General features: G+C 36.7%; 2 protein-coding genes and 1 pseudogene across 8 annotated transcripts; 2 read left to right on the top strand and 1 right to left on the bottom strand.

The window, feature by feature from the left end:
* The first annotated feature begins 28669 nt into the window (after nucleotides 1–28669).
* Nucleotides 28670–35185, top strand: ATP5MC3 (ATP synthase membrane subunit c locus 3). Its single transcript, XM_003824231.7, has 5 exons — nucleotides 28670–31672; nucleotides 31862–31973; nucleotides 33147–33227; nucleotides 34078–34271; nucleotides 34927–35185. The coding sequence occupies exons 2-5, from the start codon at nucleotides 31935–31937 to the stop codon at nucleotides 35039–35041; spliced, it is 429 nt and encodes a 142-aa protein (XP_003824279.1). The 5' UTR covers nucleotides 28670–31672; nucleotides 31862–31934; the 3' UTR covers nucleotides 35042–35185.
* On the bottom strand, nucleotides 28713–29105 carry LOC134728702 (small ribosomal subunit protein uS8-like; annotated as a pseudogene).
* A 9744-nt stretch (nucleotides 35186–44929) lies between the features above and the next one.
* Nucleotides 44930–141236, top strand: ATF2 (activating transcription factor 2). Of its 7 annotated transcripts, none has more exons than XM_055108796.2 (15): nucleotides 44939–45088; nucleotides 62157–62255; nucleotides 65341–65375; nucleotides 76783–76857; nucleotides 83053–83122; nucleotides 91730–91826; nucleotides 94901–95019; nucleotides 95152–95280; nucleotides 98392–98570; nucleotides 99152–99266; nucleotides 101599–101685; nucleotides 115905–116054; nucleotides 120222–120428; nucleotides 132712–132817; nucleotides 138635–141236. In XM_055108796.2, the coding sequence occupies exons 4-15, from the start codon at nucleotides 76826–76828 to the stop codon at nucleotides 138859–138861; spliced, it is 1518 nt and encodes a 505-aa protein (XP_054964771.1). In that variant the 5' UTR covers nucleotides 44939–45088; nucleotides 62157–62255; nucleotides 65341–65375; nucleotides 76783–76825; the 3' UTR covers nucleotides 138862–141236. The 7 variants fall into 7 exon arrangements, with proteins under 7 accessions (XP_054964769.1, XP_054964771.1, XP_024783723.1 ...); XM_024927955.4 differs by lacking the exon at nucleotides 65341–65375 and adding an exon at nucleotides 138383–138470 and having other exon boundaries at nucleotides 45074–45324; XM_034954554.3 differs by having other exon boundaries at nucleotides 45085–45324.
* Nucleotides 141237–144179: the final 2943 nt, after the last annotated feature.

Genomic DNA, 144179 nt, shown 5'->3' with positions numbered 1-144179 from the left:
AAACTGTGTGCTCTGCTCCTGGGTAATATTTTCTCAAAGGAATGATGTTGTACATGCCAGATAAACCCATAGACTAATTCCCCAAATTTTCTTTTGGCATAGTTACAAATCCAACCTTGAAATTAAAAAGGAATGAAAAATCTTTCTTGAAAAATAATTATTACTAATTGTGATAGTTCATAATATCTCAGGCTGGGTAATTTACAAAGAAAGGTTTATTTGGCTCACAGTTCTGCAGGCTGTACAAGCATGGCATTAGCATCTGCCTGGCTTCTGATGAGGCCTCAGGAAGCTTTTATTCATGTTGAAAGGCATGGGGAAACAAGCACGTCACATGATGAGGGAGGAAATAAGAGAGAGGGGAGGTCCCAGACTCTTTTTAACAATCAGATTTCATGGAAACTCTTTACCATAGGGAGGGCACAAAGCTGTTCATAAGGGATCTGTCCCCATGGCCCAAATGCCTCCCACCAGGCCCCACCTCCAATGTTGGGGATCACATTTCAACATGAGATATGGAGGGAACAAAAACATCCAAACTATATCATTAAATTTAGAATTTATTTAAAAAAATAAATTCTAAAAAGTGTAAAATTTAACTTCAAAACTTGCCTTCAATAAAGTACTTAGGTACAGAAGTTGGAGAGATGGTCAATAGAGATACCTATGGAAATTCTGAAGGAGACTTCTAGACTTTCAAGGGCTTTATAGGATAATAAAGAATCTCAGTGATTCTCTATCATTTCTAAATCCACTTTAAGTATTCCTTTTCTCATCTAGCCAAGTGAGGATAATTAATAAAAAATGATTTCTTTTCTATAGTCACAATTTATATTCAGCCAAGTGAGGATAATTAATAAAAATGATTTCTTTTCTATAGTCACAATTTATGTTCAGTTTTGCTTTAGGTTTTAACAGCCAGGGCTCATTTCCTGGAATTTGGGGTACATAATGCTTCAGACCTCCATTGCCCCTTTGAATGCCACTTATACCAATATAAAATAAAGCCATAGTTAAGGAAGAAGGCTGGCTCTTCTTCCAGTTTCTCCTTGCTCATCTATTGTTTCAGCCCTAGCTTACCATGCACAATCCCAGAGTAATCAGTATGCTTTCTTAAAAGAAAGTAATTTTTTGCAACTCTTATAAATCAATGGACTTTTTATTATAAATCAATGGATTTCTTGTTTTGTATGTTTTATATTTATTTATTTATTTTAAGGAGCTCAAATAATTTTTAATCTAAATATTAATATTTTAATTTTAAAAATTCAAAGATTTTCTCATATTCCAAATTTTATTATAAGACAAAATAATATACACATTGATTTATAATGTAATTCTGTAGCAGAACCCCTCTTACCCCCAGTCTAAATTTATAATAGGACTCTTCTGGATTTTAAAAGTCAAATCAGACTCCTGGTTTTCAGTCCAGCATGTAAAAAGCTTGAAAGTTGCCACTCTGTCCTAAGAACAAGTAAAAATCTGAACAAACTGAAAAATCAACAACTGTTCTAGATCTGTAAGAGAAGTAAGGCCACAGGACAAACCACTGCCTCCAAAATTGGAGAGAGCAACAGGCAAATACAGAGAATCATAACTTACCAGAGGCAGAAACTTATGAGTAGCAACCTCTGTAGGGACTAGTACTAGGCTACTGTCACTCAGCACATCATGTGCAGCTAACAACAAAAACTTATAATGTATACTAAAAGGAAAAAACACAGTTCGAAGAAACAAAGCAAGCATCAAAACCAGGCTCCAATATGACAGGAACGTTGAAATTATTAGAGCAGAAATTTAAAACAATTATGATTCATATGCTAAAGGTTCTTATGGAAAAGATAGGCAGTGTGCAAGAATAGTTGGGCAATGTAAGTAGAGAGGTGGAAATTCTAAGAAAGAACCAAAAAGAAATGCTAGAAATAAAAACATTGTAACAGAAATTAAAAATACCTTAAATGGGTTTATTAGTAGACTGGACACCACTGAGGAAAGAATCTCTGAGCTTGAGGTTATCTTAATAGGAACATCCAAAACTGAAAAGCAAGCAAAAAGAGACTGGAAATTTAAAAAACAGAACAGGATATCTCTAAGAACTGTGGACAACTAGAAAAGGCATAACATATGTATGATGAAAATACCAGAGTATAAATAAAGACAGTAAGAAACAAAATATTTAAAATAATAATGACTGAGAATTTTCCTAAATTAATATTAGACAACAAACTACAGATTAAAGAAGCTCAGAAAATGCCAACCAGAATAAATGCTGAATAAACTACACCTGGGCTGTCATTTAAACGCTACAGAAAATCAAAGTTGAAGTACTGAAAAAAAACAGAGGGAAGAAAACACCTTATCTTTAGAGGAGCAAAGATAAGAATTACACCTGACTTCTCCTCAGAAACCATACAAGCAAGAAAAGGGTGGAGTGAAATATTTAAACTGTTGAGAAAAAAACTTACCAACCCAGAATACCATGTGAAATTATCCTTCAAAAGTGAAGGAGAAATGAAAACTTTCTCAGACAAACAAAAATTGAGAGAATTTGTTGTCAGTAGACCTGCGTTGCAAGAAATGTTAAAAGAAGTTCTTTAGAGAGAAAGAAAATGATATAAGTCAGAAATGTGAATCTACATAAAGAAAGGAAGAGTATCAGAGAAGGAATAGGTGAAGATTAAATATAAACTGTTATTTTTCTTCTTCTTAGTTGGTTTTCAGATAACAGTTTGTTTCAAATAACAAACATATGTAGTTTGTTGTCTAACATTAATTTAGGAAAATTCTCAGTCATTATTATTTTAAATATTTTGTTTCTTACTCTATTTATACTCTGGTATTTTCATCATACATATGTTATGCCTTTCATTGGTTCCAAATAACACCAACAATTCAATTATGTATGCGTATACATATGGTTAAATATGCTTATGTACACATATGCTTATATATACTTATATATAAGTAAAATAAATGGACAGCAATGATACAGGGGAGATGAATTAGGATTATTTTGTTATTGTAAGGTACCTATGCTACCTGTGAAATGGTAGAATGTGACTTGAAAGTGGACTTGGATTACATGTAAACGTATACCGCTAACTCTATGGCAACCACTTTAAAAATTAAAAAGAAAAGTACAACTGATATGCTAAGAAATTGAATTATATGTAGTGCTTACTTAAAACTACAAAAGGCACATAAAGAGTAGAAAGCAAAAATAGGAACAAAGAACAAGAGCAACAAATAAAAAATAGTTTTAAAAGTCATCTATATGTATAAATCATATACATATGTATAAATCATATACATATAGATGACTTTTAAAACTATTTTGTATATATAGTAAAAGTATATATAATATATGTAAAAGTATATATAATATATGTAAAAGTATATATTATATATGTATATAATATATATATATAAATCCAGAACACTGAAAATATCAAATCGTGGTGACAACGTGGAGCAACAGGAACTCTTATCCACTGCTGGCAGGAATGCAAAATAGTACAGCCACATTGAAAGACAGTTTGAGAGTTCTTCCAAAACTAAACATACTCTCACCACACGATCCAGCAATTTCATTCCTTGATGTTTACCCAACAGAGTTGAAAACTTAGGGCCACACAAAAATGTGTATATGGATATTTATAGCAGCTTTATTAATAATTGCCAAAAGTTGGAAGCAACCAAGAAGTCCTTCAGTAGGTGAATGGACAATAAAATGTGATACATCTAGACATGGGATATTATTCAATTCTAAAAAAAAATGAGCTATGAAAGCATAAAAAGACATGCAGAAACATTAAATGTACATTACTAAATGCAAGCCATCTGAAAAGGCTACCTACTATATGATTCCAACTGTATGATATTCTGGAAAAGGCAAAACCATGTAGGCAGTAGAAAAATCAGTGGTTGCCAGGGGTTAAGGAGGAAAGAGGGATGAGAAGGCAAAACAGAGAGAATTTTTAGGACAGTGAAACTATTCTGTATGATACTATAATGGTGGATACATGCCATTACACAATTGTCCAAACCTAACAAAGAGTGAACCCTCATGTAAACTATGGACTTTGGGTGATAATGATGGGTCAATGTAAGTCTGTCAGTTGTAACAAACGTAGTACTATAAGGGGCAGGGAGTATAACAATACAGGAAGTTATACATGTGGGAAGGGCAGGGGGTACATGGGAAATCTCTGTACCTTTCACTCAATTTTTCTATGAACCTAAAACTATCCTAAAAAATTAAATCTACTTTAAAATATGTATATATATATATATAAGTTTTTTAAAAATCAAATTAGGCTGAGCACAGTGGCTCAAGCCTACAAGCCCAGCACTTTAGGAGGCTGAGGCAGGAGGATCACTTGAGTCTAGTTCAAGACCAGCCTGGGCAACCCAGGAAGACTCTGTTTCTACCAAAAACAAAAAAAAATTTTTTTAATTAGCTAGGCATGGTGACTGATTTGGTCCTAGCTATTCGGGTGGCTGAAGTGGGAGGATTGCTTGAGCCTGGGAGGTCAAGGCTGCAGTGAGCCAAGATTATGCCACTGCAATCCAGCCTGGGCAACAGAGAGCAACCCTGTCTCAAAATAATGATAATAATAAATTAGTGAAGACCTCAGAATACTGATGATAAATGGGGAATAAATCTAGCTCATGAACAGAGTAAAAGCCTAAATAAAAATACAGCAAAAAATGATAATGATATTTTCAAAGGAACAAATGTAGCTGATCCAAACCTTGCAGTTTTAAAGCATTACATTTGCATTCTATGGTCCTTTAGAATGGCTTCCAGCTTACTGAAGAGAGACTGCCTCTCTACAGGCCAAATTACAACACTAAGGCAGATTGAGGGAGAAATATAATCAACCATTTGTTGATTATTTATTTTTTAATCATGTCCTCAAGCATGTACAGATGTAAGAAAGCATGTGGCCTCAGACTGGAGCTGTTTGCAAACAGCAGGATTGCCTGGCCCAAGAAATGGCGCTTGCTGTGTGATGAAAGCCACCCTTCTAAAACCGTGTTTGGTTAGCACCTATGCCCTGCTGAAATTGGCATAGCACATTCTCTGTGGGCATGCTGCCAGCCTAACAGATGGGCCTGAATGTAACCCTGCCAGAGAATCAGTGTGTGCAATGAGTTCACAACTGTGGTTAGACTCCTTTCCAAAGATGTTGCATCTACTTAGGCTGCCCAGCAAAAATTTATGACTTTCATGTCTTCAAATGGCATTAATGAATAAGTAAATAATTCTCGAAATCAGTGGTTCTCAAACTGTGGTTCCCTGGACCAGCAGCACCAGTACCATGTAGGAAATCACTAGAAACACAAATTCTCAGGCCCTACCTTTAAGCTACTGAATCAGAAACTCTTGGGGTGGGGCCCAGCAACACGTGGTTTAACAAGCCCACCAGCTGATTCTAATGCAGCTAAAGTTTGAGAACCACTGCACTAAACGACTGGTTCCCAAACATTCACATTATTTGAGAATTTTTTAAAAATACTGATGCTTATGCGTCAAGTCCAGAGATTTCGATTTAATTGGTATATGGTGCAGCCTAGACATCAAGAATTGTTACATGTCCACAGTTAACTCTAATGTGCAGCAGTGTTTGAGAAGCACCATTCTAGCTCATCAGAATACCTAGCACAAGCTTTGAGGAGAAATGCTTCAGACCTTCCTAAATGCAGATAAGTCTATATTGAAAGAGAATATGTATAGATCTTTGCTTAAATAATTCTTTGATTGATGGATCATTTTATTTTGAGCCCTGAGATATAATAAAGTTTATGTAAAATCTGGCTTTCAGCAAAGCTCCTCTGTGGGTCACTTACCTTCAAGCTTACCTTTTCTCACAGTACTATATTTAACTTTGCTTCTGATTTCAGTGTGCTTTTTTTATCTCATTGAACTGGACACCTTCTGATGTAATATCCTAAACCCCTATTCTACTGGTATCCTGCTCCTTGTATCTTCTTCCCAGTGAGGGAGAGACCTGATATCAAAATATTTAAACTTCGAACAATCTCAGTTGAGAAAAAAAAAAAAGGCTCTTTAAGCCGCAAGGTTACCCTGCATATTTGGTATTCATAAGTATTTTAATAAGAAGACAAGAGGAGGAAAACTTGATATATCAACTAATTTGCTAGGTTTTCCCAACTGATTTCACATCAAAACACATATAGAAATGATAATATTCGCACAATCCACTGGAGTGAATGGGACAGGTGGCTGACCACCTGTCTGCTTTGAGGGCAAGAGATCAAAAACTCACACACCAAATTCACCGTTGGGAAGGTCTGAAACGATGAAAATGCAGATACACAAAAGAAATGTTAATATAGTTTTATGAAAAATGAAATGGAACAAATAAATACCTGTTTCCTTTCAGGTTTTCATCAACAAATCTATTTTAACATGACAATGATGGTCCTTTATTGTACTTTTGACACTGCTAAGGTTCAGCTTGATGCTGATAAGAAACAATGAGGTGAGAAGTTAAGTGACTGGAATTAGCTTCCTACAGTAGAAGTCACTCAGTTATGTCACTTACCAGCTATGTGACCTTGAGCAAGTAATTTAATCATGTTGTACTTTAATTTACCTAACTACAAAATGCAGAAATAATAGTACCTGTCTCATAAGATTAAGAAATTTTTTGTTGGCCAGGTATAGTGGCTCATGCTTGTAATCCCAGCACTTTGGGAGGCTGAGGTGGGTGAATTGCTTGAGCTCAGGAGTTCAAGACCAGCCTGGGCAACATGGCAAAACCCTGTCTCTACAAAAAATACAAAAAAAAGTAATATTTTTTAAAAAGGAAAATTTTTGTAATTTATCTTTTATTGATATGTAATAGTTATACATATGGGGTACATGTGATATTTTGATACATATATACAGCATGTAATGATCAAATCAGAGCAATTGTGATATCCATCACCCCATCATTTATCATTTATTTGTGTTGGGAACATTTCAAATCTTCTCTTCCAGCTGTTTTGAAATATACAATAAATTCTTAACTATAGTTGCCCTACTGTACTAGCGAACACTAAAACTTATTCCTTCCAGTTCCATCTGTGTTGTTGCAAATGACAGGACTTTATTCTTTTTATGGCTTCATAATATTCCATCATATATACCATATTTTCTTCATTAATCCATTGATGGACACTTGGGTTGACTGCATATCTTGGCTACTATGAATACTGCTGCAATAAACATAGGAGTGCAGATATCTTTTAGATATACTGATTTCCTTTCTTTTGTATATATACCCAGCAGTGAGATTGATGGATCATATGGTAGTTCTATTTTCAGTTATTTGAGGATGTTATGAAAATTAAATAAGTTAATATATAAAAGCACATGGTAAGTCATGATTAAATGGTCGCTGTTCTTATTAACACTGACTACATTTAATTATTGCATTGGTGGACCTACTGCTAGCCCATAACTTCATTTCCCTTATCTCCATCTCCCCTGACTCTCTGATGATGGATCTACTGAAGGAATGGACATTCAACCACTCTTTTTTTTTTTCATTATTGTTGTAAGATGAGTCATTCAGCCATTCTAACAGATGAACAGAACAGGGTACCAGCGAAGTCCAAGGAAGTTGTGAGGCATGCTTCTGCAGTTGCCTGACTACACATGATAAATAGCCTACACTTTCCAGGCTATTTGTGATAACTCCAGCTCCCCAAAAACTCTGGACAGTGGCTTTGTCACTTACAGGCTTGCTGCATAAATAAATCTTAGCTATTCAATATCTATATTATTCATTCAAAAAGGACTCTGAGCAATTTCATAAAGATCAAAAGTAGAATAATTGTAACCAGGTACTGTAAGGAGTGAAGACTTACTGTCTAATGGATACAGAATTTCAGTTTGGGATGATGAAAAGTTATGGAGATGGATGGTGGTGATGGTTGCACAACAATGTGATTATACTTAATGCCACTGAACTGTATACTTAAAAATGGTAAAAATGGAAAATTTTATGTCATGCATATTTTACCACAATTGTTTAAAAGGACTTCGAAAACAGGAAACAGGAATATTATTCTCTCATATTCTCCTACTCTAGTTAGTTACTTTTGTTGGTAAGGGACAGATATTCACTCAAGTTTCCACAAGTAATGGCTGTTTATTGCAAGACTTAAGATGGAAGCCAGGATCTCATGGTGATCAATGAGCAGGGACCAGAAATGGAACAGAAACTGGGACTGTACCAAGAACCCTCAGGAGCAAGAACTGTGAACCTTCCCTCAAGAGCTCCACCAGAAACACTGCTCAGCCTCCTCTTGTCCCTGCTTCTCTTCACATATCTTCTAGCTAAACCGTATGTAACTAACCTGCACAATGTGCATATGTACCCTAAAACTTAAAGTATAATAAAAAAAAAAAAGAAGAAAAAAAGACTGAATTCCTCTTCATCTTTTCTTTTTCTAGTAGCTTAAGCTTAGTTATTGTCTCACTTTCTGCAAGGCTTAGTTTCCTCATAATCTGGCTGTGCTCTTGGCCTCTATTCTACATTATACCCCCACTATACATTATTTCATATCAGTTTCTACTATGAGTCCCCTCATATTCTGTATCCCGAATCAGATTCTCATAAGTAAGCATATAATTGGTCCAACTTGTTCCTCTTTGAACAGTTTTTTGAGCTAAATCACCCCATGAGCTGCTCTCCCATCATACTTTGGCTCCCTCTGGTCTAAGCAGCCATATTAAAGGTGGATTTATATGGTTTAAAACATGGCCACCTTCAACTGCCTCTTTAGCAGCAGTGGTGGATATGAAAGACTGTGATAGCCACATACAGTACAATCTCATTTGCTGTATCTTCTCTCCTTATGCTCTGGAATAATAACCCCTCTCTAGGCAAAGCCACAGCAACTACATCTGGGTTCAGTGGCATCTTAGACATTTGTATATATCAGGAGGATCTCTACTATCAAATAGAGCTAAAGACCAAATGGCTGGCCTGGAGATTACACCAGCAGCAGCACTGGAGATTGCCAACACATGTCCCTACCAAAGAGCATGTTTCAGGTGAGACCACAATGCAAAACTATTTTAAAACACTTAGCTTGATTTTACAGCACGTTTTTTACCCCTATTGGTTAATCATTATGTTCCTAATTTTGGCATAGCGTAAATCCAAAAAAAATCCTCTGGACAAATGTATCATTTTAAGTCAGCAAATTATTTTTAGTTCTTGGTCATTAAATCCTAACATATATCTAGCACGTTTGGCCTGTAGCAATTGTATTAATTATTGATGTTTTAAACTGCAGAAAATAGTTTATCATGTGGGCAACAAACTAAGTAAAATATCCCCTAAACTTGGAGATATAGGGCACTATTTCTTGAGATATCAGATCGGGCTGTCTGAGTCCTGTAGAGCAGCTGGCTCAATCCAGCTCTGCAGGGCTCGAAGTTTCTAGGCAGGAGAACAGGCAGAAAAGCTGCATTGTGGGTGCCCCCAAGTGGGTACAATTTGATGTGCACGCTGAGGATTTTCTCGCCAGCTCCTCTAGCGTTTGGTCATGTCTGTGAAGTGATTTTAAAGATGGAGAAAAGCTAAAACGCGTGTATGTTTTACAATATACATCTCTCATAATATCAACTGAAGCAATATTTAATGTTTCAGCCTACCACAGATCATTTATTTTCTAGCAAATGTCTTTCAGAAATGTTTTCAAGTTATGCTGCCATTAAAATATGGAGTAGAAAAAGAATGGAGTTTAGTGTCAGACAAAACTTGACTTTGAACAGTGGCTCAGCACCTTACTAGCTGTGTGGCCTTGGGAAATTCATTTTACTTTCCTAATCTATAGTTGTCTCATTTCTAAAATAAATTCAGGAGTATTGGAAAGGAAATTTACCTCGTAGGGTTATTTACTGGATAAGGCAATAACGTAATATGATCAGTGTGCAGCACATTGTAAGTGCTCAATAAATATAATTTATTATTGTTTGTAAAAAATATTTGTTGAGATATACTGATATATTAAAATTCTAGGAGGTCCTCAATACCTTTTCAATAAATCCCTTTCCTACTTAAATCAGCCACAGGCTATTTCTATTATTTACAACTAATAACTGGGAAATATATATGATCATAGCCGGGAAAAAGTATGCAGTTGACCTGTATTCTTCAAAAATGTCAATGTGGCTGGGCCCACATTAGAGGGGAAAAATTCTATAAAGAACTTTATTGGAACAATTGATGAAATTGGACTATGAACTGCAGACTAGGTAAAAGTTTTATATCAATGTTAAATTTCCTGAATTTGATAACTATACTGTGGCTATGTAAGAGAACCTTCTTGTTTTGAGAAAATATGCACAGAAATATTAAGGGGCATAATGCAGGCAACCTACTTTCAAATGGCTTAGAAAAGTAATTAAAATATCTATAAAATGTCTTTGTGCAAATGTGTATAGATGATAGACACATAGATGTTTATGTATACAGTTAATACCATACGTGTGTGTGTGCATGCATGCACACAGTCAGAGAGAGTATTAAAAATTATGGAAAATGGCAAAATTTATTGAATCTGCATAAAAAATAAATAGGAATTCTCAGCATACTTGCAACTTTTCATGGTTTAAAATTTTAAGTTTAAAAACCTAAGTTTAAAATGTACATCAAGAAATGTAAAAGGTAGTGAAGTAGCCACTGAAAAAAATTAGCTAACTATCCAGAACTTTGAGAAAACACACAAAATTTTTGCAAATTCTTTAGCAAATAATATCTGTTAAATGTTAAAGGAAGGTCTGCTCTCTAAATAACATTGAAATATATCAACTAATTCTTTTTGAAAATTGAGAATTAAAACATAAATGGTTTTCATGAGCAAGAAAAATTATGAACTTCAAGAGCTCAAAGGAACCATAGAGATTACCTAGTCCAGGTTTCTTTCAAAGACAGAAAATCATCCAAATTCCCTTAGGGACACGTCATCCACTCTTACTCTATGAGATAATCACCCTACACTAATTACTTGATGGTTTAAAATTATATATGACTCATTATTCTGAAAACTAGTAAATAAAAGGAAAAACTCAACAATTTAATTCTGGCTTTTTGGTTCTAATAGTGTTATCGGGTAACAAAAATCGTTGATAAAGGAAAGTTCTTCTTTGCAAAATAATTCCAGCTAATAGACGAAGAAGAAATGATAGGAAAAGAATATTAACGTTTTTCAATTCTGATGAAATAATGGATCTAGGTAGTAATCATTAACGGCCACTAAAATCACTAAGTGAAAAGCTGACAGGGAATTATAATAAATCAGGCTGACCTCACTGATTAATTACAACATCACAAAAAAGACAATCAGATGTTATGTGTCTCCTAAATGGTGCACATAGGAAGTACACAACATCACCTGTGAATGCTATTTGAAGAAAGCAAAAATCCAAATCAGACCAAGCCTGTAGCTCTAACTCCCAATTTACAGGGTATATAGGGTTCAGATGAACATATTTAGTAATACCATGAGGATAAAATTAGCAAAATCCAGAATGTGGGAAACCGCATGACAAAAAATCTAGTTTGTTCAACTAATCAATTTGAAAGAAGAGGAAGGGAGAATCTATAGATTAAAAGAGACTTAAACGACATATGACTCATAATTTATAGACTTGTTCAGATCTCTAATTTCAACAAACCAACTATTAAAAAATATTATCAGGCAATCAGATCAACACTAGCTGGATCTTTGATAATATTAACAAAGTGTTAAATATTTTAGATGTGATAGTGGTTTGTGGTTATGTTTTTCAGAAAAGAGTCCTTATGGAAATCATACTTAAACATTTATAATTTAAATATTATGATGTCTGGAATGGGTTTCAAAAAAAATGAGGTAGTGAGGAAACGACGTGGATGAGCAGAATAGAAGACACAAGATTGACCACGTGTTGATAAGTGCTAACCCTGGAAGACAGGTGGGAATTTATTATACAATTTCCTTTCTTAATATGTTTTAAATTTCCATTATAAAATTGTAAACATTATTTTTAAAAGATTGAGGTAACTTTGTTTACTGAAATTGAAATACTAATACATATGAGTTGAAAAGTCAAGGTCGATTAAGGTAGCTCTGTGCTGTGTTTACTGAAATTAAAATACTTATACATATTAGTTTTAAAATAATTTTTATTATGGTAAAATATACATAACATAAAAGTTACCATTTTAACCATTTTTAAGTGTACAGTTCAGGTGCATTAAATGCATTCACATGTTGTGCAAACATCACCACTATCCATTTTATGAAAGATGAACTTTTCATCTTCCCAAGCAGAAGCTCTGTGCCCATTAAGCAATAACTCCCAATTTCCCCTGGCCCCGGCCCTGGGAACCTCTATTTTACTTTCTGTCCTTATGAATTTGCTAAACCTAAGCATGCCACATGAGTAGAATCATATACTATTTATCCTTTTGAATCTGGCTTATTTCACTTAGTGTGTTTCCGAAGTTCATCCATGTTGTAACACACATCAGAATTTTACTCCTTTTTAAGGCTGAATAATATTCTATTGCATGCGCATACCATATTTCGTTTATTCATTTATTTGTTGATGGACATGTGGGTTCTTTCCACCTTTTGGTTACTGTAAATAATGTTACATGAACATTGATGTACAAGTATCTGTTTCGGTCACTGCTTTCAATTCTTTTGAGTATATGCCTAGAAGTGGAATTGCTGAATCATATGGTAATTCTGCGTTTAACTTTCTGAGGGACTACTATACTGTTTCCAACAATGACTACCATTTTATATTCCCAACAGCAACAAACAAGGGTACCAGTTTCTCCACGTCCTCACCAACCCTTGTTATTTTTCTTTTTTTTTAATACCAGCCATCCTAATGTGTGTGAAGTGGTATTTCATTGTGACTTTGATTTGCATTTTCCTAATGACTAGTGATGTGGGTCTTTTCATGTGCTTAATGCCCATTTGTATATCTTGTTTGGAGAGGCATCTATTCAAGACCTTTGTCCATTTTTATTTATTTATTTATTTGAGATGGAGTGTCACTCTGTCACCCAGGCTGGAGTGCAGTGGTGCTATCTCAGCTCACTGCAACCTCCACCTTCTGGGTTCAAGCAATTCTCCTACCTTAGCCTCTCAAGTAGCTGGGACTACAGGCGCACACTGTCAGGCCTCTGAGCCCAAGCTAAGCCATCAGGCCTCTGAGCCCAAGCTAAGCCATCATAACCCCTGTGACCTGCACATGTACATCCAGATGGCCTAAAGCAACTGAAGAACCGCAAAAGAAGTGAAATAGCCAATTCCTGCCTTAACTGATGACATTCCACCATTGTGATTTGTTTCTGCCCCACCCTAACTCATCAATTGACCTTGTGACATTTCTTCTTCTGGACAGTGAGCTCCCCACTGAGCACCTTGTGTCCCCCACCCCTGCCCGCAAGAGAAAACCCCCTTTGACTGTAATTTTCCACTACTACCCAAATCCTATAAAACTGCCCTGCCCCCCCCACCGCCCAGCTCCCTTTGCTGACCCCTTTTTTGGACTCAGTCTGCCTGCACCCAGATGAATAAAAAGCTTTATTGCTCACACAAAGCCTATCTGGTGGTCTCTTCACACGAATGCACATAACACATGCTACCATGCCCAGCTAATTTTTGTATTAGTAGTAGAGATAGGGTTCACCATATTGGTCAGGCTGGTCTCAAACTCCTGACCTCAAGCGATCCACCCACCTCAGCCTCCCAAAGTGCTGGGATTATAGGCATGAGCCACCGCGCCTGGCCTGTCCATTTTTAAATTGGGTTGTTTTGGTTCTTGTTGTTGAGTTGTCAGAATGCTTTACATATTCTGGGTGTTTTAACTTTATCAGATATATAAATATTTTTCACCATTCTGTGTGTTGTCTTTTCAATCTCTTAAGAGTAACCTTTGATGTATAGAAATTTTAATACTGCTAAAGTCCAATCTACCTATTTGTTGTTGTTGTCTGTGATTTTGGTGTTATATCCAAGAAATTATCACCAAATTTAATGTCATGAAAATTTTCTCCTATGTGTTCTTCTGAGAGTTTTGTAGTTTTAGATCTTACATTTAGATCTTTGATGCATTTTGAGTTATTTTTGCATGGGGTATAAGGTAAGGGTCCAGCTTCATAATTTTGCATGTAGATATTCAGTTTTCCTAGCATCATTTATTGAAAAGAAGGTATAAGTTTTTATTTAAGAAAATTAAAACCATATTCATATGTTTCCACAGAAAAACATAGTAAAATATCTGGAAAGATACACATTAAACTGTTAATAATGATTACTTCTGGGAAGGAAAACAACACTGGGGAGTAGGCTGTGCAAGAGCTATGGTTTTTGCCCTACATAATTCATATTGTTTAGATTACTTACGAGCTCATATTCCTGCATTTCTTATATAATTATAAAAGGATTGTTTTGCTCTTGGTTTTAAGAGAAAGTTGGTCAGATGTGAAAGCACAGGACAAGTAGACCAAGAATCAATATTTCGGCAGGATAGAGATCCAAATTAAATAAAAATTCTGAGGCAGAAGAGTCGAGCGTGAGAAGGAATTAGCAGATCTCAAGGGTAATGCTGTTTGTCCAGATAATTTGGCAGCAGCAATAGCAAATAGGGACAGTAAAGAAGACTTGGTCTTAATTCTCAACCTTCCCCTACCATTCCCTACAATTTATTATATTTTTAATCTTTAGCTGTGTTTGGGTAGGTTATATTTTGCTAATATATAAAAGAGATAACTGAAGACTCAGAGGTCTCTGAACTTTACTACAGCAAAGCAGTCAGAGTTACAAAGAAGTTCTTATGCAATGGGTGTCTAGAGGATGGGAACTGGGCCATTTTGGCCAAATCAGAGGGTTTCAATAATGGGCAAGGTGGGGGAAGGACAGGAAAACAAAGAAGGCTTTTAAGCTTACATTAATTAGTATACATTTTATTCTAGGTTTTTCATCATACGAATATCTTTTTTTTTTTTTTTTTTTTTTTTTTTTTTTTTTTTTGAGACGGAGTCTTGCTCTGTCGCCCAGGCTGGAGTGCAGTGGCGCAATCTCGGCTCATTGCAAGCTCCGCCTCCTGGGTTCACGCCATTCTCCTGCCTCAGCCTCCTCAGTAGCTGGGATTACGGGCGTCCGCCACTATGCCCGGCTAATTTTTTTGTATTTTTTTAGTAGAGACGGGGTTTCACCATGTTAACCAGGATGGTCTCGATCTCCTCACCTCGTGATCCACCCACCTCGGCCTCCCAAAGTGCTGGGATTACAGGCGTGAGCCACCACGCCCGGCCCAAATAAATATCTTAAGAAAGCAGTCTAACAATTGTATGTAATAAATAAATAAAATGCTTGTTGAATGAATGAATGAGACACAAGAATCTAAAGAGAGGAGATGAAGACAAGTGGATTAAATAAGAGTAGATTAACACCAGTAAGATATTAGTGTAAATAGAATGGTTTCAGTGGGGGAAGAAAATAAAGGAATGTGTCTAGACTTGTTCCCCAGTAACACTGGACAGGACCCCTATAAGATCAAAATTGTGAATCCTGGCCGGGCGCGGTGGCTCTCGCCTGTAATCCCAGCACTTTGGGAAGCCAAGGTGGGCAGATCACCTGAGGTCAGGAGTTTAAGACCAGCCTGGACAACATGGTGAAACCCCATCTCTACTCAAAATACAAAAATTAGCCAGGCATGATGGCAGGTGCCTATAATCCCAGCTACTCAGGAGGCTGAGATGGGAGAATCGCTTGAACCCAGGAGGTGGAGGTTGCAGTGAGCTGAGATCACGCCACTGCACTCCAGCCTGGGTGACAGAGCGAGACTCCATCTCAAAAAACACAAACAACAACAACGACAAAAAAGTGTGAATCCAGAAACCCATGACTTTTACCCTCCAGTAAGCTATCAGTGAAACTGACCCATCATTGAACTGACACTGTCTCACATTTCTTGGCCTTCTTTCTATTACCTTTCTGGCCAAAACTCTGTCATTGATGATTCTTCTCTAGCTGCCCTGTTCCTGCAGGGTTTTCTAACCTAACAGCAACTTGAAACCACTGGAGCCCAACCTGGAAATGTATTTCCAGCTCTTCTTTTTTTTTTTTTTTGACACGGAGTCTCGCTCTATCGCCAGGCTGGAGTGTAGTGGCATGTTCTTGGCTCACTGCAACCTCTACCTCCCAGGTTCAAGTGATTCTCCTGTCTCAGCCTCCTGAGTAGCTGGGACTACAGGCATGCACCACCACACCCACCAGCTGTCTTTAAACAGCCAATGTAGTTCATAAAGTGTTGTGTAGCTTTATGCTCAAGAGCATTTCAGCAGCACTATGACGTATCAGCTTCCTGTTTCTACCTGCCTAGAGGTATCAACCTCCTCTTCTTGTACACTTCTGTCCTTTTCTTGGGTATGCGATTTTTTTTTTCCTATTTTCCCAAATTTTGGGTGCCCAGAATAAGCTTGGTCCTATGACCCAACCCACTGGCTAGTATACCTACTATGCTTTTGTAGATCCTATCAACATTTTGTCAGGGCACAGCCCTGCTGCTCATATCCCTGACCTTGCACTAAAATGACCTATCCCATGAAACAAAGTCCACCTCAGCTGCCTGAATTCCAAAATCAAGGCTCCATCCACTCTTCTTCGTTTGTCCTCCCAGATTAATGACCCATGTCTAGAATCAGACAAAAGTTTGACTACTGTATTAGTTTCCTTCTACTGCTGTAACAAATTACTACAGACTTGTTGGCTTAAAACAACATAAATTTATTACCTTACAGTTCTGGACGTCAGAAGTCTAAAATGGGTCCCAGAAGGCTAAAATCAAGGTGTTGCCAGCACTGCATTCCTTCTAGAGGCTCCACAGAACTCACTGCCCTTCCTTTCCAGATTCTGGAGGCTGCCCACATTCCTTGGCAGGTGGCCTCCTTCCATATCTTCAAAGCTAGTGACAGCTAGTGGAGTCTTCCTCATGAGGCACCACTCTAATTCTGCCATCATCACAGCTCCTTCTCTGATTCTGGACCTCCAGCCTCCCTCTTTAACTTTATAAGGGCCCTTGTGATTACATCATGCCCATCCAGATAATCCAGGCAAATCGCCTTGCCTCAAAATCCTTAGTTTAATCACATCTGCAAAGTCTCTTTGGCCATGTGAGGTAACACATTCCAAGGTTCTGGGGATTAGGACATGGATATTTTTTGTGGTAGTGGGGAACCATTCTGCCTACCAAAAGTGCGCTCCAAAGTATTTATCTAAAGAAGTCACAGTCTTTCTATGGGGGAAGCAGTTATCACTTTAGTCTCTGAATTTACCCTGAACTCCTTATACCTCGTTTCTTTTCCCAGTTAGTTCATTCCCCAGAGCTCTCAGCATGCTGTGTGATCGGATGTTAGCTGATACTGACCAAAAATAAGAGTGTGGTACAAAAAAGCATGAATTGGATGTTCTGAGCCAAGAGGTTAAAACAATAGTGAGGAAATAGGGTGGGGAAAAATTTGACTAAGGTTAACTCTTGAGAAGTTAAAATTGCTAGGATCTTAAGAAAAGAATTTGTACACAGTTTGCTATAGTCTAGTAAAGTTTCCAGAAAGATGGACAATTTACCTGCTGTCTGTATTGTTGTAGATTATGTACCCTCTATTAGCCAGAGACCATGGGATGAGCAGATAGAAAGAGGAAAGTCTGACAACAAATCCCTCCACCTAAATCTGAGATTCTTGCACTCTTGAGGTATGCAATGGTGGGATAGGATGTGAGCAAAACCATAAGAAAGCAGGACCTATCTCCTAGCACATCAGTTTTACTGGAGAATAGGGCAGAGAATTCAGTAATTTAATTGGTAATTTAAAGTATTTTAAATTATCTCAATCAGATACACAATAGAATGTAATATAAACATTGCATAATTTTTTTAAAGATTTGAAGTTTTTTCTAAGCTAAAATAGAACAGAAGCCTTAAAAAAGTTTTACTGGTTCTTTAAGGCTATACTCTCATAGGGGATCTGTTTATCTCCACTGATGGTAGAACAAGTTCAGAGGATTCCCTTAAATGGTCAAGAAGGGCAGATGGAGGCCAGGTGCAGTGGCTCATGCCTGTAATCCCTGCACTTTGGGAGGCCGAGGCGGGCAGATCACTTGAGCTTAGGAGTTCCAGACCAGACTGGGCAACATGGGGGATAGGACCCTCTAAATTAAAAATTAAAGCTTTTAACTACTGTGTTCTCTGCTTTGTTTTTCTGTAGTTATTGATCATGGGTGTTTGTCGGACCATGTTTTTAATTTAAAACGTACATCTTTTGTTTAGCTATCCTCTAGTTCAAATCAATGAAAGCAATTTTAACAAGCACTCTAATTCAATCCATGAACAAATCCTGATGCTTCCACTTACAGACCCCATTTTGTAGAATGTGTCTCCTTGATGTTTTGCCTCTGAACATCATACTCCACTTAAAATTATTATATAGCGATCACTACTTTAAGCCAAGTTCCCTGGCTTGGGGACCTGGCATAGGAAACTAACCTAATTTTCAAAGTCCAGAGATCAGAAATTTTTAGAAGGGCAAGATGGGTAAGGAAAAGTCTGAAACTAATCATCTAATGGAATAAGTGATTGAAATCAGTAATGGGAAAAGGTGGCCGAGAAAAGTATGACTAGTTCTGTGTAACCCTGTTATTCCTCCATAGGACCATGATAATCCAAAAATGGAGAGAAAATGAAGCATACTCAGCATGATGCACTTGTACCACATGCAAACCCTAGAATTCTGTAATTGATACAAGGAATTGACTAGGAATACAACCCTTACAGACCTCACTGGGACTACAGTAGCAGAAAATTTTGATACGTAGAAGTGCTTTGAAACATTTTGTTATTGTTGTGAAATTTCCTATCTCTTAACCAAAATTTGAATATTTGGGTCCATTAAATATAGATGAATTTGACTTCTTGAAGGAGAATGAGGACTTATACTTGCAATTGATTTTATTAAAAAATAGCCAAAATTCACATAACATCTTCCTATCACATATAAGAAACTATAGCCAATATATAGATAGAAAGGTACACACACACTCACACACTACACACACACACAATGCTTTAAAACAAGGATAGCCTAGCCATAGATAGATTAGAGCTACAATATAATTTGAAGAGTATTGGGTAGGGCTATAGACTAAAAGTACACCCAAGCCTATCACCAAGAACTGAAATTCAACATTTAGCCACGCTTCCCTTTGGTTTAATTAATGCAAACACACAGAGGGAATAATATATTTTATTAATTATTGTGAATTATTAAAACATTTCTAACACTTTTTTTAATTTTTAAAGTAATTCGTGTTTATTGTAACATATCAAATAATACAGAGATGTACAAAGAAAAAGTTAACAGTTTATCCTTTCCTTCTCCAACCCCATTTCTCAAAAATTCATTGAGTGCCTCTTAATGGGCTAAGCATGTTCTAGACTTTGTGAATACAGCAATGAAAAAAACAAAGTTGGCTGGATGCGGTGGCTCACGCCTGTAATCCCAGCACTTTGGGGGGCCAAGGTGAGTGGATCACCTGAGACAGCCTGGCCAACGTGGTGAAACCCCATCTCTACTAAAAAAAAAAAAAAAAAAAAAGTAGCTGGACGTGGTGGCACACATCTGTAATCCCAGCTACTCAGGAGGCTGAGACACGAGAATCACTTGAATCCAGGAGGCAGAGGTTGCAGTGAGCTGAGATCGTGCCACAGCACTCCAGCCTGGGTGACAGAGCAAGACTCCATCTCAAAAAAAAGAAGAAAAAGAAAAAAACAAAGTCCCTGTCCTCATAGATTTATAGTCTAATACAAGAGCCAAACAAACTAATGATCAATACATGACACTAGGTAGCAAGAAGAGCTCTGAAGAAATATAAAGATAGGTAAAGGATTTGGGAAGCCCTCTCTTAAGAGGTGACATTTGAGCAAAGACCTGAAGAAAGTGAAAGTGAGAGACAGGTGAATATCCAGGGGAAACGTATTACAAGCTGAAGGAACAAAACATACAGCATTGTGAGGTGGAGTGTAGTTCACATGATTCAGGAACAGCAAGGAGGCCAGTATGTGTGAAGCAGAATGAGCAAGGACTTGCCTTTTTATCCCTTAATAGAAACTCTTTCTATTTACTCTGTGTAATCATGCTACCAGCTATGCAGAGTTAAATTCATTTGTTCCGTTAATTTTTAATTTTTAGAAATTTTTTAAAATTTTACTTCTCATATGGTTTGCATGGTTCCAAATTCAAATCCACAAAGCAAAGTACACTCAAAGAAGTCCAGCTTCTATTCCTTTTTTTTTTTTTACATAATTTATTTTATATTTAGGATCATGAAGGAACAATTTTTTTTTAAATTATACTTTAAGTTCTAGGGTACATGTGATCAGTGTGCAGGTTTGTTACATATGTATACATGTGTTATGTTGGTGTGCTGCACCCATTAACTCATCATTTACATTAGATATATCTCCTAATGCTATCCCTCCTCCCTCCCGCCAGCCCACGACAGGCCCCGGTGTGTGATGTTCCCCACCCTGTGTCCAAGTGTTCTCATTGTTCAATTCCCACCTATGAGTGAGAACATGCAGTGTTTGGTTTTCTGTCCTTGTGATTGGTTGCTGAAAATGATGGTTTCCAGCTTCATCCATGTCCCTACAAAGGACATGAACTCATCCTTTTTTATGCGTGCATAGTATTCCATGGTGTATATGTGCCATATTTTCTTAATCTAGTCTATCATTGATGGACATTCGGGTTGGTTCCAAGTCTTTGCTATTGTGAATAGTGCCGCAATAAACATATGTGTGCATGTGTCTTTATAGCAGCATGATTTATAATCCTTTGAGTATACACCCAGTAATGGGATGGCTGGGTCAAATGGTATTTCTAGTTCTAGATCCTTGAGGAATCGCCGCACTGACTTCCACAATGGTTGAACTAGTTTACAGTCCCATCAACAGTGTAAAACTGTTCCTATTTCTCCACATCCTCTCCAGCACCTGTTGTTTCCTGACTTTTTAATGATCACCATTCTAACTGGTGTGAGATGGTATCTCATTGTGGTTTTGATTTGCATTTCTCTGATGGCCAGTGATGATGAGCATTTTTTCATGTGTCTGTTGGCTGCATAAATGTCTTCTTTTGAGAAGTGTCTGTTCACATCCTTTGCCCACTTTTTGATGGGGTTGTTTGATTTTTTTATTGTAAATTTAAGTTCTTTTTAGATTCTGGATATTAGCCCTTTGTCAGATGGGTAGATTGTAAAAATTTTCTCCCATTCTGTAGGTTGCCTGTTCACTCTGATGGTGGTTTCTTTTGCTGTGCAGAAACTCTTTAGGTTAATTAGATCCCATTTGTCCTTTTTGGCTTTTGTTGCCATTGCTTTTGCTGTTTTAGACATGAAGTCCTTGCCCATCCCTATGTCCTGAATGGTATTGCCTAGGTTTTCTTCTAGGGTTTTTATGGTTTTAGGACTAACATTTAAGTCTTCAATCCATCTTGAATTAAGTTTTGTATAAGGCATAAGGAAGGGATCCAGTTTCAGCTTTCTACATACGGCTAGCCAGTTTTCCCAGCACCATTTATTAAATAGGGAATCCTTTCCCCATTTCTTATTTTGTCAGGTTTGTCAAAGATCAGATGGTTGTAGATGTATGGTATTATTTCTTAGGGCTCTCTTCTGTTTCATTGGTCTATATCTCTGTTGTGGTAACAGTGCCATGCTGTTTTGGTTACTGTAGCCTTGTAGTATAGTTTGACATCAGGTATTGTGATGCCTCCAGCTTTGTTCTTTTGGCTTAGGATTGTCTTGGCAATATGGGATCTTTTTTGGTTCCATATGAAATTTAAAGTAGTTTTTTCCAGTTCTGTGAAGAAACTCATTGGTAGCTTGATAGGGATGGTATTGAATCTATAAATTACCTTGGGCAGTATGGCCATTTTCATGATATTGATTCTTCCTATCCATGAGCATGGAATGTTCTTCCATTTGTTTGTGTCCTCTTTTATTTCATTGAGCAGTGGTTTGTAGTTCTCCTTGAAGAGGTCCTTCACATCCCTTGTAAGTTGGATTCCTAGGTATTTTATTCTCTTTGAAGCAATTGTGAATGGGAGTTCACTCATGATTTGGCTCTCTGTTTGTCTGTTATTGGTGTATAGGAAGACTTATGATTTTTGCACACTGATTTTGTATCCTGAGACTTTGCTGAAGTTGCTTATCAGCTTAAGGAGATTTTGGGCTGAGATGATGGGGTTTTCTAAATACACAATCATATCATCTGCAAACAGGGACAATTTGACTTCCTCTTTTCCTAATTGAATACTCTTTATTTCTTTCTCCTGCCTGATTGCCCTGGCCAGAACTTCCAACACTATGTTGAATAGGAGTGGTGAGAGAGGGAATCCCTGTCTTGTGCCAGTTTTCAGAGGGAATGCTTCTAGTTTTTGCTCATTCAGTATGATATTGGCTGTGGGTTTGTCATAAATAGCTCTTATTATTTTGAAATGCATCCCATCAATACCTAGTTTATTCAGACTTTTTAGCATGAAGGGCTGTTGAATTTTCTCAAAGGCCTTTTCTGCATCTATTGAGATAATCATGTGTTTTTTGTCTTTGGTTCTATTTATATGATGGATTACGTTTATTGATTTGCGTATGTTGAACCAGCTTTGCATCCCAGGTATGAAGCCAACTTGATCATGGTGGATAAGCTTTTTGATGTGCTGCTGGATTCGGTTTGCCAGTATTTTATTGAGGGCTTTTGCATTGATGTTCATCAGGGATATTGGTCTAAAATTCTCTTTTTTTGTTGTGTTTCTGCCAGGCTTTGGTATCAGGATGATGCTGGCCTCATAAAATGAGTTAGGGAGGATTCCCTCTTTTTCTATTGATTGAAATAGTTTCAGAAGGAATGGTACCAGCTCCTCTTTGTACCTCTGGTAGAATTTGGCTGTGAATCCGTCTGGCCTTGGACTTTTTTTGGTTGGTAGGCTATTAATTATTGCCTCAATTTCAGAGCCTGTTATTGGTCTATTCAGAGATTCAACTTCTTCCTGGTTTAGTCTGGGGAGGGTGTATGTGTCGAGGAATTTATCCATTTCTTCTAGATTTTCTAGTTTATTTGCGTAGAGGTGTTTATAGTATTCTCTGGTAGTTTGTATTTCTGTGGGATTGGTGGTGATATCCCCTTTATCATTTTTTATTGCGTCTATTTGATTATTCTCTTTTCTTCTTTATTAGTCTTGTTAGTGGTCTATCAATTTTGTTGATCTTTTCAAAAAACCAGCTCCTGGATTCACTGATTTTTTTGAAGGGTTTTTTTGTGTCTCTGTCTCTTTCAGTTCTGCTCTGATCTTAGTTATTTCTTGCCTTCTGCTAGCTTTTGAATGTGTTTGCTCTTGCTTCTCTAGTTATTTTGATGTGATGTTAGGGTGTCAATTTTAGATGTTTCCTGCTTTCTCTTGTGGGCATTTAGTGCTATAAATTTCCCTCTACACACTGCTTTAAATTTTTGCAATATTCAGAAGAAATACTAGAGGTCATCCTAATTTTTCTCAAGAGACACATACCTTAGCTAAAAGAGAAGAATAATTATGGTGCTGGGAAACCTGGATATCCATATGAAGAAGACTGAAATTGAGCCCTATCTCTTGCCTTACATAAAAATCAAATCAAAATGGATTAAAGACTTAAATCTAAGATGTCAAACTATGAAACTACTACAAGAAAATATTGGGAAAACTCTCCAAGGCATTAGTTCAGGCAAAAATTTCTTGAGTAATACCCCACAAGCACAGGCAACCAAAGCAAAAGTGGACAAACAGAATCACATCAAGTTAAAAAGCTTCTGCACAGCAAAGGAAACAATCAAAATGAAGAGACAACCCACAGAATGGGAGAAAATATTTGCAAACTATCCATCTGACAAGAGATTAATAACCAGAATATATAAGGAAGTCAGACAACTTTATAGGAAAAAATATATAATAATCTGATTTTAAAATGGGCCAAAGATTTGAATAGACATTTCTCAAAAGAAGATATACAAATGACAAACAGGTATATAAAAAAGTGCTAAACATCACTGGTCATCAGAGACATGCAAACCAAAACTGCAATGAGATATCATCTCACCCCAGTTAAAATGGCTTTTATCCAAAAAAAGAGCAATAAAACATGCTGGCAAGGATGTGAAGGAAAGGGAACCCTTGTACACTGCTGGTGGGAATGTAAATTAGTACAACCATTATGGAGAACTGTTTAAAGGTTCCTCAAAAAACTAAAAATAGAGCCACCATACGATCCAGCAAACTGCTGGATATATACCCACAAGAAAGGAACTCAGCATGTCAAAGATATATATACACTCCCATGTTTACTGCAGCACTGTTCACACAACAGCCAAAATTTGGAAGTGGCCTCTAAGTGACCATCAATAGATGAATAGATGAAGAAAATGTGGTACTTATACACAATGAAGTACTATTCAGCCATAACAAAAAATGAGATTCTGATATTTGCAACAACATGGATGGAACTGAAGGACATTATGTCAAATGAAATAAGCCAGGAACAAAAGGATAAACATCACTTGTTCTCACTTACCTGTGGAATAAAAAAATCAAAACAATTGAACTCATGGAGATAGAGAATGGAAGGATGGTTACCAGAGGACAGGAAGGGTAGTGTCGGGTGGGGGTAGGAGAGAAGGGGGGATGGTTAATGGGTACAAAAAAATAAAAGCTAAAAAGAATGAATAAGACCTAGTATTTAATAGTACAACATGGTGACTACAGTCAATAATAATTTAATTGTACATTTTTAAATAGGTAAACGGGCCGGGCGTGGTGGCTCATGCCTGTAATCCCAGCACTTTGGGAGGCTGAAGCAGGCTGATCCCCTGAGGTCAGGAGATCAAGACCATCTTGGTTAACACAGTGAAACCCCATCTGTACTAAAAATATAAAAAATTAGCCAGGCGTGGTGGCACGCGCCTGTAGTCCCACCTACTCAGGAGGCTGAGGCAGGAGAATCGCTTGCACCCGGGAGGCAGAGGGTGCAGTGAGCTGAAATTGTGCCACTGCACTCCAGCCTGGTGACAGAGCGAGACTCCATCTCAAAAATAAATAAATAAATACAATAAAAATAAAATAAAATCAGTAAATGGGTATAATAGGATTCTTTGTAAAACAAAAGATAAATGCTTGAGGGGATGGGTAGCCAATACCCCATGATGTGATTATTACACATTGCATGCCTGTTCCAAAATATCTCATGTACCCCATAAATATATACACCTACTGTGTACCCACATAAATTAAAAATAAAAAATAATAAAATTATTGCCAATTATTTCATACATACTATTTATTATTGAGCAAACATTTATTGAGTGACTACTATGTTTGACACTCTGTTAGGTGCTGTGAAAGACACAGCATGCCTTAGACATAATCCCTGCCCTTGAGAATCTTACTATCTGTGCTAGTTATTAACTTATGACTTCTCAGCTAGAAATCCACCCTTTTTTCCCTTGCTTTGTTATTCTGGAGCTGAACCCTGTAAGCTTTTCTGCTTTGGCAATGGTAAAATTATAGGTTCTGCCAATAGAGGGTGATGGGGAGACACTAGGAGGCCAGAGCAGGAGGAAAGAACTTGACATTCTTCTTCTGGTAGACTTTTTTGTGTGGAGCCAGTGGATTGGTTTGCAGGCGGGGCCTGGTAGTATTCACCTCTACAGTCCTCACAGTTCAGTTACAGCCTATGCCTCCAGCAAGTTTCTTCAGCACAGGTGGACTGCACATTCCTGTGGCAGCCACACACTCCCCTCTAAATTTCTCAGCTTCTTTCTTTTTGTACATTCTTTTTCAGCCAAGGTTAGTAGCTGTGCCTACAGGACTACTACTAGACCCCTTAGAGTCCACTCTACTCCTTTTAGGCATCTTTCACTGGTTAATGTTTTTTTTATGTTAAATTTTCCCTATTCAAATTACAGGTATGATTTTGTCTCCTGATTGGTCCCTAGCAGACATACCATCAAATAAGGAAGAAAAGACAGATGTAAGTTAATGTAAATTTGGAGGGAGAATGGGCACTTCAGCTGTAAACACAGCCCAAAGGCCAAAGATCTTCAGAGACGTAAGTCTATAAAATTATCTGCTAGTTAGGGTTGTGTTTAGCTGAATATAACAGAAACTGACCTCAGTGACTTAACCAAACAGAGATTTATTTTTTTCATGTGACATGAACTCCATAAATAGGCAATTAAGGGCTGATACTCCAAAAAAAAAAAGTGAAAAATTCAGGTTCCTACTTTCCAGATTCTCCATCCTTAACGTGTGACTTGTTCTTGTAGTTGCAATATTGCTGCCTCCCATCTAGACATTAGATCTGTATTCCAGGAAGGAAAAAGAAAAAAAAGGTAATGGAAAAGAAAGAATGATCCATTTGAATCTATCCCTTTTCTGCACATTCTTAGGGGCTTCATGGAGTAACTTCAACTCACATGTCATTGACCATTCCTAATCATAAGAGAATCTGAGAAGCTCAGCATTTTTTTAACTGGGGACAGATCTCTGTAAGTAAGAAAAAAAGGAGAGGGAGAGAATGGATGTTGGATAGGCAAGTAGCTGTGTCTGCCACAAATTGAAAAATTAGGAAATTACTTACATTTGAGATGGGCAAGAATTAGCAGAGGGATTTGATTTCATTTCTATATACTTGTTCATTTTCTTTTCATGTAAGTAGTCTTTTATATTAATTATACACTATGGCATACAATTGTTTTTTCCTCAATAACTGGCATATCTTACCAGAAAAGAAGGACAGAATAACATTTATTTTATTATGACATTGTTTTCATGTAACTCTTTTATAAAGTTTAGCCTAGACCTAAAGAGGACATGGAGACATACATTTACTTTTAGTTTCTTACTAAATTATTTGTGGCCCATTTAGTAAATATTCTAGTCCAGTATACTAGATGTCATTAAAGTGGTTAAATAATTTGTAGAACAGTCAAAAATGAAATTTAAGGACAAAATTTTCTACACTAGAAATTGATTAGCAGTGTAGGCAGTTGATAGATCTGGGAGTGTTAGGATCTATTTAAGAGATACCTAGAAATTTTTTCTATCCAAATCATGCCATCTTTCAAGTCCTAGCTCAAGTTTCTCTTCAGTAAGCTACTTTCTGACCAGGACAATCTCTTTTCTAATGCAATTTCCCTTAGTGCATCACACAACTTTGTCCTGGAATGTGTACTAATTTGTATTTTTCTCTAATTTTTTATATAAGTCAGTCCAATTTCTCATATGCCCCAATTATATTGCAAACTCTTACCTTTTCCCTGTGTCCTCACAATGTTCAAAGAAAGGGCATAGTATTTATTTGAGCTAACCTCAATTGAATGTCCTGTAAAACTAGTGCAGGTTCAGAGGTTTTTTTTCAAAGAGAAATTGATAACAAATTAAAGCCAATAATAAGACACAAAAGCTTTTATAAGAAAAACTAAATATAATAACAGACCCCAGAATATTTTAAACTTATATTTCTGATTTTCATTTCAACAATTTTTTTTTCTCACACCAGCATGAGAAGGCTGGTGAAACTTTTGCAGGCTATTAACATTAAAAAAAATTTTTTTAAGACAGGGTTTCATTTACATCACCCAGTCTGGAGTACAGTGGTATAATCTTGTCTCACTGCAACCTCCACCTCCCAGGCTCAAGGGATCCTCCTGCCCCAGCCTCCCAAGTAGCTGGGACTACAGGTGTACACCATCATGCCCAGCTAATTTTTGTATTTTTTGTAGAGATGGGGTTTTGCTATGTTGCCAGGCTGGTCTCAAACTCCTAAACTCAAGTGATCCACCCACCTTGACCTCCCAAAGTGCGGGTATTACAGGCCTGAGTGAGCATGCCTGGCCTAAAATGTTCAAAAGTAGATAATTTAAATATCTTTCCATGTGGTCAGTTAGAATTACCTTACTAAAGTTAATGATAACAATCCTACTCCACCTCAATACTTCAAGGAAAGGGAGTTAGTAACCAAGACCTGGGTTTCTTTCTATCTGGTTTGCTATGAGCTACACTTGGAATTTTAAACTGAAATTCCCCATTTTAAGATGCTGCTACCAGATGGATGTGGTGGCTCGTTCCTGTAATTCAAGCTCTTTGGGAGGCTGAGATGGATCGTTTAAGCCTAGGAGTTGGAGACCAGCCTGGGCAACACAGGGAGACTGTGGCTCTATAAAAAATTTAAAAATTAGCAGGTGTGGTGGTGCATGCCTGTAGTCCCACCTACTCAGAAGGCTGAGGTGGGAGGATTGCTTAAGCCCAGGAGGTCAAAGCTGCAGTGAGCTATAGTCGCAACACTGCACTCCAGTCTGGATGACAGAGCAAGACCTTGTCTCAAAAAAAAGAGATGCTGCTACCTCCACATAGATCTCAAAGAAGTAGTGAATATTTAGCAGACAATGTTTCCTGTTTTAGTTATGTATTACTAAATAGATATTAGCACTTCATAATAAACAACCCTAAAACTTAATAGCTTCAAATGACAAAGTTTCTTTTTTTTCTTTTAGCACCAGAGTCCATGAGACATTTTATTTGTAAATATGTATTACATCTCTAAAAAAAGAATCCCAGGATTTTACCTCCTGTGTGTTTTCTTCTTGCTTCTTCATGGTCCATGATACCAGCTGAGGTTGTTAGTACAATAAAACCAAACTGGCGGGATAGAAGCAGATTATTCTGCCATTTTTCCAGATGTTTGAGTTGCACATCAAATCTGGGGCTGATTACTCAACGCTTGTTTAGCCTACCTGTGAGGTTCACAACAATTTTTCCCACCTCTGTAATCATCAATGATTCAAATTTGCCAATGTAACCATACTTCACCATTACGGTGAGAAACCAGATGATGATTTTGGAGCACAGCCTAATAAGAACCTGGGGTTTGCCTCTTCTTTCGGCATTGTTGATGCTCTTGAGAGCATCAGGCAGGACATTCATGTGCACCATTGTGGCGTCACGAAAAGATGGCGGAAAGAGCCAAACGACAACCCTTTCATTGCTCTTGACACCGTGGGTCAGGAATTTGGGTAAAGCTCATTTGGATGGCTCATTTTTGTTCCTCGTGGTGTTGGGAAGGCTTGACGAGAGCTAGAGATCCAAGAAGGCCTCACTCATGTGTTGGACACCTCAGTTCTCTTTCTCTGGACTTTTTTCTGTCCAAGTGGTTTCTGGAGAGGGCTATATTTGGGAGTGATCTGTCATACTTCTCTTTGCTATCGGATTTCTATCTTCATCATGCCATCATCACTCAGGCTATCATCATCACCCGGTCTTATCAGATATTGCCAAATTATGATGTCATAACTTACTATGACTGTCCCCACTGTCCATGAAAAAACACAGAAAAGATTACATACTTCTCAGGGAGGTCCCTGTTCATCTTTATGGCCTCACTGTAGTCCTCTCAGAAGGTACTTCTTTTCTTCAGTCTTCCTCAGTGCAAATATCCACCCTCAATCAACATCAACATGGGTTGGTGTTACTCCAATTCACTCCTCTTTTTCTTTTTTTTGTTTTTGTTTTTGTTTTTTTGAGATGGAGTCTTGCTCTGTCACCCAGGCTGGAGTGCAGTGGCGTGATCTTGGCTCACGGCAACCTCTGACTCCCAGGTTCACGCCATTCTCCTGACTCAGCCTCCTGAGTAGCTGGGACTACAGGAACCTGCCACAATGCTTGGCTAATTTTTTGTATTTTTAGTAAAAAGACGGGGTTTCACCGTGTTAGCCAGGATGGTCTCCATCTCCTGGCCTTGTGATCCGCCCACCTTGGCCTCCCGAAGTGCTGGGATTACAGGCATGAACCACCGCGCCTGGCCTTCATTCCCCTCTTTCTATAACGCAATCTTAGGATGCAAAACCAAGCAAAGTCTGAATTAATCTATCTAGAATAGCACCGTGGAGTCACAGCCATGGTCAGGCCCCTCCACAGAACAGACTGGATTTCGGAACCTATGTCTCTCCCTGCCACAAGCAACTAGTCCATATGCAACTTGGAAGCAGCCACTGTGGATCTTGGCTTCTTTCTTGCTTCCTCCTCCATAGTTACTGCCACTGATTTAGTGCTAAAGAGATAGGAACATCACTTAAAACCATCTCTACACATAAATCCACTTAGAAAATTTTTTTCCCCTGGAGGATCTATTATTGAAGTACAAGGCTTTACTGTTTATTCTACTGTAGACACCACAGGACACCATGTTCTTGGTTAGAATTGAGTACTTGAGAAACTATATGAATAATTGCTTGTTGAACAGTACACGTGAATTATCTCTATTTTCCAGCTAAAGATTGAGCCTAAAATGATTAGTATTTTTGTAATTTTGAATCATTTGATCCATTTGAAGTTGGATTAGTGACAAAGTCTTATTCATTTTTCAAGTGTTAGTTCTGAGGGCTTCTCCCAGAACTAGCAGCAACCAGCGTTGCTGCTAGATAATATTGCACCTTTAAGCTAACAAGTAAAAAGCTGATCCTCTGGGTTGATGTTGTCTCATGCTAGGGCTCTAGGCAGAGTGGGCTGGAGTTCAGTCCCCAGCCATCTTCTTAGCAGGGCATTCTAGATGTTTAATCTTTTATGTTGACGTGTTGATATCACTTCCATTAGCCATTTGTTAGAATTACTAAATTAAATTTACATAATTCAAGGATCTAAAAAGAACAGAAGTTCAGTCAGAGCCATTTTTCTGAGCTATTTCTGCATTCCTCTGAAGAAGATAATTTGTCCAAACTTAACAAAAACAGGTGTTAAAATTGAGTACGTTCTGAGACTACTCAGACTTTTTTTAAGATTTTTTTTTAGTCTCAAGCCCTACATGAAATACAATCCCTTAAATCTTCCAATCTTAGAGCTAGAAGACAAAGTTGAGCACCCTCACTTTACCCAGAGGCAATTTTGTGCCCCAGATGACAAAGCTCTTAGATCTACTCATTTGCTTATGGCTCCACCAGTACTTCTAGGTCAGGCCCTCTTTCACCTGAAGGATTAGCCATACTTCTGGAACCATTTTCCAGGTTCCTTGAAATAAATATCTTCGCTTTGCTGGGGACCCTAGTTTCCTGTTAAGTAGTGAATGACCCTTCTTTCCTCCCGCCAGCCACAGTCCTATTTCACAGAGGAAGAGAATGACCAGCAAGTCAACTTCTACTACAGAGAAGCAGCAACTGATAAAAGGCCAAATCTTACAAGGTGCCAACGTGAAGAAAAAGGCCCACTACCCTGCAGCCAACTCATATCAAAAGTTAATCTGTTTAGTCCTCTCTGCCGGGGCGAATGTACAGTTTTTCTTTTTGTCTCCCTCTTGCCCCATCACCAGGTGGTTGTCGTTGTCCTTCCCGGCTAGTTGCCAATAAAGTTGTTACAAAGTGACCTTGAGTGTCTTCCTTGGTGCACCCGAAACCCCGCCTTCTTCATCCGGGTGCTGCGGCGCGAATAAGAGCCGGACCGCGCTTGCGCATTGAGTCCCACTCCTTCGACCTCTGCCGCAGCCCGTGCCGCCGCCGCCGCCTCCCGGGAAGGTAAGTGGAGGGCACAGGGAGCCCGGCCTGGCCAGGGCGGAGCGGCGCCCAATAGGGACCCATTCATTGTGCCGGCGCCTCACTGGGCACGGGGCCCAAGCTGACGGCGTGCACGGGAGCCTGCGGGGCCTGGGTGGGAAGAACAGGCCCCTGGAGGGCACTTGACCTTAAGCCTCTTTGCCTCCGCAGAGAGGAAGCGGGAGAGGAGCCCACGTCGCCTGTCACCCAATATCTCCAGCCGCGCAGTCCCGAAGAGTGTAAGATGTTCGCCTGCGCCAAGCTCGCCTGCACCCCCTCTCTGGTGCGTAGCCCAGGCAGGGTCGGGGGGATTGAGGGGTGGGCGTTTTGGCCTGGAGCGTCCACGTTGTTGAATGGGGCAACCTTCGGGCGGGGCACACCGCCCTCGGGAACGGCTTTCTCCTCACCTATTAACCCATTGCCGTTTTCTTCCTAATCTTAGGGCATCTCAGCCCTCTCCTCGCCACTAGGGCGAGGCAGAGCAGCCGAGGCCTAGCTGTCAGGCCTCACTCGGTGTAGGTCAAACTCTCTTGTCCCTAGACCAGGAGTGGCCCTTTCCCCCACCTTCTCTCAGCCTCTCTGTTGGATTGGGGTCGACGCGAAGGTTGGAGTACTGCAGAGGATGTAGGGGGCCGTTGAGGCCTAGTTCACCTCAGCAGCGCTTTCCAGTGCCTGTCTGTAGGTCAAACTCGTTGCTGCAGAGGGAGGGACTTTGCCTTTCCGTGTGGGGGCGGAGGAAGGTGGTGGGGGAACGAGCCCAAAGTCTTTCTTCCTGCCTCTGGAGTATTACTTTCATAACAATTTTGCAGGCTTAAAGTGAGGTCTAGATCTGGAGGATTTGTCTTAGAGAATCAGGTTTTGGTTCGGAAGGGTTTTTCTGTGACCTTAGTTTAGTGGACACTCAAGGGCAGAGAAGTTGGACTGGAATATGTCCTTATGGTCAGATATTTCACAGATTATTCTTAAACTGATGTAGAATTGGTTAAGTTCCTTTTTTAGAAATTTTTTTTATGATTAATGGTCATATAGAAATATCTTTGAAATGGTCAGGGCTATTAACTGCTGGGCTATTTTGAATGATAAATGTTTATTGTGACGCTCCTAATATACTTGTTGGTCCACTTAAAAATGCCAAAGAATGTGTGGTATTTATTGCTTTTTTCTGACTTGACTTATGGCACTACAATAATGGAAATGTCAAAAGCAGTTCTTACTCTCTTTGTAACTGTTATTAGAAATTTTATTCAAGGTAGCAAGCTTTACAATTTCATTAGCATGAAACTTTATTAAAATTGCTTATGTATTAAAAATGACCAAACAGCAAAGAGTCAATTCAGAAGTCTCTGATTCATTCTTACTGCTTGCTTTTTTAGAATTCATGGTACCAGAAAAGTCATTGAAGTCTTACCTGTATTCTTTCTTAATATTGAAATCTTTATTTTTTTTTCATTAATAGATCCGAGCTGGATCCAGAGTTGCATACAGACCAATTTCTGCATCAGTGTTATCTCGACCAGAGGCTAGTAGGACTGGAGAGGTAATAGTAGCAATAATTGAAATTAGGTAACACTACCAAATAAGGGTAGGGTTTTGATTAGAGTGAAGGAAAAAAACTTTATTAATAAGAGTTTGAGGGCAAGTCTTTCCCACCCTTTTATCCAAAAAACTAGATGAGCCAAATAGCCAAAAATAGAGAGCCAAAAAACTAGATGAGCCAAATAGAGAAATTTCTCTATCCAAAACTTGGCCAAGTATTTATATTCAAGTCTATTGATTTAAGTTGCCTATATTTAAAATTATAATAGCTACAGCTATTGAAAAATGTACTCATTGGGCTGGATGCAGTGGCTCACACCTGTGTTCCTAGCACTGTGGGAGGCCAAGGAGGGAGGATTGCTTGACCCCAGGAGTTCAAGATCAGCCTGGGCCACATAGTAAGATCCTGTTTCTACAAAACATTTAAAAATTAACCCAGCCTGGTGGTCACCTGTAGTGTTAGCTACTCAGGAGGCTGAGGTGGGGAGCTGGCTTGAGCCCAGGAGTTCAAGGCTATAGTGAGCTATGATCACACCACACTGTACTGCACTCCAGCCTGGGTGACAGACCAGGTGAGACCTTGTCTCTTTTAAGAAAAAACAAAACAAAAAACCCTACTTTATTTAAAAGCATATTTATATATGTTGTTTCTTAATTTTCAACACCCTTTTAAGATGTAGATATTGTTATCCCTGTTCCACAAGAGTGAGATTATTCTAAGCTCTTGATTTGTTTCTTTACACTCAGCTACAAAATAAAAAAGTAGTTATCATTTTGACAATATGGTATTTAATTAAAATAGCTACCTGTGGTTACTGATACGACTTTTACCTTTATTTTCTGTTTTCCAGGGCTCTACGGTATTTAATGGGGCCCAGAATGGTGTGTCTCAGCTAATCCAAAGGGAGTTTCAGACCAGTGCAATCAGCAGAGACATTGATACTGCTGCCAAATTTATTGGTGCAGGTGCTGCAACAGTAGGAGTGGCTGGTTCTGGTGCTGGTATTGGAACAGTCTTTGGCAGCCTTATCATTGGTTATGCCAGGTAATCATTTCTATCCCTAAATAAGTTAGTTTAAGAGCATGCTTGTAGTAGTTGGAAACTTAGCTACTGAAATAATAGCTACTTTGCATTAAGTGCTTACTCTGTGTCTTGCATTATATTTAAAGGGCTTTGTATGCATTATCTCAATTCTCATAACACCATTTGGGGTGTTATGAGAATAACATCTATGAAGGACTAGAGACACAGAGGCCACGTTACTTGCCCAGGTCATAGCTAGTAAATGTCAGAAAATGAATTTTAACTAAGTCTGACTTCAGAGTCTGCATTCCTAATTGTTAAGCTATTTTGGGAATAAAATTATTAGAGCACATTCCTTAAAAGGATCAATTTATTTTATTTAAGACCTAAACTGTCAGATCTTAAAAGGTATAGATCATATTTTCAGATGGATAAGAATGTCAGAACCCATCAAAATGAATGAAAACTAACCATTTATATTGACAGACAGCTCCCTACCTTTACACCATATTATCAGGATTGAAGGAGAATAGTGTAAGAGAGATCTAGGCAAATACTCTTCCAGCAGACTTTTCAGTTTACAAAAATCCCCACACTAGTAATCTGATTCTTTAACATTTACCAAACATGTTGAAACTAATATTTCAAAGTAACAGTCATATGTGGTCTCTTTTAGAAACCCTTCGCTGAAGCAGCAGCTGTTCTCATATGCTATCCTGGGATTTGCCTTGTCTGAAGCTATGGGTCTCTTTTGTTTGATGGTTGCTTTCTTGATTTTGTTTGCCATGTAACAAATTACTGCTTGACATGTTGGCATTCATATTAATTACGGATGTAATTCTGTGTATCTTACTGTGACTCCGAAAACTGTAGTATTGGTGTCATGGGAATGTACGTTATTTCCAAAGTCATTTCATTAAAGATGAAAACTTTAATTTCTTCTGTGATTTGTACTTACACTAAGTTTAGATTATCACAAAGAAGAACGTGCATTCAGGCAGATGCTGTCCCATTCAGAGGAAGCTACAGCAGTTGCTCCACTGATGAAAAATATTCCAATGTAATTTTTATGGGAATTCTTTTATATAGTGTTCTACATATTGTAATTCATAGGGCTTTTGTTTATTCATATAAAGGATAAATATTTGGGTGTTTTGAGCTTCTATAAAATATGATTAATTAAAGGTAGTTAATACTCAAGATGGTCTTGTGTTTTTAAGGTCTAACATCAGTTAGAATACTTCAAATCAGAATCACCTTCCAAGACTGACTTGGCAGGTGGTTCTAAAAATAAATCATGTCAGCTTTTTAGGAAATGAAGCCTTAAGCTAGAGGGTAATGTGACTTTTGTTTTTCAGTAAGTCTCACATTAAGCAATTGTGTGCCTCTAATGAATCTTCCATGTCTTTTCAGAACAGGCTCAGTCCAACTAGCAGCTAGTTTCTTACTTGAACAAGACTATTAAAAACCAAATATCAAAAAGTAAACTAAATTGGCTAGATTTTTACAGCCAAAAATTGCTGTAAGGCAGTGTGTATCACTGTTGCTAACATGTTTATAGTGGGAGTCTTGGGGATGATAGCTGGTTCAACAGTATTTTGCTAATACTTTATGTTGCTTCTTGGTCAAACTTTTCCCATTCAAAGGAAGAAGATGGTGCTACTATAGACAGTTTTTCCCCTAGCAAATATATTGTACCATAATATCTATTGTCCAAGTTTCAGGGTTTTTTGAAAGTTGATAATTAGGAAAGTGACATTTTACTTTTCTTAGTGCCCTTTGCCTGTTTGATTTCCATTGAGAAAGAGCAGTCAGTTACCAAAGTTCCTCAAGTATGGGAAGACCACCTCCATCAGAATCAGTGCTTGTTTAAAAAATAAAAATCCCTAGGTTCCAGACCTACTGAATTGGACTCTTTGGACATGAGACTCAGCAATCTACATCTTTAAAAAGGCTTCCCAGGTGGTTTTTGTGCATACTGTTTGAGAGTCACTAAGTTATATATATATCCTAACTTCTGTAAAGTGAAATGAGGCCCCAAAAAGCTAAAGAGGTAGAGCTGCTACCTCGTTTTTAGTTGATTCATCATCTAGTCTATATCACCCAAAAGAATTGGAAATAGGTATTCAAACAAAAACCTGTATACAAGTATTCATAGAAGCACTACTTACAATAGCCAAAAGGTAGAAACAACCAAATGTCTATCAGCTGATGAATGGATAAGTAAAATACATCCATATAATGGAATATTCAGCCATGAAAAGGAATGAGGCACTGATACATAATGAATAGATGTGAGTGAACCCTAAAAAAGCATGCTAAGTGGAAGAAGCCAGCCACATGATTCCATTTATATGAAATATCCAAAATAGGCAAATCCATGGTGACAAAGCCAATTAGTAGTTATCAGGAACTAGGGAGGGGGTGAAAAGGGAGTGACTGCTTAATGCGTATGGGGATTCCTTTTAGGATGATGAAAATTGGATGAATTACAGCTGGTCTGATGGTAGTGGGTTATCAGAACTTATTAACATTAGTGTCATTAAAGTTGGTATATAGCCCCTCACTGCTAAATCTGGCTCAAAAATTAAAAGATTATTAAAATTTGATGAATTAGTGGTGATGGTTGCACAACATTGTAAATATAATAAATGTCACTGAACTGTACACTTTAAGGTGGTTAAAATGGCAAATTTTACATGTCTTACTGAAACTACTGTACTATTTAATAAAGTACATAGTATAAAATTTTAAAAGTGATAGGAAAATGCTTAGATTAATAGTCACCTATTCCAAGTATATTTTAAATAAAAACAGTCTTGGTAAAGACCTGTTCTTGGTGCTGGTTTTGGTGGTTGAAAAGGCTTGAAACGTTGATTTGGGAACAGGTTTCTTGTAAGAGATGTCCCAGCTGAGGGAATCTCCCAGAATGAAAATGGACTAACTGAACTGTGGCTGCATAGTCTTCAGGCTACTGAGAAAACAATACAACAAAAAACCACACACAATGACTCAAACTTTATAGAGGGGAAAGGTAATAGTGCATCACAAGTTTAACATCCTTGAGTATACATCCTTTTACTTAACTTTTGTTTCTAGTAACAAAGTTATGACATTGAAAGTACATCACTGGAATGCATCTACTAGCAGAAATGTTTATTGTGCACCATTTTTATAGGAAGTACTGCCTCAGCTTACGAGCTTTGCAAACAAATATTAATGCTAAATGGTTTTTACTGACATCTTCGTTTCTGAACAGAAGCTGATAAAGATACTATTTTTCTGTCAAACATGAAATGGATTTTCCATGTTGATAAGATGGTGTTGGTAAAATGGTGAATTAAATGAGTGGCAGTAAGTGTTCAGGTGTTCAGAGGGAGTAGAAATAATTTTATAGTTGAAGAATTACATGAAAAAGTACTATTTATAACTTAAGACAAACCTTAAAGAACCGTGTCACAAGGACAGACCAGGAGAGGGCATTTTGGCTAGTGAACGGCATGAGGAAAAGTAAACGAGCACAGCATTGGTACATGAGAAACAAGGAGTTCCCTGAGTAGGAAACAGAAATGGTGTGAGATAAGGCTGTAAAGGAAGACTGGGACCATTTTATGTAAACAGGCAGGTATAAGATTGTGAGTTTTATTCATGTGATACTGTCAGTCATTCAAAGTTTAGAGCTGTATTTTAGAAAGGTTGATAGGAGACCAGTATGTGAGATGGACTGGAGCCAGCAATGAACAGCAGTTCATACTATAGTAGCTTTGCTGAAATGTAATGAAGGTGTAGTCTAGGATGGTGGCAGTGAAGACAGTTGACCCCCTGAACAACATGGGTTTGAACTGTGCAGGTCCACTTACACACAGATTTTTTTCAATATGTTGGAAAATTTTTTGAGGTTTGTAACAAATTGAAAAAACTCTCAGACAAACCATGTAGCCTAAAAATAATTGAGAAAATTAAGAAAATGGTATGAATGCATAAAATATGTAGATACTGGTCTACTTTATTTACTGCCATAAAATATACATAAATCTATTACAAAAACAAATTTATCAAAACATGCACATAGACTACATTGTACCATTTACAGTTGAGAGAAATATAAACGTAGAGATGGAGTAAATCATAGCTGCATAAAATTAACTGAAGAACATACTGTACTACTGTAATAATTTAGTGGCCACCTCCTGTTGCTACTGTAGTGAGCTTAAGTGTTATGAGTATCCACTTAAAATGCTGTGATGCTCATCATCTTCATGGGGCAGTTCATCTCCAGTAAATTGTGTATCACAAAAAAAGTGATCTTTCGCAGTTCTTGCCTTTTTTTTTTTTTGAGATGAAGTCTCTCTCTTTTCTCCCAGGCTGGAATGCAATGGCGGCTCACTGCCAACTTCCACCTCCGGGGTTCAAGCGATTCTCCTGCCTCAGCCTCCTGAGTAGTTGGGATTACAGGCACCTGCCACCACACCCAGCTAATTTTTGTATTTTTAGTAGAGATGGGGTTTCACCATGTTGGCCAGGCTGATCTTGAACTCCTTACCTCAGGTGACCCCGCCACAGCCTCCCAAAGTGCTAGGACTACAGGCGTGAGCCACCGTGCCCGGCCAGTTCTTGCATATTTTTCACTGAGTTAGTGCAATATTATAAACCTTGAATAACACCATGGAACCTATACAAAGTACTAGTAGTGATGCTAGAAGCGGTCCCACGACGCGAAGTCATGACATTGCAAGAAGCTGAATGGCTTGATATGCACCATAGGTAGAAGACGTCCGCAGCTGCAGTTGTCACCATTTCAGACAGACAGTTCATCTTGTAAACAGATGGTGTAAACTTGTAAACTTAATGATATCGATATAGTACTAGAAATGTATTTTCTCTTAGGATTTTCTTAACATTTTCTTTTCTCCACCTTTATTGTAAGAATACAGTATGTAATGTATATAGAATACAAAATTTGTTTATCAACGATGTAATCAGTAAGGCTTCTGGTCAACAGTAGGCTGTTAGTAGTTAAGTTTGGAGGAAGTCAAAAGCTATATGCAAATTTTTTTATTGCATGGGAGGCTGGTGGGGGGAATCAATGCCCTGAACACCCAACCTTATTCAAGGATCAACTATATTTTAAAAAGAGTGCAAAGGTAGTATCAGTAGGATTTAATGCCTAGATCTCAGGAACCAGTTAGGAGAAGAGAGGGTGTGTGCATCTAGTAAGTGCTAGCTATACTGTTATTTAACCCTCATAACAACTGTAAACTTGGGAATAATTTCCAAGATGCAAAGGAAAATAGGCTCAGAGGTTAAACAGTTCCCAAAATTACATAGCTATTAAGTGGCAAAGTCAGGATCCAAATTCAGATCTTCCTTAAAGCCCAAGCTCTGATTTTTTTTTTTATATATGACTGTTAGCAATGACAAGGAAAAACCTGATTTGGGGAAATGATGAACTTTGTTTTTTATATAATTTTAAATACAAGAGGTATAATTTTACAGATCTGGGCTTTAAAAGAGAAGAAAGGTATGTACAGCACAGACTAGATGTGCATAAGAGAAGTGCAGAGCAGCAGTAGGGACCCAGCTCCACACAGGTAACAAATTGGTAGTGAACATCATTCACCTAGTTTTGTGACTCTCCAGCAATGTTGGGAAGCTTGCTAATACAAACTGATGTAAAGAGCAGTGAGGGTTATCAGGGTTGTGCACTGGGAAGAAGAGATGATAGAAGGTCAAAGTGGCTCTAGGCAGACAGCAAACAAGCGCACTGTTCAACAAAATGACCTATGCATTTCAAACTGGGTAAGGAACAAGGGAAGACACAATAAAGGTGATAAATTGAAATAACAGAGGGGTCAAGAGCTCAGAGGTTTCACTAATGTTGAAAAGCCGTTTCAATAAGAACCAAAAAATACACAAGAAATTTAAAGAATTTCAGAGTTCAAGATCTTGGAAATAAGGTAGGCTCGAGGAATGATCAAAATTTGAGGTCAAGTTGCTGAGTGATTGAAGTTGGGTAGAAATAAATGTAAATGCTGTTAATTTTAAGGCAGGATTGTAGATAAATGGGAAATAACATTTGAGAACCAAATAAACTACTTGTGCTTCTGCTGTAAATTTTAAGTTCTGTTAGACAAATTTAGTGAATATGGTTTGGTTTGGGTGTTGGGTGCTTGCAAGAGGAAAAAATTGTATTGTTATGGTCCTACGTGCAAAGCCTTTTAAAATATTTTGTGATTTCTACATAGGAAATTATAAATGAGTTGTTGATTCCTCTACATGCTGAGCATATCAACGTAGTTATTTCATAGTATAATTCTACTGACAATGTTATGGACTTAACACCCAAATACATGGTCCATCAGTTACTTGCCCAATTCTTTATTAAGGGCAAAAAAATATTATTTCCCTAAAAACTGGTTCAGGTTCCTGGCAAGAATTTGCACTTCTTTCTCCTGAATTGACAAAAGTAATGTGTCTCCTCTGAGACATTTAGTGACTTCGATCTTCTTTCTCAAGGGAGCTTAAATATTGGAGAGAGGAAGTAAAGAGAGTACCTAAGACCAATAGAGACTCATAAATCCAAGAGCTTTTGGTTGTTCCTCCCATTAGCATGAGCTAGCATCCTACAACTTATTATGGCAGAGACTCCTGAGGACCCATGTTTGTTGTCAGTGGCGCTTCAACAACAGCTTTTAGTCAGCACTTCCCAGCCATGGAGACTCCAGGATCTCCTCTTATAATTGCATCCCAGGCTTTGCTTCCTCAAATAGCTACACAGGTTGGCTGAGTCTCTCGGCTGCCAGACATCGCAGTATTTTTCCCTCAAGAGTTGTATCTTAAGGACAACTCACAGAATTCTCCGACCGCTCTAGTGCTATCTAAAGTGTCTGTTACTTTCAAGTTCTCTAAAGTTGTATTTAAAAAGCAAGTTCTAATATTGTATGTTATTACACCCCTGCTCTATTTTCTCCATAGTACTTACCACAATTTAAATTATCTTGTTTATATATGTAGCATGTCTCCCCCTGCCCCTGCACCCAACCACAAGAGTCTCCTGAAAAATCTTTGTCTTATTTATAGTTGTCACCTCAGAGCCAGAAACAGTGCCTGGAATGTTCATGCTCAATTAATATAGATGCTTTATGAGTAAAGAGAGCATTTATGAGTAAAGGTTGATGCTTGACCTCATTGGCCATAGTTGACCTATGAGGCTGTATCCAAGGTAAGAAGGTAACTGAAACGAGCAGGATGTTAGTCTAAGGACCCAGGAGGATCCATATGGTGACCGACCTCCCTTGATTTCTAGGATACAGATCACATGGCTTTGGTGTTACGTGGGCCTCAGGTTGACAAATAGACTAGTTATGGGAAGCTATGAAAGGTAGGAGTGATCCTATTTTTATTAATAATATTGTATAAAAAGAATATAATGATGGCAATCCCTCTTTCTGGTGAGTCAGATGAGAGAGAGGTGGCATTAGCATCAAGAATGAAAACAAGGCCCTTAAATTCCATTCTCCCTCTCTCTGGGCTGGTTTTGTTGAAGCTAGTATAAGCTAACTGGTATGATGTGAAGATAAACATAGCCCTTTTTCCCCATAATGCCACACCCCATTAATTATAAATTCTTTTGGGAAACCCAAGATTTGGGTTGGAGGGTAGACATCCCTGCACTTAAAATTTCCATGATGAGGACAAGTGCTGAGAGGTAACTTTAACATAGGCCATTTCAGCAATGTGCAGGAAGACCCTGAGCTGGCAGAGAGAGGAAAAGATCTGCCATGAGATAGAAGCTACCAAAATGTCTGTACAACGTCTAGGGCCACATTATCCTATTTCATTTCTCAGATATCAGTGGGGTAATCATGTCCTGCGTCTCCCACCCCTTTCACATCTCACACACACACACACACACACACACACACACACCACACACACCCCTACCTTGATCCCACTGATAAAATCCCAGCTAATCCACTGTACTGGGCTGCATCCTGAGAATATCATGAAAATGTAGAGGCTCTTTCCCTAAGCCTAGGATTAGTTGTACCAAGTAGACATAAGGGGTGCCCTGTAGTCTTCTATGTTTTGGTTAGCTGCAGACAAACAGAAACTATGTTCTGAAAATTAATTATTAGAGAGAGAAGGAGAGGAAGTTGAAAGGGAAGATGGAGAGAGAGATGGTTTGGCTGTGTCCCCACCCCAAATCTCATCTTGAAGTGTAGTTCCCATAATCCCCACATGTCATGGGAGGGACCAGGTGGAGATAATTGAATGATTGGGGTGGTTTCCCCATCCTGTTCTCATGATAGTGAGTTAGTTCTGAGATCTGATGGTTTTATAATGGGCTTCTCCTTTTGCTGGGCACTCATTCATGTGAAGAAGAAGGACATGTTTGCTTCCCCTTCCGCCATGATTGTGAGTTTCCTGAAGCCTCCCCAGCCATGCTGAACTGTGAATCAATTAAACCTCTTTCCTTTATAAATTACCCAGTCTCGGGTATATCTTTATTAGCAGCGTGAGAACAGATATATATATATATACACACACACACACACACACACATATATACACATATATATACACACATATACATACATACATACATACATACACACACACACACACACGTTTTAGAATTTTTGTGAGTAGTTTTAACAGATTATGGATTAACAGCCCTATCATACTAAGGTGGAAATACCACATTGTGTGGCATCTGGAAGATTTTGAGGGCACTTAGAGACCATCATTGTTTCTTGTGATATTTACTTATTAACATTTTCATGACAGAAATGCATTTTCTTCAAATAGCCTCATTTTGTATCTAAGGAATATTAGTTTTATTTAGCAGTCATGCTGGGTTCTTAAAGGAGATTCACTAGACCCTCACTAATTCTCTTAGAACTAAGTTGGGTAGATGTATCATGGAACAAGACAGGCAAAGAAGAGGTCTACAAGAAGTTTCCTGCGTTTGTAAAGAGAAGACTGTAAAGAATTTTAGGACTCTTGGGGATATTGAGGAATGCAAAAGTGAGAATAAAGATGGAAAAGGGTGGCATTTTATGAGGATATGAATAAGTAGTGAGACAAGTTCATGGACTCAGACCTGAATATGGTAACTACATTCATTTTGACAATGCTGAATGTTTTCCCCACTTGTAGAAAAACTATAGTAAACAAACTGCTGTGGAACTAGAAATATGTGGATAAAGTGAGACCCTTTGTTAAATGCCGGGCTGCCAAAATGCATATATAACAGATTGGCATAGTTTCCACCTGTTTCCTGCCCCCTATCTTATTTTTTTTTCTCACTTTAGGTATACCCTCTCTTTAGAAAATTAGCTAAAACTGAATTATCAAAACAGATCAGAGTACTGTTCATATCACTAAACAGTTCTTCTCTTGTCTAAAAAGAACTGAAAGACTTTCTTTAAAATAATGTGTTTCTCGAATGCATCATGTAGATAACTGCTTGATAACAGACTGGAGAAGTAGCAATGAGAAATTTAAAACCAAAGCTACTGCCCAATTGAATCAACACTGGAAAAAATTTCAAATTTTAATACACGTGAATGGAAAAACAATTTTTTAAAAAAAATCTATTCTAATTGACCCAAACTTCTTTTGAAATGTCGTAACATTTGTAGTTCTTTTTCTCACATTAGTTGTTTTGGGAGATGGAGAGAGAAGCATCTATTTAATCAATGTGTTCTAGACCTAACAATTGTGATGTCAATCAAACATTTTGTCCACCATTTCCATCATGAGTAATCTGAACTGTGAGGTTTTGCTGACATAATTAGTGTTACACTGCAATGGCACTACTACATTACTGTTACTATATGGGGACAGTACTTTCATTTTAAGTAGGAAAGTGTTAATAATTTGGCTTAATGTTTCTTAACTAAAATTAGTTTTAAAAGAGGACTGAGTTGGCTTATACACATGTATGCGGTCCAGAGACCTACCTGTTAAAATGTCAATGCCATTACAATTTCACTTTTATGCCAGCTATCATTCTTGAACTTCAGGCTCATTAACTCTCATACTATCCCCCAAAACCTTTCAACAATTTTGAGAGTGTATTTTATGTTAATATATAAACTAGTTCATAATTTTGTTCCAGACTAGAAATCAGTATTTAATAAATGGAAAAAATAAGACACTGAAAATCTTTTATTGAATAATGTAAATTTTCACAGAGGCCTCTGATCATACTTTTCAACTGGTGCCTATTTATTGAATAACCAACATCCTTACAGTTAATATTAAAATCTTTAAGTTGTGTGGGGTTTTTTGGAGGGGAGGGATGGGCAATTACCAGCAAACTCCGCCTCCCCCAAACCTCACCTAACCCGAAGCTCCCCGCCTCAGGCTCCCGGGGAGCCAACGGGTGGGCTGAGGAACGCAGCCTACTTTTACCCACCTCCCTACCTAGTGCTGGGAAGTGACGGAAACGGAGACACCCGGCTCCTGGGGCTGGGCTCGGAGGACCCATCTTGCTTTCCCTCTAGCAGCCTTTCCGGAGCTCACCTTTCCTCCCCTCACACCGCCAAAGCCCTGCCTAGCCCTCCACCGCCGCCTGCACCCGCGCCCTCCTCCAGCCGACAGCCAATCACAGTCTTCCACAGCTCCAGGTTTACAGAAGTAACGCTCCTTGGGCCCTCTGGTCCCGCCCCCTCCAGAACTGCTTCCCGCCCTTCGGGCTCCTTGTCCAATCATGAGCGCCCGAGTGCTCTTTGGTGCCCGTCCCCCCTACCCGCCCTGCCGAAGACCCGCCTTCTTCTCCTTAAGCCTGACGGAATCACCTGACTCGGAGGCGCTCCCTCAGAAGGAAGGCAAGAAGGGGCGTGTGGGTGAAGGGGAGGGGCGCCAGAAGGAAGGTGGGGATGCCGGGAGCGGGGCGGGCGGGCGGGGGTTGTCAGTCCGATCTCGCGAGAGAGGACGGAAGCCTGTGGGAGCCCGTGGCCTTTAAAGTGCCGTTCAGGCTTTTCCTCCAGGGGTGCTTTGTAAACACGGCTGTGCTCAGGGTTCGCGGGTGACCGAAAGGATCATGAACTAGTGACCTGGAAAGGTGAGTAACGATGGGCAGAGGTCAGCAGGGCTGGAGACTGTAGGGATACGGAGAAAGAAGGCGCTAACATGGCGACGTCGCTCAGCACAGTCCCCACCCCCCGTTTCCCATCACCTCGGGTGCTCCTGACGTGCTCCTTAGCCCTTGGGGCGATTGTGGCTGTGCTGCCACCTCGGCGGCCCGCGCGGTGTGGGCTTTGGGAACCTGACTGGCTGGGCCGGACCGTTAGGTAACCAGCGTTCGTTGTTCCGGCCCCTCCCTCTCGCGCGCTTTCCTAAGGCAGAGGAAAAAGGAATAACGGCTCCCTCTTAGACCCCTCCCTCCGAATTATCTTCACCCTACTTGGGTCAGTTCAGAGGTCCTCGGGGCGCGCGTCGAGTCAGCCGTGTGCGCAGGGAGACCTCTCCCACCCACAGTCCTTGGGTTGGGCGGGGAGAGGGCCCACTCTGGTCTCCCCACCCAGTATTCAAGCGATTGAGGACCGTGTATTGGTGATGGTGGCGGGGAGGAGGATCGGGAGGCGCGGCTGAAAATAGAATCAGGGTCCCTGGCTGCGGTGCAGCTTGAAGGAAAGAATGGTGTGGAGAACCTAGGAGCTGGAAGTCTCGGCCTTTTCCGTCCTTTCCGCCACCCTCACAATCCCGCTACCCCCAGCTTTTTCCCGGTGGGGCGGGGCTTAGGTGTGGGTGCAGACTGATTCTGGTATTTTCCCTTATTTTTTTTTTTTAAATCTCTGGGTGGACAGCAGAGCGTATGTAAAGAAATAATTTGCTTTTCATCAATGCCCTAGGGACCAGGGCCGAAAGGGAGTGTGTGTACGTGTTTTCTATGTTCGCTCGTTTAACCGAACCTAGGAGGAAAAAGAGAGGAGGAGCTGGGAACTATTTTTGTGCCCCTAGGTAGTATAAAATTGGCTTTCTTTAATGGAGAGTCTTAAAACTGGTGAGGCCAAGAGCAAAACTACTGTGAATATCATGGAGTAAAAGAGATTACTCCTGATGGACCTTAGGCATCAGAAATTTTAGTGAAAGAAATGTTTCTCTTAAAATTCAACACCTATTTTAAATAGTGATGTAAAGCATTTCTTTACATGTACCTTCAGGTTTTCTAATGCTTTCCTGGCTATTATTTAACTGGTACTAAGGGATTGACTAATCCCTAAATTATAATGTGAAAGTTTAAATTTCTTAGAGGTTTTAAATTATGGAGACGGTCACAATGCATGCATTTAAGATATACATTTAAAATCAGAACAAAAACTGACTTCCTTTGAGCACACTTTTTGTCCTATTTGAAGAAACATGACCACTGGCGTTATCATTGTAACAGCCGTTCTAATCTTTAAATAGCCATATAGCTTTGGTCTCTTGAATCAAAATTATGAAGGTAAAGCTTTATTTATAAAAGCTTGTTAAAAAGTCAAACCTACAGGTTTAAGTGTCTTAAAGTACAAACACAGAAGCAGTTTTATCATGTATTAATTTTTTTTCCCTTACTTGAGGAATCCACCGTAAAAACTTTGTTTCAAAAATGTTAGGAACATCCTTGTAAAATATGTTTTAAATATACAGATTCCCCTCTGCAGATTAAGAAAGTTCATGGATCTTTAAGGCCATCAGTAGTTGTGTAATAGTTAAGAATCCTCGTCTTTGTAAAATAATTTCTAGGAATCTTCCAAATTTACCATGATGTGTAAAAGAGTTTCTGAGAATCTTCCAAATTTACCATGATGTGTATGTTGCCTTCCTAAGACGTTTAATCTTGCTTTGAGAGAATGCTACTGCCATTAAGTTTTAAGAACTGATTTAAAATGTAATACCGTGGAAATTTAGAACTTAGTTGTTATGTATTTTAATTGTCAGGAAGGAGCTTTCAGGGACTTTTTTTTGTATGTGTAGTGTACATAATACCTTCTATAGCTCCGGGTGCATTTCCTGAAAATCCTTTTTAAAATATCTTATCCGAATGTTTATTTCGTATTTGGGGCACTGTGTTTTTATTAGTTAAATATGTAACCCAGGAATTCCTGCACTTTTTTCTTTGGCGTTTTTTGTTTTTAAGCTAAGATAATAATAGAGGCTGGGCGTGCGCGGTGGCTCATGCCTGTAATGCCAGCACTTCGTGAGGCCGAGTGGGGCGGATCATGAGGTGAGGAGATCGAGACCATCCTAGCTAACACGGTGAAACCCCGTCTCTACTAAAAATACCAAAAATTAGCTGGGTGTGTTGGCGCCTGTAGTCCCAGCTACTCGAGAGGCTGAGGCGGAGAATCTGTTGAACCTGGGAGGCGGAGGTTGCAGTGAGCCGAAATGGCGCCACTGCACTCCAACCTGGGCGACACAGCGAGACTCCGTCTCAAATAAATAAATTAGTAGAAATGGTTGTCAGCATTTTAACAAATAGTGGGGTTGGGGTGGTCTTTATTGGTATTCAGGATCTGAAAGCTCTATGAGTATGGTTGAAAAATATGCCATACATCAAACATCTATCTGTAAGTAGCATTAACTCTTCAAAAAATAATGTACATTTTTTCTACCCAAATTTTTGTATTTTGGAAAACTTGGGTTTTAATGATACATACGTTCTTGTCTGGTAAATTGTTAGATCATGTTAGATCAGGTAAACAATCTCACCAATGTGTGCTTTTTCTACTAATTTTGTCTAAAGGCTTTTCCTTCCAATATGAAATATGCCTATAAGTAGGCATTTCTTTCTCTTTTTTATTCTTACTAAAATGTCGTTGGAGAATATAAAGTAGTTGAAGTCTCCCTTATGAAAACCAGATTTTCATCAGAACCTCTCGTTAAAAATTCAGTGAATAGCAATAATCAATATTCAACTGACTTTTATAAAAGTCAATGCATATAGCACCTGTTGGGTTATTTTGTATAATTAAAATGTACCCTAAAAAAATCCCACCTTAGCCAGGTGTGGTAGCTCACGCCTGTAATCCCAGCACTTTGGGAGGCTGAGGCAGGTGGATCAGCTGAGGTCAGGAGTTCAAGACCAGCCTGGCCAACATGGTGAAACCACGTTGGTAGGCGCCTGCAATCCCAGCTACTGGGGAGGCTGAGGCAGGAGAATCGCTAGAACCTAGGTGCAGGAGGCTGCAGTGAGAGCCGATTGTGCCACTGCACTCTAGCCTGGGCAACAGAATGAGACTGCATCTCAAAACAAAACAAAAACCAAAAAATTCACTTGGTATTGTTATAATCTGGAGTTTAATTTAGTATTTCTGTGTTTATCTTATACTCACACCTGTTCCTCAAGGCTAAGAACTTGTCTAAAATGCTGCATGTTCTCTTTATGTAAGTTTTAATGTTGAAGTAGTAGGATAGTATTCACCTATTTCTATTTGAAGGAAAACCCCAGAGAACATTTTATTTCCTTTGTTTCTCAAGGTTAAAAGGTTATATAGTAAGGTATAAGATAGTTTCATAGAAAATCAAGGAAATTTGTGGATCTTTAAGGCCATCAGTAATTGTATTTTATCTTATTTTATTTTTGAGACAGAGTCTCCCTCTGGCTTCCACGCTGGAGTGCAGTGGTGCAGTCTTGGCTCACTGCAATCTCCACCTCCCGGATTCAAGCGGTTCTCCTGTCTGAGCCTCCCGAATAACTAGGATTACAGGGGTGCACCATCATTCCCTGCTGATTTTTGTATTTTTAGTAGAGATGGGGTTTCACCATGTTGGCCAGGCTGATCTCGACTTCCTGGCCTCGAGTGATCCACCCGCCTTGGCCTCTCAAAGTGTTGGGATTACAGGCGTGAGCCACTACACTAGGCCTATTTTTACACATTATTTTATAATATAAATATATTTAATGTTACATATTATATAAATATAAATAAATATGTATTCATTATATGTGTCTTTTCAATTTGTTGAGACTTTTTGACAACCTTGAAACTGGTGTATTCATTTTCACTTTTAAGGCATTACAGGCATGAGCCACTGCACCTGGGCCTATTTTTACACATTGTATTACAGGTGTATTTAATGTTACATATTATATAATTATAAATAAATATGAATTCATTATATATATCTTTTCAATTTATTCTTGTTGGCAACCTTGAAACTAGTGTATTCATTTTCACTTTTCTTTTTTTTTTTTTTTTGAGACGGAGTTGCTATGTCACCCAGGCTGGAGTGCAGTGCTGCTCTCAGCTCATTGTAACCTCTGCCTCCCAGGTTCAAGTGATTCTCCTGCCTCAGCCTCCTGAGTAGCTGGGATTACAGGTGCCCGCCACCACACCTGGCTAATTTTTGTATTTTTAATAGAAACGGGGTTTCACCATGTTGACCAGGCTGGTCTCGAACCTGCCTCGGCCTCCCAAAGTGTTGGAATTACAGGCATGAGCCACCACACCCAGCATCATTTTCATTTTTTAAGTATGTTTATTGATTTTTTTTCCTTGGCATTTGGACATTGACAGTAAAGAAGAGATGTAAACAATGTTTTGGGGGCTTTGCCTATTCACCCATATTTGCATTCTGTATCTTAACAAAGATAGTGGTTCTCAGCCACTTTTTTGCCTTTCTACCCAAGGAATACAAAATACTTCCAACAGTAGTAGTGGCTTATTACCACAGAGATTCTCAACAAGATTGGTAGGGAAAGACAGGGAGAAATAATTGTAATTGGCAAAATACCATATGGACTTTGGTTATTTTTGTAATATATAGTATTTTTATCTATAATATTGACCATAAATTTATAAATGTATTCCCTAAATATTCTTTAGTTTGCTAGCAGAACCGAAACCTTTGTCATTCTAATTTTTTTAGCTTTGCTCCAATGTTATAGCTTTGGTTTTTCTAATTTTACTGTTTGGGCTAGTATGTTTGCTTTTATTTATTTATTTATTTATTTATTTTTTGAGACAGAGTCTCGCTCTGTTGCCCAGGCTGGAGTGCAGTGGCACGATCTTGGCTCACTGCAAGCTCCGCCTCCCAGGTTCATGCCATTCTCCTGCCTCAGCCTCCCAAGTAGCTGGGACTACAGGCACCCACCGCCACGCCCGGCAAATTTTTAAATATTTTTAGTAGAGACGGGGTTTCACCGTGTTAGCTAGGATGGTCTCGATCTTCTGACCTTGTGATCCGCCCACCTCAGCCTCCCAAAGTGCTGGGATTACAGGCATGAGCCACTGCACCCAGCCTGCTTTTATTTATGAAACGTGTCAGAACAATTTTTTTATATATCAACTTGTTTTGCCATACTAACAAATAATTGTGTTCATTATTTTTGTTTTCTTCTAGTTTGTGCATATATATTGCAGTTTTTACAGAATTATATCAAATAAGTTTTATTTTACTTTTATAGCATTGTATTTTTCCATGTTGTATAACCTTTATGATATTTGATTGTTACTTGATAGTTGAAAAATAAGTATTAAATTTGTTCTAAATGCCTGACAGGAAAATAATAGTTTTCAGTTTATGCCTATTTTGACATTGAATTGAACATCTCTGTGCATTTTTTCTTTTATGAATTGTTTCTATAGGATACTAATCTCAAATGAATTAATAGTCAAAGGATATAAATGTTTCTACAGTTGCCAGATTTTTGCCTCCCCAAAGACTTGAGCAAGTTTACACTGTCAGCAGAGCATGAATGCGTTAGCTTTGCCATACTTTTGTGAACTTTGGAGTTATGATTAATGAAGCGTGATTACCTAATTGGGAATTATTTCTGGGAATAAGTTGTATTATTTAGCAGTTTTAAAATTATTTAGTTGGCCATATCATACTATAGTTATTTATCTACCAGTGATCTATGTGATGTGACAAATATTGTGTATTTCATATTTTCTGACATTTTACTGTCTTTGTTTCTTTTAAAGTTTACCAAAACTTTTGACAGACTGGTAACAATAATTCTTAGATTTCATGCAGTTTTATGTGGTTTGTACACTGAGTATTTTAATGCTAGTTTAAGAGTTAATTTCTGGGCCGGGCGTGGTGGCTCATGCCTGTAATCCCACCATTTTGGGAGGCCTAGGCGGGTGGATCACCTGAGGTCAGGAGTTCGAGACCAACCTGGCCAATGTGAGAAAACACCATCTCTACTAAAAATACAAAAATTAGCTGGGCATGATGGCGGGTGCCTGTAATCTCAGCTACTCGGGAGACTGAGGCAGGAGAATTGCTCGAACCTGGGAGGCAGAGGTTGCAGTGAGCCAAGATCACGCCAGTGCACTCTAGCCTGGGCAACAGAGCGAGACGGTGTCTCAAAAAAAAAAAAAAAAGAGTTACTTTCTGAACTATACATTTCGTAGTTCTGTCTTATGAAGGTGTCATTATGATTTATTAAGATTTATAATGACAAATTCATTTCCATGTAGGAAACACTTGGAATAAAGAAAGTGTATATGAGTATATGATAGCCAAATTGACTGAGTTTTGTCTCTGGCACATAGTTAAGTGTGTAATCAATATTTTAGGATAGTTATTAAAAGCCACATTGTCAGGGGTCTACCACTTACTGTGTTATCTTGAGTAAATTATATAACCTCTCTGCCTCAATTTCCTTCTCTTTAAGGAGAATAATTTAACTCATAGTCTTGCTGTGAGCATTCATGTAATATATATACAATACTTAATACAGTGTCAAGAACTTAATGAGTACTCAGTATATGTTGTGGGAATTATTATTGAAGTTCATTCAGAAATAATCTAGCCTAGCCCTCCAGGCATGCTTGTGCTGTAGCTTGAAAGCAGTACAGCAACCATCTGCTTGGTAGCTTTGGCAACAAAGTTGTTTTTCCCTAAGAATTTATAATTTGTGGAGGAACATGCCACCTTAGAATTTTCATAAATTCATTTGAGAGAATGTCTCATTTTTTTTCCATATGTACCCCTTCTCAGACATTTTCTGTATCAAATTCCTTCAGTATAGCATATCCTTATTTTAAGATGATAAAATTATGATACTGTGATTTTCATAAAATCCAATTATCTTTGTATTTTTGAGACAAAGTCTTACTCTGTCATACAGGTTGGAGTGCAGTGATGCGACTAAGTCTCACTGCGGCTTCCACCTCTGGGGCTCGAGAGATCTTCCCACCTAAGCCTCCCAAATAGCTGGGACCACACTCACATGCCACCACACTCAGCTAGTTTTTAAATTTTTGTAGAGATGGGGTCTTGCCGTTGCCCAGGCTGGTCTCAAACTCCCAGGCTCAAGCGATCCTCCCACCTCAGTATCACAAAGTGCTGGGATTACAGGCTGCTCCCCACCCCAACTATTCTTTTCTTCTACTCCACCAATCCCATTATAAACATTCTAGGGAAACCTTTCATTTCTCCTTCCCCATAGTGGAATTGAGATTATGATTAAAATACCACAGTTCTAAAGTTGTTTTGAAGTCTCTGCTAATTATACAATTATAACTACACTATCAATTTTTGGCCACAAAGTTGAGAATCAGTGAAATATTTTATCATTTGTTAGGTAGGTTTTAATGATTGTTGATATATGGATTTTGGGTCGAGGGATATTTTTTGTAGTAATACACTTTACTTACTTGAATTTTGACATACTTTGAAAACGAAAGAAAGAGGTGAGCTTATCATTGTTTTAATGGGCATAGTACATAATCCATAGTCTTACTTTATTTCATTTTTAGAGACAGGGTCTCTATCACCCAGGCTGGAGTGTGGTGGTGCAGTCGTAGTTCACTGCTGCCTCAAACACCTGGGCTTCAGCGATCCTCCCACCTCAGCCTCCCGAGTAGCTGGGACTACAGGCATGTGCTACTATACCCAGCTAATTTTTTAATTTTTTGTAGAGATGGAGTCTCACTATGTTACCCAGGTTGGTCTTGAATTCTTGGCCTCAAGTAATCCTCCCATCTCAGCTTCACAAAGTGCTGGGGTTACAGGCGTGAGCCACCACACCAAGCCTGTAGTGTATTTTATTTGTGCCCTCTTCATAATGAGAAATTTTTATTGATGTATTTTTAATAATGGTGATGACTATGAATTACTGTAATTCTTGGAGAACTGAATTTCTATTTCTATTTTCTTTTTGCTTTTACAAAAAATAAGTTTCTCAGGAGAAAAAAAGCAATGAAAGGTATTTTATCACCTACCTTGGGCAAAAATAATGCTATGGACCTTAGACCACATAATTCTGTTACCAAATCTAAAGTGATGTTATTAGCACAACTTGTGCTACTGTTGTTTATATTCATAATTATTACTCTGTAAATTTTTTGTATTTATGTATCTTATTCTATTATAATTTTAAACTATAAAACTACTTGCTTTCTTTACATTGCCTAGGAATAATCAAGACTCACTTAAAAAATGTTTAATTTAAAAATTGGACTACTGATATTTTAATTGAATATTTTTGAGATATTGAACTGATTAAACTATTCACATACTCATAATACAGTCTGGAGAAGTTTGTGATACTTTTTACGTGTACCATCAACTTTGAGAAATTTCATCAAAATTTTAGTATACTCTTGGGAATTGTGTGAAGGACCTCTCTCATGTCTGCTGTGAGTGGGGGAAAAAATACTGCTGCTTTCCTTGTTAACATTGGGCTTAATATTTTTCTCTCAGCTGATGAATTTGAGTTACCTAAATTGATGAACTAAACATTATATATCAAATAAACTTACAGATAGCGTCAGAATCATGGGTTAAAGATTAATATAAAACTTCTTTTTTTTTGAGACGGAGTCTTGCTCTGTCGCGCAGGCTGGAGTACAGTGGTAGGATCTCAGCTCACTGAACCCTCCACCTCCCAGGCTCAAGCAGTTCTCATGCCTCAGCCTTTTGAGCAGCTGGGACTATAGTCTCCGCCATCACGCCCAGCTGATTTTTTTGTATTTTTAGTAGAGACGGGGTTTCTCCATGATGACCAGGCTGGTCTTGAACTCCTGACCTCAAGCAGTCTGCCTACCTTGGCCTCCCAAAGTGCTGGGATTACAGGGTTGAGCTATCATGCCTGGCCAAAACTCTTATGTCTAAAAGTCAAACTGAGTATGTAGTTCAGTTTCTGGCCTTAAAAATAAAGAAGATAGTAAGATTAGGTATTTATTAGGCATTAGAAAAATGTACATTTAAAGTCAAAGTAAAATGCAGTAAAATTTATGAACTTAATAAATACTATTTTAGTGTCATGCACTATTCTGTGTATTTTACGTATGTTACTTTTATATATTTTGATAGCCCTGAAATGTATTTTTTTTTTTTTACTGTAGAGGATCATAGTGTAATCATACAATTTAAAATTTTCCTGGCCAGGGGCAGTGGCTCACACCTACAATCCCAGCACTTTGGGAGGCTAATACAGGAGGATCATTGCCTTGATTAATGGAGGCTTTAAGTCACTCTTATTTTAAATTATCCATTTAAAATATCCACTTGGGTTCCTGTAGAGATGACCTCAGTTTCCAGTGTTCCCCCCAGACGTTTGCTTCTTGCCGTAGGATCAGGAAGCTTTAAGGCACTCTTATTTTAAATTATCCATTTAAAATATCCATTTTAAGTTATCCATTTTAAAATTATCCCTGAATAATTTACAATAAGAGTTTGAGCTCAAGGAATTCAAGGCCAGCCTGGGCAACATCGTGAGACCGGTCACTCCAAAAAAAATTTAGCTGGGTGTGGTGGCATGTGTACCTGTGGTTCCGCCTACTGAGGAGGTTGAGGTGGGAGGATCACTTGAGCCCAGGAGATCCAGGTTGCAGTGAGCCATGGTTGGGCCACTGTACTTACAGAGCAAGACCCTGTCTCAAAAAAAAAAAAAAAAATCCTGAATTCAAAATACTTTAGTCTTGAGAGGCAAGTGAAGTCCTACTAGGTCGTGGCTGCAGGTTTTCAAACTCCTTGATTTAGGTTTGTTATTATGACCACTTTGCTATTCCCAAGGTGATCTCTAGGATCATTTCAGGAATGTATGAAGATAGTCATGAATGTACTGAGTGTTCGTATCCTGCTTCAGTTCACCTTGGCTGTGCCTACATGATGACAAATATTGGTGTTTTTTTTTTTTTTGAGACAGAGTCTCACTCTGTCACCCAGCCTGGAGTGCAGTAGCGCGATCTCGGCTCACTGCAACCTCTGCCTCCCGGGTTCAAGCAGTTCTCTGCGTTAGCCTTCTGAGTAGCTGGGATTACAGGCGCCTGCCACTACGCTCAGCTAATTTTTGTATTTTTAGTAGAGAAAGGGTTTCACCATCTTGGCCAGGCTGGTCTTAAACTCCTGATCTTGTGATCCACCCACCTTGGCCTCCCAAAGTGCTGGGATTACAGGCATGAGCCACCGTGCCCAGCCCATGATAACAGATGTTTGACAGGGAATAAAGTCGTGTCTAGTGTCATTGTGCTAGCGTGCCCCTCCCCCTTCAGTGTTGGCCCCAAATCTTCCCTTTATTTTTTTATGTTTGTGGGAAAGGGGCCACATCAGCAGCAATCATCAACCAATCAATAGGATCTACTTAGTGGTGAACATATTGGCTGTTTAATTGGTAAGAGTCGCTGGCCTGACCACACCACAGCATGGCCACTTGGGTTCCTGTAGAGATGGCCTCAGTTTCCAATGTTCCTCCCAGACGTTTGCTTCTTGCCCAGTCGAGAGGGGATCTCAAGACTCCTGATTGGTCATTGTGAGCTCTCACCCTGCCTGGCTGTGTAGATAGACTGCATAGATACATGAAGTGGGGATGGGGGCCAAGGTCCTATTACTGCTGTTTGGAAATAACTTGCCTCTTACAGATCCAGCCTTATTGTTTTTCTGACATCCTAGTAATGGCAGATCCTGCACAAAGTGGATTTCAGAGTTAATACTGTGAGGAGACAAAATAATGAGAATAGTTTTACCAAAGACAATGAAATATTGCATAATGTCTGCATTTTGCCATTGATTTGAGTGCATCTTTAGAAAACTGAATTTCACGAAAACCCAGGACATTGCTGGAAATTGTATGCCCTTTAGAAACTTTATGTGAATTTTTATACAAACGCTGTTTTATGAGTTATATAAAATGTTACAAAAATAGAAAAAAAATACCCTGTGTCTATAAGGTGGTGCTGCTGTTGAAGTCGTGGGGCACAAGTCCATCTTCCTGGTACCTTACAACTCTTCTTACCGTATTAATTTTCTGTTTCTGACTCATACATTACCACCTACTTAACATCTTAAAACAATAAAGATTTATTGTCTCACAGTTTTTGTAGGCCAGAAGTCCAGGCAGGCCCAACCGAGTCCTCAGCTTAGGGACTTACAAAGCCAAGATCAGTGCGTTGGCAGAGCTGCATTCCTTTTTGGAGTCTCTAGGGAAGAATCCACTTCCAAGTTAATTCAGGTGGTTGGCTGAATTCAGTAGGTCTTTCCTTTCTTTGTGTCCCTCTTTCCTTACTGGCTATGAGCCAAGGGCTGGTCTTTTCTCCCAGGAGCTGAAGTGCTTTCCATGTGGCCCCCTCCAGTAATGGCAGGTCAAATCCCTCTCATGCTTCTAACCTGTCTGACTTCTTTTTCTGGCTGAATCTCTGACTCCAGATGGAGAAAGTTCTCAGCTCTTGAGGTCTCTTGATTAGATTCCTGGATAACCCAGGAATCTATCTTATTTTTGGATCTGTAGTCCTTTTTTTTTTTTTTTTTTTTTTTTTTTTTTTTTTTTTTTTTGAGACAGAGTCTTGCTCTGTCACCCAGGCTGGAGTGTAATGGTGCAATCTCGGCCCACTGCAACCTCCGCCTCCCAGGTTAAAGCAATTTTCCTGCCTCAGCCTCCCGAGTAGCTGGGATTACAAGCACCCGCCATCACGCCTGGCTAATTTTTGTATTTTTAGTAGAGATGGGGTTTCACCATGTTGGCCAGGCTGGTCTCGAACTCCTGACCTCAGGTGATCCGCCTGCCTCGGCCTCCCAAAGTGCTGGGATTACAGGTGTGAGCCACCATGCCTAGCAAAGATCTGTGTAGTCTTTTTACATCTGCACTGTTCCTTTTGTGGTGGAAGGTAACCTATTAACAGGTTCCAGGGATTAGGGTATGGACATCTTTGGAAGGCCATTCTGCCTAATACACTCATATACTCCTGAAAAGAAACTTGATAAATTCTCTACCCTTGCACATTTTAAAGTTGATTCCTACAATTTTCATCATAGATTGAAATTGTTGAAAAAAATATAATTTCTGTTTTTTCCAGATACACCACTTTTATAAGTACCTAAATATCATAGTGATTTGATGCTGTCATTGGTTTTAAAAAACAAGCTTGAATTAATTCATTTCACAGTTGGAAGTTTTCAGCGTCCCTTTTTCTTATTATCTTTCGACTTCTCCAACATAATTTTATTTGAATCCAATGTATTTTAATGTTTTAAAATACTTTATTAATGACTCTATCATACTTGTTTGTAGCAAATATACATTTAATTTTTCAAAATTTTTTACTGATTTCTTCATTCTTGCGGAACTCCCTCTCTGGACAATGCATTTTTGTATGGTATTTCCACAATGGAAGAGGTAATCATTAAATGAAAATTGTTATTCTTTCTGTCATCACACTATACAATAAAGTATATCTGAATTCCTAAACACAAAGCAGAACACCAATTCTTAAAGCTATGCTTTGCCTTTAATAGAAATATTTGTAAGACAGGGAAAGCCAGAAGCTTGAGGGTTAATGGTGTCTTGATTAATGGAGGTTTTAAGGCACTCTTATTTTAAATTATCCATTTGTTTTGTTCCATGGAAGCTTCTACAACCTAGGGCAACTCATTCTAATAAGATTTGGGATGGGGATAGGTATGGATTTCTTGTGAAAAGTGGGAGAATGAGGGCTCTGGGAAAGTAGGCAGATCATCTTTGGGAAAGCAAACAAAGGGAAGATGAAGATACAGAAGCTGATTTTCTTAAAACTTGTCTTGCTCAAGTATCCCTTGGAAAGCCTTAGTGTGTACCTTTAGTAATACATACCCCACTTTGTCTATATCCCATACTGCCTCCTTGAAAGACTGTCCACCTCCTGCCTACCTCCTGTCCTCCCACAGGGACAGAAGCTAACTTCTCTCCACCACCCAGGATTGCCCTTGCATCTGTTACACACTTTTGAGTCCATGCCCAAGAGAGGATTAATTCCTTTCTCATACTGATGCCTACTTTTTGGGCCCTGTTTCTTGTCACAGTATTTGGCTCTTACCAGGAAATTTGCCATTAGCAGTGTTTGCACATTTCAGCAGAGATTCTACCCACAGGTTAGTGATATCCAAATATAGCCATTTGCTGCATAACAACATTTTGAGTCAGCAGACCACATATAAGATGTGGTAGCCATCATGATATAGTATAACACATTACTCACATTTGTAGTGATGTTGGTGTAAACAAACCTACTGTGCTACCAGTTGTATAAAAGTATAGCATTTGTCTTTCATTAAGACAAGGAAAAAATAGCACAATTACGTACAGTATATAATATTTGATAAACAATGATGTTACTGGTTTATGTATTTAAATATACTTTTTAATCATTATTTTGGAGTGTACTTTTACTTTTTTTTAAAAAAAAGTTTATTTTAAAACAACCTCAGGCAGGTCCTTCAGGAGGTATTCTTCAAGAAGGCGTTGTTATCATAGGTGATCACGGCTCCATGTTATTGCCCCTGAAGACCTAGTGGGACAAGATGTGGAGGTGGAAGACAGTGACACTGATGATCCTCACCCTGTGTAGGCCTAGGCTAATGTGTGTATCTGTGTGTTAGTTCTTAACAAAATAATTTTAAAGTAAAAATATATATATATATATATTTTTTTTTCTTTTTTTTCTTTTTGAGATGGAGTTTCGCTCTTCTTACCTAGGCTGGAGTGCAGTGGTGCAATCTTGGCTCACTGCAACCGCCGCCTCCCAGGTTCAAGCGATTCTCCTGCCTCAGCCTCCTGAGTAGCTGGGATTACAGGTGTGCGCCACCACGCCGGCTAATTTTGTATTTTTAGTAGAGATGAGGTCCATGTTGGTCACGCTGGTCTTGAACTCCTGACCTCAGGTGATCCGCCCACCTCGGTTTCCCAAAGTGCTGGGATTACAGGCGTGAGCCACCATGCCCGGCCTAAAAATTTTTAAGATAGAAAAAAGCTTATTAGAATAAGGATGAAAATATTTTTGTATAGCTGAACAGTGTGTTTGTGGTGGTGGCTTTTTTTTTTTTTTTTTCTTTGAGGCAGAGTCTCGCTGTGTCGCCCAGGCTGGAGTGCAATGGTGTGATCTCGACTCACTGCAACCTCTGCCTCCTGGGTTCAAGCGATTCTCCTCTGCCTCAGCCTCCCGAGTAGCTGGGACTACAGGCGTCCGCCACCATGCCCAGCTAATTTTTTGTATTTTTAGTAGAGACGGGGGTTTCACCATATTGGCCAGGCTGGTCTCGAACTCCTGACCTTGTGATCCACCCTCCTAGGCCTCCTAAAGTGCTGGGATTACGGGTGTGAGGGTGTGAGCCACAGCACCCGGCCTAAAATCTTTTGTACTGTATTTTTACTGTACTCTTTCTGTGTTTAGATACACAAATACCATTTTGTTACAAATGGTAACAGTATTCAGTACAGTAACATCCTGTACAGGTTTGTAGCCTAGGAGCAATAGGCTATATCATCAAGGTTTGTGTGAGTACAGTCTGAAGTTTGCACAATGATGTTTTGGCCTAACTTCACATTTCTCAAAGAATGTATCCCTGTTGTTAAGTGATGCATGATTATGTAAGAAAGACGTCTACAATAAGTCAGGTAGTGGGGGCAAAGCAGAGGCTCCTTACATCTGTGCCTTTCAAGTTACAAAAAAAGGATGTTATTTTTAATGTTCAAAGTCTGGGTGATTATCTTAACATTGCATGTGTTAAGACATAAGCTATACAGGACAGTTACAACTGGCTATCTTATTTCCTTTTGCTTGAAATGACAATACCAGTTTGTCTTCCAGTTTTTTAGGGTATTGTATTTAATGGAAAAAACCGCAATTACTTTTGTACCTGGTCTTTTGTGAGTAACTGCTGAAATAAGAACCCAAATATCTCTATACAAATAGGAAAACCCGAAGCCATACTTTAAAAATAAACATTTCTCTGAAAGAAACAATTTGCAGAAATTTATCTCTGTCAAGAAGATGTGGTCCTTTACATTATCCCACAGAGCCATTTGTCCTTTGAATTGCTGCTTCATTTTTGTAGTCCCTATTTTACATTTGTATGGCTGAATATACTATTTGGGTCCTTTTTCCCTTAAGGAACAGCCTGTATATAAAGCATAATTTTGTTGCCAGCTTTGAAATGAGTTTCTAGTTTCTGATACAACAGTGTTTTAAACATATTAAATATTTAAACATGTTTCAAGCAATCTTGAAAGTGTCAGGAAATCAAAGTTAAGTGCAACCCTTCTTTCCAACATTCTGCACAATAGGGAAATCTCCCAATACCTATATGACCTGGTAATGGAAGCTCAGCACTGAGAAAATGTAGAGAAAAGTGTCTTTCTCTTTGAATATTGTGCCTTTTCTTAATGCGGTTGGTAACTGAGCTTTCTGCCAGGTTCTTACTCATTCTCACCTTGACCACACCATTATTTACATAATGATTCTGAGCAGTCATTTCTGAGTTTTGTAGACTGAGTATGTGAGTTTACCTTTCCAAACTACAACAATTTAGGTTGTTTCTTTGCTCTTATGTTGTCATTCTGGTCTTCATATTTTTCCTTTCTTTTGTCACCTATAGATTAGCCTTACATATTAAAGAAGTCCTTATGAATTTTAGTCTTGGCTCCTGACAGGACCTTCTGCTTTCGAAAACTCTCTTTAGTAGTTTGCCAAGCCATCTCCATGAGGTATCTGGACATCTTACATTTTAGAATGAAATAAGTATGAGGACAGAAACAACTAATTGTCTGCCAATATTCCTCCTATTATTTTCTCTTATTGGTAGATGCTCCAGTTCTTAAGCATATGGTGAAATAAAGGACATATTTCCTAGCCCCCCGATAGCTATGGTCATATGATTAAGTTCTAAACCATGAAATGTAAATAAAAGTTTCCTGTGAAATTTCTGAAAAATTGCCTTAAAGGGAAGCTGTTGCTTATCTCCGTTTTCTCATCTTGCTGTCTGATCAGCAGATGTGATGGCTAGAACTTACTTGAACAGTTATTTTTAAAACCATGAAGGAGAAGCCACATGTTGAGGATGGCAGACCAACAAAATATAAGGACTCTTGGTTCCAGACGATCATGGTTCTGGGTTGCCTATTTTTTTTGTGAAAGAAATAAACTTCTGAATCATTTAAGCCATTGTTATTTTGAGTGTTCTGTCATTAACAGCTGTACCTAATCCTAACTGATACACATATATTTAAAAGTCAAGCTTTTTCCAAATAAGCACATAGACTGGGTCCCATGGGTTTTATTGTGCAGCAATGACAGAAGAAAAACTGTTAATCTCCACTCTAAAAATTTTGATGCTCAAATTCAGCACTGACATTTCACCTGTTATCTATGACTCTTCCTCTTTCATTTTTCTACTTTCTACTTTCACCAAGGTTTCATTGCCCTACTTCCATCCTTGAAATTGTTAATACCTCTAATAGGTGGTAATATGCCAGGAGTTACGGGAGGCTACAGGATAAACATCTTCCTGGAGCATTGACAATTTGGAGGGAGAACCTTAAGTTTTATATTGAAAAACATGGAATGGGAGGCAAAATTTACATACATTTTTGAAACATTAAGAAAACATTTTTAAAAATTCTATGGAATTGAAATACAAGAGGCTATTAATTTAGATCCCACATGGTAATAAGTTCACTCTTTTCTGCCTCTCTTTTTCCCTAAGGATACTAGATGGAAACTTGAGAAAGGACTGCTTATTGATAACAGCTAAGGTATTCCTGGAAGCAGAGTAAATAAAGCTCATGGCCCACCAGCTAGAAAGGTAAGAGATTTTAAGCTTTTAACATAAAAGTATTCTTTTCATTTTGTGATTATCTTTCAAATACTACCGAATTTAGTAGATGCTTCCAGACAGTTGTCTTCAGAATGCTGATGTCCTACCATATTGATAGTGTTTAGTAAAAAAAGATGCTGAGATTCAGCAAATTTGGAAATGTCTTTTGGAGATAGAATGAATGTCAGCATATAAAAGCACAATGAGGACTTAGGTTAAATATTTAATTTTGTTTAACATAGAGTTTCCTAAATTTATCTGACTAGGGACCCCTCTTTAGCAAAGGGTTCCGATATAAAGGTCTCAGTTCTTCTAAGAATAATAATATAAATTAATCTGAGGTATTTTCTGTCTTTCAAAAATATTTTGGGCAAAAAGTTTACCCACTCTAGGGCTGTACAAGCTAATGAAAATGTCAAATTTATTTGCTTTCTAATTGAATGATATCAACCAAGTTTATTACCACAGTTGTCTCATGCTGATCAGAAACGTTAATTGGAAGTTATACAGTCCCTTATACATACCTTTATTGAATACTGTGTGCCAGCCACAGAATGGTGATATTAGAGTATAAAGTAAAAAAAATTTTTTTTTCTAATCTCAAGCCATTTACGGTTTGGGGATGTAGCTTCTAAATATGGAAGGAAAATACCAATTTAATAAATGTAGTCTGGCGTACAAAATCTTTCAAAACATAGTGATAGACTTTGTTAGATATATCAAAATATACAAGCAGATTGGATTTTTTGTCACACCTGGATCTGGAGGTTCACATCAAAAGAGGAACTATGCATAAAAGTATAGTTATTCTAATTTTGACAAAAATTCAGAAAATAATTTAAATCTGTCAATACATTTATATATTTAAAAAGCAAAAAATTTTAAAGCAAGTATAAAGCAGAATGGGTGATAACACTTGATAATTTTTTCTTACTCTGTGATACCTGCATTAAATAATTTTAAGCTGCTTGACTAACTTAAATGATCAAGTTTACTAGAAGCAGTCATCATAAAATATAAGCTCCATTAGGTCAGGAACTGTGTCTGTGTCATCGTACCCTGAAGTCTAGCACATTCCTACCCTATTGCATGTGCTCAATAATGTTTATTGACTGAATGATGGGGTAAATGAGAGATCCAAATTTGAGGGTAGGGGAGTAGTAGATGGAAGAAGCTCGGAAGTTAGTGGTGTTGACTAAGAAAGGAATGGATGAATGGGAAATGGATGATATAAGGGAGGAAACTGATTAAAAGCCTGCATAGCTAGAGCCAAAGATTAAGGGGAAGCCTAAGACTGGTTAGGAGGTAGTGGTCAGTCCATGCAAGGGTCTAGAAACAATGTTAAGCATTTGAGACTATCCTGTGAGCTGCTTTTTTTTTCATAACTGATCCTTGGCTCTCATTTTGATAGTACTGCTTTAGTTCAGACCATTATTCTCCCTTCAACTTAGCAGTAGCTTGTGCCAGTTTTCTTTCTGTTTTGTTGTTGTTGTTGTTTAGATTTACCTCTTATTTTTGTCATTTTTTGCCAGTTTTCTTATGCATAGTGTGCTGCCCATCTTCTATACTTTTATTAGTGATCTTGCAAAAATCCTCCTCTTGATTTAGTTCACGTACTTAAAATGTTTCAATTTCTTACTACAGAGTTAGACAAACTTTTTCTTTAATGGGGGAGTGGGAGACTGGGAGACTGATCATACATATTTTAGACCTTGTGGGAACCACATGTGATCTCTTTTGCATAGTCTTCTTTGTGTCCCCACCCCCACCTTTAACAATTTTAAAGTGTGAAGAACTCAGCACTTTGACCCAGGGCCATAGCTTATATAACCTTGGGGCAGTGGGAAGGGAAGGAAGGATGGTGGAAGGGCAGGTAATGGTGGAATCCAAACATTTTACCATGTTATTAAAGGCCTTTCAAGATTTGGATATCTCTCTGGTCTTACTGTCTTAATCTTCTATCCTGTTGATGAGAAGAGTGAAACTCTATAAAATATTTGAAGAGATTTATTTGGAGCCAAATATGAGTAGCCAGTGGCTAATGACACAACCTAGGAGACCCTGAGAACATGTGCCCAAGGTGGTTGGGCTACAGCTTGGTTTTATACATTTTAGGGAGACATAAGACATCAATCAATACATTTAAAATGTGCATTGATTGGGTCCAGAAAGGTAGGACAACTGGAAGTTTGGGGGGTGGGGTGCTGTGCTCCAGTTAATAGGATTCAAAGATTTTCTGATTGGCAGTTGGTTGAAAGAGTTACTATCTAAAGACCTGGAATCAATAGAAAGGATTGTCTGGGTTAAGATAAGAGGTTGTAGAGAATAAGGTTTTATCATGCAAGAGAATAGACTGTAAATGTTTCTTACCAGACTTAAAGAGTCTGTTCTATCAATCTTACGGTCTCTGTGTTGATATTAATGTTGGTCAGCTGTGCCTGAATTTCAAAGGGAGGAGGGTATAAATGAGGCATGTGGGACCTCCACTTCCCATCATGGCCTTAACTAGTTTTTCGGGTTAACTTTGGAATGCCCCGGGCCAAGGGAAGGGTCTGTTGGTTGGGGGGCTTAGAATTTTATTTTTGGTTTACAGTCCCACACTTCAGCTATCAGAGGTTCTCAGAGTCTCCTCAGTGGACTGTGCTTTATTGTGCCTCAACATACTGTCTCCTCTTTACGAAATATCCCAGAATGGCTGATGCCTCTTGCTTTGAGAAAACTCAACTCAGGCATTACTTCCTTTAGTAGCATTTCAGGGCCCTCTCCAGGATTGGCTAGGTATTTAGGGAATGGAAACTCAATCAGATAAATTCAAGTAAAAAGAGGGGGTGGGACTCATACTAATGGTACTGGAGACTCTCGGATCCAATCACAAAACATAGTTGGGCATCACAGAAACTATTTTCCTTCATGATTTCTCACCTCTGTTTTTCTGTGCCTACTCCATTCTGGCTTTTATTAGTTTTTTTTTTTTTTATCAGTAAGAACATGACAGAAAATGTCTACCGGTCCTAAAATATGATTTTGAATCTCTGATGCTCACTTCTGTGTGACTGATTTTTTCTTTCTACAGATTTCCTGAAGAGGTAGTCTGATTGGCTTAACTCGGTCAGTATCTCCCCTAGTTTACCTGAGGCAGGTATGTCAGGATCATGGATATATAGGATTGCCCTTTTCTCCAATGTTGGCAGATCAAGCTCTTTAAGAGGGGAATATGAATGCTTTTGATTTATGTTCCCATAGCCTGTCTTTATTATTATATGTATCACTGAATTACTATTTTCACTTTTTCTCTTCCTTACTAGTCTGATTTTAAGGGCAGGGACTATGTCTTATTCTTTTTAAAAAAATGTTTATGTATTTTCATAAAAACCATGGTAACATCAAGCAACTTTTATTCTTAATATGGTATTAGATACAAAATAGGCAGTGAAATGTTTTCCAAATAAATTTTATAAAGTAAATGATTTGTATTGGAAATGCTCAGAGTGCTATGTATTATCTATAAAATTTAGTATTACCTATATTTTAGAAACTTGTTTGGAAACTTGAGTACGTGCTTAAAAGGTTAAGAGTTTGCAATGTTTATAGTTCTATAACCAACTAAATAGAAGATCAAATTCATATTTTAGAATCCAGATATTTCTAACGTTAGTCACCAGAAATGTGTTTGCTCCCTCCCATTTTTGTAGACTGATTTAACAGCACTATTTTCTATGAAGTGAATTGCTTTCCTCATTTGTTTTTGATAGGGATGTAGGAAAATAAAATATTTTATCGTGTGAATCACTTCAGCGATAGAATTAAAAATGACATGGGAATATTGATACTACAGCCTAAAGCATCTTCCTTTTCCTCAACAGACTTAACCTACATGTCATATTTTAAAAAGGGAACAAGGAGCTAACAGAATAAATGATTATATGATATCACCCTTTGAGTCTTCTGATTTGTAAATTATTCTACTGTAGTATAATTTTATTTGCTCTTAACCTTGCAGTGCAGAATGTAGTTTTTCTATTCTTTGATATATATCATAGCATGAAAATTATAAACAAAAAACAAGCAGAGTTCTTAGAGAATAAATATATCTTGTAGTGTTTTTTTCATGACTACTGCTACAAACTACATCTATGCTAATTATATAATGGTTATACAGTACTCCCCCGTTATCTGTGGAGGATAAGTTTCAAGAGCCCCAGTGGATGCCTGAGACTGTAGATGGTACTGAGCCCTATACATGCTATTTTTTTTCCTATGTAGTAATGAGCAGGTAGCATATATAGCCTGGATGTGCTTGACGAAGCGACAATTCACATCTCGGGTGGAATGGAGCAAGAAGATGCGATTTCATCACTCTATTTAAAACAGTACACAGTTTAAAACCTATGAATTGTTTGTTTCTGGAGTTGTCCATTTAATATTTTTAGACAGCTGTTGACTGTGGGTAACTGAAACCATGGAAGGTGAAGCTGCAGATAAGTGGAGGACTGCTGTGTAATGAATTATTACAGTGCATATTATTTACATACAACTTAAACTCCTTCTATAAGTTTTTATTTTTTACTTCAAAACTCTTTAAGGGTTCTACAATAAGACATTCTGTTACAAAATCACAATATGTCCATGAAAGTCAGGAAGTTAACATTGATATATTGCTACTATCTAATCTGCAGGTCACATTTAAGTTTTTCCAGTTGTTCTGATAATGTACTTCATAGAAAAAGGATTCCGTCTAGAATCTCAGGTTGCAATTATTTGTTATGTCACATTGGTCTTTTAAAATCGGAAACAGTTCCTTAATGTTTCCTTGACTATAATGATTTTGGTGCTTTTGGAGATTATTATGCCAGTGAATTTATAGAGTTTACCTCAATTTGGGGTTATATAATACTCTTCATTATTAGATACAGGTTCTATATCTTTGGCATGACTATTACAGAAGTGATGCTGTTACATTCTTATTACATTCTATCAGTGGCACATGATTTTATCTTTCTTATTTCTCGTGGGGTTAAGTCACATCACTTGATTAAGGTGATGTTTGCCAGGCTTTTGTGCTGTAAATTACTTTTGCCCTTAGTAATTAAGCTGTATAGGGAGATATAATACTTTGAGATGATATAAATATCCTATTTCTTATCAAATGTTCAGTTTATTCCTTTATATCAGTATGGGGTCATAGAACCCTCTTTATTTACGATGTGATCCATTACTATCATTATTTATTTTGATCATCATATTATCCCAGATTTAAGTCCTTTCTTACTTTCTGGCCAAATCTGGCAGCAGTACAGGATGGGTCTTGAATATCTTGTGCCAGAAAGTAAGGAAGGACTTCTTTGTTTCCACTACAAGACCCATCCTGTACTGCTGAGTTAGAATCAGCCAATTCTTCAAGGAGCTGAGGTCCCTTTTGGTGGAGAATGGTATTTACACACCGTATTAGGCCATTCTTGCATTGCTATAAAGAAATACCTGAGACTGGGTAATTTATAAAGAAAAGAGGTTTAATTGGCTCCTGGTTCCACAGGCTATACAAGCATGGCACTGGCATCTGCTCAGCTTCTCAGGAAGCCTCAAGGAGCATTTACTCATGGCAGAAGGCAAAGCAGGAGCAGGCACGTAACATGGTGAGAGCAGGAGCAGGAAGAGAGTTGCAGGGGGCACACAATTTTAAAAAATCAGATCTCCTGAGTATTCATTCACTATTGAGAGGACAGCACTGAGCCATGAGGGATCTGCCCCAACACCTCTCACCAGGCCCTACCTCCAACATTGAAGATTACAATTCAACATGAGATTTGGCAGGGACATATATTCAACCTATATCACACGCCAGAGTCTGGATGCTAAGTGTGCTTATTGGGGTTTCAGTGTTCCCAGGCCCTCTCAGTGGACACAGCTAGGGACCTACATGACCACATATGCATGCATATACACATTAACATCTATATTTCTGTATCTTTATGTTGAGAGCCATAAGTTACCACTAGTATCTTCAAATGTCATCTAATACCAAGGTTCATTCTATATTTATAATTCCCTTCAACTGTAGTATGAATTCACTCTTACCTAGCACATCCTTGATATGTTTACTTATTTGATCAATATCCACGTATTTACATAATGAATTGCCTGGTGCCATTAGGCACTCACCTTTCCTCTCCATCAAGTAGATGTCTTCCTGTTTGGGTCCTGACACCCTGTGCTGGACTAGTGCCACTCCTATCCTTTACTTCATGTGGATGCTGCCTTAGCCCACTTGGGCATTGACAGCTCACATCAGGCTGCCTTCCCTTCTTTTCTTATCCTTCTGAGACTCCAACATTAAATGCAGGGCTGACCACCTCTTTCCCAGCCCAACCCTCAACTCATCTATCTCCCAGTGGACATCTTTCTCACTCTGCTTAGACTCAGACACTGCAGTGGGCTGCCCTCAGGTAGCCTGTCTGAGCTACCTCCTGTGCAGACACTCTATATTTGTTTTCTCTGGTGCTTAACTTTTATGTGAATTTTAAGTTGGAAGATGCGTTTTGCCGGTTAATTTCTTCCATTTTCTTCTATTCATCTTTTCTTAAAATGTTTTTCTTTATTATTCTCTTTTCTTATTGGCATTTTATAATACATGATTCCATTTGGTAATGAGCCTGTCTAATAACTCTAGAAATTCTAAAAGTCTGTCTGTACTATTAAAAGTGGTTTACATAAAATTTCTGTATAGTTGTTAGTTGTAAAATAGCAGGAGAAATATTTTTGTCTCATTTTTGACCTCGAATAAGTCATTTTACCCTTTCAGACCTCAGTCTCCTCATTTGCAAAATGAATAGTTAGGACTATATTAGGAACCTAACGACGAGGTGCCTGATCAGAAATCCGTGTCATAAGAAAAAGCCTATATTCTATATTCAAGTGAGAGAATTTTAACTAACATTTTTTTTTTAAATGGGCAAAGAGTCAGGTGCAGTGCCTCATGCCTATAATCCTAGCACTTTGAGAGGCTGAGGCAGGAGGATGGCTTGAGCCTAGGAGTTCAAGATCAGCCTGGGAAACATAGGGAGATCCTGTCTCTACAAAAAATATAAAAATTAGCTGGAGATGGTGGTATACACCTGTGGTTCCAGCTATTTGCGAGGCTGAAGTGGGAGGATTGCTCGAGTCTGAGAAGGTGGAGCCTGTAGTGAACCATGATCATGCCACTGCACTCCAGCCTGGGTCACAGAGCAAGACCTCATCTTGAAAAAAAGGCGGGGGCTGGGCAGAGGAGGCATTTTACATAGAACCACAAATGACCATTATATATATGAAAAAGTTCAGCCTCATTAGTGTGTCAAGATATGCAACTTAAAAATTAGTTTTTTTACTAATATGACAAAAATGTTAAAAAATGATATCCACTGTTGGTGTTGGTATTAAGAAATGAGGTCTTTCTCTGCTGGTAAAGTAGAAATCAATACTGTATATTTGGAGGGCAGTTTAGCAATATAAATTGAAAGCCTTAAAATATGCCTTTACTTTGATATAGCAGTTTCACTTCTAGAAGTTCATCTTGTGGAATTTATTATAGATATTGCACAAAGATTTGTCCCAAAGATATTCATTGATGATAAAAGCCCATTAATAATTATATGATGGAGTACTATATAGCCGTTAAAAATGACATCTATTTAATGACATTACTATTTAATTATATGGCAGAATGTAGATAATTGCATTTTAGAGGAAGTTATAATACTATTTATATATTTTTCTTGTTTTTTTCATTGTCATAGAGTCATGTTTTTATAATTTATAAAGTTATATATCACCATACATTGACAAGACTAGACTATGTACTCTGGAATGTTAACAGTAGTTATCTCTGAATGGTAGTATTCAAGGTAACTTTTATTTTCTTTTTGCCCTTCTGTATTATTCTTGGAGCAGATTTAAAGTTCCTTATAATGCCTTAGTTCATTAGGTGTAGTTTAGTTTACATTATTAGGATATAACAAGTGATCTCCTTCTGAACGCCAATGAAAACTTCAGCTTTTAGCCAGGCATGGTAGCATTGCCTGTAATCCCAGCTACTTACTTAGGAAGCTGAGGCGGGAAGATCACTTGAGCTCAGGATTTCAAGGCTGCAGTGAGCTATGATCATGCCACTGCACTCCAGCCTGTGTGACAGAGCAAAACTCTGTCTTTTAAAACACACACACACACACACACACACACACTCTCTCTCTCTCTTGCTCGCTCGCTGTTGCTCTCTCTTTCTGTTTCTCTCTGCAGCTTTAGGGTTTTTTAGAATTATGTAAGATTGATCACACACACACACACACACTCTCTCTCTCTCTCTCTTTCGGCAGCTTTAGGGTTTTTTAGAATTATGTAAGATTGATCATTTATACAGGATACCTAATAGCAGAAATTGCTATATGTTGTCACAAACAAAATTGAAAGTAGAATTTAAACAAGTATGGAGTTCTAAAATAACATGCTTTATAGCAATAAAATAGAGAAAATATGAGGAACATATACATGTTTGTATGTGGAACTATCTTAGATAACTGGAAAGAGGGCCAGGCACAATGGCTCAGGCCTGTAATCCCAGCACTTTGGGAGGCCAAGGCGTGGATCACCTGAGTTCAGGAGTTCAAGACCAGCCTGGCCAACATGGTGAAACCCCATCTCTACTAAAAATACAAAAATTAGCCGGGCGTGGTGGTGCGTGCCTGTAATCCCGGCTACTCTGGAGGCTTGAACCTGGCAGGCGGAGGTTGCAGTGAGCCGAGACGCAACATTGCACTCCAGCCTGGGCGACAAGAGCGAGAGTCTGTCTCAAAAAAAAAAAAAAAAAAGAAAACTGGAAAGAGGAAACCTTCACTTTTGTACTGATCTAAGTTCTGCAGCAGAACATCAAGCAAGTGTTCTCAGTTCATAGGATCCTCTTATGCCTATATTAAAATAACTGCCTATTACCTCAATATATTTTGTAGGTTTTTTTCTTTTCTTTTTTAGAATTTTCAGGGATTTGCTCTTCCCTATTTTTCTGTTCCATCTCTTCCTCTAATCTTGGGAGCAATTGTTAGTGCTCTTTTACCCCAGAGCTGTTTTTGTTCATATTTCTCATTTGAAGTTTGAGACAACAGTTTGTATGGAGGAATATTTATTTTTTTCTGAAGTAACACATGTAGATAGCATACATGTTAAGATTTTTGTAGATTCACATTTGAAAAATATATTTATAGGGACCAGGCACGGTGGCTCACACCTGTAATCCCAGCACTTCGGGAGGCCAAGGCGGGCGGATCACGAGGTCAGGAGATGGAGACCTTCCTAGCTAACATGGTGAAACCCCGTCTCTACTAAAAATACAAAAAAATTAGCCGGGCATGGTGGCGGGCTCCTGTAGTCCCAGCTACTTAGGAGGCTGAGGCAGGAGAATGGCGTGAACCCGGGAGATGGAGCTTACAGTGAACCGAGATTGCGCCACTGCACTCCAGCCTGGACGACAGAGCGAGACTCCGTCCCAAAAAGAAAAAAAAGAAAAGAAAAATATGTTTATAGTTTTATGTTGATTCTACCAGAACCACATACCTAGGTGAAATTTTTAAGTGTTGAAGATAAAGCTTCATGTTGTATTTAATTTGGATAAAGTGCCGGGGGCACTTTATTAAGCCCCTGCCAGTAGGAGACAGAGAGAACGTTGCCATTTCAAACCTGGAAATTATGCTGAGTTTTTATAGGATGTGAAATGAAGAATCCTGCCCATGGTGGGATAGGAGGAGGGAAAAAAACAAGAGTGAGTTTCACTGACTTAAGTAATTGACAGATACCATTTATGAATGGTCAAATGGTCATTAGCCCTGGTCTTTGACTTCATGCAGCTATGGCAGGAAGGTTATTTCACAAACCTTGAAGTTCATATTTTAAGGATATTTGTGTGTGTGTGTGTGTGTATACATATATATACACACACATATATATATATACATATATATATATATTTTTTTTCCTGAGATAGGGTCTTGCTCTATCCCCCAGGCTGGAGTGTATTGGCAAGAGCATAGTTCACTGCAGTCTCAAAATCCTAGGCTCAAGGGATTCTCCTGCCTCAGCCTCCTGAGCAGCTAGGACTACACGCACATACCACCATGCCTGGCTAATTTTTAAGTTGCTTTTTTTTTTTTTTTTTGTATAGAGACAGAACCTTGTGTTCCCCAGGGTGGTCTTGAACTCCTGGCCTCTGATCCTTCTGCCTCGGCACCCCAAAGTGCTATCATTACAGGTGTGAGCCATTGCACCTTGGGCAGGATTTATATATTTTTCAAACAGTTCAAGGTATCCTTTTAAAAACAGCTTTTTAAGGTATAATTGACTTATAATAAATTATACATATTCAAAGCATACAGCTTGATACGTTTTGACTTATATGTATACACCCATAAAACCATCGCCACAATCAAGATGATAAATTTGTCACCTTCAAAAGTTTTCTCATGCCCCTTTGTAATCCTTCCCTCCCACTCCTTCTACTCCTGTCCCTCAGCAACCAGTGATCTGCTTTCTGTCGCTGTGGTTTTCATTTTCTAGAATTTTATATAAATGGAATCATACAATATAATTTCTTTGACTGTCTGCTTTCACTTGGCATAATTATTTTGAGATTCATCCATTGTTGTAGTGTCAGTAGTTTTCAAGAAAATCTCTTTATTCGCTTAAGAATGCCATTGTCACTTTGAACCAAGTTATTAGTAAAAGAAGAGCAAATCCAAGATGCAGTCTGATTTGGGACTTTTAATCTTTGGCATTTTCGCCTAGCTGATTTTTTTTTTAAACCCACAAGGCATTGTAAACATTCCAGAATGAGGACACTTTTTCTTATGTGTATCTGTGCAGTGACTGCTTCATAGTAACCTCTATGAAATTAAAGATTATTTGTTACTTAAATTTATTTCTGATTTCCTGATGTATTTTGTTATTTTTTTCTCAAAGAAGGAGTTATATTATTCTGCTTTTTACACACATTGGTATGGCACTTTAATTTTAGCTTAACTTTTTGGGCATTTTGCTTTAACCTTCATTTTACTTTATGTTCATGAGTGAGTATATTTCAGCAATTTACTTAAGATGCCTTCACCAGTATTGAAGAATTGGAATGGAAGTATTTACAATTTGCTGAGAAGTGGGAAAGTCATGTTTTAGATTTTTCATAATATTTGAACTTTAGGTTACCCAAATTTACTGGTCTGTCTCTTTAATAAAAATCATCTGTTTACACTTTTCCTGATTAAAGGGGTGGTGGTATTTAATGTAATCTATTTCTTTCTTTCTTTTTTTTTTTTTTTTTTTGAGATGGAGTCTCACTCTGTTGCAGCACAGTGGCACGATCTCAGCTCACTGCAACCTCGGCCTCCCGGGTTTAAGCAATTCTCCTGCCTCAGCCTCCCGAGTAGCTGGGATTTACAGGCATGAACCACCACACCCGACTAATTTTTGTATTGTTAGTAGAGACAGGGTTTCACCATGTTGGCCAGGCTGGTCTTGAACTCCTGACCTCAGGTGATTCGCCCGCCTCGGCCTCCCAAAGTGCTGGCATTACAGGCGTGAGCCACTACGCCTGGCCATCTATTTCTTTAAAACCTTGGAGCATAGAGGTTGGTAGCCTCTCCAAGATGCAGAGTTATTATTTCCATGTGAAGTAAATATGGACTTACACATTTTACAAATTACAGTTTTTTAAATTTTTAAAAATGTATCCAACTGATATAATTTCTTTTAACAATTTAACAATCACTCTGTGCCTGCTGTTAGCAAGTAAGATACTGTGCAGATACAACGATGAATAGAGCCAGCCTTATAATTTTAATAACAGTAGAAATAATAGAACTGCAGCTGCCATTTTATCCAGTACTCATGTGCCGAGCATTGTGCTATATACTTTACATATACTATTTTAAAATGCTTACAACAACTGTGAGGTAGGTGATACTACCCTTGTATTATAGTTGGTGAAACTGAAGTGCAAAGTTGCTTAGAACCTTGCACAATATTGTATAACTTACGAGTGACAAAACCAGGTTTTGGAGCCAGTTCTGACTCAAAAGCTCATATTCCTTTGGCTGTGTTATGTTTCTTCAAGAAGTAGTAGGCAGTAGAATGGGGTGGGAGAAGCACACAGATTATATAATAGATGACATTACAGAACACAATGTGGATGCTGTAAGCAAAGCATAAACAACATAGCTTGTGGAAGAAATTTTCAATCTGGATTATGGGGAAGGTATCACAAAGGAAGCGTTATTTGAAGTGGGCCTTGACAGTGTAATATCAAAGGAGGCAAACATTCATTTGGGAGGGTATATTTTAGGGAGAGCTAAAATAATATGCAAACTGAGGGTGATTTTCAGAGGATGGCAGGCAGTCTGATACTGTTAAATGGGCCATGGTGTATTGGAAGTAGCATTTAGAAGGTCAGGTTAGATATAAATGATAGCTAAATTTGTATCTCTCAAAGTATACCTAAAAGGTTGAGTCTGTAGGATTTACTAAGTGGATAATCAGATTTGTATTTATGGTATTCAGTGATAGTTTTGATTCTTAATTTGAGGTTGTAAGAAAAGGAGCTCTGAGTTGGATGCTTGATTAGTTAATGTAAGCCCCATCACTATCTTGGAAACTCCATGAAGGCAGGTATCTATCTTGATTTGCCAGTACATCCCCAGCATCTAGCAAGAAGTACTCATGCCAAGTACAAAATGGAAACTCAAGAGCAAGGAAGATAAAGAAATGTTAGAAGAAGAGTTAAGAGAAATCAAAGAAGCCGACTTCTAAAAAATTTTACCTAGAACTCTCCTGGGTGCTTTTCATGACAGTTGATTTTCCTACCAGTATAGATTGTAGATACTTGCCAGAGAGTAATGTGATATATTAACAATTGTCTATGTGCAGTCATTGACTTCTCCAACAATCTATAGCTCAGCAAAACCTCCCTTCCAGGCTTCTGTTATGAGCATATTTGCAACACTGCAATAAAAAGGAGATAAGCCTGGATTTATAGGCTTTAGATTCAGTTAGATTAACAAAGAGATAGCATTTAAGCCTCCCAGAATTGTTATCGTTTCTGTCTCAGGGTGCTTGAACTGTTAATATTTATAACTCTCTTAGCTAGGTATTAGAAAATGGTAATAAGGGAATGGAGTTTTTATTTGTTGGCTAAGAAATGGGCTGCTGTGTAGGTAAGAAACTTGTTTTGTAGAGGAGGGGGATAGTATAGTGGAGAGTAGAAAAGATTAAGGAGAAGGGTACCAAGGGCTAACTCCCTCTGAAAGTTTTTCTAGAGCTATCAGATTGATCCCTCCACTACCTCTCTACTCTCATAATATTTTAACTCCTATTCCTACCAAATTAATTGAAAATTGTACTTCCATATTCCTCTTTCCTCTAGACTGAAAGTTTCTCAAATGCAAGGAGAGTTTTCTTCATCTTTGTGTCTGTGTATAGTTGATGTTTAAATATTCCTTGTACTAAACTGAGCTAGGCGCTGTTGTAGGTGTTAACCCAAAGATAAGTTCCTTGCCCTCATGGAGCTCATATTCTACTTGTAATGACAGAAGCATGGCTATTACAGATTTCCTTGGATTTTTCTAGTGTTCTTTTTCCTCTCCTCGCAGACAGCATGGTAAAGTTGAATGTGAGTGAGGAAATGGAACACTCTCAGATAAAAATTTTGCATGGGACAAGGGAAGAAACTTTCTCTCTTCTTATTTCCTATACCAGATCCACCTTTACTCCAGGACTCTGAACTTTGGCTAGTTACACATTTCCCCACAAGAATTACCAAGTTTTTCTGAGCATGACATTCTTGAAACTTCATTTATGAACAAAATTATGAAAAATGCAATTTTCCTCTATGCCCCATTAGCTTATTTGGATAACCACATAGTTACTCTTATTTACCACTGGATGAGGTTTCAGTGACTATAAGGTGAAGCCATTGGTGGAGTTTTAAAAATGGGTCATCAATCTGAGTAGTTTCAGTATACTGTACTTGTCCTTAAGCTGATACAAATGGGAGCTGTTTATATAGATCAACTACATTGTGGGACAAATAAATTTTGATGAATTAGGCTGAGAAGCTGAATATCAGTAAGTACATTTTTTAAAATTAAAAGCTTTCTGAAGAGAAATATGGAATTACTAGGTTGCATCATTCTCATCAGTGTTCAAAGTAAGGATTTTTTTACTCTTTTAATGGCTGCCCTTCAATCACAGCCCTAAGGGCTGAATTAAATGTTTCTTCCACTTTTAATCCCTTTGGTGGAGTTAGATATGTTAATACCTATGTTTAGGATATTTGTGTAGGTGTGTTGATATTTCAAGAGCAGTACTCTATTATAAAAATTGTTAATAGTGACTAGTTTTGGGGTGACAGTAGTGTTACAGAGAGTAATTTGAGCACTTTATTTTCTACTGTGTTTCAAGAAGTGTTTCAGAACTATTTTTAACAGTGTGAAACCACTTTGTTTTTCAGTATTCTTGCCATGAGAAAAAGAATGTGATAAGTTATTCAACTTATGAAATTCAAGTTACATGTGAATTCTGCCAGGTATGTGTGCAATATTTGGTATTTTTAGCCATTTTTTACATTTTGGGTTGTAAAAATCTTTATAGCTTGTTTCTATTAGATAAGTATTTGTGGTGTTTTTTTCCATAGAAAACAAGTCACTTATTTAGTATGTAGTTTAGCTGATACTCCTATTTTGTTTTTAAATAATCAAATTAAAAGCATCTAAGTACACTTAGCTATGACAGACATAAACATGTTTTAAGGTTTTGATTTCCTCTAAAATGAGTTCTATCAGTCCCATGGGATGTTCTGTGAAAAAGTATTCAAATAGCAAATAGCTTTGGCAAAAATGCCATACTCTGGGTGCTCCCCTAGTCATTTTACATTAGTATATTAAAGACTGTGAAGAGTCCTGCCAAAAAAAAAAACAAACAAACAAACAAAAAAAGAAAGAAAGAAAAGTATATTTTAGCATTTCCCGGATTTGTTTGGCCACACGTTTTTTTCTTTAGTGTCTACTGACATCCCCGTTGAAATGTTTTGGGGAGCACTGCTATTGAAGGGTTAACAAGCTACTATTTGAAAAAGAAGCAGTGTTACAGAATTATTAGTTGAGTCAAATATATTTGCTATATAGAATTTCTAGAAAGAAAACAAGTTGATGGATGGGATAATTAATTGAGAACTTTTAAATCGAAATTTAAAAGTAGGAAAGTAATCCTGACTCAGAGATGTCTTTTTGCATTTGTTTTGTTCGAATCAGGATCCAAAAAGGTCCTTAATTTGGTTGTATGTTTATTAAATTTCTTCTAATGGAAAACAGCAACCCTCTTCCTTTGCTCTTCTTTTTATCTCCATGACATTTACTTGTTGAGGAGACCAGGTCATTTGTTCTAACTTACAGTGATTCATCTTAGTGTTTTTTGACTTTACGATGGTGGGAAAGTAATACAGTCAGTATACTGCTCAATTCATGATGGGGTTATGTCCCAATAAACCCATCGTAAATTGAAAATATCTGTATTGGATTTGGATGATTGCCTCCTGGTGGTGTTGTTTAACTTCTTTTTCTGTCTCCTGAATTTCCTTGTAGTTGGAGCTAGGGAGGCTTGATTAGATGCACTTTCGACTTTTGACATTCCCTGCCCCCACCCTTAACAACCTTTGGTGTTAATTTAAGACTAATCTGTGAATTCAGATGCTGTCAGCCTGGTCCAACCATTATGAAATTCCTATCAACTTTTCTCCTAATGGTTTTAAAAATCAGACATTGATGATAGTTGCCCAGATCCATTATTTCATTAGGGATTAAAGTGGTGGTATTCTTCCTCTTCCACTTGTTCCTCCTCCTCCCCCTTCCCCATGCCTGGTTAATTTTTTGTATTTTTAGTAGAGGCGGGGTTTCGAAAGTGTTAGCCAGGATGGTCTTTTTTTTTTTTTTTTTTTTTTTTTAAAGAGATGGGGTCTTATTCTGTCACCCAGGCTGGATTGCAGTGGCACAATCACAGGTTACTGCAGCCTGGACCTCCTGGGCTCAAGAGATCCTCCTGCCTCAGCCTCCAGAGTAGCTGGGACTACAGATGTACACCGCCAAGATGCTACCACGACACTACCACAAGTGGCTGTTTTAAATTATTTGTAGAGATGGGGTCACGCCGTCTTTCCCAGGCTAGTCTTGAACTCCTGGGCTCAAGCCATCCTCCCACCTCAGCCTCCCAAAGTGCTGGGATTATAGTCATGAGCCACTGCACCCAGCTAAAGTGGCAATTTTCTAATTATTTTATTCTTCTGCACTTGTTGAAATTCTATAAAAGACTTTTCCTTCATCAACTCTTTGGTTACTGGAAATACATTTTATGCACAAAAGGCAGATTAAACACACTGATCTTTTTTCTTTCTTTCTTTCTTTTTTTTTTTTTACCAGTTTTCAGATGAGTGCATTTTCTTAGTTGTTGGGTTGTATGACTTGTCTGTCAAGCCCTTACTGGTTTGCTGTATGCCAGGCTTTTCTTTCAATCTCTTACTCCACTTCTACTTAGAGTCCTGTGAAAATCAGTCGTTTTTTTAGATATACAGTTGTTCCTCAATATCTGTGGGTGATTGGATCCAGGATCTCCTGAAGATACCAAAATCTGAGGATGCTCCAGTTACTTATATAAAATCGTGTAGTATTTGTGTATCACCTATGCACATCCTCCCGTATACTTTAAATCATCTCTAGATTACTTTTAATACCTACTACAATGCATATGCTGTGTGAATAGTTGTTACACTATATTGTTTAGGTAATAATGACAAGAAAAAAAGTCTGTACATGTTTAGTACAGATGCAGTTTTTTCTCACATATTTTTGATCCAAGATCGATTGAATCCATGGATGCAAAACTCATAGATACAGAGGGCTGACTGTACATATTCTTTTATTTTTAATTATTTTTTATAGTATGTGTCCTTCTCAAAGCTTCTGTAAGGTTTCCTGGAACACACTGTCTCTGGATGTAGTTACCTGTATAATTTTTGTCTTTTTCCTAGTATTAGGTTAAATAACTGTTTGCTCCTTTTTTGCTTTTTATTGAGGTATAATTTAAACAGAATAAAATGCACTATGTAGAGTAAAATCTGTTTTATCAATCTTTTCTTTTATGGACCTTTTGTGTCCTGTTTAACCTTTGCCTACTCCAAAATCATGAAGATTCTTTCCTATTTTTCTTCTAGAAACTTATGCTTTGCCTTTCACTTTTAGGTCTATGATCTACTGTGACTTAATTTTTAGTATAATGTGAGATAGAATTCATGGGGCATTTTTTAAAGTTATGAATCCTTAATTGACATAACATTAAGGTCATGAAAAGTCCTGTGAAATGAAGCCTACACATTCAACATTTCCCAAATTTATTTGGCTAAAAATCATTTTTCTATGATAGCTACCATGCTTTGGGAAACATTGATCTAAAGCACTGATAAACTACTGTTGTCAAGGGAATATTACATAATTATTATTAGTTGAGTCAAGTACTCTTGCTGTATAAAATTTCTAGAACCAATTATTGAAAAGACCATCCTTTTCCCACTTAACTGCAGTTGAGCATTTGTACAAATCAGGTAGCCTTATGTGTGGTTCCATTTCTGTACTCCTTCTTTTCCATTTCTTTGTATGTTTATCATTGGACTGATACCACAGTGTCTTAATTATTGTAATTTTATAATGGGTCATGATATCTGGTAATAAAAGTCCTCTAGCTTAATTACAATTCTTCATGACTGCCTTGTTTATTCATTGTCTTTTGCATTTTGTTACAGATTTTTCAGTTTCTACACATACATAAAAGCACTGGGATTTATTTTATTTATTTATTTATTTATTTTTTGAGACAGAGTCTCACTCTGTTGCCCAGGCTGGAGTGCAGTGGTAAAGTCTCAGCTCACTGCAACCTCTACCTCCCCAGGTTCAAGTGATTCTCATGCCTCAGCCTCTCTCAAGTAGCTGGGACTACAGGTGTGTGCCACCATGCCCAGCTTATTTTTTAATTTTTTAGTAGAGACAGGGTTTCACCATGTTGGCCAGGCTTGTCTCGAACTTTTGACCTTAAGTGATCCACCTGCCTCAGCCTCCCAGAGTGCTGGGATTGCAGGCATGAGCCACCACACCTGGCTGAAGAACAAAACTGATATAATAATTTTGGTTTGTATCTATTTAAAGATACTGAATTCATTACTTAAAACCACCCAGAAGAGAAACCCCCAGGCTCAGATAGCTTCACTGGTGAATACTTCCAACATTTAAGGAAGAATTAGTACCTATCTTATGCAGATTTTTCTAGAGAATGGAAAAGAATTAACATGACCCAATTCTTATAAAGCCACTGAACTTAGATACCTGGCAAGGTTATTTCTTATGACATAGATTGTAAACATCTTAAAATACGAGCAAAAGGGAGGATTTATTTAAGAAATTCTGGTTGGTTTGTCAAACATTCAGTGTGATATACCACATTAAAACAATAAGAGAAAAAAATAGTGTCTGAATAGATGCAGAAAAAGCATTTGATAAAGCTCAATGTCTACTACTCATTAAAACTCGCAGGAAACTAGAAATTGGAGGAAGCTTTCTTAATCTGATAAAGAGTATCCGAAAAAAATCTGCAGCATCTGCTTTCTCCCTGAGATTTAAGTGTATTTTTAAGACTAGCATCTGCACAGTACAATAAAGCTAAGCACAATAAAATGAGATATGCCTGTACCAGGAATTCTCATAATGTGAGAGCAGTCTGTGAAGTCAAAAACATTTTTATAATAATACTAAAATATTTACCTTTTTAAAATTCTCATTATCTCACAAGGATTTGATGCCATTTTCTAGAGGATACATGATGATATCACAACAGGTTGAATACCAGAAGCACATAGGAGAATTCAGCTGTGTTACTCTGTTAAGCCAGATGTTAAGGATTTGCAAAAAGTGAGAAATAATGCCTTTCTCACTAAATTTTTTGTTTTGAAAATATATTGTTTTAAAAATTATATGTTAACATGCAGTGAGTTCATTGTTATTTTTAAATCATAAATTAATATTTTTAGAATTTCTCAGTTTTAATTTCTGATGTGGTCAGTATTGATAGTACATAAACAAAAACGTTCTTTGGGAGCCTAAATTTTTAAGAGTGTAGAGGATCCTGTTTGAGAACTGCGGTGCCATACTGTTCTCACTCATTATTTAGTAAGTTTTACTAGTGGTCAGTTACAGCCAATCTTGTTAGAATACTTTGCTCTTACTTAAAAATTTATATATCAGTATTCCTTAGTTTGTAAACATTTAAGAAGCACTAGAAGGATAATATGTTATTTAGATAAATCGCAGATATCATGAGGAGGTGTTCCAAATTTAGTTATAAAATAGCTTATAATGCTCACAGATTGTGTAGGTCAAAAATTTGTACAGGGTACAAGAAAATGGCTTGTCTCTGCTTTTTGTCTCTGCCTAGTACTGGCACCAGCAGCAGGCATTTGCTATTAATAAACTGTGATTCTCAGTGTCTGCCTCAGTCTCAACTTCTCAGGGCACTGCCCTTTGACCTCATTTCTCTGATGGATGTAAGAAGAGTTGATGATTTTCCGTTTGTTTAACTTATTTCTCTTTATGAGGACAGGAATGATGACTTTCAAGTTCTTTATGTGTTGGACTAGAAACCAGAAGTCTAGACCAGTGTTTCCCCAAGTGTCATCCTTGCACCTACCAGTGCAATATCAAGTTGTCCATAGGCTATTTGACAATTATAGCAATAAACATTTTGGATAAAGCAATAAAAATTTTGTTAACACATTTCACAAATTTTGTATATGAGATTAATAATGGTGACTTCCTGGAAACCATTTGTATTCTCAGTGATCATTGCGTACATGCTTTAAACATGAAGCAGTGACTACTGTGAACCAGCATGGGTTTCCTAAAAATGAGATATATCAAATCTTTGGCAAAAGTTTTGATATATTACAAGGAAACAGCATAAAATATTGACAAAACTTTTAAACTTGGACTCAGAAGATTAATTTATGATCCTCAGTATACCACTAACAAAAAGTTGGAAATTTAGGATTTAGAAAGAGATCAGAGTTAGAGATACAGATTTTGTTATGTTAATACTACCTTATCTCCTTTACTGGGAGGAGAGATTCCCTGAGGCTGGGATCCATTTCTCTTTTATTTTTGAATTTCTCTGAGTCTTCTGTAGTGCTTCCAATATAGGAAAAGGTGTAAATTTAAGAAGGGATTTGAGAGTTTGTTTTTAGACATGTTGATGTTTTGGTAGCATATTTTAGCCAATAGATACAAATATTCCACTAGAATATAGGACTGGAGATGGAGATTTTGCCACATTATTTTCATAACAGTACAGTAGGATCCTTGGAAGACTGCATAGTATTTGCTCATTTAATTTTCTTGAATAAATGAAATGTGTTCATTTCACCATAAGTACTTTTACACTGTTGAGCAGGAAAAAGTTTGCCTGACAGAGCAGTGTTCCTAACCTTTTTCCTATAGTGCAAAATCTGCATGTTACATGTATTTTATCTACTCTCATAATAAGAAAGATAGAATTAAAATGTCAGAAAAGTGTTTTATTTTGTATTAAAATAGAAAAGTTAATAAGCTTAATGAAAAATCTTGAGATTTATATTTTAAATTATTCTTTATTTTAAAATATGTACTCTAAAGTGTCTTCTGTTTGATTATAGGCAATACAAGGACCTGTGGAATATGAGTGATGACAAACCCTTTCTATGTACTGCGCCTGGATGTGGCCAGGTAATATATAAATTACTTTAAATTATTTTGTATATTTCCACTTATTAAAACATTGATGATATAATATGTTATCACTAAAAGTATTTTCTTACAGTATTCTGTAAAATTTTAGAGTTAGGATGAAAAAAAACCCAGGAAACTTTTGGCAAGAAATTCTGCTTTTTCTTCAATAGTGCAACTGAGCTTTAGAAAGTATAATCTAATACGGAGGGGGGGAGCATTATATCTTGTAATGGAAAGGTGGAAATCCTACACAAAAGTCCAAGATATAAAAGTATAATTTGACTGTTATTGGTTGAAAATTATTGATAAACTGCCTAATTAGAAATCAGATCGATATTATATGAGAATTATTTTGCTTACTGAACTTTTATGAAATTAACTGATATTTACTTCTTAGAGTATCACTAATGTATTAATGTTGTTAAGCCTAACGTCTTTAATATTGGGCATGTGGCAGCAGTTTCAGAAAGTAATATTTTAGTTTTTTTTAACAACCCACTAAATTATTAATCTATTCCTATTATACTTATCTTAAAATAACTATAGACAGTAAGGAAGAATTAAAGAATAAATGTAATGTATAGCGAAGTTACAAAGTACTTAAATATACGGACCATAAATGTAAGTAAGCATTATTCCTTCTCATTTATTTTCTTCAGTTGACATTTTAAATTGAAATATAATTGACCTACAATAAACTGTATATACTTAAAATGTACCATTTGATAAGTTTTAACACACGTATACTCATAAAACCATCAGCACAATCAGGATAGTAAACATACAATCACCCAAAAGTTTCCTCATGCCTATTTATAATTCCTCTTATCCCACCTACCTTCATCAATTACTGGTCTGCCTTCTGTTACTGTAGATTTGTTTGCATTTTCCAGAATTTTGTATAAATGGAATCATATAGTATGTACGTTTTTTCACTCCACATAATTTAATATTTCTCCATGTTATGTTACCAATAGTTAATTCCTTTTCATTGAGATATAATATTTCATTATCTCACAATTTATCTGTTCATCTGATGGATATTGGTTTACTTCTATTTTTTAGTTGTTAATAAAGCTGATGTGAATACTTGTGTACAAGTCTTTTTATGGACACATGCTTTCATTTCTCTTGGAGGAATACATGGGAGTATAATGATGGGATTATCTGATAGATATATGTTTGACTTTTTAGGAAATTACCAGGCTGCTTTTTTCATGTGTTTGTTGCCATTTGTATCCCTTACATTTTGTGAAGTATCTTTTTAAATCTTTTGCTCATTTTAAAAAATTGGGTTGTCTTTTTATTATTGAGTTGTAGGAGTTCTTTATATATCCTGGATACCAGTCCTTGTCAGAGGCTTCTTTTTCTGTGGTTTGCATCTTAATTTTTGTAATAATATCTTTTGATGAGCAGATGTTTCTAATTTTAATGAATCCTAATGTATTAATTTTTTTCCTCTTATGGTTGTTGCTTTCTGTGACTTGTCAGAAATTTTTGCTTGCCTTTAGATTATGAAGGTATTCTCCTTTGTTTTCCTGTAAAAGCTTACTGTTTCATTTAGATTTCTCTTTAATCTTTAATTAATTTTTGTGTATGGTGTGAGATAGGGGTTGAAGCTAACTTTTTTTTTTTTTTTTTGAGACGGAATTTCGCTCTTGTTGCCCAGGCAGGAGTGCAATGGCACAATCTCGACTCACCACAATCTCCGCCTCCCAGGTTAAAGTGATTCTCTTGCCTTAGCCTCCCAAGTAGCTTGGATTACAGGCATGCGCCACCACACCTGGCTAATTTTGTATTTTTAGTAGAGATGGGGTTTCTTCATGTTGGTCAGGCTGGTCTTGAACTCCTGATCTCAGGTGATCCGCCTGCCTCGGCCTCCCAAAGTGCTGAGATGATAGGCGTGAGCCACCGCGCCCAGCCAGTTGAAGCTAAGTTTTTAAAAAATACGGGTTTAGATATCCCAGCATAATTTCCTGAAAAGATTTTTCTTTCCTCATTAAACTGCTTTGGCTCCTTTAATGAAAATCAAATGATTGTGTAAGTGTGGGTCTGTTTCTGGGCTTTATATTCTGTTCCATTCATCACTCTGTCAACTTTTATGCCAGTACCACACCATTTTGATTACTCTAGCTTTACAGTTAGTGTTCCAGTCAGTTAGGGTAAATTCTCCAATTTAGTCCTCATTTTTCAAGATATTTTTGGTTAGTCTCTTAAGTTTTAGTCATTCTGGTGAGGGTTTAGTGGTATCTCATTGTAATTTTGATTTATGTGATATTTAATGATGTAGAGCGAGGTAAACATAGGAGTTATCAGGGTTAATGCAATTTTAGATAGGTTAACCAGGGAATGTGCCTCTGCTAAGGTGACATTTGAACAAAGACCTGAAGAAAATGCAGGAGCAAACCTTGTATGCTTCTAGACTAAAGGAGCAGCAAATGTAAAAGCTCTAGGGAGGGAATGTGTATGGTGTGTTTAAGAACAGAAACGCAACTACTGTGGCTGGAGCATATAATGACCAACAGAGAGAAGGTTAAGAGAGGAGGTCAGAGGAGACAGAAAAAAAGACATATCCTATGATAAGGTGTTTGGGTTTTATTCACTGAGCAGTGAAAAGCCACTGCTGAGTGGTCACAGGGAGACAAGAGGCTGACAGCAGTCCAGGTGAGAGATGATGGTGGTTTGAATTAGGTGTTAACAGTGGACACAGAGAGAGAAATAGGCTAATTTGACATATGTTTTGGAGATATATTTGACATATATATTTTTCTGTAAAGTTAAGAGAGCTAAAAACTACAGTTCTCTTTGCACCTAGAATTCTGCATATGATTTTAGGTTTCACCAACCAAATTTACTCTTTCTGGTAAATCAGATGTACTTTAACTTTTTTTTTTTTTTTTTTTTCTCGAGACAGGGTCTCACTCTGTCACCCGGGCTGGAGTGCAGTAGCATGATCATGACACACTGAAGCCTCAACCTCCTGGGCTCAGGTGATCCTCCCACCTCAGCCTCCAGAGTAGCCGGGACCACAGGTGCTCACCACCACACCTGACTAATTTTTTGCTTGGTTTTTTTTTTTGGATACAGGATCTCCCAATGTTGTCCAGGCTGTTCTCAAACTCCTGGGCTCAAGCCATCTGCCTACCTTGGCCTCCCAATGTGCTGAGATTGTAGGCATGAGCCACTTCGCCTGACCCACTTTACTTTTTGGATTTGGTACTGAGTTAAATGGAATGAGAGATGGTATTACTCAAATCATCCATTTTGCTGGCTTGGAGTGAACAAACAACTTGATTCTGTAATCCCTGAAGTACAGCTAATGCAATATGTGTTTCTAGGGCCAGCCTTTGGACAAAGACTAGTTTTGACATGTTCTAAATATCATTCTTGGAGACTCAAAAAAGGCCTTTCCTGATTCTCTTCTGCTTAAAATAGTTAGAATGGGTTTTGTGATTGAATTCTTACTAATACACATGCCATTTTAAATAAAAGCATTACAATTAAACAGAAGAAAAACTGATTGCTGAACATTAGAATTTGTGTGTGTATGTGTATCATAAGGAATTGTTAAAAGACCTCTGTAACATTAACTATATATGTGAAAAACATTAAGAAGTTAGGGAATTATTTTTTTAGGTTTCCTACTATTAAAGGAGTTAACATTCATACTTTCTACCTCCACTTCCCTATCCCCTGATGTCTGATAATTACTCTTATTTTTTCCATTGTCGAGGTTTGTAATACTTACATTTTGTCTTATCCATAATTCCCATATTTGCTTAGTTTTACATCTGTATCACAATAGTATAGATGGAAGGGTGAAAGCTAAGCTTTAGGGCACCTCCGGTGTTTAAAAGTCAGAAAGAGGAGAATGTAGCACAGAAGATTAAGAAGTAGCAACCAGTGAGGAAAATTGAATCTTGAAAGTTAGAAAAAATATTTCAAAGTAAGAGAAACAATAGTCATATCCTAAATAGAATAAGATGATAATTCAGTATTTACTATTGAATTTAGAGACTATGATAAGAGTAGCTTTCAATGAAGGGGCAGTAACAACAGTGTAATTGGAGTAGGTTGAAGAGAGAATGGGAAGAACCAGAAATGGAGACATTATAGGACAGTTCTTTCTTGGAGGTGTAGCTAAAGGGAAAGTGAGATACATAGCTTCAATGCAGGATTGAAGATGGTGGAACTTTTTTGTTTTGCATTTTAAGGTGGGAATATCACAGCATATTTGGCAATGCAGAAAATGGGACCATTGCAGGAGTGGGGTCCTTAAGTAGCTAGCAGAGGATGGGATTTAGTTTTATTTTTAAAACAAAATTGGGACCATACTGCACAGTTTTGTATTCTGTTAGTATTTGGATGACATTACACATATCAGCATTTTGTGTATTAATCGAAAGCATGGCTTTAAGTCACTATTGCTTGAGCATGTCTGATTCCACTATTATAAACTTTTAATTTTGGTATTATAAGCAACATTGTGATGAATATCCTTCTACATAACCCTTTGTATATGTCTCTACTTAGTTTCTTAAAATACATTTTGGAACTAGAATAACTGGATTTAAATGTTTACATGTTTCTAAGTTTCTTCATGTATTTTGCCAAATTGTTTTTTAAAAGCTAAATCAATTTTTTATACTCATAATTGAACTCTCACTAATAGTGATTCTTTTAAACATTAAACATTTGATCCTGAGTATTATTTTAGGGGGGCCTGTGTTTGTACCCTAAGATACTTAAAATAATCTCTTTGCAAGTATTACTGATCAAAATATAACCTGGCTACTCATCCATTTGTTAAATCTTGCTGAGAACAGAAATGGTATGGTCTGTTTTTAGATTTATATAATATTTCCTAGGAACTACTTAGTAAGAATTGGTTTTAGAAGCATCATTTTGATGGTGACTGCTTTTTCACAAGATTGCTTTTTCACACAGTCTTTTTAAGTTTCTTGTTATTTTTTGTCACCAGTAAGCAATGACATTATTCTGAATCTGAGTTTCAGCTTTAACACAATGGTCTTAGTTAAATTTAAGGTTTCAAATAGATTTTTACAATTTAAAATCTATTTTGGTGATAATACAACTTCAGAGAGAGACCTATAGAAATGATTACAAAGAGTTTTTAATACTAGACTCGTGCTATTAAATCTTTTCTTGTATGCCTCAGTTACTCTTAGGTTTTCCACATGCCTGTTAATTTCACTTGTTTTAAAGTGATGCTCCTTGGAATTTAGTAAAAGAGACACTGAGATAATTTGGTGAAAGATTCACTTATCTTTGTTAGTCTTCCATATACTTGGTAGTATCTTTGCTTTTGGTGCCCCTGTCATTGAAAAATGTTTCTTTGGTAGAATGTTTACACATTATAAGCTGTTTTATAAAGGAGATAAAGATTCATTTTATATTTAGTCTAAAGTGACAATGGAGATGTATGTGTGGGAGTGTGTGCGTGTGTGTGCATGAGAGAGACAGTGAATATATCAGTGTAACTTCCTGCTGTTGTTCAATAGTCCTTAAACTAGTGAAAAAAGTAGTGAAATGAGCTATTGGCCCAATGGCTTGAAAACTTATTTGTGTCTATCTAATATGTTTAAAAGGAATAATAATATATCATGGATATGAGTGTATGTATTAACTATAGAATGACTGATTTTTTAGGAAGTTAATTCTGGTGAGAGTGGTCAAGCCTTAGTAACACAGATTTCCCAGATATCAGAACTTAAATTATTATAGAAGCAACTGATCTACCTTCTTCCCATCTGACAGGTTACCCTTTCTTTTTAACCTTTTAAGAGAGATTGCTACCTGCTAGGCACCTATCAAAAAAAAATTTTTTTTTTTCTTCACTTTTTCCATTGTTTATTGAGCTATATACTCAAGGTCTTAGTCTTGTTTAACAAAATACTTGTGTTTCTTTGTATATCTACAGTATTTTCTTTGGGGTTGTGCTTTGAAATGCCTGGAAGAATACAGTTTATGAATTCAGTATGTTGGTGTTGCTAGTAATATAGATATTTTTACAAAACTTATTTTTGGAATAAACTTTAATTTGACTGGGAAGACATTTCATATAGATTCTGTGAAAAAAATTTAGCTTGCAGCTATTTTATAAATAAATAAAGAATGCATTTCTTTCATATTAAACTTCTGGTGACTGCCTTTTCACAAGATTGCCTTTTCACACTGTCTTTAAGTTTCTTGTTAAAAATAATAAATTTTCTCAGATAACCAAGGTCAAATTCATCTGTATCAAGTGCCAGTGTATTTTGTCTTTTGCAGTGTTTTTGTATTTTGAGTGTATTTTGTCCTTTGCAGTGTTGCTGTCCCTGTATATAATTAATACTGTTACAGGATCAGTAATCCCTTTGTAAATTGCATTTAGGGAAATTTGATCTGTGGATCTTATATGAGAGTTTATAAATACATATTCCTTGCATTCTCCCTTTTAATATTCATATGATCCTAAATATTTGTTAGGTTGCTTCTGGCCACTTCTTTACACTTAGGATTGAACTTGGTGCCATTTCGTATGTTTTGTACGAACACAATGTTATTTATTCTACATGCAGTTCTTTGATTTGAATATTTGGGGTCAAACTAATCCAAGCAAAGAAAATTGATAGAATAAAATTCCTAGGCGACAACATTCCAACTTCTTATCTATTAATTTGTTGACTTTGCAGTTTTAAAATCTGGGACCTGCACCAAAATGCATTCATTCACAAATGTTTAATGATTGCCTTCAGTGGAAAAGCCACATTATGAGGTTCTTTGAAACATAAACTAAATATTACTTTCAGATGCTTTTAGTGTAGGATGTAAGACACATATATTTAAAACAGCAATACAAAGAAAAAGCATAAAATATTAATGTCAGTATGCTCTGCAGATATGTTCATTTTCTGAGAACTTTGTTATTCAGCAATCTGTCAAAAGTACCACTGTTTCTTATTTCCCCAAAATTGGGGGAGATTCTTATAATGATAAAGTAATAGGAAGACAGTACCTGGGTGGGGAAAAGTTTGATTGTGGTCCTACTGCCTATAGTTGCTGCCCAGTAAATGTCTGAAGAGTGAATGAATATGTCAAGTAGTGGAAGTGTTGTTGCATCTGAACACTCTCCTTCAGTGGTAATACAGGCAGGTTCTGAAGAGAGGTTATAAAATAATAGTTTTCTGTTGGTATGTGAAGTAATCCAAAGACTAAGTGATAAAATGTAGCAAGATTAAATTGAAGTTGAATTCATCTTAATGAACAATGGTTTAGGGTCTTTTTTAGCCCCCTCAGATTGATCTTTAAGATTCATCTATTTTATTGTAATGAATTCATTCTTTCAGTTAGCATTTATTGAGTACTTACTATATGCTAAGTTTGGGGGACCACGGTAGGAGCTCAGCCTACTTAAAAGGACAGACATATGAAAATATGATAGGTGCTATAACCAAGGCATTGTGCCGCACATATGAGATGATTTTCACCTCTACAGGCAGACGGATAGTGGACTGAGCCAAAGATGTTAAAATGTTAAAAATGTTTCATTCTTTTACATTGTGTTTAAGGTAACCCTAAAGCTACTATTATTAGTTGCATGAAAGGATGTAGTGAATTGGGTAGGGGAAGGAGACCACAAGAAATGGAATTCGTTTTGATGGTTTGGGCAAACCAAGTTCAAGTATATATATTTTAACATCCTCACTTGTAAGGTTATAAAGAGTGAATTGAGATCTGTTAACTTAGCATTTTAAAATTATTGCTCTGAAATAACAGCTCCCTGTTTTCAGTTATAAATGTTGCTTAATGAGCATCTTCAAAAATGTTGATGTTCAGACATTGGAGATAATGCATTTATTATATTGTAATCATAAATGTTACCTTTGGCATGCAAAACTTACCCAAGTTAGAGGTAGGAAAAAATATGATGGATAACTTTAAAAATAAAATGTTCTAAAAACAACTTTGCTCCATTTTTATGTAAGAACTCTCATGAAAAAATTATTTTGGCTACTTTAAATTTTTTTATTTTAAAATGAGCTGTTTTGTTATTGTATCGGTTGCTATTTCTTTGCTGGATTAAAACAAAGGCATTCTTTTTTATGTGGTAACGTAAAAATCAGATTTATTTCTAAATTTTGTCCAGGCGTAATACTTTTATAAGAAAATTCTCTTTTAAAAAGTGGTAAGTAACCTTAAGTCTAGGTAAATATTAATACTACAGTACTTTCTTGAAAAGTCATTGAACCATGGAGTATAGTTTCTACTATGATAAGACAAATTAATGGTGGTCTATTTTTAGTATCCATAAGAAATTTATATAAAGTTTCTTTGCCTCCAATTTTATTTTTAAATACTCTCAAATGAGTTATGTGACCTAGCAATATATCAGTATTGCTTATTCTTGAGTAATAGGTTTCTCTGTGATTGTTTGCAATCTAGTGTGCTATCTACTAACAATAACGGATTCTTTTATAGTTTAAAAACTGCTATTTCACTGTTAATGGTGGTTTTACATGTTGTGGAAATTAATTTCCTAATCATTTTACTTATTTGATCAAATTGAAAATCTTAACTATATTTTAAAACTTTTTGCCACAGCGTTTTACCAACGAGGATCATTTGGCTGTCCATAAACATAAACATGAGATGACACTGAAATTTGGTCCAGCACGTAATGACAGTGTCATTGTGGCTGGTTAGTATATGCTTTTATTAATAGCTTGTATACATATTTCACCTGGAATGTGCACAATTTTTGTGTATTCTCTGTAAATAATATAGTCTGGTGATATTCCAATGACTTCATTATAGTAAATGTTGGCAACATGTATTTTACCCATTACATTTTCATGTTTCCTTCTGACCATTCATTTCACTTTTTTGTGTGGTTTTCAAATTTATATTCCAATGTCGATTTTGTGGAAGTTCATTAGAACTCTGGGAACATTCATACCATCTACAAATTTTACATTTAACTAATAATTGAACTAACATGGTATTTAGTCAGCATTTCTTTTAGCTATCTTGTACAACTGACTTACAAGGCTGTGTGAAGATAGAAAATGATCAAGCTTCTCCCATTGGAGAAAGAACAGTGAGCAGACTTGTTCATTAGAGTTGTTTATATTTCTTTTCAGACTAAACATTTGTATTAGTAAAATATTCTCAGTAAGGAGGCTCTAAATTCAGTCAATACAGTTTCTGTGTGTTGACACTATGAACGTACAGTATCACCTAAGCAGATGATTATTTTTCACTGTATGTGAAAAGAAAAACCCAGTTCATACATTGGTTGATTGTCATTCCATGCTGTATTAGCTGCCTTTTTTTGGTATTTAAATATATACACACACACATCTATGTATATATACATATATGTCATGTATAATTTTGCTACTTTTTTTGTATATTTTATAAGTATTATGATAAAACAAAACTATATAAATTTCAGATCCTTTGTGTCATCACAGATTTACATATCATAAATATTCAGATTAACTCCACATTTTTCTTTTCTCTTGTAAAGCTTGTTATATATCATATAAGTCTGGAATTACACCCAAATACTGTAATACTTTTAAATTATTAATCAGTATAGAGACCAAATTGTTCTATGCAGTGTTTTGGATAGATAATAAAGCAAATATTCGGTGGTTTTCCCTCTACTTTCAGTATTGAAATTTTTGTAATGAAGAAATTGAAGGTAACAAAGTTAATTTATCTAAAACAATATACGTAGGAAAAATGTAGGGGAACTTCCAACATATCCTAAGTTCCATAAGTAACTTAGAGATATGTTACTTATACAGAAGAGTGAGATAATGCTTTTTTTTTTTTTTTTTGGAGTATTTTACATTAGACATTAAGAGCTAGAACCAAAGGAACCAAACAAGCAAAATAGTAACAACCTGGAAAGTTCACTCTCCTAGGCATGAAGCTCTTTGTTTCTCTGAAACTTTCTGCCTTAGCACAATCTCTGTCTGTGTGTAACTCTTTAACTCAAATATGTTTTGAAATTGGTTTCTAGAAATTACTTTCCTGTCTGATCACATTTAATGCAGTAGAAAAATAGAGCACATTCAAACACAGTACTTGACCTTTTTTTTCACTAACATGTTGAGATGAATAGGTTAACATTACTATGCAAATAAAATGCATGATGTGTGTGGTATATTTTTGGTGATCAGTAGCCATATGCAATGTGCATGTTAAATGATTGTGCCTATGTTGACTTTTCTGAAGTCTGATGGTTCCAGTAATCATTGATAAAAGTGACTTATGCTTATGTATTTTATTTTTTTAAGATTTTCCCCTCCCTTTAATGTCAGTTAAGAGCCTTCTGATGAACTTAGATAGACAAACCCTTTGGGTGTGAACAGAAGAGTCAAATTTAGATTTGACCTACTAATTTAGTCATGATGGACTTAAGCTAATACATGTACTTTACTTACTGTAATGTGATTTTTGAGATCTTTTGGGAGGTGGGAATTAAGGGATAGGCTAGAAACTAGTAAAATTATGATATAATAGAGTCCTTTTAGTAATTCTGATATTACTAACAGTGCCTGAAACAGGCCTGCATTATGTCTAGTTTTGTATTACAAGTGGATCATTTTAGTGTGAAATATATTTGTACATAGTAAAAATACTAGTTCTCTAGGTATACATGTGGGGGGCAAAGGTAAAATAGGAAGTAATGCCCTCTGTGGGGACATAATGGTTAACAAATATGTAAATTTTAATCTTACAAAAGGAATTAGTAGTATTTTCTCTTAAACCAAGAGTCTTCCTTAGTAGAGTACTTTTACTTCACTTAGGCTAGATCCCTGCTATAGCCTGTAAAATTGGTGCTCTAAAATATTAAATGTGAATAGAATTTGAATGTGCTACCAACTCTAATCAAGATGAATAGACACCCTTGAAAATAGTAACACTAAATAGGCAGAATTTATAAGTTTCTTGCTTTTCATTCAGTGTAAATCTTACCTGGCATTTTTTGTAGCCTATACATGGACACTGAGTACATATGTTAATGTACATAGTAGGAGTACATATTCGAGTAAAGTTGAAATGTTTCATGTTGTAAGAAAATAGAGTAGACTCTTTCTTTACTCCTTAGGAATTAAGCTAGAACATTCTGGAGGCATGTGACTCACACATATTCCTTGTACCTATCTTGTAAAATGCATTAAATTAGAAAATTAGTTTCAGTAGATAGTGGCAAAAAGAGGGTTTGTTGTTTTAGGGCTGTTTTAACTTTTTTTTTCTTTCTTACAATATTTTTATCTACCTATTAAAGATTGTTTTATCTTAGTTTGCTTTCATAATAGAGTATGAATAGCTAGTGGAAGAACCAAGTTAAAGCAGATATACATGCTCTTATCCTAGTTTTCCCCAAATTTCATTTATTTAAATAATTATAGTTTTTAATAATGTAAATTAAAAAAATTCTTTATACTGTGTTAGATAATAATAGTTTATCTCTTGAGTAGAGGATGTTTATGCCATTCTACTCAGAAAGAAGCAGTGGACTAAGGAGCAAAAAGGACTTCTTTCCTACTTTCATATTTCATAGTTCTTAAAGTTGGAGGAAATACGAAGTACAACAAAAATTTAACCAAATTTTGTTTGCTTTAAAGGAAGAGGTCTTTCCAAAGAGAGAATTAACAACTGACTGAACCAGTCCTGCTAATTTGTTAACTTAGTAGCTATATTTTAGAGTCTTAACATATTTAAATATGCATGATTACTTCTTGACATTTATTTCAGATCAGACCCCAACACCAACAAGATTCTTGAAAAACTGTGAAGAAGTGGGTTTGTTTAATGAGTTGGCGAGTCCATTTGAGAATGAATTCAAGAAAGCTTCAGAAGATGACATTAAAAAAGTATGTTGTAACCATGAAATTTAAAAAGAGTCCTTCTGACAGAAAAGTAATCATAGTTTATACTTCCTGCTTTTTAAATTTAGACACACTGTTTTTGAACTTATAACCTTTTTCTTATTATTTGAATTATAGATGCCTCTAGATTTATCCCCTCTTGCAACACCTATCATAAGAAGCAAAATTGAGGAGCCTTCTGTTGTAGAAACAACTCACCAGGATAGTCCTTTACCTCACCCAGAGTCTACTACCAGTGATGAGAAGGTTAGAAATTTTTAGAAATACAAAGTAAGGGGGAGGAACAGTACCCAAATAAAGTTTACTATTTAATCTCCATAAAATGTTAATGTATTAAATTCAGTGTCAGCTTGCAATAGTTTTATATGTGAAAGCTGTCAATACTCAGGTATTTCAGGGTAAGAAGACTGCAGCTTTTATTGTACATAGAAAAATTATAGGGAAGAACAGTCATGTTAGATAAAACTTATTTTTAAAAGATATATAAATTTAACTTAATTTTTCTGTGTTTTGCTATTTTATATTTAGCTACTTTTATACAGTAACAGCTTAATTAAGAATCTATTCAAAAAATTATTTGAACAGTGGTTTTTTAGACTTTTACAGGATTAAGGGACTAGTTACTCATTCTCAGCAGTGGATCTTTGTTAGTGGCAATTAGGACGATGATGATACTAGCTTGAATACCCAGATAATCTGGGACCACCTGGGCTACAGTTGTGTGTTGAGTAACATTATTATGGGAACTTCTTGATCACTCTTTTGTTCACAAGCACATAGAATAAGCACGTATTTATTTGGGAGTACCATGCAGGATACAGCGAAGGGCAATGGGACACATAAAGAGGCAGTGACAATATTCTTTTTTAGATTGTTATTCTAAAACCATACTTATTAATGGACTTCTGTCATGGCAGAGGAGCTAGAAATAAGGAAATACAGAAAAAATAACTTTTTGGCTAAGAATAAATGCTTTGTTTTCTGTTTTTTTTCTTCATTTTCTTTTTCTCATTTTAAAAGTACATTCTCATTCTTCTTCTCTAAGAATACAGAAACATGAAAAGAAAACCAAAATCACCTATTAGCACATAATTGAATAAGAATTACTATCTTGAAACATTTTTTTCTAGATATATACATTTATAGGTACAAATACATAAGTGAATAGTTAAATAGAAGGATAGATGGATATAAAGATCCTAGCTTTATTTTATATTATGCTTTAGACCCTCAGTATTGATGAATATTTTCCCATGTCATTAGAGAGTTCCCCAAATCATACTTTTTAATGATTGTACTTTATTTTATTATATGATGTGTATATGTATTATGTTATCCTGTTCTTTTTGGACATAAAGGTTGTTTCCACATTATTACAGTTATTGGAAATGCTTTTTAAATCTCTGATACAAATCTTTTTTCCTAGAGAGCATTTCATTCTTTTCACACTTAACAGTTTTTCACTGTTCATGGCTGCTTCAGCATCTTTTAGGAGTATTCCTTCTTTCTGCATTCCCCAATCATTAGGCCCTCCTTGAGCAAGGTATACCATATGAAATTGATTTAAAAAAAAAAAATCTGGACCTCTTCTTCTTTCTTGATTTTCTTCCTAGGTGATCTCATCCAGGCCCATAACTTTAATAAACATCTACATACTGATGACTCCCAAATTTCTATGGGCATAGATATCTCACCAGATTGCCAGATTTATATCCAACTCCGTCTTGACATTACCTTTTCTATGTCTAATAGACATCTTAAACTTAATAGGTCAAAATCAGAGTCCTTGATTCTTCCCCCAGTTTTCCCCATCTCAGTAAATTTTCTCCATCCATTTAGTTGTTCTAGCTGAGAATTTAGGGGTCATCCTTAATTTCTTCTTTTCTTTTACACTGAAACTAACAGCATATTTTATCAGACCTGAATCTCATCCTCTATGTCTGTGTTCAGTGACCCCACTTAAGCCCAAACCATCATCATCTTTTGTTTGGATTATTAACAGTTACCTTCTAACTTGTCTTCCTGCTTATACCTCCAATCCATTTTCTGTAAGATGACTTTTAATACATTAAATATGTCACCTGCTTAAAATCTTTCAATGGTCTACCATTGTATTTAAAATAATTCACACTCCTTGGCATAAGCCCTCTTTGATCTGGGCCTGTCTACGCATCTATCCTCACCTCATGCCTCTCTATTGTGTTCATCAAATATTCAAAGCTTTTTCCTACCTCAGGACATGACATAGGGTATTGCTTCCTTCTCCCTACAATGAAATGCTCTCCTCCTCATCCTTTTATCATCAGTTCAAATGCTGTTTTTGCAAAGAAGTTCACCTATTCTTACTGTGCTGTCTAAATTAACTGACTCTTCCTTACCTTCAGCTAATCTTTCATCCTTTGTTACATTGCCATATTATTCTGTAACACTTAACATTTACTACAATCTGAAATTTTCTTACTTGTTTTACTTGTTTATTGTCTCTTCCTTGAGAGCTAGTCCTTGGGAGCATAAGTTCTCAACTTACTGAATAAATGAAGTTACAATACTACTACTTTATCCTTCTTCCTATGTAGCTTAATAAGATTTTGATGATAAGTGGCAGCATACAGGCCAATTCATAAAACACCATAGACCCAATTTTTACACTGACTATTTAAGGAGTTCTGGGTAAAATCTTTTAAAACTTTTTGTTCTATAATTTGTAAAACCAGAGGAAATACCATCTTTAAGGTCTTGGCTGACAAATTCTGTTTTCCTGACTTGAAAGAGTTCACTCCGGTAATTATTTATTTTACATTCAAGATATCAGTATTACGTGGCCTTTTGATATGAAGAAATTATTGATATAGAAGAGGTGGCTAACTGGAATTAACAATTATTTGTATTGCTCTAAAAGTTCTTATTTCTGTTACTTAATTGTATCAGCCATAACACAGTCTCACTGGACCTGTTTCCTCTTCATACAGTATAATGAGGGAGGGGGACTAAACAGTCCCTTCTGGATTTTAAGTTCTGTGATTCTCTGAGAATGAATTATATTTTTATTTTTTATTAAAATTGTCTTGGTATCATAGCCAAGTTGCCCAGTCTAACTTATTTCTGGATTGATAGGAGAACAAGTTGTACTGGAAAAAAAAAAAAAAACGAGTCTTTTTAAAATTAAAATATTAATTGAACATTGCATTTGAATCTTTACAGCTCTTCTAAAATGTTCTTTTAATTAATTTTAGATATTAATTTGCTTTTAGCAGTTATTATTCTGTAGATGCTTTTAGAAGTGTGTTACATTCTGTTCACTAAGGTACATGATTTGTATTTTTAAATGCCACCCTTGTTTATCTCATTGTTAAATAGGAAGTACCATTGGCACAAACTGCACAGCCCACATCAGCTATTGTTCGTCCAGCATCATTACAGGTTCCCAATGTGCTGCTTACAAGTTCTGACTCAAGTGTAATTATTCAGCAGGCAGTACCTTCACCAACCTCAAGTACTGTAATCACCCAGGCACCATCCTCTAACAGGCCAATTGTGTAAGTGATTCAGGCCAATCATTGAACATATACATGAATTAAGTTTGTTTTGTAATGATTTTTCCTAAGACATTTGATTATTCAAACTAAGATCTTAGTTTTGTATGTGTGTGCATGCTTCGAATTTTGGAAAAAGTACTTGCGTAGTCTTCTTTAATATAAATATTAACTAACAGAGTGGGAGATAAATACAACTAAAAACAAATATAGAATGTGAATTTAAGATAGTCTTATTTTCATGCTATTTCACACAAAATATAAAATTACTGCATCACCAGATTCCATTTCTTTCAGTTCTTACTGGTAGCTCCCAAGAGCTCTCTGATGACAGTTTTTCTCATTTTACAAATTGGAGATTGTCCTAAGTAAATCCATAACTTTTCTCTTCTTTTCAATACTGCTACACAGGTTATGCATTTAAGATGCAATTAAAAATAATTAAATTTTGCTATTTGCTTTGCTGTGGTTAGAAAATGTATTTTTAAATGATATGATTGTAGGAGTAAAAATACTATTGTATTTTTAAGAGACAGTTGGTACGAATCTCTTTTTTAAAATTTCTCTTCTTTTGTTTTTCTTAGCCCTGTACCAGGCCCATTTCCTCTTCTGTTACATCTTCCTAATGGACAAACCATGCCTGTTGCTATTCCTGCATCAATTACAAGTTCTAATGTGCATGTTCCAGCTGCAGTCCCAGTAAGAAAGTTAGACTATTTAAATCTCTATCGCAAAACTGATCTTTGTAGTCAGAAAATAAAGTTGGCTGCTTGACTGGCTTATGAAATTGAATTTAACATAATATTGATTAGCAGATGATAGTATTTATTTGTTATCATTGTAATAGCATATACCATTCAAGGTATAGCTATTTTTTCTCTTCTCCCCAAAACCTTAATTTTTTTTTTATACTGAGATCTTCTTATTCAACCCATATCAATTTGACTGGACTTGTAGCATTCAAATATTAACACAGATTTCAAATTTTAGAAAGATATTTGTACTAGAATACTTGTCAGGTAACTCTGCGGTATTTCTATTAGTATGGAAATTGTTTATAAAGACACACTCTGAATTTTTGTGGTCAAGTAGGGTTTGTAGAATCTTTGATAGCCCAGCATGTTAAAATGTAAATGTTCTAGAAAAATAATCTTTCACTTTCCCTGTGAAAAGACCCCGCAAAAAAGTTTTTTGAGGGGTGTGTTAAATATATAAATTTTGAAAGACATAGACAAAATAGTTAACTATCTACTTATGATATTTAATAGTTTGGCCAGGCATGGCGACTCATGCCTGTTGTAATCCCAGCATATTGGGCGGCTGAGGTAGGAGGATTGTGTGAGCCCAGGTGTTTGAGACTGCAGTGAGCTATGGATCCTGCCTGGATGACAGGGCAAGACCCCAAGTCAAAAAAAAAAAAAAAAAAGTAATAGTTTAATGAACATTTAAAAACACATTGTTTGGAATAATGTGTGTTAGAAAATTGCTTTTTTCTTACTTACATTACATAAAACAGTTTTATTCAAACAAACTCTTCAGTTATGTCTTTGACATTCGAATTTTCATCCTGAGAACCACTTTTTGAGACATCTAGCACAGTTTCCAGAACACATTATTTTCTTTTTCATCTAAATCATTTATGATATATTACTTTTTGAATCTCTCTATTATTCTCTCCCTGGAAATCTTACACCAAGCATTAGGTACTTATTTATGTAATAAAAAGATAGTTTTTTCTTTTACCTTCTAAGATGCTTGTTACTGATCAGTACAGTGTAGCTTTTAAAAATTATTTTTAGGCCAAGTGCAGTGGCTCATGCCTGTAATCCCAGCACTTTGGGAGACCAGGGTGGGTGGCTTGCCTACGTCCAGGAGTTCAAGACCAGGCTGGGCAACATGGCAAAACCCCATCTCTACAAAAAATAAACACAAATTAGCCAGTTGTGATGGAAGCACCTGTAGTCTCAGCTACTCAGAAGGCTGAGGTGGGAGGATCACTTGAGCCTGGAGGTTGAGACTGTAGTTAGCCGAGATTGCACCACTGCCTTCCAGGCTGGGCAACAAAGTAAGACCTTGTCTCAAAAATAATAAAAAATAAAACTTATTTTTAAAAGCTTACTTATAGTAACATTCCAACACTTTTGGTGAGATTACCCCCAAGAATATTACTAGGATTAATGTTTGATATTTATATCTTTTTTTAATTAACTGATTCTTCCAGGTGATCTTTCGAACTATCCAAAATTAGCATTGATTGACGTAATTTCAAGATAATGTGCCTTCTTTAAAAAGAACTTTGTTGTTCAAAATGCATTATTTGAGAGACTTTGTGAGGACTCAGATATAAGGTATCTGCTTCCTCTTTACTGAGAATATTTTTTTGAGGAGGGAAACATTCTTGCTTTGTTTTTGAGATTCTGATTATCCTGTTACATGTACCTAGTGATGAAAGCAACCGGAAATGAAAGAAAAGATATGCTTTATTTATACAGTAACTGTGTTCACTCAGTGTTAGGTTTAAGAAAAAAAAGGAAAAAACCAAAATGGTAAAACCTGTTACAGATTATTTCAGAAATTATTACAGTGTGTTATTTGTTATTATGTGGTATGTATAAGAAAATTCATTATATATATTTTTAGAAAAGCAAAATTCATTCTTGAAATTATTTTTTACGCCTAAGTGTCACAAGTTTTGACATTCTTCCTTTCATATTCAAAATGGAAGTTTGACAGATCTTTGAGAATTTTTGCATTAATCACTTTGAATATTATGAATTTCTAACAGGGACCATTAAGAAAGAAATTGTAGAAACTGAAAATTAGGAAAGCACATGTCTCAGAAATTGACAACTTTTGAAGGATAAGTCAGGATATAAGACCAAATGAGGATTTGGTATAGAGATAAAATCAGCTGGTGATAAATTTACAATGTTCTGATTCTTAAAGTCTCAAATTATTACAACAGCAGTAAAGTACAAATCTCATTTTGAATATATTCTCTAGCAATTATTTTTCCTTATCTCATGCATAGCTCGTTCGACCAGTCACCATGGTGCCTAGTGTTCCAGGAATCCCAGGTCCTTCCTCTCCCCAACCAGTACAGTCAGAAGCAAAAATGGTAAGCCAGATTTTATTTGTTCTGTACATTGCTTGAGGCTGTTTTGAATTAATGTTTTCACTAAAGCCTGCTTCAAATGCACAATTTAGATCACATTTTTATAAAGTTACGGACTGTTTTATACTATAGATAAACCACAAAATTTGAAAAAAGAAATCTTCCTTTAGCATAGTGAGTAGTTAGTGATACTTTAAAATTAGTGGCAGATTAGAAGTTCTGTTTCTTGTCACTTGTTGTTTGTCTGGCTTTTTCTTGTGGCTTTTTCTCCTCCTAGTGGAAAATAGGAGTATTACATCTGAAACTAGATGTGATCATCTGAAGGCAGTGCTGCTAATAATGATGAGTGGTTTTAACAGTATTAAAAAGAATTCTGAAATAGTGTACAAGTTAGCAAACATGATAAAACCATTTTTTTCTATTGTGCTGTTTGGATGCTATTAAATTAATGTTTAGATGTGTATTTTAATTTTAATTTTAATCCTAACTCCACTATTCACTACCTTTAATTAAGCAACTGTAACTTTCCTGAGATTGCATTTCCTCATCTGTAAAATAAAAGGATTAAGCTTTGGTTTCTGGGGTACTTCTTAACCCTAAATCCTATAAACGTTCTAATTTTCTTAGTAGAAGATCTGACGATTCTATTTTTAAAGAAAATCAGGGCCGGGCGCAGTGGCTCACACCTGTAATCCCAAGCACTTTGGGAGGCTCAGGTGGGCAGATCACCTAAGGTCAGGAGTTCGAGAGCAACCTGGCCAACATGGTGAAACCCCATCTCTACTAAAAATACAAAAATTAGCCGAGCGTGGTGGCGCATGCCTGTAATCCTAGCTATTCGGGTGGCTGAGGCACAAGAATTTGCTTGAACCCAGGAGGCCGAGGTTGCAGTGAGCCAGCATCGCACTATTGTACTCCAGCCTGGGTGACAGAGTGAAACTCTGTCTCAAAAATAAAATAAAATAAAATAAAAATCAGTGTAATTCTCCTTGCTGTGTTATAATACAATAATGTCAGTTAATTAATAACATCGATTAATTGGGTAGATGTTAACGTTCTATATCATAATAGGGCTAACAACAGCAATTAATTAATGTATCCTTAGGAAATCAATAGATTAGTAGTTATTAGACACCTTCTGTTTGCTTCAGTTATTTGCTAGGCACTATACTAAATACAAATTTTTACATGCTAAAACATATTGCAGAGCTGAATTTATTTATTTATTTATTTATTTATTTTTGAGATGGAGTCTCGCTCTCTCACCCAGGCTGGAGTACAGTGGCACAATCTCAGCTCACTGCAACCTCCGCCTCCTGGGTTCAAGCAATTCTCCTGCCTCAGCCTCCTGAGTAGCTGGGATTACAGTTGTGCACCACCATGCCTGGCTAATTTTTGTATTTTTAGTAGAGACGGGTTTTCACCATGTTGGTCAGACTGGTCTCGAACTCCTGACCTCGTGATCCCCCCTCCCCAGCCTCCCAAAGTGTTGGGATTACAGGCGTGAGCCACCGCACCCGGCCTGAAAAATTTTTACTGCTATTCTCCATTAGTGCAGACAATCAGTCAGAAATTTGCACAGGACACCCTGTTTTAGCAATAAAACTTACATATTATCTGAATGAACAGCAGTTGGTTGAAGAGTATAAAAATTAGGTGGTTATTGATTGTTAGAGAAGACCCTAAAAACCCAAGGAGGAAATTTTTCACATCATAGTATGTTCAGGTCAGAGCTTTGGAAATACTAAGATGAATCTTCTTCACTTGATAGCAGAAGAGCTTCACCAGGGGCCTTTTGTGCACTTCCTATTTTAGTATACTGATTGATGAAAAATTCAATTTAATTTACCATGCAGTGGGAACTGAATAGAGCAGATATAGATATTAAAAGGAGATCCTGTTATTGTGTACTGCATCTAAAAGTATTTTTACATATTCATTGGACTTTTTTCTATAAATTAATTCAAAAGGAACAAATCCAGTTTTAAGAAATACCTTTATTTACAAGAGTAGGCCATATTTTTAGAAACTGTTAAACTTTACACTTAACCTGAATAACTGTTTCTTTTAGGTCATCAGGAAATTAAATTAAAAAGAATAAAAGTTTCTCTCTTTCCGATCGGTCCACTCCATCTATTCTGATGTTTGTAACCATAGATTAGTTATAGAATTTCATATAAATAGCCACTTTATACTCTTATGTCCAGCTCAGCATGTCTCAGATTTATCCATGTTGTTGAGTGATCACAGTTTGCTTCTTTTTATTGCTGAGTGGTATTCCATTGTGTGAATATACCACAATTTCTTTGTCCATTCTCCTGCTCATGGACACTTTAATGGTTTCTAGTGTTTAGCTATTGTGAATAAAGCTACCATACACAGTCTTTTTTTTTTTATTGATCATTCTTGGGTGTTTCTCGCAGAGGGGGATTTGGCAGGGTCATAGGACAATAGTGGAGGGAAGGTCAGCACATAAACAAGTGAACAAAGGTCTCTGGTTTTCCTATGCAGAGGACCCTGCGGCCTTCCGCAGTGTTTGTGTCCCTGGGTACTTGAGATTAGGGAGTGGTGATGACTCTTAACGAGCATGCTGCCTTCACGCATCTGTTTAACAAAGCACATCTTGCACCGCCCTTAATCCATTTAACCCTGAGTGGACACAGCACAAGTTTCAGAGAGCACATGATTGGGGGTAAGGTCATAGATCAACAGCATCCCAAGGCAGAAGAATTTTTCTTAGTACAGAAGAACTAAGTGAAGTCTCCCATGTCTACTTCTTTCTACACAGATACAGCAACAATCTGATTTCTCTATCTTTTCCCCACCTTTTCCCCTTTTCTATTCCGCAAAACCACCATCGTCATCATGGCCCGTTCTCAATGAGCTGTTGGGTACACCTCCCAGATGGGGTGGTGGCCAGGCAAAGGGGCTCCTCACTTCCCAGAAGGGGCGGCCGGGCAGAGGCGCCCCCCACCTCCCGGACGGGTCTGCTGGCCAGGCGGAGGCGCCCCCCACCTCCCTCCCAGACGGGGCGGCTGGCCGGGCGGGGGCTGACGCCCCACCTCCCTCCCGGACGGGGCGGCTGGCCGGGCGGGGGTTGACCCCCCACCTCCCTCCTGGACGGGGTGGCTGCTGGACGGAGACGCTCCTGGCTTCCCAGACGGGGCGGCTGCTGGGCGGAGGGGCTCCTCACTTCTCAGACGGGGCGGCTGCCAGGCAAAGGGGCTCCTCACTTCTCAGATGGGGCGGCTGCCGGGCGGCAGGGCTCCTCACATCCCAGATGGGGTCGTGGCCGGGCAGAGGCGCTCCCCACATCTCAGACGATGGGCGGCTGGGCAGAGACGCTCCTCACTTCCTAGATGGGATGGCGGCTGGGAAGAGGCGCTCCTCACTTCCCAGACTGGGCAGCCAGGCATAGGGGCTCCTCACATCCCAGACGATGGGTGGCCAGGCAGAGACGCTCCTCACTTCCCAGACGGGGTGGCGGCCAGGCAGAGGCTGCAGTCTCGGCACTTTGGGAGGCCAAGGCAGGCGGCTGGGAGGTGGAGGTTGTAGCGAGCCGAGATCACGCCACTGCGCTCCAGCCTGGGCACCATTGAGCACTGAGTGAACGAGACTCCGTCTGCAATCCTGGCACCTTGGGGGGCCGAGGCTGGCAGATCACTCGCGGTTAGGAGCTGGAGACCAGCCCGGCCAACACAGCGAAACCCCGTCTCCACCAAAAAAAATACGAAAACCAGTCAGGCGTGGCGGCGCGTGCCTGCAATCGCAGGCACTCGGCCGGCTGAGGCAGGAGAATCAGGCAGGGAGGTTGCAGTGAGCAGAGATGGCGGCAGCACAGTCCAGCTTTGGCTCGGCATCAGAGGGAGACCGTGGAAAGAGAGGGAGAGGGAGACCATGGGGAGAGGGAGAGGGAGACCATGGGGAGAGGGAGAGGGAGACCGTGGGGAGAGGGAGAGGGAGACCGTGGGGAGAGGGAGAGGGAGCCACAAAACGTACTTCTATGAGGATATCTGCTCAGCAATTGTCTGTCTCATACACATTCTTATATAACTCTTTTCATGGCCATATATTTTCATTTTATTGACTAAACAGCTAAAAGTAGAATCGCCGAGTCAGAGGGTAGGTATACATTTAACTTTATAAGAAATTGCTAAACCTTTACCCAAAGGTTTACATTCCTACCAGCAGCGTATGGGAATTCCAGTTGTTCCCACATTCTTGTCAACATTTGGTTCTCCCTGTCTTTTTAATCATAGACATTCTAGAGCTGTTTAGCAGTGTCTCATAGTTTTAATTTCCATTTCCTTTTTGGCCAGGCATTAGTTGTGAGGTCTTTTGCCCATTTAAAAAATTGTGTTGTTTTTCTTTTATTGATTGATTGATTGAGACGGGGTTTGGCTCTGTTACTCAGGCTGGAGTGTTGTGGCATGATCTTGGCTCACTGCAGCCTGGATCTCCCAGCCTCAAGTGATCCTCCTGCCTTAGCCCCTCAAGTAGCTGGGACTACTTGTATTTTTTTGTAAAGATTGCTCTGCCAGGCTTGTCTTGAACTCCTGAGCTCAGGCAATCCACCCTCCTCGGCCTCCCAAAGTACTGGGATTACGGGCATGAGAGTCACCGCACCCAGCCAATTGTTTTTATTATTGCATAATTATTTTTATTTATTTATTTTTGAGACAGAGTCTTGCTCTGTCCCCCAGGCTGGAGTGCAGTGGCACAATCTCAGTTCACTGCAACCTCTGCCTCCAGGGTTCACGCAGTTTTCCTGCCTCAGCCTCCCGAGTAGCTGGGATTACAGGCTTCCGCCACCACATGCAGCTAATTTTTGTATTTTTAGTAGAGATGGGGTTTCACCATGTTGGCCAGGCTGGTCTCGAACTCCTGACCTTAAGTGATCTGCCTACCCCAGCTTCCCAAAGTGTTGGGATTACAGGCGTGAGTCACTGCACCTGACTGTAATTCTTTTTTTGTTGTTGTTTTTGGACAGTCTTTCTCTTTGTCACTCAGGCTGGAGTGCAGTGGTGAGATCTTGGCTCACTGCAGCCTCCCCTTCCCAGGTTCAAGCGATTCTCCTGCCTCAGCCTCCTAGTAGCTGGGATTACAGTCACCTGCCACCACACCCAGCTAATTTTTGTATTTTTAGAGATGGGTTTCATCATGTTGGCCAGGCTGGTCTCAAACTCCTGACCTAAGGTGATCCACCTGCCTCGGCTTCCCAAAGTGCTGCGATTACAGGCGTGAGCTACTGCACTCAGCCTGGAATTCTTTATTTACACTGGATATAAGGTTTTTGTTAGAGAGAGAGGTACGTATATTTCTACTGTCTATTTTCTGTTAGTGTGTAGCTTGCCTTTATTTTTCTTAATGGTATGTTTATACTCCCATTGACTTACTTTTGTCTTTAATATTTGTTTTCTCCTACTTAATTAAGCTTAATTTGCTTATCTTTTTTGGGTTTCTTAAAGTAGAAGCTTAGATTATCTATTTAAATCTTTTTTCTAATATAGACATTTAAAGCTATAAAATTTCCTCTGTGCACAAATTTTGATATGCTATACTTTTATTGTCATTACTTTTTAAATTTCTCCTGTGATTTCTTCTTTGACCTGTGAGTTATTTAGAAGTGCACTATATAATTTCCAAATATTTCAAGGCTTTTCTATTTATCTTTTTCATATTGATTTATATTTTAATTACATTGTGGTTTGGGAACTTACCATCTTTGGTATATTTGATTTTCCTTTATTTCCATTTTCTAATAGATCATAGCTATTTATTTCAGCTCATTTGTGAAACAGTAGATATTGCTGTGCTGGTACGGTAGCCTGAACTGGTAACTTAAAATGTCAGTGTACTGGATAAGGGAATTCTGGTTACTTGAATTTTTTTGTTGCATAGAAATTATTTCACACTTCAATATTCTTTTTATATTAACAACATCATTTAACAGCTATTTCTATCAATTGTTACATGGCAAACATTTCTTGGGTTCTAAGAAATTCAATAGACATGATCTTAAATTTTGAGATTTTTCTTGCAAATGTGTTCAGTGGCCATCAGGAGAGTCAAAAAAGAATGTTCTTCTAAGAAGACCATTATGGTTTTCTTTTCCAGCATGTGTAGCAATTAGGATTGTATTTTATCAATGAGCTATTTTGTTTTGGGTTTTGATTTCATATTTTTTGGGGGGGGGCAGATTTTAATGCCCTTGATGGTGACTTGTACACATAATGATTATTCAGGGACTACTTTTAAAAAATAATATAAGATTTATTAAGATTACAAGTTTAAAAACCTAGTGCTTTCCTAAGTTCTCAAGGCAATTTACATGTACAGTTATGTGATGATTGCTTTTAAAGAGCTTAAAATATAATCTTAAACATGCTAAGCTATATACATGTAAAGCTATGTACTCAATAATTCTCTCAATTGTCTGACTTTCTTAAGTACTTTAATAATTCTTAAATTTAACTAAACTTAGTGATACATAGTTTTCTTAAATATTCGTTAATTATTTAGAAGCTTACTTAAGATTATCTCAGCACTTACAACTAAAATCACAGGCCCATTATCTCAGCACTTACAACTAAAATCACAGGCCCAAGTCAATCTCTTAATTAAACATTTTCACTTAAAGTCCAAGGGTAATGTGTTATTCCACTTGGCAAGTTAGATTAGACACTTGTAGAACGTAAAATACCAAATAGGTATAGTTTATTTGAAATTTAAGTTTGAAATTAAAATGTCAGTGGTATTGGTTTACTTTTTTAAGCTTCAGTGGGCTTAAGAAGACTCACCATATAAACAATTCTGTCATCCCAACTGAAGAACATTGAAGATGGGTTCGTATCCCAGTGCACAGAGCTTTCTTAATGACCAGATAAATGGTCACAGAACTTGATTCTTTCATGCCTTAAAGATAGAACTCCAAGTCCAAGTTATCCAAATAAGTGGTTCCCAGCTCACATTCCCTAGATTCATGTTACACATTAAGTGATTTTTCTGACTCTTCACCTGTTGGTGCACTGCCCCCCCTACCCCGCCACCACCTTAAAACTTGTAATTTCTTCTTTTACTGCTTTTGTTGGATTTTACTTTGTTGTTTTCAGATCTTTGAAAGTATTTTAAACATCATCCTTTTGGGGTTCTGCATCTCTCTCAAGAATTTATTAGACCTTTATGATCACAATCTGTTAATAACATGCTGTATATTGTAGCAGTAGTGATTCTGCTAAAATGACCTGTGGTTAAAAATAATGGGATTGGAACATGGAAGAATGAGTAGCACACTACAGCTAAAGAGAAATTTACTTTGTATGCTAACATAGGATGTTTTTGTAATTCTCTGATTTTCAGATGTTCAGTGCCTTTCCAGGAAGATATTATGTATGCATTGTGTTTGTGTGTGCTGTGAATACTGAAATAAGATCTTTCTTTTCTGCCAAAAAAAAAAAAAAGTCTTCAGAGTAAGCTTGTATTTTTTAATTTTTAAGAACTTTAAGCCTTTGGAAAAGTAAGAATGTGTTAAATGTCGATAGGGACCGAAAAATGAAAGACTATATAGTACTTTTTAATACAACAGAAAAATTCCCAGGATATAATTTTCTACAGAATTAGACTAGTTGTCACTAAATTTTGGTTTCAGGGTTTTGTTTGTCATTAAGCCCGTAAATCATATTACTCTTCTAATAAAACAATTTTCTTTTGTAATATTTGTAATCAAAAAGCAGCTCTTCTGAATAAGAAAATGTTAATCATCTGGGAATTTTAAGATTTAGTAAAGTATTTAAATAGTATCCTCCAGAATCTTTTTTTTTTTTTTTTTTTTTAAGATGTGTGACAAACTGAGAAATATCTTTGCACACAGTGGGTAGCCAGTAGGTTTTCTGCAGGGGGTTTCTACTGAGAGCTGACAGAGGGCATCTTGGCAAATGTTCAGAAACCTACATTAACTTGGTTGGGCCCTGCATGGAACCTCATGTTCAGCAGAATTCTTCTGACCTGCCTCTGCATGCCGAGCTAATCAGCAAATACCTAATGAGCCCACTCCAAAGAAACAGACCCTCTCTCAACCTACTTGATTTTCATGTGTTCTCTGGGGGTGGGGAGACAAGATTTCATGAGGACTGATGATGCTGCAAAGACCACAATAATGATAATTAACTTGCTGAATTTAGAAGATTATGCTGTTAATTAGTTGCAAAATAAAGATAAGTAATAGAGCAGCAGATGGTAGGATAACACCCAGGAGAAGGAGGGTTATTACTCTGATGAGCTTTTGTGGCACATATGAAATATGGATCTGACTTTTTCATAAATTGTTTCTAGAGAACATTATCTTTTTTCTTTGAACTGTGATGGAGTACTTTGTTCTTACTACTAAGTTCTGACAGATGTGATAAAATTTATTTTCAAGGGTGCAACATAGAACTTGAATGACAATTATTTCTAGGAGATCACCTCTTAAAGCGAATGTGTCAGATTGGTCAGCACAACAAATTATTCATCCTTTAATTAATTGAAACAATCTATATCTCTCTAAGAAAAAGAGTTTTCAGTATAGTAGTTGAACTTTACATCACTGAAAATTAAACATTAAAATACTGGTCTGTTTCATAGAAACATAAGACATTTTTGTTTATCAAACAAAGTCTACCTTTACTTTAAATTAAAATTATGCCTAAGTTTTCTTGTACAGGTTGGATAATATAGACCTTGTAAAGTCCTCCTTTTTTTCTCTCTCTTTTTTTTGAGTCAGGGTCTTGCTCTGTTGCCCAGGCCAGAGCTCACTGCAGCCTCAAACTTCTGGGCTCAAGCAAACCTCCTGCCTCAGCCTCCTGAGTAGTTGGGACTACAGGCATGCACCACCACACCTGGCTAATTTTTAAGTTTTTTGTAGAAATGGAGTTTTACCATATTGCCCAGGCTGATGTGGAACTCCTGGGCTCAAGGAGTCCTGCCTTGGCCTCCCAAAGTGCTGAGATTACAGGCATAAGCCATCACACCCCACCTTAAATCTTTAATTTTTATGAGTGCTCAATCTTTACTTCTTAGAGTACTTAATCCTTATTTACATATATTAGATTTGTCTATTGAGAGAGATTTTTGATCTTAGTAATGGACTGACCAATATCAGATGCTTAACTTAATTGATTACTAATAGATTTAGAAAATTTAACATTAGACTAGAGCTCCAGTTTGGCAAAGCTTTTGTTTAGAATATGTTTGGTGAACTGGGAGTCAACAAATAGAATTTCTGGTTTTATCTCTGCTAACTTTGATTCTGGGAAGTAACTTCAGTTTTTTGGAGTTTCTGTATCTGTAAGATGGTGATTGGACTAATTGACTTTCATTATGTCTGCTAGCTCCAAAATTCTATTGTAAAATAAATGTTCATTACATTTGTTTTCATTGATTTTTTTTTTTAAACCAAAGTATTTGGCCTTCTTCAAATGCTCCTAACAAATATGTATGGCTGGATTGTAGATATCCTTACATTAATTGTAAAATTTATATGAATGATATTTAGTGACTGCTTTTTTGACCTAACTCTAATTTTTTTAGCGTATGTGCATTTTTGTTGTAGTTTTAGAAAAATTAATGGACAGTTTAGAACAGTGTTAATTAACCCTTAAAATCTTTTTCTTCTGTTGTATACCCACTGGCATACTTTTCAAGTCAGACCCATTGTAATCAATGTAACAGCATGGAGCAAACATTAGAGCTTCCTCACTGGATGAGTACTGTATACCCTAGGGCAGTCAAGGAAGGATAATGAATGAATACTGATGCTGCTTTTAAGTGCTTTATAAGGTAGTAACTTGCCCTACTAAAGATTATTCAAGAGAGTGATGTTTATGTACTTCAGGCTCCCCTATGTGCAGTTACTGTATTTCATTAATTCTGAGAGTTAAGCTCTTCACTGTAAAACTTTAAATGCTCTTCAATTCTATGATAATTTCTACCTAAGAACTTAAAAATCTTTTCCAAACACATAATTTACTAAGCCTCACATTTCTACTTCTAGTTATATTTGTGCACATTTTAAAACTAGAAATGAAAGCCCCAATTTATCACTATAGACTGGGTACTAGTCATGGTATTTTGATGTCTAACATTCTATTTATAAAATATATAAATATGCAGACTGGCGACCTCCCAAGACTCTCTCCCTTTGTTCTGACCCACACTTTTCCAACTCAGGTCTTTCTACTTTAAATACTTCTTGATCGTTTTCCTAAGTATTCCTGTCTGGTTCTAGCCAGCTACTACTTTAGTCCCTCATTTAATTTCAGTTTTAATCCATCCACTTCCACATTATCCCATCAATTATTAGGGTCCTAATTTCCTATGTTTTAGCTACTAATATAGTTGTTTCTGATTGTTTAGAAAAGGAACTAGGAATCTTGTCTTGATTCTAAAAAATTCAGTTTTTCTTATGGTCTTGAGCATGTCTCTGTTAGGAATGCTTACTTGTTCCCCGGTGCTGTAAAGAAATAGCACTTGAACATAAATTTAATTTCTTCAGCAAGGCCAATTTTTTTACTTTCTGCAGAAAGGGTACACTCGCCAGCACTTTTCCCATGAGAGTACACCGAACAAAGGAGACAGGGTCATTTATAACCTGACGCATCCACCCTACTGCCGTGTCCAGTTTCCATTGGCTGGAATGGGACCTCACATTCTGTATTTGTCCTGATTGGCTAGCAACTTAGAAGTTTTAAAAGAGGCAAAGGCAGAGGAGAACAAAGGAAGGAGGAAGTAACTTGTGGAATGCTGAGAAAGGTAAAAACACCTTCAAATAAGGAAGAGGAACAGGCTATGACCTAATGCTTACTTGGACCAGTATACGCATGCCAGGGCAAATATGTAGGTAAATTGTGGGAGCTAAGAACATAAAGTACATTGATTTCTTTATTACGGCTAGCAGATATTTGAATGTTAGCACAGGTCTTTGAATAAATTTTGCTTCTAAGAGAAGTTACTATTTATTCCTAATTAGATGGGGAGGAGAGTCTTTGAAGAGGAACCTCTAGTTTACTTTTTACATCTCATATATAAAATATGTTTGGGATCAAACCAATGCTTAAGATGACCCTTAGGGATATTTTGAAAATTCAGAAACATAGGAACTATCCTGATTCTTTGGACCTCCGTGCTAAGAAAATAGAGGCCTCAATAGTATTCTTAAAAGAAATAAGGAGGCCGGGCGCGGTGGCTCACGCCTGTAATCCCAGCACTTTGGGAGGCCGAGGCGGGCGGATCACGAGGTCAGGAGATCGAGACCATCCTGGCTAACACGGTGAAACCCCGTCTCTACTAAAAATACAAAAAATTAGCCGGGCGTGGTAGCGGGCGCCTGTAGTCCCAGCTACTCGGGAGGCTGAGGCAGGAGAATGGCGTGAACCCGGGAGGCGGAGCTTGCAGTGAGCCGAGATCGCGCCACTGCACTCCAGCCTGGGCGACAGAGCGAGACTCCGTCTCAAAAAAAAAAAAAAAAAAAAAAGAAATAAGGAAACTGACATCTGAAAAATTCTTTTACGAGTCAGATAGTTTTACATGTTATATTTATTTTTCAACTCAACTCTGCAAGGAAGTTATTATTCCCAGTTTTATAGGTAAAGAAATTGAGACTCAAAGATCAATGATTTGTTCAAAGTCACAGATAGTTTGAGGTAGAGTTAGGTTCTGAACCTAAAGTGTATTCTCAGCTTTATAAGACCATAGTACATTGCATGTTCTAATCAGTGAAAGCACTAGGATATTACATAAGTGGTACTTTTTATAATTCATAAAGAAGTAGTCTGTCAGAAAAGAGGGAGAAAACATGCCTGATCCTGGCTTAGCAGTTGGAGTAACAGGTTTGGCACTCTAAATCCTTATGATTGTTTTTTGAATCATTAAGCCACAAAGTTTCAGACTCTCTGTCTTGAGTTTTCCCTGTGTTTTCTGGTAGCACCAAGGATAAAGTATGCAGCATGGTGCCATGGAAATATTTTACACTTGAAATTAAAGAGATCTGGGTTTATATCCAGGATTTGAACTAGCTTAACAGCTCTGCATCCTTGAGCAAATGATATCTGGTTTCCTAAAGTGTAAAATGGGGATACTATACAATTAAAAACTCATTAAAAAACTACAGATAATACAACAACACAGGTGAATCTCAACTGCATTGTGCTAAGGGAAAGAAGCCAGATTCAAAAGGCTATACAATGTATGTTTCCAAGTATGTGATCTTCTGGAAGAGACAAAACTCTTGGGATCAGAAAACAGATCAGTCGTTTCCAGGGCCAGGGAGTAGAAGGAGAGTATGACAGGAAAGGGCATGAGGATTTTATTGTGGTAAAACTGCTGTGTATCCTGATTGTAGGGTAGGTTGCATGAGTGTATTTGTTTGTTAAAATTCAATAGAGGCCAGGCACGATGGCTCACACCTGTAATCCCAGAATTTTAGGAGGCCGAGGAGGGTGGATCACTTGAGGTCAGGAGTTCAAGACCAGCCTGGCCAACATGGCAAAACCCTGTCTCTATTAAAAATACAAAAATGAGCCGGGCGTGGTGGCATGCACCTGTAATCCCAGCTCCTCAGGAGGCTAAGGCAGGAGAATTGCTTGAACCGTGAAGGTGAAGGTTGCAGTGAGCTAAGATCATGCCACTGCCCTCCAGCCTGGGCGACAGGCGAGACTCCCTCTTAAAAAAAAAAAAAAAAGAAATTTAATAGGATTGTACACTAAACAGAGTTAACTTGCTATGTGTAACTTATATCTCAAGAAAAAACTTTTCTTTTTACAAATTGACTTTATTTTAAAAATCACACCCAGAATATACGGTGATTCGCAAGAGAGAGAAAATGTCCACTAACATTTGTTCACGCATAATTACTGCCTCAGTTGAAATTCCGGTGATCTTTTCATATATGCTTCAGTTTTTATGGGATCTGGATCACATATGATAGACAGTAAGAAGATAGGCCTAGATGAAAAGGAAGAAATTACAAGTTTTGAAATAGTTATAAAAATTTCTGAATTGTTCTTAGTTGAAGTGAATGGAAATACTTGTACTGGTATTATTTGGGGGTCTTTTTTAAAAGCTCTTCTCTCACTCACCCCTTTCTGCTGTACTCAGGGAAGGAAGAAAGGAAAAGATTGCCAAGAATATGTGTTCTTAACACTTAACACCCCAGACAGTTATTTATTTCTAAGAAGTTTGGGAAGCACTGGGTAGGCTGCAACATGGTTCTCACATCTCTATCTCTCTTTTGTCTCTCAGTTGCACTCACTCTCACTCTCTTATTAGCCTCCATCCCCTCAAAGATGCACCTCTATAAGAATCTTAGGAAAGTGTAATACACATAACTCTGACTCCAATTCCTGTAATAATATGTATTTGGGGCCCAAGAACTACATCTCAGTTATTAAGAACAGTATCAGCAATAATAGTCTCAGGTCTGTTGGATCCCTGAAGTCCCTTTCATTGCTGAGATACTGTGGTCTGATTATCTTTGCAAATTATTTCATATTTACAGATCATAACAAAACCACCTTAAAGATCACATATGACCATTTTCACTAAAGAAACCAATTTCTATCAGTTAACAGATATGTTTGTTTTGTACCTATGTAGCAAATCATTATATCAGTTGCTAAAAGGAATACCCAAAAGTATAAGATAATCTCTGCTCTTAGAGAGCTTACTAACTGGTTGGGAGATAAAATAGTTGCATATGACAAATTTTTATTGATAGCATAATAAGCTTCATTCAAATTGTTGCTTGATAAAGTGGTAGACATAAATATCTAGGGCCTCATTCTAATACTAGATCTGTCATGCTCTGAATGTGAGTCCAGTACAATCCAATAATTAACTGGCAAACCTGCAACAGCAAAAGAGAACTAGATCTGCTTACTGGGGACAGGGAAAACCTAAGAGAGACAAACCCAGCTGTAGGTTCTTGGAGGAGGCTCAGTTTGGGCCCATTTGATCTCTTTGCAGGTTTGGTGCCAGTGCTTACTTGGACAATGACATGATGTTACATTTTTAAGGCCTTTATTATTATTTTCTCAAAATTCACTAGGAACAGCAAAATACAGAATCCTCTAGTAGTACTAGGCAAAAGGACTCAGGGAAACTACCTAAGGTGTTATTGTTTGTCTTGTTGATATTCATGATGATCTTTAAGGACTTAAAAAAAATTTTTAATGGTGTTTGCATTTCAGAGATTAAAAGCTGCTTTGACCCAGCAACATCCTCCAGTTACCAATGGTGATACTGTCAAAGGTCATGGTAGCGGATTGGTTAGGACTCAGTCAGAGGAATCTCGACCACAGTCATTACAACAGCCAGCCACATCCACTACAGAAACTCCGGTATGTGTGTTGTTTTTATTATTCAGCACTCTGTCATCTTTAAACAGAAAAGTACAGTGTAACTTACGGCTTATTTAAAAAATATTACTCTGGTCATGTTGTTATTCCAAAGATGTATCAAAAGCCTCAGGAAAAGGTAGCTCAGTATACAAGTATTGATACAAAAATAGACATAATAGAGCAGTTTTTCTGTTCAGGACACCTGCAAATATTTCTGTGGGTGTCCATATATGTTGGTCACAATTCTTTTTAAAGAAAACATCTTTTTCTGTTGATTTTAGGACAGTGAAACTGAATACTGCTTTGAGAAATTTCCTTTACTATTTCCTGATTGAAGAAGTTTATAGAGTTATGACTTTGGAAAATAGTTATATAACCAGAAAAATAATATTAGAACCTTATAGTGAGAAGAATGAAATTGTATCTTATTTTCTTATTATCCAAAACTACAAATTTGACATAAACTGTAACTATTAACACTAGATATTTTTTCTTGCTGTGGCGTAAACAGATTTGATTTGAACTGTTCTCCTATGTAACCAAAGTATTGATGTTATAGGAAAATTTAATAGGTTAAGTTCTGTAAATTTTATAGACAATAGCAACTTCTTTGTTAAGAGATGCTGTGTTCTTCAGAAATGTATGTAACTAAATCTTACGTTGTTTTTCAAGTAGCAAAGCTAAGATTTCTAAAGAATCTTTTTGGATCTCTTCTTAAAAAATTATTGATTTTCCTTTTTCCTAAAATGCCATATGTTTATGATTACAATGCATATCATATTTCAGTATTGTGTTGCCATCTACAACCATTAAAGTGTGTATGTCCCAAAGAGGCAGATGTTTTTTCTGTTTCCGTTACTAGCAGAACAAATAATTCTTGTTTCTGCTTTTAATATTTGCTCACTCATTGTAAAACATTACTCTTTGTTATTTATTTGTATAAGTAACCTTATCTCACTTGTAGGTAATCAGAAGTCTTTTAGAGAAATAGGTAGATAAATATTCACACATATACACACATATGTAGGTATTACATTACTAACATAAATCAAATGATTCTTGAATTAAAACTTGTGAAACATCACCAAAGGAGCAAATATGCTTTATGGCAGCTATTTATACTAGAGACCCCTTTCACTTATCTCTAGTTTGTGACTGCCTATGAGATGATTGATATTGTTATATGCCTGCAGTGCTTTTCTAATTCTTTCTAGTAAAGGATTATTGTACTCCTGTTAAATGTTTCAGAATTCTATTTAGACCTTTTATCTTTACTTGAAGAATATTAGCATTGGCATTAAAAAGCAAAAGTTTTCAATCAAAGAAACACATATAAACAAGTTTTAGATTGCCACCTAAGCATAGGTATTTACATAACTGTATCTTGTCTTTTAAAAACTTAATATATAATGAAATGTAGTTGTGGTTGTCATCCACTAACCAACTTTACTTAGGGACCAAAAGGGAAAATGAGGGGCTGAGTGATTGTGTATATGTGTTAATGTTATACCTCAGGGTTTAACAATGATTCACAGGCCATATGCAACCCATGGGTGTTTTGTGTGGTCTGCAAGTTAAGTATGATTTTTTACATTTTTAAAGGGTTATTTTTAAAAAATGAATATAATTTATTGTCCTTACTTTCTTGCACTAACTATAGTTTCCCTGGATCTAATTTTTATTTATATCTTTATATGTTATTGTATTGGATGGAAGCCCCATGAGGGTAGGACTTTATCTGTTTGTTCACTGCTATACTTAGTTTCTAGAATAGTTCCTATAAGGATTTTCTGAATGAAATAGAATGAATTAATAGACATGGGGAGAGAAGGAGCAGTATACACTTCTAAGAAGCCTCCAATCCTTGGTAGACATAAAAATATACAAATGTAACTCTGAGTAGCAGAAATTAAGCTTCTGTTATTCTGCTAGTACTTATGATTAGTCTTTGCTATAATGAGTTAAATCAATTAAAAACAAAAATAAACTGTTCTCTCTTATTCAGCCAGATGAGTAAAAGAAAAAACCTGCCATTCTCAATAAGAAAAATAGGAGGTTGTGGCTCACGCCTATAATCCCAGCACTTTGGGAGCCTGAGGCGGGTGGATCACCTGAGGTCAGGAGTTCGAGACCACAACCTGGTGAAACCCCGTCTCTACTAAAAATACAAAAATTAAGCTGGGTGTGGTGGCGGGCACCTGTAATCCGAGCTACTCGGGAGGCTGAGTAGGAGAATCACTTGGAACCCAGGAGGCGGAAGTTGTAGTGAGCCAAGATCACGTCATTGCACTCCAGCCTGGGCCACAGAGCGAGACTCCATCTCAAAAAAAAAAAAAAGAAAAAGAAAAATAGGAGGATGAAGAAAAACATTTCAAGATTGCAAATCTTGAAGCCAGCCATAGAAATATTTTTCTAAAACATTAAGTTGCAATTATGTAAGTAAAAGAAACGCTCTAATTTAAATGCTTAATCTTTATTACAATTAAAATATTTCTTTTTTGAGACGGGATCTTCCTCTGTTGCCCATGCTGGAGTACAGTGGTGCGATCATGGCTCACTGCAGCCTCGACTTCCCAGGCTCAAGCAATCCTCTCCCACCTCAGCCTCTTGAGTAACTAGGACCACAAGCACATGCCACCGCACTTGGCTAATTTTTTAAATTATTTGTAGAGATGAGGTTTTGCTATGTTGCCCAGGCGTGAAATACTTTATACATGAAATAACTCTCTTTGTAATGCTAGTTATTTGGACAAAGAAATGATAACTTTATTTTTTGGAATTTGTTAGAGTGAAAAATAGTTTGGTAATTTACCTGCAGAATTTATCTTGAGCTTTATATAAGACTTGTATTACATAGATTAGGAGAAAAGAAATTTTATTTGTGCATACCATTTTTAAATATAATAAATTATAGGTAAAAGATTGTTTTCAGGCTTCTCCTTTGGATAGTGTGCCTGTAGCCACAAAGTGTTCTTTTCTCTGCACCATTTCCAAGAGCTCATTTTCTTCTTTCTTTGTTTTTTTTTTTTTTCGTATTTTTTGAGACTGAGTCTCGCTGTATTGCCCAGGCTGGCGTGCAGTGGTGTTATCTTGACTCACTGCAACCTCTGCCTCCCGAGTTCAAGTGATTCTCGTGCCTCAGCCTCCCAATTATCTAGGATTATAGGCATGCACCACCACGCCCAGCTAATTTTTTTGTATTTTAATAGAGACTGGTTTTCACCATGTTGGCCAGGCTGGTCTCGAACTCCTGACCTCAAGTGATCCACCCGCCTTGGCCTCCCAGAGTGCTGGGATTACAGGCATGAGCCACCACGCCCGGCCAAGAGTTCATTTTTTGACACCCATATTCATTTGTTCTGTGGCACAGTTTTGGGGTTTGTGAAAGACTTGAAGATACCTATTGTTTTATAGTCTTATACATTAGACAATATTACTGGTGACTGAAGATTTCTTTCTCTTACTAATCTGAGATAACCAAGCTGATTCATTGGGGAGCAGAGGGAACAATTAAAATGAAAATTAAGGCTCCTGTGGGATTCTCCCTACCAGAAAAATGAGTATTAATAAATATAAGAACTTGACCCTTAGAAAAAGACTGACCCTAAATTTCACAAACTGAAGAAAAGCTGAATATACCAAAGAATATATATATTTTCACTCCATAACTTTAGAGAAACAAATTTTAAGAAAATTGGCATTTAATGTGAGATATTTAATTTAAAAATAGCATAGAAATCATGGTTTTCTATCATGAATTTAAATAGGAAGTTATTAAACGTTTTGAGAAATTTATAATCAGTTTTCCAGGGATTTAATAATATAATAAAATCTGTTAAAATATACTTGGAAAAATATTTCTATATATCATTTGTATTGTGTTTTAAATTTTTTCATATTTGTATGTAAATGAAAATATTATACATAAAGAATACATTTGCTGTGACATTGCATTAGTGAGAATTGTGTTATAGCATAGCTCATAACATAAGTATATTCAAGAAGGAAGTTAAACCACAGGGTGATTTTCATATTGCCCCAACATACTGATGTATTCAACAAGACTTAGAAAATACAGTTGCTCTCCCCCTTTGACACCCTTTACTGCCTATGTTAATTCACTCACTAGATACAAATATAACAGGCTTTCATCTCTGTTTATAATAGGCTTCTCCAGCTCACACAACTCCACAGACCCAAAGTACAAGTGGTCGTCGGAGAAGAGCAGCTAACGAAGATCCCGATGAAAAAAGGAGAAAGTTTTTAGAGCGAAATAGAGCAGCAGCTTCAAGATGCCGACAAAAAAGGAAAGTCTGGGTTCAGTCTTTAGAGAAGAAAGCTGAAGACTTGAGTTCATTAAATGGTCAGCTGCAGGTATGGTGCATATATGTGAATTTTGTTTTTCTTTTTTAATAATTGTGAACATAGATTTTTTTTTTCCTAGTTGGGCCTCCAAACATTTTAGGACATGATATTGGGTGTGTATGGAATCTATAGTAAATCATAGTTTTGTAAACCTGTTTGTTTGGATGCTGAGATGAAATAATATAAAACTTTCAACACTGATACAGTGAAGAAATTTAAAATGTGTTTACCTGCGTACAAAAGTAGCTAAACTATCCGGTTTGAACTTTATAAAGTTGTGATATAAAGTGCAGAGAATTTTAAAATTTAAAAATATCACTGTTATTTCACTTTTCTTGTCTATTTTTTTGGTTTATAGCACAACTATAAGTTGCTTCAGTAGCAGTTTTTATTTTTAAATTCTTTCATTCTTTGAATTATAAATTTTGTTCTGTTTTGTTTTATTTAAAGTGAATATATTGCTCGTGAAAGGTGCCAGATTGACAGCTTTGGAAACTGAAGGACTCTAATTATCCACAGACCAGGTACAATATGGCCAGTGGCAGTACAGATCATTTCATACTGCCCTGCCAATGTGCCTCAGATACATTTCTTAAAACCTCATGGAGTATAAAGTTTTAAGGCAGCACCGAATCTGTTTCCTTTGTTTTTCTTCCTTCCTTTTGTTTTTGTTGTGTTTTTTAACGTAAATATTCTCCTATATAATCTTAAACTGCCAACTGATAAGTATCAACTAGAAAATTGATGTTAATGAATTGCAGTTGTTATTAGTCTAGCTCAATCTTCTGAATTATCCATACCCAGTTAAAAGTGAATCTTTCTGTATAATCATAATTGATGGTAAGAGACCTGCTGTCTTCTTAAATCTGTCTTTAAGATATCACCAATATAGTTGTCTGTTTAAATGGTTAGGAAACAGTTTTTAGCATCAGACATAGCATTTAACCAAATGTAAGTTTTATAATTTAAATTTTTTTAATGTGAAGCAGACATCTTTAAGTCTTTATTTTGCTTTGAATATTGACATGATAGAACAAATAGATTGTCTTGCAGAACTTATTTTTAACGATTTTATTTTAATGATTTAGAAGAAAATTTTAATACAACTTACCACATCACATAGACTTAAAATATGTGCTTATCTTCTAAGGTTTATTAAGAAATATATTTTATCATTTATCATCTGATAAATTGTTTTTTTGTTTTTGAGACGGAGTCTCACTCTATCACCTGGGCTGAAGTGCAGTGGCGCAATCTCGGCTCACTGCAACCTCCAGCTCCCGGGTGCCAGTGATTCTCCTGCCTCAGCCTCCCAGGTAGCTGGGATTACAGGTGCACACCACCACACCCGGCTAATTTTTGTATTTTTAGTAGAGATGGGGTTTCACCATGTTGGTCAGGCTGGTCTCGAACTCCTGACCTCAGGTGATCCACCCGCCTCAGCCTCCCAAATTGCTAGATTACAGGCGTGAGCCACTGTGCCCAGCCCATCATCTGATAAATTTTTAATCCAGAATGTTTCAGAAATTTTTAGAAAACATTTCTAAATTTTCTTTTTTTTTTAATAGTACAGACTGTAGGTACTAATTTATGCTGCAAAAATGGCTATTTTATATCAAGTCTGTTAGAATATTTATTATTATTTAAATTTTCAAATATTACATGAACAAAGTGATTTAGATATGTGTATTTTTTTTCTGTTCTTAACTAACAAAATCTTCTGAATGACCTGCTATTTTATAGTTGTATGACATAAAACACAATCACTGTTGTCTTCAGTTGTCTTACCTGTAGAATAGATGTGGTAATACCACTTCTCTGTATTGTTACATAAATCAGTCAATTCAAGGGTTTCTTCGTACAGAAAATTTTAACTAGTAAGACAAATTTACCATTATTTTCCTTTGTAATTTGGCCTATTATGCCTTATTTAAGAAGTAAAAGTACCTGAAAACTATGAAGTAGTACATACATATATGTTATTATTTACAGGGATTTTAAGCTGGGCAAGTTTTCTGCTTTGACCCATTTTAGAGCAATCTTAATACCTTTTAATGAGATATTGCTGTTTCCTTAGTTACACTGCAGCACTGGTTACCACTGTTAGCCCTTTATTATTGCAGAAAACCATGGAAAATTAAGTATTCAAAATAAGTATAATCTTGACTCCATTTATTTCATGTTTTTTCTGTCACACAGTCTATGATTAAAATGTCATTATTGTAGCAGTGCTTTGTATATACTTCCTAATTTGGGTAGAAGTTTTTTGATTGGAGAAATAAAGATAAGATTTATCATTAGGTAGAAGTTTGCTGACATCATTTTTTGAAGCATGAGACTATTAAATGAAAGCTAAATTTAGGAAATCACTAAATTAAGCTCTACATTTGAACTTGAGTTTAGTTAATACCTCAAATTATGTACAGAAGAAGTAAAACCAGTATTTTTGACCATTAAAAGCTGGGTGATGATGGCATCATCTTAGATTTAGAAATGCATTTTAAAATAGGAGCCAAAATGATATATTATCCAGGATTTTACTTACAATACTTCTCCAAAAAAGAAAAAGCATTATATCCATCTATTTATATTAACCTGGGAAAATATCTATAATATATATATTTGTATGGGCAAAAAGAAAGTTGTTGGAAACAGCCCAAATGTCCATCCAAGATGAATGGATAGACAAGTTGTGGTTTATATGTACAATGGAATATTATTCCGCCATAAAAAGGAATGAAGTATATGCTACAGTGTAGATGAACCTCAAAACATTATGTTAAGTGAAAGAATATAGAACAAACATCAGATGTTGTGTCATTCCATTTATGTGAAATACCCAGAATAAATAAATCCATAGAGAGAGATGGCATATTAATGGGGGAGGGAGAATAAGGAGAAACTGCTTAGTGGGTAAGGGTTTTACTTTGGAGCGATGGAAATATTTTGTTACTAGACAGAGGGTGGTAGTTGCACAACATTGTGAATGCACTAAATGCCAGTTTAAACTGATTACCTTTATGTTATATGAATCTCACCTTGGTAAATTACAAAAAAAGGTCAGTTACATCTAAATTAAGCATTATTATTATGCTTAATAAAGCATAATGCTTTCTTATTAATAAAAAGGTTTACAGTTAGATGGGTAAATGTATAGGTATAGGAACTGGTATAGAAATGACTCCGTAAGTATAGGTAGCATTTTAGAAATGACATGTACCAAGGTGCAAACGATGGTGAGGAGGGAATTGAGAGCATGGATGGTTTGGGAAGAAAGGGTACTTCAATGATGACTTTCTGTTATTGTTTCAAGTCAATATATTATTTTGACTTTTTGTTGTTTTCTACTTATTTGTCAAGTAAAATAAGTTTTTTAAAAGTGACAGATTTTAGCTTTCAGAATGTGAAGAGTTAACATGCCTATAATAGATTCGGGGAGAAAAATTTCTTTCAGTCTGCCAACAGCAAAACCGTTAACTGTGAAGAACAGAATGACTTGTAAAGAAAATTGAATGTCAGAGAAATAATTAAACCCTACTTTATGTGAAAACATTAATCAATTCTGTATTTCCTTGATGATCCTTCATGTGACATGTAGGCTTAGCTGATCAGTGTAGTGGGCTGTAATGACCCATAGTTTACTTATATATTTTATATGTAATACAAGGTTTAACAAGTGTTGAGGTATGATTGTTCATATTTTTACCAAATACATATTAGGCCTTAAAATATATACAACCTTATTGCTGCATTCACTAAATTTAATCATGTTTTAGTTTTCCCAAATCATTGCTAAAAGAGCAATTTCATCAAATTATATTAGAGACATTTATGGTAATCTAGACCAAAAATTGAATACTGTTGGTTATAAATTATTGGTTTTTTTTTGGAGACAGAGTTTTGCTCTTATTCCCCAGGCTAGAGTGCAATGGCTCAATCTCAGCTCACTGCAACCTCCACCTCCCGGGTTCAAGCAATTCTCCTGCCTCAGCCTCCTGAGTAGCTGGGATTACAGGCATGCGCCACCACACCTGGCTAATTTTGTATTTTTAGTAGAGATGGGTTTCTCCACGTTGGTCAGGCTGGTCTCGAACTCCCGACCTCAAGTGATCTGCCCGCCTCAGCTTCCCAAAGTGCTGGGATTACAGGCATGAGCCACTGCACCCAGCCAATTACTGTATTTTTAAAGTAATATCTATTTTGTTAATTTTGTTATCTTTTACTTGAAATGGTTTTTACCTGTTTATAGCTTTGTCTTTCAGTTATACTCATTATGGGGGTTAATTTTCAGTTTATAAATGTAGCATGTTTCCTTATGAACAAAAAGCAGATTCCTTTTCTTTACTAACAGTAGCTGCTTAACAGTTACTCTGTGGGTACAACTTGATAATTATTTTTGTGTGGATTTGGCTGTTATATTAGGTTGGTGCAAACGGAATCGCAGCTTTTGCCATTAAAGGTAACGGCAAAACATACTTTTAATGGCAAAAACTGTGATTCCGTTTGCACCAACCTAATAACTTAGATACTGCAAAATGTGTGTGGAGTGGAAGCACAATAAATTAATAAAAGCACACTTTTATAGCTAGAGAATTATTTACTCATAAGTTAATGATGTGGAAAAGGTTTTATTGGTCCGTTGACTTATAGAAAATGAGATTAAATCTTTTATTTCTGGTACCAGACAGTATTTTATTTCAGTATTTATCACTTGAAATAGGAAAAAATAGCAATAATTGGAAGATACATTATAATACCTTTTTGATTTAATTTCTGAATTCTATATCTATCTTCCACTTTTTTCCACTGAGTTTTTAACTATATTCTAGATGAAAGAAAGGGGTATTAGTGTAGCTGCCATCATCTCATGCATTTTATTCTGAGTTTGAGATCTAATACTTATATTTGAAGCTTTTACTAAGAATCTTCCTAAGCCTTTGTTTCTCCGTCAAACTGATAGAATAAGTACTTTTATGAAAAGCAACTGAAATAAGGTATAGAACAGTGTTGTAACTACACTGTGCAAATGCTAGTTATTTTTCATTCTGTCATTATGCATCTATTATGTGCAAGGCATATTATTAGATATCGATAACAGCGAAAAAGACATTGTCTTTGCACTTACAGAATTTGTGGCAGAGGAGACAGACATGAAACAAGTAATTAAAGTGTGAGAATAGGAAAGGAGTCATTCCCATTCATTTTGCAAAGTGTTCCCAAAATATTTTGTAGCTCTAGTGAGAACTCTTGTCTTTTTTTCTGTTAAAAATATAAATTTTTAAAAAACTAGTTTGTTTTCATATGTAAGGTTTTACATTCCACGATAACCCTTGGAACTATGTGGAGGGAAACTTGATACTTAACTGCCTTTTGTGAGGCTTAAACATTTTAAAAATTCATAGCAATGAGAAATTCCGCAAAATAAGAAACTATTCATACTGTTTCTTTATTTTTTGGGGTAATGGCTGAAGTAGAAAGTCAAAGATCATAAATTTAGGGAATACCTGATATTCATGGCCAAATATCAATAAAAGTTTTGATTGATTAGTCAGTTGGCTATCGTTTGATGATTTCAGCAGGCTATTTACATTACATAGACAATGTAAGAAAAATTTGTTTGCTGCTATGTAATTAACCTTTGAGTAGCCACATTATTAGAGTGGAGCAGTGGTAGAGATAATGACAAAATAATTTACATTAGATTTTAGACCAGAATAATAATTTCTTTTAGCATCTGTTCCATCTTTCCAAATATGTTTTACTTTGACAAAGTGATGATTTCTCACATTTGAATGGGACTTTCACATTTTCAAAATGCTTTTATATCCCTTATTTTACTTCATCTTCAGAATGACCCAGGAAGATAACTAACATATCCTGCAAGTATACTAACTCACAAATAGTAGATAGTACAACCAGAAGGACTTTGGAGGCTGAATCCAACTAAAATCTAGTCTAAAATAATCCACAAAATAGTAAGAGGTATACATTTTTTTTTCATTTAATATTAAGTCTTTTTGTGGCTGAACATCCCCTTGATATTTATTTTGGCTTAAGCAAACTGGTTTTGTGTGTGTGTGTAACCTCTGTTTTTATATTCTGAGGTCCCTGTGTATAGAAACTTAAGGAGTCTTCCCATTATATTTGTGTAGCAGCCCCTTCTCTCTCTCTACCTGTCTTCTGATCTTTCTTAATAGAAAGATTTCAGAATTAAAATCATGACTTACGCAGCCATCTTATCTGAATAGTAATAAATCATGCCTATCTTTATTTTTAGAAACACAGTATTTTCTTTATGAGATTAAAATTCTTGAATGCTTGGAGTAGTTTGCTGAATTTACTATATTTATCATAAATGAGGCCAGGAGCAGTGGCTCACTCCTGTAATTCCAGCACTTTGGGAGGCTGAGGCAGGTAGATCACTTGAGGCTGGGAGTTCAAGACCAGCGTGGCCAACATGGTGAAACCCCATCTCTACTAAAATAAATAAATGTGTATATATATATATGTGACTTAGGAACCACTCAGCTTTTGTCTCTTCTAACTAATTCAGTTATAAAACCTTTACCTGCATGAGCATCCTATTTCCAACCCCCGCTTGACCTGGTCTTGACCACTAGCATATGCTTATACTTACTAGGGCTGTACAGCTCAACTAATCCACTTCTTAAAGGTTTGGCCCACCCTCATGCCTAAACTGCACTCCAGCTATGTTTGCTTTGCAGTATTTCTCTCAGTCCCAATTCCTAGCCAGTAATTGTGTCTCATTTGCTGCTTTTAATCTAATGGTGATACCATCTTTTAATGAAATCGACTATTAGAGTACAGTAATAATACAAGTTATATTTAATTTGTAACCTGTCATCCAAAAGTCACTTTTGAGCTTCAGAATCATCATTAGGAAAATGTTACTGTAAAACATTTTAGATCAGGACAATGTAAAAAATTGGACTGAATTTGTATTGTGCAGACCTTGAATTTGTTGGTTTATTTCTTAACCATTTCTGCCATTTAAAAGGTGTAGTGGAAAAAATTGGTTATTTGAATTTTGGATAAATATAATTTACAGCATGCTTGTATATTATACCTTTTAGATACATGCAAATTTATATATAAGAATGTGCAGAGTTTTTAAAACAGAGTAACAGAAATTAAAAAATAAAAGAATGTGCAAAAGTTTTTAATTTCTTCTTCTTGGCCTTTTCCATTGTTTCCCCAAGTTAATGCCAGTTAAAATTCAGTTAGCACAAATATACGTTGTAGCAAGAATCAAGTACTGTACCTCTTCAGTCCTTGATGTTCATTAACCTTTCCTAGCTACTGGCATCTTCATGTTACAACTATATGTTAGTAAACCAGGTAGTCTAATTAGATCAACAGCCTGAATACCACCAACAGTTAAGTTTGAAATGTAGAAATTGATGTCCTGTTCATCAGTTTCAGACCTGTCTATTTAAAGAGAGAATTTGTGTGTGTGTGTGTGTGTGTGTGTGTGTGTGTGTGTGTGTGTATGTATGTATGTATTTATTTATTTATTTTATTTTTTTGAGACTGAGTCTCACTCTGTAGCCCAGGCTGGAATGCAGTGGTGCAACCTCCACCTCTTGAATTCAAGCAGTTCTCCTGCCTCAGCCTTCCAAGTCACTGGGATTACAGGCATGCGCCACCAGACCCAGCTAATTCTTATATTTTTAGTAGAGACAGGGTTTCACCACGTTGGCCAGGCTGGTCTTAAACTCCTGACCTCAAGTTATCTGCCCGCCTCAGTCTCCCAAAGTGCTGGGATTACAGGCATGAGCCACCACACCCAGTCTATATTTAAATCACTTATTTTATATCAATTAGCTAGCCAACACATAACACTTTCAGTACTTTTGTCACATATAGCATTTTGTTACATAATATGGTTTATTATGAATGTATAGAGTGTTTCAGAGAGAAGACATTTGTGATTTTTAGAGTTCCGTAATTGAGGTGATACTACATAATATGCCAATTTACATAACAGAAAATTAACAGTGTAGCTGTATTGGTGAGATTATTGCTATAAATGATGAAGTTAGGACCTCTGACCAGATTCATATTATTTAAGCTTTTTCATTTCACCTTCTTCGATATTTTTTACCTCCTAGACATAGAATTACGTGGTCCTCTCTAAAATATGTCTGTCTACTCAGTCCATATCAGGCAATGTGCTGTGCTCTGGGGATACCAAGGAAAAGATATGTTCTGCCTTCAAGAAATTCCCAGTCTGGTAGAGGTAGCAAACAAGTACACCAAAAGTTACAATCCAGTGTGATAAGTACTATGGAAGAGATCTATATGTATACACACAAAAGTATGTGGCTGTGGGAACACAGAAATAGGCACCTAACTTATTTTCCTATGCATTCTTTTTTTTTTTTAACTTTTTTTTTTTTTATACTTTAAGTTTTAGCGTACATGTGCACAATGTGCCGGTTAGTTACATATGTATACATGTGCCATGCTGGTGTGCTGTACCCATTAACTCGTCATTTAGCATTAGGTATATCTCCTAATGCTATCCCTCCCCCCTCCCCCCACCCCACAACAGTCCCCAGAGTGTGATGTTCCCCTTCCTGTGTCCATGTGTTCTCATTGTTCAATTCCCATCTATGAGTGAGAACATGTGGTGTTTGGTTTTTTTGTCCTTGCGATAGTTTACGGAGAATGATGATTTCCAACTTCATCCATGTCCCTACAAAGGACATGAACACATCATTTTTTATGGCTGCATAGTATTCCATGGTGTATATGTGCCACATTTTCTTAATCCAGTCTATCATCGTTGGACATTTTGGTTGGTTCCAAGTCTTTGCTATTGTGAATAGTGCTGCAATAAACATACATGTGCATGTGTCTTTATAGCAGCATGATTTATAGTCCTTTGGGTATATACCCAGTAATGGGATGGCTGGGTCAATTGGTATTTCTAGTTCTAGATCCCTGAGGAATCACCACACTGACTTCCACAAGGGTTGAACTAGTTTACAGTCCCACCAACAGTGTAAAAGTATTCCTATTTCTCCACATCCTCTCCAGCACCTGTTGTTTCCTGACTTTTTAATGATTGCCATTCTAACTGGTGTGAGATGGTATCTCATTGTGGTTTTGATTTGCATTTCTCTGATGGCCAGTGATGAGCATTTTTTTCATGTGTCTTTTGGCTGCATAAATGTCTTCTTTTGAGAAGTGTCTGTCCATATCCTTTGCCCAGTTTTTGATGGGGTTCTTTGTTTTTTTCTTGTAAATTTGAGTTCATTGTAGATTCTGGTTATTAGCCCTTTGTCAGATAAGTAGGTTGCGAAAATTTTCTTCCATTTTGTAGGTTGCCTGTTCACTCTGATGGTAGTTTCTTTTGCTGTGCAGAAGCTCTTTAGTTTAATTAGATCCCATTTGTCAGTTTTGGCTTTTGTTGCCATTGCTTTTGGTGTTTTAGACATGAAGTCTTTGCCCATGCCTATGTCCTGAATGGTAATGCCTAGGTTTTCTTCTAGGGTTTTTATGGTTTTAGGTCTAACCTTAAAGTCTTTAATCCATCTTGAGTTAATTTTTGTATAAGTAAGGAAGGGATCCAGTTTCAGCTTTCTACATATGGCTAGCCAGTTTTCCCAGCACCATTTATTAAATAGGGAATCCTTTCCCCATTGCTTGTTTTTCTCAGGTTTGTCAACGATCAGATAGTTGTACATATGCGGCGTTATTTCTGAGGGCTCTATTCTGTTCCATTGATCTATATCTCTGTTTTGGTACCAGTACCATGCTGTTTTGGTTACTGTAGCCTTGTAGTATAGTTTGAAGTCAGGTAGCATGATGCCTCCAGCTTTGTTCTTTTGGCTTAGGATTGACTTGGCGATGCAGGCTCTTTTTTGGTTCCATATGAACTTTAAAGTAGTTTTTTCCAATTCTGTGAAGAAAGTCATTGGTAGCTTGATGGGGATGGCATTGAATCTATAAATTACCTTGGGCAGTATGGCCATTTTCACAATATTGATTCTTCCTACCCATGAGCATGGAATGTTCTTCCATTTGTTTGTATCCTCTTTTATTTCATTGAGCAGTGGTTTGTAGTTCTCCTTGAAGAGGTCCTTCACGTCCCTCATAAGTTGGATTCCTAGGTATTTTATTCTCTTTGAAGCAATTGTGAAATGCTTTCCTATGCATTCTAAACTGTTCTGAGTTGACACTTAAATAAAATATTTAGCAAGACAAAGAAGAGGGGATAAAGACAACAGTATGTATTTAGCTACCAATTTCAAACTTACTTTTGTAAGTCAAGACAAATACTGGTTATTTCATATGGTTCAAACTAATGTGAAGGTAGCAAGGGTATGAGAGGCTTGAAGCATCACTAGTGTTTGGTGTTAAAGGATAGAGTATATTGGAAGAGCAGTGAGAGTTGAAAATCATTATGTTCACCATCACCAGATTGTAAAAGATTGTATATTCTTGACTAAAAATAAATATCCAGCCCATTTCCTGTTACAGGATTTAATGAGAGAAACTTGTAGACATCAGTCTCAAAATCAAGCTGACAGGATGGGTAATATATATTGGGTAATATACATTGGATTATTCATAACATGGTTTCATCAATAGTGTCATTAATACTGAACTATAATTAGCAGTATTGACACCAGTTGGAGAACGTGTTTCCTAAATGACAGCTTATCTTTTCAAGCCAAACTGTTTTAAATTTTACCTTTTGTACTTTGATTACTATCTACCCATTCTTGCCTCAAATACAGTATTCTAAATAATTTAATCTTTTAATTAACGGTTTAGAGTTATTATGAGCATCAATTTTTGTTCTGTACTTAAATACAGTGATGTAGTTCATTGTTATTGGGGTGTGAGGAACTGTTTGACCCAACAGACTTGCCTTTAGATTGCTTAACTTTTATTATTTAATTTTTATGTTTCTGTCACTTATCACTTAAGGAGGCCCAAGTCTGCTAAATTATTTCATTTATTTTTTTTGAGACGGAGTCTCACTCTGTCACCAAGGCTGGAGTACAGTGGCACAATCTCACCTCACTGCAGCCTCTGCTTCCTGGGTTCAAGCAGTTCTCCTGCCTCAGCCTCCCAAGTAGTGAGTAGCTGGGATTAGAGGTACCCTCCACCACGCCCAACTAATTTTTGTATTTTTTGTAGAGACAGGGTTTCACCATGTTGGCCAGGCTGGTCTTGAACTCCTGACCTCAAGTGATACAACTGCCTCGGCCTCCCAAAGTGCTGGGATCACAGGCGTGAGCCACCGTGTCAGCCTGCTAAATTATTTTACATTCAGCTCTCTGGTTAAGAAACAAGGTAGAAAATGTCATGCCTGAGCTTTTATGTACACCTGTTTGCTATATTTTCTAATTTACTTTTTGGTTCATGGATGAAATCTGAATGGTTATAGTTACTGTGTGAGTCCAAGTAAGTAGAAGTATTTGTAAGTTAAGAATTTTTTATGTTACCAGTTTATTAAATTCATATTATTTCTAACTCTTGAGTATTGGTAATGATCACTGACTTACTGTTTTTAATATTCGGGGTAACTCAAAGGAATTAGTCAGACTTGCTCAATTTGGAACTTTTTACCAGATTAATGTATCCCAAACAATGGCTGAAGTACTCATTCTGAAGATTAGGACAAATCTCCATTGACTTAGCAGATTTAAATTTAGATGTGTACAAATTGCCTGGGTCAAAGGCAGCTAAGCCATTTAAATGTTATATCTAGTTTCATTGGTTTCAGTGTCCAGCAAGAGTGCCTTGCAGTGAATTTTAGGTATCCATGATTCTTTGGTTATTTTGGTTTCCCCTTTGGAGCTTTTCTTGGTTTCTAGGAAACTGGAAACTTGCTTATTTGAATTTCTAGGATGATTTTTTTCATTTTTAAGTGAATGGAATCAGTGAAAATTCATCCTGACTCCCTTGATGTTTCTTTTTAAATAATCAGAAGAGCATGCAACATATATAAAATAAAAATACTTTCAACAGGTCACCTATAATATATAAGAAGTCCCAGGGAAATGGAAACAATTTTGAAATATGCTATCCAGTTGTGGCATTATCTTAAATTTTTATTCAAGTTACAGCTTTTTAATAAATGCTAAAATATAAAAGCTGCCCTGTGCTGATTAGACATATTTAATCAGCATATTTTCTTTGTTTTTAATGTTCTGCCAGTGATGTCCAATTTTATACTTTAATCCTTGCTTGTTTTAAATAGTAAAAAATATGTTTAGTCTGTGGTAAGGTACATAAGTTGTTTCTTCTCCAGAGTGAAGTCACCCTGCTGAGAAATGAAGTGGCACAGCTGAAACAGCTTCTTCTGGCTCATAAAGATTGCCCTGTAACCGCCATGCAGAAGAAATCTGGCTATCATAGTGAGTAATGTTCCATTACCTATAGCCTTAGGCTACGTCAGTGAAATACCGTCAGAGTGAACTGAGCTGCTACTTTAAAAATGGAGACTGCGCTTCTAATATTTAAGATTAAATATCAGAATTTCTGTAAGGTTATTATAGAATGCAGTAGAGAGGTATAATTTTTTAGAATCTAGAGAGTTTGAGTTTTCCTGTTTCTAGCTTTTTTCCTAAGCATTACTATAGATCAACAAAATGGATTAGCTAATAATTTAAAATATACTGTAAGTACTTGATGATATTTTGTTCATCTTCTCAGGATAACACTTTGTCTTAGATTGACAGGGTGAAACACTACTTTTTTCCCAGACTCCATTCATTACTGATGATATTTTTCTTTTTAAAATCAGCTGACTGCCTTTAACAATATATGATATCCCTTTAAGGTATCAGATCCTATTGTTCTTTCTTAGATAATGTCAGCATTGTGTAACGTTTTTATTGTTGTAAACCTTTATATTGAGATATCTAGTTAGTTATAAAAATGTTAAAACGGGAACAGTAAATTATCTGCTTGTAAGTTTCCTGCTAAATGTTTTCCCAAAGAATGAGATTCTTTTGTTTTCAGCATTTTAGAGGTTAATTGTGCCTTTTCCTTTTTGTAATGTCCTTCTTTTTTGATAAGATGCACAGTGTTGGAACCAGCTGTTACTCTTGAATAAATGGCCAATTTTGTCCATAGTATACAAATTTGTAACAAACAACAGAGTTGGGAATGCATTAGGCAACATTTATAATATATAACCCACAGTTTTAGTCTTTATGATTTAGTGATATTTCAGGATATTTGTAAATGTGAAGATTGTTTCAACCATATGTATCCACTTCATTTTAATTTGCCAGTGTCAGTAATGCAAAAGAAAGAAACATTTTGTATTGGATGCAAACAGTTCCTCAGGTGCTCACGATAAAACTTAATGGCCACCATCTTTACTTGTAGTCATTGTAAGCAGTTTCATCAGAATGGGCAATATTTTTTAATTTAAAAGATTCCGTAGATTTAGCAACTCTCAATTGCCATATATATTTAGAACGCTGATTTTTGTCAGTTTTGAGCATATAAATCTTGGTTATTTGATATCTAGTAATTTTGACAGGATGGTGAAACACATTGGAGTAAATTGGAACCATATAGAAATATGTTTGGGATTTATATTAACAATGATTGCTTCAGGGATGAGGCCATTATGGTTCCCATCTGACTTAACAACATAATTTCCTATAGAAGCTACTAGTTCAGCATTTATGCATACGTGATTTTCTTAACAAGAAATCTCTCTTGGATTTTCATAGTTTAAAAGGAAATAAATTGTTTTATAAAATTAAAAGGAAATTAACTGTTCTCTTAAATTGTATCCAATTCAAAATTACCTGTAATTTTTAAATCTTTGATAATTTATTAGATAATCCCAACAGTTTTGACTCTATTATCCAGGCAATGTATGCTCAGCAGATGCAAACCAGTTATTCATTTGACAATCAATTTACAAGATATCTTAAGTGTATAGATGCGTAGGTTTATATACTGTATACTTAAATGACTGAAAATCTAGATTAATGCATTTTTAGTACATAGAGTACTAAGTTATGAGAATATAAGAAATGAATAGGATTTTTTCGTTGTTTGGAAATAATCCTATCTTTATTCCTGTCTAGTCATGTAGATAATCAAATTAACTGAAATATAGTTCTACCATAAAATTAATTCTCTTCAGATCTTGGGAGATAATTGGATTTTGTAGAAATTTTCAGGTAATTTATATTTTCAAGTTTGAAATCTTTGAAATAAGTCTGACTTCTCTGTTGTGTAGTAGTAAAAATAGATACAGAGATTGACTAAGTGAATACGTTTGAAAAATTTACACTCTTCATTATGTTGTAGCACACAGCTCTTGCTAACAGTGGTGAGTTGTAATACTAGCTAAATCTTTAAAAACATTTGGGAATCAAAACTAAGATTTAGTAGAAATTAAGGAATGTTACAAAATCTTTCAAGTAAAGGTGGAAGTACTAAGTCACAGCCATAGGGTCTGTCCCGCCCAGTTTTAGCACTGAAAGTCTTACTTCCTAAGAAGACCCCTCAGTCGTGGGAAAACCATGACAGTTAGTCACCCCAACAGTTAAGTAATATAAAACCTGAATGAAAATAATAAGAGTACATTTTAAATATTTGGGTTCCATGAAAAATAAAGCACAAAAGTGATCTTATTGCCATGAATTCACATTCTTTAGATCTGGGCATAATTAAAGTTGTATTATAATTGTCTCTATAATTATAAATGGGAAGAAAAGCTTCTTGGGGACTAATCAACCACAAATACTTTTATTACTGAAAATATGTACAGGCCAGGCACTGTGGCTCATCCCTTGTAAGCCCAACACTTTGGGAGGCCAAGGCGGGAAGATTGTTTGAACCCATGAGTTCAAGACCAGTCTGGGTGAAATAGCGGGACCCCATCTCTACAAAAAATAAAGTTTAAAAAAGCCAGGCATTTTGGCACACACCTATAGTCCCAGCTACTTGGGAGGCTGAGGCAAGAGGATCACTTGAGCCCAAGAGTTCAAGGCTGCAGTGAGCTGTGATCGTGCCATAGCACTCCAGCCTGGGCGACAGGGAGACCCTATCTCAAATAAGGAAAAGAAACTTGTGGACATAGGTAGAGAACTTTCAAGATTACTGAATTGCCAAACAGCTGGTTTCTTTTAGCTTAGGTAGAGCTGGAAGTGGCTCTTTGAGTACAGCATGGTTTTCTGTATCTCTCTAGTGCTTGTGATTACACCAGTCATTTTCTCCCCTCACCTAGAACTGGACATAGGTGCAAATATATCACATTGTAAAGGTATTTGATGTGTATGTAAGGTTTATAATTACATAATTGTGAGTACCTGATTCTTTGTACTGCTTAAAGATTTGCTTTACCTAATTCTGAAAGTCTGTAGGTAAGCATTCATCCCTTATAATTTACTGTTTCATTTTAAGTTGTTGCCTCCAGTATGTATTTACGTTTCCTTATACCACTCATCACAGATCAGCCTCTTTATTTTTAAAAGCTGGTGTGTCCCTTGAACTCAACATTCAGGGAAACGTCAGCCTGTTGTTCTTTTAAAGAATAGTGGTGAAGTTAGAATGGTGATCATTAAAAAGTCAGGAAACAACAGGTGCTGAAGAGGATGTGGAGAAATAGGAACACTTTTACACTGTTGGTGGGACTGTAAACTAGTTCAACCATTGTGGAAGTCAGTGTGGCGATTCCTCAGGGATCTTGAACTAGAAATACGATTTGACCCAGCCATCCCATTACTGGGTATATACCCAAAGGATTATAAATCATGCTGCTATAAAGGCACATGCAAATGTATGTTTATTGCAGCACTATTCACAATAGCAAACACTTGGAACCAACCCAAATGTCCAACAATGATAGACTGGATTAAGAAAATGTGGCACATATACATCATGGAATACTATGCAGCCATAAAAAATGATGAGTTCATGTCCTTTGTAGGGACATGGATGAAGCTGGAAACCACCATTCTCAGCAGACTATTGCAAGGACAAAAAACCAAACACTGCATGTTCTCACTCATAGGTGGGAATTGAACAATAAGAACACATGGACATAGGAAGGGGAACATCACACACCGGGGCCTGTTGTGGGGTGGGGGGAGGGGGGAGGGATAGCATTAGGAGATATACCTAATGTTGGATGACGAGTTAATGGGTGCAGCACACCAACATGGCACATGTATACGTATGTAACTAACCTGCACGTTGTGCACATGTACCCTAAAACTTAAAGTATAATTTTAAAAAAGTGATAAAAATAAAAAAAATTTTAAAATCACATATAAATACTTAAAAAAAAAAAGAATAGTGGTGTAACAAACAAATAGAGCTTTTTAGTATTCCCTCCAGTTAAACTGTCATTGCCAGTATTTTGTTTTCTTTATACATGTAATGATTATGTAATGATTATATTGGCTATTTTAATAACTGAATTATAAATATTTTATAACATTCATTACTGCTTGATCAGAAAAGTAGGGGGGTGAAGGAGAGGGGCACTAGTTGAGAAACTACCTGTTGGGTGCTATGTTCACTATTTTGGTGATAGGTTCAATAGAAGCCCAAACCCCAGGATTGCACAATATACCCATGTAACACACCTGCATATGTACCATCTGAATCTATAATTTTTTTTAAGTATTCATTCTGTTTTATATAATTTTTAAAGGATTACTACTTCTGGTGGTTGGTGGTGGTGGTGGTGTTGTTTTATTGTACCTTGAGGTCAAGTATCTAGGGGTATGGTTTTGATTTATAGCATGTTATAGAGAAGATGGGGTTCCATCTCATTAATGTATTTTAAAACCTGCTTTTCAAAAATGCATGGATTTGAGGCAGATGTTGAAAAATTCTGTAAAAACTATATTTCAGAAAATGCACAAAATTAATAATTTTATTTTAGCTAAAGTTGACACTACCAGGTATCCCCCTCTCCATCTTCTACATTGCAAATCATAGGCTAAGTCCTGCTTCATAAGATGTCCACAATTTTTTTCACTAATTGACTTTCAGAATGGGCATCTGGCCATTAGTAAGCAGGCCAATACACATTCTTAGATTTGATTTTAGAAGCCTATTTACTGTCACTCCTAAACACTGAATAAAAAAAGTTTTAATGCCAAGTGAAAAAAGCAAGGTGCAAAAGAATACATCCAGTGTGATACTGTTTTTAAAATGTTTCAAAATAAACAAAGCTGAACTATATTGTTTAGGGATACATGCCTATGTGGTAAAACTGCAGAGAAAAAACGAGAATGGTTAAAGAAATGTCAGAGTGGTGATTACCTTTGGTGAGGACAGGAACCTCCAGGAAGCAGAAGTGTTAATGGCAATGTTCTCTCTTAAGTTGGCGGCTCGGTTCCCAGGTGTTCATGTTATCATTGTTCCTTATAACTTACATATACTATAAATATTTGTGTGTTATCTATATCAAATTTTTACTAAATGAAATTACTGGATTCTGTTCTATTAAAATAAGGATGTAAGAGACTTGTTCAGGTCTAAATATTTGCAGATTTATTTTCGTAAATATTTAGAATGCCCTTTCCTTAATATCTTTTCAGTTGCAATGTTTAGGGTTTTATATGGATTTTTACTTGAATCCCAATTTATTCATGCAACTATAACAGCTGGTGGCATTTAGATTCTAAATACTGCTTGTTCGCCTATGTATGCATCATTAGAATCAGGTGTTATAATCATCCATGGCTGCAATAGATGGAAAATCAGTCAGAATAAATACAGTTCTGGAGAATGCAGAGGGAATAATTTGAAGATATAATTTGTATGTAAGAATTCATTTTGTTTATGCATGTGGTTATACATTTTTATCTTGTAATAAGAATGACATGTAGGCCAACCAGACTGAGTTTGTTAAATGTGATACTTAATGTTTGATTGTATCTGTAAGAGACTATCTTCCAAACTCTACCTCATTTTCTTTCTTTAACACTATTTAGCAAATATTTCTTCAGCTCTATTCCATAAGGCAGTGGGCACCCAGATGTTTCCATATGCATGGTTGTGCCTTCTTTTGACCTATTGCAGGTAAAATTGCCTACTTCATGACCTATATCAATTCCTGTAATACCAACTTGTCTAATCAGTTTTGTAAGATACTTTCTAACTTTTTACTCTGTGTATTGCCTCAGCATACTGGTGCATTCTTACTGATTTTAGGAAAATGAATAATTTTTCTTTTTTCCACCCAGCTGCTGATAAAGATGATAGTTCAGAAGACATTTCAGTGCCGAGTAGTCCACATACAGAAGCTATACAGCATAGTTCGGTCAGCACATCCAATGGAGTCAGTTCAACCTCCAAGGCAGAAGCTGTAGCCACTTCAGTCCTCACCCAGATGGCGGACCAGAGTACAGAGCCTGCTCTTTCACAGATCGTTATGGCTCCTTCCTCCCAGTCACAGCCCTCAGGAAGTTGATTAAAAACCTGCAGTACAACAGTTTTAGATACTCATTAGTGACTTCAAAGGGAAATCAAGGAAAGACCAGTTTCCATTTATGCGAAATCTGTGGTTGTAAATTTTTTTTTTTTACTTGAAATTAAATTTGGCTCTAAAGTTGGTGTAGCAGCAGTTGATCAGACTGAAAAACAGTTTTTAGTCTCTGGAAAAAGACTGATTTTGCTTTTTTTATAAATATTATTAGATTTATTAATTTTTCTGTGCTCAATGTGTAAATTGTATTATAATTCATTGTGATTTATTTCACTTTTAATTTGCTGGTGTTTTAATAAATGGGGGTGTTACTGAATCTTTCTTCCCACTTCCATTTCTTTTGACCACCCCTTAACCCTCAACTGTGATGGTAGTAGTATTATCATTTATACCAAAGTTTTGCATAGTCCCTGTTGACTTTGTAATGTTAATGGAGTCATAAAAGCACTAGGCAAGAGAAAGATAGAAATTTGCTTTTAATCTTTTTGCCTTTTATTTTGCACATTATGCAAAAGGAAAAACATTAAAGAACACTTTTTTTTAAGTGAGTGAAAACATGGTAAAGACATACAGTGCTTTTATGCACATTGTTAAGCTAAATCAAGGTCATTTATAATCATTTTCCTTTTTTATTTAAGATTTTAAGTAAACAAATTTTAGAATTTTCAGCATTTCAAAAATGATTTTATTTTTCAAGTCTTAAATTCAATATTTTACACCTATGTTTTGAGGCTAAAAATATGAAATTATATAATGTATGATACAGGGTTATCAAATATCTAATAATTTTTGAAATTAGCTCTTGTTTTTGTTTTGTTTGTTGTTTTTACAGATTTCAGGTTACAAACTGCAAAGTTTATGCATAATTAAGTATGGTATGGTTGCCAGAAACGCCTAAAATTACTACTTAGAAAATTTAAGACTGTTTACCCCCATTGTCTTGTACTTGCGAGCTAACTTGTACTTATTCTTGTGAAAGCACTGTCATCTTTTAGTAGCAAATTTTGATAATGTTTCTCGTGGAAAAAAAAATCAGTATCTATCTTTAGAACAATGTAATTATAATGTGGGAAGTGTGCATGAATGAGAGAGAGTGTGTGTGTATCTGTGTGTGTGTGCGCGTGTGTGTGTCTTTCAATAGTTTATGCCAGCAATCTTTGCTTGAATGTTTAACGATGCCTTCAGTGTGATGCTGGCCAATAGATGATTGCAGTTTAAAATGTCATTATTGTGCAGGCTTGGATAACTAACATTCCATGATGTAGCTTGTTTCTGATGAGATGATTGTAGGTACATTTTTCTCATTATCCAATCATCTGTGGGATACTTAGTTTTCTAATGTGCCATTATCTATTTTTATTCTGCAGTTATGTTCAAAATACAGTACATATTTTAAAATAGAATAAATTGTTAAACATAAAATTTTAAAAGTAGTAGATGTGCGTAAGAAAACTTTGTAAAATAGTTATGAGTCCTACCCAGTAGCAACTTCTGGCATTCAAGCAGGATTCCACTATGTAAATATCTGTAATGCATTTATAATAAGTTGTGTAGTTTGTCCTGCATCCATACTACACTATTTGCTAAAGTCTCAGTGCCATCTCCTAATGAGACTGACATTTTAAAAGTCTGTATGGAATATCCTTGATAATTCAAGGAAATATCCCTCCTGCCTAAGTTCCAAACTGGGAAACATTCAAATTATATAAATGACATTTCAGGACTTTAAATATGAAGATAATGGGAATTTTATTGTTTTGCTTTTTAAAATGAGAGCATTTTTATTTGATAATTTTTCTTAAATTTTTAATTTTTAACTAATTTCATTATTTTGTTTGTTTGTTTTTTTAATTTCATTATTTTAAAGTAATCAGTTTTTCAAATCATGATTTTGATATCATTATTCTAAGGAGTTATCTCAAAGGCACAAAATATGAATTCTGCAAGAAGGCTATTTTTTATTGTAGTTTGAATGGGTTAGGAAAAGCCTCAATTTTTCACTCTAAGTCCTTCAGTACATTTTTCTTTCATCTTATTACTTATGCAAGTTAAGGTTCTTTGGTAACAGAATTCTTGCAACTGTAAAATAAAACTACATAGATGTAAGAAGTCATGTAAACGGTTAACAAGCTTACCAAGGTTAGCAAAACTTTCATTGTAAATCAATCTGTACTGAGCAAATAAAAATCATTATTAGTTGTATAAACACAAATTCCATTTTGACTTTCAGGATGTCATACTACTTCTGTACCTAGCATTTTCAGTCCTTATATTTGCAATGTTACACAAACTGTACTATTTTCTTTTATGTGCAGTTTGCATGAGTAAACCATCAGAGAATAAATTCTATCTTTAAATTATGTTCATAATTTGCTTGTTCTCTTACCTTTCCTTCATAAAGTAACATCACCAGATAATGATTTTTTTTTTCCTTCAGGACATTTATTAACTGAGAAGAACCTGAGATTCTTTCTAGTTGTGTGATAAAATTCATTCATTCCTTTTAACTGCAGGGTACTTGGGCCTTATTCCTCTCTGCACTCACTTTGCATCCCATTTATATATAATGAATTATATAATTATATAATTCATATGTAATTCCCCACACCCCTGAACTTCAGTCATAGATCCACCTGCCTTTGGCATCCCTTGGTGATGGCCTGACAAAACATCTGAAACATAACATGTCCAACACTGAACTGCTAAACAGCTCACCCTACCCTCAAACATTTCTCCCACAAACTTTCACAAGTCAATTGATGACAATACAATTCTTCAAGTTGCTTAAGCTAGAACAACCTTGTTGTCACCCTTGATTTTCTTTCTCTCAGCCCACATCCAGTCTGTCAAGAAATACTATTTGCTTTCCCCTCAAAACAATCCAGAATTCAACCACATATCACCATTTATACCACTTTCATCCTAATCTGTGCCTTTATGATTCCTCATCCAATTACTGTACTTGCTTCATAAATGTCTTTTCACTTTCACCCCTGCCCACCACAGCCCATCCTCAATACAGCAGCCAGAGCGGTGCTTTTAAAACTTTTGTCAGGTTACAGCACTGCTCTGCCTAGAATCCTGGAGTGGCTCCCCTGTTTCACTTAGAACTTGAAGACGGCGCACAAAGCCCAGAGATGATTTATTCCATATCCCATCCCATTGTGTCTCTGACCTCATCTGCCACATTGTTTTGTCAGTGAACATTTGAGTGCTACTAGGTGCCAGAGGTTGCTCTAAGCACTTGAAGTAACACAATGGCCAAAAGCAAAAATCTCTGCCTTTGTGGAGGCCACATTCTAAAGATGGTGGGAGGATGTTGGGAAATGTAATCAACAAGTCAATTATGTGTTATATTAGAAGTGGTACATGCTAAGTGAAGAAGCAGACTTACACCAGTTTTGCTGGAGAGTGTGTAGAGTGACCGTTTTAGTCATATCTGTTAGATATGACCAATCTGAGGAGATGCATGGCTATTTTTTAACAAACATTCTACCAATGTGCTTAAGGTAGATTATGTGATATAGATAAAAAGTTTCATGAAGGCAAGCTGATGTATTTCTATAACAGGTTAACAAATGATCAAACAGGTTAACAAAAGGTCAAACTCATGTTAGTCTTGACTTCAGAGGACAGGAAAGATAATCTCGTCTATGGTGTGTGCTTACTATTAAATGTAGTTTTGCTAATTGTACATCTATGAGACTATAGGATATGATGGATGACCATATTTGAGATTATCATGAGAGAATCCTATTTATTCCAAGGCCCTCATCTTAGATAGACATGAACAAACACACACACCCAAAATACCTAGAGAACACAGTTATCAAAGCAAATGAACTTTTCCTGTAATTCTCTCACATGGCTTAAAACAACAGCAAGTCTTTCCAGATTATCAGTAACTATATATTGAAATGTGGGTGTTCATAGAGTTAATAGTTTGGTATTAAGATCCTAGACAGCTAGCATCCTTCTGTGTAGAAAAAAAAATCTCAAAGTTTAGAATATTTCTAAAGTCCTTTCTGAAGAAATAAATGGTTCTACCATTTAAATATAAATGATGAGTTGCAAGTTACATGCGTTGCCGTAGAATAGGTGCCATCAGTGAAAATGTTTCCAAAATTAAAAGACTTAATCTGAAATAGCAAAGGCCATGTGGCATTGGAACCTACAATGGAAGAAAAAGCATGCATAGTTTTCTATTGTAGTCCAAATCAAAGGTTAATTGTAAAAATATCAAATATGTCACAGCAATCAAACCAGAAGGGCTCTGTTAATGGGCAAGTGGCTTGCATCATTTTTCTTCAAATGTACATGCAAGTTCTTCCAGTGGCTTTCCAAGAAGAGAAGATACCTCATTTTCATTAGTGTTGCTAGTACACCCTTGTCATGGTCACAGTGCCTTCCCTTGTCTCTGTGTTGCATTAGATTTTACATGTGAGACATCATTTCTTGAGACATAATTTTTTGAACAAAACAATTGTATTGGTGTTATCAGGCTTTATCTCAGTTATTTGGGAAAATATTTCTTACTCTGAATCTCAAATTTTAACTATGGCAGTTATGTCAAGAATTGGCTTACTTTAGTCATTTTGCAGTATATTTTGCTTTCTAGGAAAGTATTAATAGAAAAAAACAGAATATTCCCCCAAAACAGCTTCTTTTAAAGTTATTTTTCCTTAATAATTTTTAAAAGCATGTAAATTAAGAAGAGATGCTATTTTTCGTAGGCTGACCCAAAAATTCGGCAAATTTTTATAAATTTTCCATTTTTTATGCATTTATAGTAGGCATATATATTTATGGGGCACATGAGATGTTTGATACAGGCATGCAATGCATAATCACATCATGTAAAAATGGGATGTTCGTCCCCTCAAGTATTTATCTTTTGTGTGTCAAATCAATTATTTCAGTTATTTTTAAATGTACAATTAAAGTATTGACTATCGTCGCCCTGTTGTATTATCAAATACTGGGTCTTCATTCGTTATATTTTTTTGTACCCGTTAACCATCCCCACTTCCTACTCACCCTCCCACTGCCCTTCCCAGCCTCTGGTAACCATTCTTCTGTTCTCTGCCCCATAAGTTAAATTGTTTTTATTTTTAGAACCCACAAAGTGAGAGGATGTGATATATATCTTTCTGTGCCTGGCTTATTTCACTTAGCATAATGACCCCCAGTTCCATCCATGTTGTTGGAAATAGCAAGATCTCATTCTTTTTTATGACTCCATTATGTAGTTACCACATTTTCTTTTTCCATTGATCTGTTGATGGACACATTGGTTGCTTCTA

This window comes from Pan paniscus, chromosome 13, assembly GCF_029289425.2.
Source record: "Pan paniscus chromosome 13, NHGRI_mPanPan1-v2.0_pri, whole genome shotgun sequence".
NCBI classification, from domain to species: Eukaryota; Metazoa; Chordata; class Mammalia; order Primates; family Hominidae; genus Pan; species Pan paniscus.
Note: the sequence above shows the minus strand (reverse complement) of the source record. Positions and strands in the feature narration are given on the sequence as shown.

Excerpts from the sequence above, each read along its gene's own strand:
- ATF2 (XM_055108794.2), top strand. The coding sequence starts at position 76,826 with ATGAAATTCAAGTTACATGTGAATTCTGCCAG. Across the intron at positions 101,686-115,904 it reads TACAGTCAGAAGCAAAAATG|AGATTAAAAGCTGCTTTGAC; the intron begins GTAAGCCAGATT and ends TTTGCATTTCAG. Across the intron at positions 120,429-132,711 it reads CATTAAATGGTCAGCTGCAG|AGTGAAGTCACCCTGCTGAG; the intron begins GTATGGTGCATA and ends TTTCTTCTCCAG.
- ATP5MC3 (XM_003824231.7), top strand. The coding sequence starts at position 31,935 with ATGTTCGCCTGCGCCAAGCTCGCCTGCACCCCCTCTCTG. Across the intron at positions 31,974-33,146 it reads TCGCCTGCACCCCCTCTCTG|ATCCGAGCTGGATCCAGAGT; the intron begins GTGCGTAGCCCA and ends TTTCATTAATAG. Across the intron at positions 34,272-34,926 it reads CTTATCATTGGTTATGCCAG|AAACCCTTCGCTGAAGCAGC; the intron begins GTAATCATTTCT and ends GGTCTCTTTTAG.